Here is a 107,045-nt window from a genome sequence, read left to right on the forward strand (position 1 = left end):
ATGCATCCATATGATGGAAGACTATGAAGTTCTAAAAATGTATTAATAAAAGAGTTTTCAATGAAATGGTAAAATGCTTGTGCTGTAATAAGAAGGAAAAAGAGCAGAATCCAAAATCAAATTCATGGCCTCTGATCTCAGAGCTTGCTCTGCTACATACTAGATGTGCAATCTTGCAAAATACTTAACTTCTGTGCCTCAGTTTCCTCAACTATGCTCTGAAGGTAATAGTAAAAATCATCTCAAAAGGGCTTACAGTGTTCAGAATAGTACCTGGCAAATACTCAACAGATAATAACTATTATTATTACTTATTCACCATGCATTTGTAAAGAAAAAATGCAAATGCATGGTGAGGAATTACCTGAAGGGCAATAACCAAAACATTATTAACATTTGCTTCTGAATGATATATTTATGGGAAATTATTTTCTACTTCATTACACTTTTTAGTATGTGTTTTTTATAATAAAGTTTAAAAATTAAGTTTTTGCATACAAGTCTTGAAAAAAGGTTAACATTTATAACCAATTATGCTATAGCATTATTGAAATTTTAATTAAGTTTATTATACAAATGATGTGACAGAATTTACATTTACCATTTTTTACTTAATATTAAATACATTTCATTAAAGTTTAGCCACTTTGAATTTAACATTTAGACAGAAAGTCAAATGTTTATTATAATCTTAATATTTTGACCTACTGAAACTAAAAATATTTTATTTTTTAATATAAAAATCCCATACCAAAGTCCCAAAGGTGCCTTTCATGTTTAAGCTTTAATTAGCAACCACTTTGGTCTCTGACACATATTACGCAGATATTGAAGTGTTAATATTACCACAGCTTGATTACAAAAGGCAGTGATTAATTTAAAAGCAGACAAAAAAGATATGCCCTGATTACAAAGGAATGATTAAGGCGAATGTCAGACATTGTACATTTATAGCAGTCTTTCCCATCGTCAAATGATAAAACTTTGCAAAAGTTTATATTTAGAATCACAGGCACTTTGTACTTTATTATAAGACTGGGTTTGTGCCTTGGAGACAGATCATTCCAACTCCCAGGACGACCTAAAGACTGTTGGGGGCCACATTGCCAGAGCGGAACCAAGCAAAACAACTGAATGCGCGTAATGGGCCCAACGAGACACCGTAGGCTCAGGTCCCAGAGAACCCCGCGAGGTGAGGCCTTCTGCTAGGTGTGCAGCCCACTATATTGTTGCAAGTACGTATTTTGCTGAGAGATTGCTTTGAGGACTTTCTATTTGAGACTGGGCATTGCGGAGCAGGGAAATGAGAGGCAAAGCCCGAGCCCAGAAAGGGCTGCTGTCCAAACTGCTCCAAAGCTCAGGCCTCGGTGACTCCATTTTTTTTTTCTCCACCCCCAACGAGAACGAAAAAGAACCCCGCACAGGGGCCAAGGCCTTGTCTGAGGGGAGCTGCGCTCAGCCAGAGGAACAAGGCAGTTTGAGACAGGTCACAGGAGAAACGAAGGCGCACAGAAGGGAAAAAAAGTCTGTCCAACTTGAGGCCCTGGAGCCTTGGGCCTCACCTCACCCCGTAGGGGCCCCGTCCTTGTTGGGCTGGGGGCGGGGGAAAGACAGGCCGGGGACAGGCCTCTGGAGGCCGAACCAGAAATGACCCTGGAATCAGGCTTCTTTCTGCTTTCCAGGATCCTCAGACTCGGTTATAAAATATTTTAAGGACGAAGACGGGAGCGGCAGGAGCGCGGCCTGAGATGAGTCTGGAGTCTTTGTTCCAGCACATCATATTCTCCGAGCACCAGGCAGAGGAGAGTCGCCGCTTGATGCGGGAAGGTCAGGGACTCTGCTGTTTGAGTTGGGGGCTTGGAGCCGGAGGGAAGGCCGGGGGCAGTGGGCAGGGTAGTGAGGGGTCGGGGAAAGACAGCCGAAAGGTGTCTTATCACAGGCCCCAGAATAGGGACTCCAGAGAGATGGACGTGTTTAAGCATTTAATTTTTATTACAGTAAGGTCGGAAATAAACAGATGTCGTGAGAAAATTAAGAAAGCAGCAGAGCAGCTGAATAAAGAGAAAATCCAGTTGGAATCTAAGGTATTGACATGCAGAACTTGCTCATTATCACTTGAAAAGGTGTTTTTATTTGACTTTTTGAGAATTTGATACTATTTAACTAGTTGTCCTTCCCTGTGGTGATTATGATAAAGAATCCTCCGGCCAGTGCAGGAGACCCACGAGATGCAGGTTGGATCCCTTGGTGGGGAAGATCCCTTCCAGGAGGAAATGGCAACCTACTCCAGTATTCTTGCCTGGAGAATCCCATGGACAGAGGAGCCCGGTGGGCTACAGTCCATGGGGTCACAAAGAATCGGACATGTATGAACATGTACAAAGACACACAGACTCACACAGACTCACACACAAACACACACGCACCCACCCACCATCATGAAGCATGCTACTATGTTAGTGAGTGTTCCATGCTGTCTGGTAATATTTAAAGTTCTGAATCTGGTGACACCTTCCACCCTAACATGAATTTGTCCTATAGAAACCAGTGTAAGTCATGAAGAATTCATGGTCCGTGTTGTGGAATGGTTAACGTTTCAAAAGAGCATAATGCCATTGGAAAAAGAATGATTCAATTAAGTAGTTGGTGTGGGAAATAAGTTTAGAAGAATAAATAATTTAAGAAGTGTGTTGTGTTGATGAAACAATTGAATGTAACTTTCAAAGGAATCTCTACCTTTTTTATTATAATGACTTTCTTTTTTTCACATTTTATTTTAATTGGAAGATAATTGCTTTACAATATTGTATTGGCCTCTGCCATATATTAACATGATTCAGCCACAGGTACAAATATGTCCCCTCCCTCTGGAACCCTCCTTGCATCTTACCATTTATTTTTCAGTTTTCTGCCACATTTTGGAATGTCTTTCATCCAGAGGAATCATTTTTTTTCACTAGCATTCAGTCTTTTCTGCAGCATTTGTAAAGTTCTGTTATTTTACACAGAAACAAAGGAATCTGATGATATCTTCAAGGTGGATTTTGAAATGTGGATAGCATTTTGGAGAGGCAGAGTGAAGTATAATAGTAAGAGAAAAGTATTTGAAGCAGGGGGGGAATATGAACAAAAGGGAGGCACAGGCAAGGCATTTGTGGAGAGAAATCTCTCAAAGCAGGGGTTGATGCCTGGGAATAGGAAGAAACCATTGCAGGATTTTGATTAGGGAATGGTGTGATAAAAGTGGGTTTTGGAAGATCTCTCTGAGCTCTGGGAGGATGGGAACTAAGCACATCATCCAAATAGGTCACCCATAGCCTTGCTATGAGTGGAGGGCAGACACCCATACAAAAATATTTATCCAGCTCCTAAAGATAAATTATATGAGCAGTGTGCAATGGGAAATCTGTTTGACGAAGTCTGTTGGCTAAAATAAGTCAAATAGGCTTAACACTGTGAGAAATTTCCAGTTCTCTTTTTGGATAAAATAATCATAGATTCTTTCTTCACCTCTCAAGCTTCTTTAGTTCTTCCTTTCTTGTTCAAACACCACCCGAGAGCCCTCCCTTGTACATCTTGGAAAGATTGTTTTTATTGTAGCATTTGGGATATCACCTTATCATTAAACAGAGCATACTTGTATTTGTGTTTGTATCCCTCATTCTTTTGTGGGCAATGTATTTGGAATTTTTTTCTTAACCATCTTTTATTCCCACAGCCTGTATTCCATAACACACAGTATACATTAGTGTTTTGAATGAATGAGTACTAAAGGGAGATAATAGGGAGAGTTCAGTTCAGTCGCCCAGTTATGTCTCTTTGCGACCCCATGGACTGCAGCATGCCAGGTTTCCCTGTCCATCACCAACTCCCGGAGCTTGGTCAAACTCATGTCCATCGAGTCGGTGATGCCATCCACCATCTCATCCTCTGTCAGCCCCTTCTCCTCCTGCCTTCAGTCTTTCCCAGCATCAGGGTCTTTTCCAGTGAGTCAATTCTTCGCATCAAATGTCCAAAGTATTGGAGTTTCAGCTTCAGCATCAGTCCTTCTAATGAATATTCAGGATGTACTGTCTTTTAAAATAGAATTTGGAAATATGGTTCAGTGAGACCTTAGGTCCTATTTTGCCTGTGAGTAGTAGATAAACTAACTGCTAAAAATAATTCTAAAAGCTGATGGCATGGGCAAAGTTTTGAGAATGTCATGGTGTAGCTTAATTTCCTCTTTAAAAATAATTAAGATACTTTCAAAATTGTTAACTAGAAGCTAATACAAGTAATAGGCAAAACATATGGAATTAAGTAATGCATATCTAACACTTATTGCACACTTACTGTATTTTGGGCACTGTTCTAGATGCTTCCCTTGTATTAACTCTTTTAATCCTGCCGGGAATACTGTGATGAAGCAACATCATTAATTCCCCTTTTTGGGGGAGGAAAAAGAGAGGTTAAATGACTTGTTCATGGTATATAATTTAAAAACAAATGACAATAATGAAAGTAGTAATTGAGTAATGACAGTGTATTTTATTAAAACATTTTTTAAAGCTCATCTTAAACTTTTTTCTTCATGGAATTCATGTATAATAGGGTCTGAAGCTTTTGCATCTAGTCTAGGGCAGTATTTTTAAAAGGATAGCGATGTAAGTTTTTGTGCAAATATGTATTTCCTGGATTGGCAAAAATATTGACCTAGCAGATAACAACTGTTAAGAAAAAAAAGGTTTATTCTTGAATATTTTTAGAAAAATAGTAAGTTTACTCTTTGTAATATTTTCTCAGTTAAAAGCCTATTTTGCTGAAAATGGAAATGTAGTTTGTTGATATATACACATACATAAAAAGCTGATTCAAATAATTTTATTTGAGAGAAGAAAGAGCAAATCCCTAGCATTGCTTGGAAACATTTGCTGAAATTACTAATTAATATAGGCTCATGAATGCACATTGCTTTTTAATCAGCTCATATATGTGGGTAATAATACAATTGCTTTTACTAATACAATTAACATATGTGGTTCACAGTTCATACAGTACTAATTTATAACTGAAATAATTTGATTTATTATATAGTCAACATGGGGTGTGTGTGTGTGTATATAAAGATCTTTAAAGTGGAACCACAATTACAATGTAAATGACGAATGGGAAGAACTGAAGAAGTAATCATAAATTGATTTCTTGTTTCTTTTATTCTCAGAGTTAATTATATGTCTGCCAATAACAATGAAAATATATTTACTTGCATATTTGACTTGGCATTTATTGACCAATTTATCAAGTAGAAGCAGCATAAGGAGAAACTAGAACATAATTTGAATAGGCCAAGTGGTTGAGCTATTTGCACAGTGATACATTCAGAAAGTATTTTGGGCATTTATTTTGGAAGTTGCTTGTGGTCAAAAAATGAATTCAGGAAGTATAGTATTTATATTTTTCTGTTCTGTAAAACCCAAGTAGCATGTAATTAGAACTTGAATGATAGCATTTGCTTTTCAGGGCTCAATGAGTACTTTAAAATATATGGTTGCAAAAGTCTCAGATTATGTAGTATGAGTACTTTGTGAATTGGAGAACTATGATATGCCTGGTTAGGTTTGGTAATGTGAAAACAGAAAGACAAGAACATGCTCTGGATTTGTGTTAATGCTTACCAATACCTATAGCTTTTGATCATCAAGGAAAGGTTTTATAATATTGATGACAGGAAAAATCAAAATTAGGGACTCGAGGACATTTGTTGTTTTTTTTTAAGCATCTGAAAGAGTTTTTCTTTTAAAAATAGTAGTATATGGTTAAAATTGGGACATTTTAATCTTTAGAAACATATTACAAAAAACCTAACATAAATCCATCTTCCCTCAAGAGGAAGTAAATGGAGGAAAATCTGAGGCAGTTTTACTTTTTTCTTCTTCCAGTTTTAATCTATTACATAAACATCATAACACTAATGAAATAATATTTCATGAATTTTTAAAAGAAAATGGTATTGAAATAAACAAGTAACTTAAGGTGGCTTCATTTACTTCTTTACTTCAGAATGTATGCTTTCATTTTTTTTCAATTGATAAAAATTATGAACTCTCCTAGAACAGCAGGCAGAGTCTTAATCTGTTAGGACTGATGCTAAGGCTGAAACTCCAATACTTTGGCCACCTGATGCAAAGAACTGACTTATTGGAAAAAACCCTGATGCTGGGAAAGAGTGAAGGCAGGAGAAGAAGGGGATGACAGAGGATAAGATGATTGGATGGCATCACCGACTCAATGGACATGAGTTTGAGCAAGCTCTGGGAGTTGGTGATGGACAAGGAAGCCTGGCATGCTGCAGTCCATGGGATCGCAAAGAGTCTGACACAATTGAGTGACTGAACTGAACTCTATTACCTAATTAGGGAAAGAACAAATCACAAATTATTATCATTTATAATAATGAAGCTGTGTAATTAAGATTTTTCCCCTTTTTAAGAAGTTTAATCAAAAATTTGTATACTACTTATGTTTCATTTTATTGTTGATGAAAAGTTGCTTAAAACATAGATAAAAGAAAGGCATTTCTTTTCTCCAATTAACATTTGTTTAAATAACAATACATTTGAATTATTTAATCTTAATTTTGAAAAATAAAGTTCAAATTCTCCTTACCATAGTTTAATATATACCTGTAGCTGTGTTAATCGTGACCAAGACACTTTTGAGGGTTCAGTTCAGTTCAGTGACTCAGTCGTGTCCAACTCTTTACGACCCCATGAATCGCAGCATGCCAGGCTTCCCTGTCCATCACCAACTCCTGGAGTTTACCCACACTCATGTCCATCAAGTTGGTGATGCCATCCAGCCATCTCATCCTCTGTCGACCCCTTCTGCCTCCAATCCCTCCCAGCATCAGGGTCTTTTCCAATGAGTCAACTCTTCGCAAGCTTCAGCTTCAGCATCAGTCCTTCCAGTGAACACCCAGGACTGATCTCCTTTAGGATGGACTGGTTGGATCTCCTTGCAGTCCAAGGGACTCTCAAGAGTCTTCTCCAATACCACAGTTCAAAAAGATCAATTCTTCGGCGCTTTTGAGGGAAGTTATACTTAATTGCTTTTAATCTCTGACCTTTCCACATGAAATTACCAAGTTCTCTTGTCTTAAACATGTGTAGCTGATTTTTTAAAGTTGTCATAGAAGTTTAGGTGTATTTCCCCTTTTTTATTCACCTTGGTCAGTTGTATAAGTCCATGTCCTTCTTGGAGCGGGGTATGGCAACTCACTCCAGTATTCTTGCCTGGAGAATCCCATGGACAGAGGAGCCTGGCGGACTACAGTCCATGGGGGTCACTGAATCTGGAGTTTCTTGTATGAAAAATAATTTTTCTTTCACATCCAAGGTACCTCATAATTGATGGTTTGATGGATGTCCTCTTCACTCCCCAGTGCTGCTTCTAGGACATTATTTCTCTACTTGCTTGTGGTGGTTAATCCTGTATTCTAGACTCTGCCAACTTTCCTCCCTGCTCTTTTCTGTCATTTTACTCACTCACTGGGTAATCTCCCTTGTTCTTTAGAATTTGGCACCTGGCTCTCAGGCTTCCACTCTATCTCAGCTCTTGCCAGCATCTTGTATGATGTCATTGTCTATGTACTCTTCAGCTACCTTCCTGACCTGTTGGTTCTTTGGTCTCCACATGTTCAGTGACCTTATTCTTCATTCTATCTCAGCTTCCTATTTCCAGAATTATATTCTGGGTGAGTCGATTATTTACTACTATGCCAACACTCAGGAAATTCTAGGAGACATTTGATCCAATGTATATATACATGGATGTTGGCTTTAGTCTCAGTTGAGACCTCCACACTGCCTGGAAAACTGCTGCATTTCTCTTTCTCAGTCTCTGCAGTGACTGTTGTAAACCTTTTACTCTCATGTATTTTGTCCTTCTTCTGAACTACTTAACTGTCATGATAACTTTGCTTTGTGATAAAAAAAAAAAAACAACCTATAAAAGTTACATAAGCATGATACCATTTAAAAACACACAGCCCAAATAATGCATCTTGTAAGGGATTTATATGTATATAGTGAAATTATAGTGCTGTACATAGGAATGATAATAGCACATCAACTTAATGATTATCTCTGATGGGAGTAGAAGACAAATGTAATCAGGGAAGGATATACAGGGTATTTCAGCTGTATCTATAATGTTTTATTTCTTAAGCTGGGGAACATAACTGTGAGATTACTTTAAAAAATAAAGATATGTCTTAAAAGTTGCAGAGTGGTGGCTTTTAGTCCATTCAAAAGGTTGTGCAACCATCACTATCTGAGCCCAGAATATTTTCATCACCCCAAAAAGAAACTGTACCCATATTAGTCACTCCTTCATTTCCCTCAAACCTCATGAGCTCTCAGTCACCACTAGTCTACTTTCTGTGTCTGGACATTTCATGTAAGTGTAATCATACAATAATGGCCTTTTATGGCTGTCTTCTTTCACTTAGCATGTTTTCAGGATTCATCCATGTTATAGCATGTGTCTGTACTTGATTCTTTTTAATGGCTGAATAATATTCCATCATATGGATGCACTTTGTTTATCCATTCATCAGTTGATGGACATTGGGTTATTTCCACGTTTTAGCTATTGTGAGTAATGGTGCTGTGAACATTTGTGTACAAGTTTTTGTACGAACATTACATTTCAGTTCTCTTGGGTATTCCACCTAGGGGTAGAATTTCTTGGTCATATGGTTAATTATAGGTTTAACTTTTTGAGGAAATACCAAGTTTTCTGCAGTGGCAGTTTTACATTGCCACCAGGAATATATGAAGGTTCCAGTTTTTCTATATACTCACCATCACTTGCTTTCTTGGAATTTTTGGTTTGTTTGATAGCCATCTTAGGGGCTGGGAGGTGGTAGTTCATTGTGGTTTGTATTTCCAGTTTCCTAATGAGATTAATATTGGACATTTTTTCAGGTGCTTATTGGCCATTTTGCAAATATATTTTCTAGATGGCCTACTTAATTAATAGTCATATAATTGGTTGCAGTTCTTTTATGGGAGGGTCTTGTCTCTGAGAAGTAGTAATCTTTCTCTATATTAATATAACTGAAATGATTTTATTTCTAAATGAAGTAAAATATTATTACATATAACATTTGTTGGACTCCTTTTTCTCAGCTTTGTTTTCATGATCTTAAGAAAATCTGAGTAATATTTCATGGTAATAGCAGTATAGAGCAAACCATATAACAGTATGCCAGATAGCCTTTCTATTTGCAAATGCGTATAAATCACAAACATTGCACATTTCCTGGCTTGGATCCATGAAGTGGAGAATCTACTGCATTGTTTCTAATTGTTAAATCTACTAGTGTGCTTCTATTCCTTTTTTAAAAAGAGCTGCTGCTAAGTCACTTCAGTTGTGTCTGACTCTGTGCGACCCCAGAGACGGCAGCCCACCAGGCTCCCCTGTCCCTGGGATTCTGCAGGCAAGAACACTGGAGTGGGTTGCCATTTCCTTCTCCAATGCATGAAAGTGAAAAGGGAAAGGGAAGTCGCTCAGTCGTATCTGACTCTTCACGACCCCATGGACTGCAGCCCACCAGGCTCCTCCGCCCATGGGATTTTTCCAGGCAAGAGTACTGGAGTGGGGTGCCATCGCCTTCTCCCATTAAAAAGAGCTACTCTAAATAAATTGTTTACCCTGAAATGTTAGAAGCATTTTAAACAGGAAAGAAAAGAAATACTTCTTTTCCAGGAACTGAGACAATGATCTTCTAATTAAAGACAGTAAGTTTGTGGCTAAGTATGCAGAAAGTATGAGATTAACATTGAGTTTGCTAGCCTCCTAAGAATATACAGCACAAAAGAATACCTCTTAAAAAGTTTACCTTTTGATTTGTGATTTCCTGGAAAATCAATTAGCTATGCTCTTCACTTCTGTTATTCATTCACTCAACAAACATTCATTGAACAACTCTTAAATGAAAAGCAAAGGAGAAAAGGAAAAATATAAGCGTCTGAATGCAGAGTTTCAAAGAATAGCAAGAAGAGATAAGAAAGCCTTCTTCAGAGATCAATGCAGAGAAATAGAGGAAAACAACAGAATGGGAAAGACTAGAGATCTCTTCAAGAAAATTAGAGATACCAAGGGAACATTTCATGCAAAGATGGGCTTGATAAAGGACAGAAATGGTATGGACCTAACAGAAGCAGAAGATATTAAGAAGAGATGGCAAGAATATACAGAACTGTACAAAAAAGATCTTCACGACCCAGATAATCACGATGGTGTGATCACTGACCTAGAGCCAGATCCTGGAATGTGAAGTCAAGTGGGCCTTAGGAAGCATCACTACGAACAAAGCTAGTGGAAGTGATGGAATTCCAGTTGAGCTATTCCAAATCCTGAAAGATGATGCTGTGAAAGTGCTGCACTCAATATGCCAGCAAATTTGGAAAACTCAGCAGTGGCCACAGGACTGGAAAAGGTCAGATTTCATTCCAATCCCAAAGAAAGGCAATGCTAAAGAATGCTCAAACTACCGCACAATTGCACTCATCTCACACGCTAGTAAAGTAATGCTCAAAATTCTCCAAGCCAGGCTTCAGCAATATGTGAACCATGAACTTCCTGATGTTCAAGCTGGTTTTAGAAAAGGCAGAGGAACCAGAGATCAAATTGCCAACATCCGCTGGATCATGGAAAAAGCAAGAGAGTTCCAGAAAAGCATCTATTTCTGCTTTATTGACTATGCCAGAGCCTTTGACTGTGTGGATCACAATAAACTGTGGAAAATTCTGAAAGAGATGAGAATACCAGACCACCTGATCTGCCTCTTGAGAAATCTGTATGCAGGTCAGGAAGCAACAGTTAGAACTGGACATGGAACAACAGACTGGTTCCAAATAGGAAAAGGAGTACATTAAGGCTGTATATTGTCACCCTGCTTATTTAACTTATATGCAGAGTACATCATGAGAAATGCTGGACTGGAAGAAGCACAAGCTGGAATCAAGATTGCTGGGAGAAATATCAATAACCTCAGATATGCAGATGATACCAGCCTTATGGCACAGAGTGAAGAGGAACTAAAAAGCCTCTTGATGAAAGTAAAGAGGAGAGTGAAAAAGTTGGCTTAAAGCTCAACATTCAGAAAACGAAGATCATGGCATCTGGTCCCATCACTTCATGGGAAATAGATGGGGAAACAGTGGAAACAGTGTCAGACTTTATTTTGGGGGGCTCCAAAATCACTGCAGATGATGACTGCAGCCATGAAATTAAAAGACGCTTACTCCTTGGAAGGAAAGTTATGACCAACCTAGATAGCATATTCAAAAGCAGAGACATTACTTTGCCAACAAAGGTCCGTCTAGTCAAGGCTATGGTTTTTCCTGTGGTCATGTATGGATGTTAAAGTTGGACTGTGAAGAAAGCTGAGCGCCAAAGAATTGATGCTTTTGAACTGTGGTGTTGGAGAAGACTCTTGAGAGTCCCTTGGACTGCAAGGAGATCCAACCAGTCCATTCTGAAAGAGATCAGCCCTGGGATTTCTTTGGAGGGAATGATGCTGAAGCTGAAACTCCAGTACTTTGGTCATCTCATGCGAAGAGCTGACTCATTGGAAAAGACCCTGATGCTGGGAGGGATTGGGGGCAGGAGGAGAAGGGGACGACAGAGGATGAGATGGCTGGATGGCATCACTGACTCGATGGGCATGAGTCTGAGTGAACTCCGGAGTTTGTGATGGACAGGGAGGCCTGGCGTGCTGTGATTCATGGGGTCGCAAAGAGTCGGACATGACTGAGCGACTGAACTGAACTGAACTAAATGATACCAAGAGTAACTGGCAAATAAATTATGTAACAAAGTTCTACCTTAAATAGAGGGTTGACATTAAGCAACTTCAACTATAGAAACCTAACTGTAAATTCAAAATTCTTGATGTTCTCGCTTTTTAAAAATTCTGTAATTACTTTAAATTTTCTGTGTAGTTCTCTAAAGAAAGCCTTATAATGTTTGTCATGAATTCTTTTCTAAAATGGGGAACTAGAATAATTCACCAGATATTTTAATGTAGCACTGGCATTTTCTAGTAGCTTGCCACTAGGGATAATCTGATTTTCTAGAGTGTGTACCTTTGCAGTGGGTTTTTGAATCCTTGATTGAAAGAATATTTTTGAATGTACCAGCCATTCTTTGACCTCAGGGCCTTCGCACTTAGTGTCTTCTCTGCTTGAAATGCTTCTCTCAGCTATTGGTGTTTTATACACACTTCTTTTAGCTCTCTCCCAGTAAGGAGGCCAACCATTCTATGAGAATGTGAGACTTTGAGTTCTCACGTTGGAACAGTCACATGTAAATCTTGATGGTTGGTTACCTTACCTCTCAGCTTAGTTGGCACTTTAGAGCCGTGGGTCTCAAAGTGTGGTCTATGATCCATTGTTGTTCCGTCGCTCAGTTGTGTCCAGCTCTTTGTGACCGCATGGACTACAGTACTCCAGGCTTCCCTGTCTTCCACTGTCTCTTGGTGTTTGCTCAGACTAATGTCCATTGAGTCAGTGATGCCATCCAATCATCTCGTCCTCTGTTGCCCCCTTCTCCTCCTGCCCTCTATCTTTCTCAGCAGCAGGGTCTTTTCCAGTGAGTCAGGTCTTTGAATCAGGTGGCCAGAATACTGGAGCTTCAGCTTCAGCATCAGTCTTTCCAAAGACTATTCAGAGTTGATTTCCTTTAGGATTGATGGGTTTGATCTCTTTGCTGTCCAAGGAACTCTATGCCATACCACAGTTTGAAAGCATCAGTTCTGTGATCTATAGGAAGAATTTTGTGAGGTCAAACTATTTTCTTAATAATATAAAGCTATTATTTGTCATTTGCACTGTTCTGATATGTACATTGATAGTCAAAGGCAAATATTGGCACCTCAGAACAAATTAAGGCAGTGGCAACAACTTCTAGTAGTCATTGTACTATTCACTGCCACACGCTCGCAGTGAGAAAGCAAAACCCACCAGTTTCACTGTATGCCCTTGATTAAAGTGTAAAAAATACTGTTTTGAAACTAACCATTCTGTGTATGTATTTTTAATATTGTGTGGGATGAAATGGGAAGTTCACATAAAGTACTTTGATATTCTGAAGTACAATGATTGTCTCACAGGAGAGTATTTATATGATTGAGTTTCAATATGAACTAACTATTCTTTTTCTGGAGCATCCTTTTTACTTGAATAATTGACAGATAAGTGTAGTTATTTAAACTTGAGTATTTGGCATAATTTTCTCAAAAATGAATGAAATGACCCTGACATGTCAAGGCAAATATTATTATTTTGCCAATGATAATATTCAACCTTTCACACAAAAATTACAATGTTGAAAGACTCAGATTTGTCACTATATGTGCAGTGTGTGTGTCACTCTGTGTTCACTGTATGTGTCACTATTTGTCACTATATGTACGGTTTCCCAGTACATAAAGATTTTTCTGAGTTTGTAGGTGATGTTAATAAATGTTAGTTTTTAATATTGCATTATGGAGTGTATCAACTTTTGGAGAACCTGAATAATTCAGTGAAGGAATATTTTCGAAATGACCGGCACGCAGTTTTAATTATACACGGATAGAAGATCCACTCAAAGCACAAAATAGACCAGTGGTTTTTATTGTAACAGGATGAAAAATTTATTGAAATGGTTTCAGATCCCACATTGCAACTAACCTTTAAGGAACTACCACTCATTAAGTTCCTGAAGAATATGGCATAATTATTCAGTTAGGGTATTAAAATACTCCTCTCATTTCCAGCTCTACATCTGTGTGAGGCTAGATTTTCTTCATATACTTCAACCAAGAAACAGTGCAAGAGATTGGATACAGAAGCAGATATAAGAATTCAGTTGTCTTCTGTTAAGCCAGACTTAGAAGAGATTTGCAAAAATGTAAATGCAGTGCTTCTTACTTCATTTTGTTTTGGAAAATGTTATTTTTATAAAAATACATTTATTTTAATATACAACAAATTTATTGTCATTATTCCTAAGTGAATTAAATATTTTCAAAGTTTCTCAGTTTTAATCTTTGATACTGAAAATATTTATAGATACAACTCACAAAAAATAATTAAATAAAAATCCTCAATAATTTTTCAAGGCTATAAAATCTTAAAGACCAGAAGTCATAAGATCAAAAAGTTTGACCCTCCCCTAAGTCCATATATAAAATAACATATAAACCATATATAAACCTCATGCCATCTCTCTCTCTTTCCTGGTTTCTGCTTTATTTTTCTTTGTAGCTCTTAATTTCTTTTGACGTGTTTTTATATTGATCTGTTTACTGTTTATCTTTTCTTGTGCTGCATGTGTACTAAGGCGCTTCAGTCCTGTCCAACTCTGTGTGACCTTATGAACTGCAGCCTGCTAGGATCCTCTGTCCATGGGATTTTCCAGGCAAAAATATTGGAGTGTGTTGCCATGCCCTCATCCAGGGGATCATCCCGACCCAGGGATCAAACCTGAGTCTGTTATGTCTCCTGCTTTGGCAGGTGGGTTCTTTACAACTAGCACCACTTGTGAAGCCCTTGTGGATGTAAACTTCACACGGAATACATATTCCTCTGTTTTGTTTACTACTGTTATTCTTACTGTCTAGAACAGTGCCTGAATTACAGTAGGTGTTACATATTATTGAGTGAATAAATAAAACTTTTTTTCTCTTAGAATTCACTGTTTCTTTTTGCTCTTCTGTGAATTCTGCTTGTGACATCTGTTGACGTTTTCACGTGGTGGTACACTTTGTTATGAGCCTTAAAATTTTTTATTGTGAACTTACCTTTAGCAGAACTTTCCTTTCTTGGGAGTCCTACCTAGTCTTGATAAAAAAAGATGTTCCTAAGGAGCAGTTTCAGCCCTGCTGTCAGAACCATGCAGAGTTCATTTGTTCAGGATGAATTTTCATGTTAATTTTTGGGCTCAGGACTTCTGCATTGCCTGGCTAGGAGACATTCGAATCTCACATCCATGAACGATACAAGTGTGGGTTTGGGGGTTCTAGGGTATGATTCTTTTTCTGTTCATGGCTCAACAGAGGCAGCTCACTTCGCTGCTGAATCTCTAAACTGGTGGTGGACTTTTCTTACTCCACGTGCATGGCCAGCATAGGCACTTTTTTTTTTTTTTTTTTTTGCAAAGAACAAAAGCAGCATTTTAGTTGAAAAGTCTGATAGTGTTGAAGTCGTTATACTTACTCCTCTGCCTTATTTCCAGACTCAGAGGTAGTCTCTGTCAGCAATTTCCTGTTAGGTATTTTTAAAAATTGACATATGGTTAATTTATGATGTTGTGTTAGTTTCAAGTGTATAGCAAAGTGATTCTGTTGCATATATATAATACATATATGTATATAACACGTGTTATCCATATATGTATCAGTTCAGTTCAGTTGTTAGTTGTGTCTCTTTGCTTCCCCACGAACTGCAGCACACCAGGCCTCCCTGTCCATCACCAACTCCTGGAATTTGCTCAGACTCATGTCCATCAAGTTGGTAATGCCATCCAGGCATCTCATCCTCTGTCATCATCCCCTTCTCCTCCTGCCTTCAGTTTTTCCCAGCATCAGGGTCTTTTCCACTGAGTCAGTTCTTCACATCAGGTGGCCAAGGTAGCATCAGCCCTTCCAATAAATATTCAGGACGGATTTCCTTTAGGATTGACTGGTTGGATCTCCTTGCAGTTCAAGGGACTCTCAAGACTCTTCTCCAACACCACAGTTCAAAAACATCAATTCTTCCATGCTCAGCTTTGTTGATGGTCCAACTCTCACATCCGTACATGACTAGTGGAAAATTCATAGCTTTGACTAGATAAGCCCTTGGTGATAAAGTAATCTCTCTGCTTTTTAATATGCTATCTAGGTTGGTCTAGGGCTTCCCTCATAGCTCAGTCAGTAAAGAATCTGCCTGCAATGCAGGAGACACAGGTTCAATTCCTGGGTCAGAAAGATCCCATGGAGAAGGAAATGGCAACCCACTCCAGTATTCTTGCTTGGAGAATCCTATGGACAGAGGAGCCTGGCAGGCTGCAGTCTATGGGGTCACAAGGGGTGGACACAAATTAAAGACTAAAGAGAGAGAGGATGGTCATAGCTTTTCTTCCAAGGAGCAAGTGTCTTCTAATTTCATGGTTGCAGTCACCATCTGCAGTGATTTTGGAGCCCAAAAAGATAAAGTCTGTCACTGTTTCCATTGTTTCTCTGTTTGCCATGAAGTGATGGGACCAGATGCCATGATCTTACTTTTTTGAATGTTGAATTTTAAGCCAGGTTTTTCACTCTTCTCTTTCACTTTCATCAAAAGGCTCTTTAGTTCCTCTTTGCTTTCTGCCATAATGGTGGTGTCATCTGCATATCTGAGGTTATTGATATTTCTCCCACCGATCTTGATTCCAACTTGTGCTTCATTCAGCCTGGCATTTTGCATGATGTACTCTGCATATAAGTTAAATAAACAGAGTGACAGTATACAGCCTTGACATACTCCTTTCCCAATTTGGAACCAGTCCGTTGTTCCATGTCCAGGTCTAACTGTTGCTTCCTGACCTGCATATAGGTTTCTCAAGAGGCAGGTCAGGTGGTCTGGTATTCCCATGTCTTTCAGAATTTTCCACAGCTTTTGTTGTGATCCACATAGTCAAAGGCTTTGGCATAGGCAATAAAGCAGAAGTAGATGTTTTTCTGGAACTCCTTTGCTTTTTCTGTGATCCAACGGATGTTGGCAATTTGATCTCTGGTTCCTCTGTCTTTTCTAAATCCATCTTAAACATCTGGAAGTTCTCGGTTTACATACTATTGAAGCCTGGCTTGGAGACTTTTGAGCATTACTTTGCTAGTGTGTGAGATGAGTGCAATTGTGTGGTAGTTTGAACATTCTTTGGCTTTGTCCTTCTTTGGGATTGGAATGAAAACTGATCTTTTCCAGTCCTGTGGCCACTGTTGGGTTTTCAAAATTTGCTGGCATATTCAGTGCAGCACTTTAACAGCATCATCTTTTGGGACTTAAAATAGCTCAGCTGGAATTCCATCACTTCACTTGCTTTGTTTTTAGTGATGCTTCCTAAGGCCCACTTGACTTCGCAGTCCAGGATGTCTGGCTCCAGGTGAATGATCACACCATTGTGGTTATCTGGGTCATTAAGATCTTTTTTGTATAGTTCTTCTGTGTATTCTTGCCACCTCTTCTTAATATCAGAGAAGGCAATGGCAACCCACTCCAGTACTCTTGCCTGGAACATCCCATGGATGGAGGAGCCTGGTAGGCTGCAGTCCATGGGGTCGCGAAGAGTTGGACACGACTGAGTGACTTCACTTTCATGCATTGGAGAAGGAAATGGCAACCCACTCCAGTGTTCTTGCCTGGAGAATCCCAGGGATGGGGAAGCCTGGTGGGCTGCCGTCTATGGGGTTGCACGGAGTCAGACACAACTGAAGCGACTTAGCAGCAGCAATAGCTTCTTAATATCTTCTGCTTCTGTTAGGTCCATACTATTTCTGCCCTTTATTGAGCCCATCTTTGTGTGAAATGTTCCCCTGGTATCTCTAATTTTCTTGAAGACATCTCTAGTCTTTCCCATTCTATTGTTTTCCTCTATTTCTTTGCATTGATCACTGAGGAAGGCTTTCTTATCTCTCCTTGCTATTCTTTGGAACTCTGCATTCAGATGTGTATATCTTTCCTTTTCTCCTTTGCCTTTAGCTTCTCTCCTTTTCTCAGCTATAACATATATATGTGTGTGTGTATGTGTGTGTATATATATTCTATTTCAGATTCTTTTCCATTACTGGTTCTTATAAGACGATGATATTCCCTGTGCTAGACAGTAGGTCATTGTTATTTATCTATTTTATTTATAGTAGTATATATATATGGTAATCCCAAACTCCTGATTTCTCTCTCTGCTCTGTCCTACTCTCCCCTTTAGTAACCATAAGTTTTTTTCTGTGTCTGTGCATCTGTTGCATAAATAAGTTCATTTGCGTCACAGATTCCACAGATAAATGTTATCGTATGATATTTTTCTCATCTGACATACTTCACTTAATATGATAATCTCTAGGTCTATACATGTTTCTGTAGATGATATTATTTAATTCTTTTTTACGGCTGAGTATTATTCCTTTGTATTATATATGTATACCACATCTTCTTCATCCATTCATCTATCATTCTTGACATGCTTCCATGTCTTGGCTATTGCAGATAGTGCTGCTATGAACATTGAGGTGCATGAATCTTTTCAAATTATAGTTTTCTCCAGGGATATGCCCAGGAATGGGATTTCAGAATCATATGGTAATTCTATTTTTCGTTTTTTAAGGCATGTCCAAACTGTTTTCCATAGTGGCTGCACCAATCTTTGTTCTCACCATCAGTGTAGGAGAGTTCCTTTCTCTCCACACCCTCTCCAGTATTTATTATTTGTAGACTTTTTAATAAAGGCTACTTTGACTGGTGTGAAGTGATACCTCATTGTAGTTTTAATTTGCATTTCTCTAATAATTAGTGATACTGAGCATCTTTTCATATGCCTCTTGGGCATCTGTATGTCTTCTTTGGAGAAATGTTTATTTAGGTCTTCTGCCCAATTTTTGATTGAGTTCTCTTCTGATATTAAGCTGTATGAGCTCTTTATGTGTTTTAGAAATTAATCCCTTGTTGGTAGCATCATTTGCAAGTATTTTCACTCAGTCCATTGGTTGTCTTTTGTTTTGTTTATGGTTTCCTTTGCTGTGTAGAAGCTTATAACAACCCAAATGTTTGTTTTATTCCTGACTTTATCCAGTTTCATCTCCCTTTGGCTTTGACTTTGAGTCATATTTGAGCATTTTTAAAATCCTAGCCCCTGTTGCCTGTATCCAGTTTCAAAGATACCCTTTGGACTTGAATTCTAGCGTGATGACTTCTGGCATGATATTTCTGTCTTGTTTTTTGACTTCCCTATGTTAATGATATAGGTTTTAAATTATTTATATTTTATCCAGGATTTCTCTGTCTTTGAATAGAAAATGAGTCTTTGTTTGCTCTTATTTTTTTGTGGACATATCTTTGTTTGCACCTCTTGAGGACATCAAATAGTTGATTAGCAAAAAAATTTGTACTTTATAGTAAAATTATTATAGATATATACAGTATTTTATCTCTGTAATTCTCCAGGCAATTCTCTTTTTCTCTTCTGTTATAGGGTTTACATTGTTATTCTGTGAAAACTGTTCAGACTTACATTTTGCCAACAGTTAGCATATATAAATTGTTCTTTCCCCCATTCTTGTTTTCTTGAGTTCTTGAAGAATGAACTGTCTTCTTGGAACTAAAGCTGCCGTTTGACAAGTTGATGTGAATGTCTCCAACCTGTTTCTAGCATTATTGTGGAATACTTGACTGAGGTCTGATCTTCTCTTGCTTGTGTGCCAAATTTTCTTATTATGAGCAGGAAAATACATGTTTTAAAGAAGCTGTGACATTTTATAGATCTTCCGTTAAAAGCAGTACATGAAAATTCACTACCCTCAGCATTCCATTGTTTTATACCCTGACAGAACAGGAAGATGTAGTGATAGGTAAGGTAAGGTTCTGCTTCCTAAGTTGTCAAATTGCACAGAAGTCACCTTATTTCAAGTAGCTCCCCAGGGAGAGTCTTTCAGATTAAGAAGTATCATCACAGACTGTTCCTGGCCTACCACTATTTGTATTTTACTATTCTTTCCCTAGTCAGATTAATGCCTAGCTGAATCAGCAATTCTCTGGAAATGGGAGTTTTATTTGAGGAAAAGGAGAAGAAGAATTTTGAAGATGGAGGGTTATTTTGAGAAGGTTGTCTATGGACTTTGGAACCCCGGATAGGTTCAGAAAAGGTGAACGAAAACGGTCAAAGGTAAACTGGCTATGTATAGCTGTGCCTGTCATCTCAGTGCTGCTGGGAAGAATTTCTTATAGCCTTTGGTGCTTGTGTGTTCTTATGAATTGTTATAGCCTGAATTAATATTTCAAGATTAGTTGAAAGGCTGCCTACCTCAGCTTCTTTGGTTCAAGCTAGTTCCATGGTTATAAATATAGTCCAGTTTTTCTTGCTTAAAATTCTAATCAGTTCCTCCCAAGAGAAGACAGAAAAGTGGACGGAATGGGAGATATGTGACCACCACAATAGGAAAATAGATCAGGCTATTACTCTAAAATGTTCTTTTCCTCTTTATTATCAACTCCTGCTCCTCTCATTTTTTTTTCTTAATATATATATTTTATTGAAGTATAGTTGACTTCTAATGTTTCAAGTACACAGCAAGGTAATTCAGTTATACATATATACACATATTATTTTTGAGATTATTTTCCATTATTGGTTATTACAAGATACTAACTAGAGTTCCTGTGCCATACAGTAAACCTTTGTTGCTTATTAAGTGTCTTTTAAAATTAGAAATCTAGTATTCTGTTCTTATAAGTCAAACAAGTGAAATCAGAATGTCATAAATTTTTTGAAGCAACTTAGCAGCAGCAGCAGCAGCAGGCAAAAATTGTTAAGTTTTCTAAAATACATGTACATACTATTTATGTACATATATACAAAAGCTTTTCTACTACACTTGATAAAGGCTTGAGAAAGAACACAAAAAAGGAGATGGAGAAATTGGAAAACATAAACTAAATGAAATGGGAGCACTGAATATGAAATAGAAAAGGTGAAACAACCTAGATAAAGTAAAAGATCATCGTATAGTCCAGTTGCTTTTAATCATGGCTGCTCATTAGAAACATATCTGGAGCTTTGGAGAAAAAAAGCAATACCTGGGCATTTGTATTTTTCAAAAAACACCAAGATAATTCTGATATGCATCTGGATTTTTAAAAAGTGATTATAAGTTTTTCTATTGAATTATATAGATTTGGCGATATAGAATTCTATTATTTTTCTGTTGACCAATCATGATACAATGGCATTAAAGTGAGTAATAGTTACATAATCACAGTAGTAAAAGAGGTTTATCAGTTTTCACAATCAATAGCCAGACAAAAAATAAAATACAGTTGTAAGCCATAATGGGAACATTAACCTAACAGTATAAAATAATTACATGCAATTTTTGGGGTCAAGCAAAGTGATGTGGTAAGTGGCAATGCACACATGCACATGTTTTCATCCACTCAGCCAGTCTGTGTCTTTTGATTAGTGCATTTTAATCCATCTACATTTAAGGTAATTATCAATATGTATGATCCTTTTGCCATTTTCTTAATTGTTTTGGGTTTAATTTTTGTAGGTCTTTCCCTTCTCTAGTGTTTCCTGAGTAGAGACGTTTCTTCAGCATTTGCTGTAAAGCTGGTTTGCGTTGTGCTAAGAATCGTGTCCAACTCTCGTGTCCAACTCTTTGCTATCCTATGGACCGAAGCCCACCAGGCTCCTCTCTCTGTCCATGAGATTCTCCAGTCAGGAATACTGGAGTGGGTTGCCATGCCCTCCTTCAGGGGATTTTCCAACCCAGGGATTGAACTCACATCTCTTAGGTCTCCTGCATTGGTAGGTTGGGGTTTTTTTTTTTTTTTTGGCCGCTAGTGCAACCTAGGAAGGCCAAAGCTGGTTTTGTGGTGCTGAATTCTCTTGACTTTTGTTTGTCTGGAAAGCCTTTGATTTCTCCATCAAATATGAATTAGAGTCTTGCTAGGTAGAGTATATTTGGTTGTATGTTCTTCCCTTTCATCACTTTAAATATATCATGCTGTTCCCTTTTGGCTTGTAGAGTTTCTGTTGAAAACCAGCTAATAACCTGACTGGAGTTCCCTTGTATGTTATTTGGCACTTTCCCTTGTTGCTTTTAATATTTTATCTTTGTCTTTAGTTTTTGAAAAAGCAAGAGAGTTCCAGAAAAAAATATATTTCTGTTTTACTGACTATGCCAAAACCTTTGACTGTGTGGATCACAATAAACTGTGGAAAATTCTGAAAGAGATGGGCATACCAGACCACCTGACTTGCCTCTTGAGAAACCTGTATGCAGGTCAAGAAGCAACAGTTAGAACTGGACATGGAACAACAGACTGGTTCCAAATAGGAAAAGGAGTACGTCAAGGCTGTATATTGTCACCCTGCCTATTTAACTTATATGCAGAGTACATCATGAGAAACACTGGGCTGGATGAAGCACAAGCTGGAATCAAGATTGCCGGGAGAAATATCAATAACCTCAGATATGCAGATGACACCACCCTTATGGCAGAAAGTGAAGAACTAAAGAGTCTCTTGATGAAAGTGAAAGTGGAGAGTGAAAAAGTCGGCTTAAAGCTCAACATTCAGAAAACTAAGATCATGGCATCTGGTCCCATCACTTCATGGCAAATAGATGGGGAAACAGTGGAAACAGTGGCTGGCTTTATTTTTCTGGGCTCCAAAATCACTGCAGATGGCGATTGCAGTCATGAAATTAAAAGACGCTTACTCCTTGGAAGAAAAGTTATAACCAACCTAGATAGCATATTGAAAAGCAGAGATATTACTTTGCCAACAAAGGTCCGTCTAGTCAAGGCTATGGTTTTTCCAGTGGTCATGTATGGATGTGAGAGTTGGACTATAAAGAAAGCTGAGCACCAAAGAATTGATGCCTTTGAACTGTGGTGTTGGAGAAGACTCTTGAGAGTCCCTTGGACTGCAAGGAGATCCAACCAGTCCATCCTAAAGGACATCAGTCCTGGGTGTTCATTGGAAGGACTGATGTTGAAGCTGAAACTCCAATACTTTCACCACTGGATGTGAAGAGCTGACTCACTGGACAAGACCCCGATGCTGGGAAAGATTGAAGGCAGGAGGAGAAGGGGACCACAGAGGATGAGATGGTTGGATGGCATCACAGACTCAATGGACATGGGTTTGGGTGGACTCCAGGAGTTGGTGATGGACAGGGAGACCTGGTATGCTGCAGTTCATGGGGTTGCAAAGAGTTGGAAATGACTGAGTGACCGAACTGAACTGAACTTAGTTTTTACCAGTTTGCTTCTATGTGTCTTGGGGTGTTCCTCCTTGAGTTTATCCTGCCTGGGACTCTGCGCTTCATGAACTTGGCTGACTATTTCCTTTCCCATGTTTGGAAAGTTTTCAGCTATTATTGCTTCAAATATTTTCTGAGGTCCTTTCTCTCTCTCTCTCTCTCCTTCTGGGACCCCTATAAAGCAAATGTTGGTGCATTTAATGTTGTCCTAGAGGTCTTTTAGGCTGTCTTCAGTTTTTGTTTTTGTTTTTCATTCTTTTTTCTATATTCTCTTCTGGGGCAGTGATTTCCACCATTCTGTCCTCAGGTCACTTGTCTGTTCTTCTGCCTCAGTTACTCTGCTATTGATTGCTTCTAGCGTATTGTTCATCTCTGTTTGTTTGTTCTTTAGTTCTAGGTCTTTGGTAAACATTTCTTGCATCTTCTCTTTTCTGTTTCCAAGATCCTGGATCATCTTCACTATCACTATTCTGAATTCTTTTTCTGAAAGATTGCTATCTCCACTTCATTTAGTTGTTTTCTCGGGTTTTATATTGTCCCTTCATCTGGGACATAACTCTCTGTGTTTTCATCCTGATTAGCTTTCTGTAATGTGGTTTTTGTTTTAGCTGCTGTGGAATTGTGGTTCTTTGTGATTCTTCTGTCTCCCTCTAGTGGATGAGGCTAAGAGGCTTCTGTAAGCTTCTTGATGGGAGGGACAGGGTGGAAAAAACCAGGGCTTGATCTAGTGGGCAGCACAATGCTCAGTAAAGCTTTAATCTAATTATCTGCTAATGAGTGTGATTTTGCTCCCTCCCTGTTAGTTGTCTGGCCTGAGGTGACCCAGCCCTGGGGTCTGTGGGCTCTCTGGTAGGGTTAATGCTGACCTCCAATAGGGTTTATACCAAGGGGGACCTTCTAGGACTGCTGCTGCCAGTACCCCTATCCTGTGTTGAGCCGCTGCCAACCCACACTTTCACAGGAGACCCTCCAACGCTAGCAGGTAGTTTTGGTTCAGTCTCCTGTGGGGTCACTGCTCTCTCTTTCTCTGGTATTGGGGTATGCAGGATTTTGTTTGTGCCCTGCAAGACTGGAGTCTCTGTTTCCCGCAATATAGTGGAAGTCCTATAATCAAATCCCACTGGCCTTCAAGGTCAGATTCCTTGGTATTTCCCAGTCCCTTCGTCAGATCCCAGGCTGGGAAACCTGACGTGGGGCTCAGAACCTTCACAACAGTGGGAAAACTTTTTTGGTATTATTGTTCTCCAGTTTATGAAACACCCACCTGGCAGGTATGGAATTTGATTTTATCATGATTGTGCACGTCCTACTGTCTCATTGAGGTTTGTTCTTTGTCTTTAGATGTGGGACATCTTTTTTTAGTGTGCTCCAAACCAGGTGGTCTGGTATTCCCATCTTCTTAAGAATTTTTCACAGTTTGTTGTGATCCACACAAAGGCTTTAGCATAGTCAATGAAGCAGATGTTTTTCTGGAATTCTCTTTCTTTTTCTATGACCCAGTGAATGTTGGCAATTTGATCTCTGGTTCCTCTGCCTTTTCTAAGTCCAGTTTATACATCTGGAAATTATCAACTCAGGTACTATTGAAGCCTATCTTGAAGAATTTTGAGCATTACCTTGATAGCATGTGAAATGAGCACAGTTGTGTGCTGGTTTGAACATTCTTTGGCATTGCCTTTCTTTGGAACTGGAATGAAAACTGACCTTTTCCAGTCCTGTGGCCACTGCTGAGTTTTCCAAATTTGCTGGCATATTGAGTACAGCACTTAAACAGCATCATCTTTTCAGATTTGAAATAGGTCAGTTGGAATTCCATCACCTCCTCTAGCGTTGTTTATAACAATGCTTCCTAAGGCCCACTTGATTTTGGACTCCAAGATGTGTGGCTCTAGGTGAGTGATCACACCATCATGGTTTTCTGGTTCATTAAGATCTTTTTTGTACAATTCTTCTGTGTATTCTTCCCACCTCTTCTTAATCTCTTCTGCTTCTGTTAGGTCCTTATCATTTCTGTCCTTTATTGTGCCCATCTTTCCATGAAGTATTCCCTTGGTATCTCTTATTTTCTTGAAGAGCTTGCTAGTCTTTCTCATTCTATTTTTTTCCTCTTTTTTTTTTTTGCATTTTCCACTTAAGAAGGCTTTCTTATCTTTCGTTGCTGTTCTCTGAAACTCTGCATGCAATTGGTATATCGTTCCCTTTCTTCTTTGCCTTTTTCTTCATTTACTATACCTTGGATATATCAATAAATATATATCTAAGTAAACAATTTTTAATGGTAGCATAGTTTCCCATTAAATGGCTATGATATATTTTATGTAACTGATTTTCTATTTATAATGTGATTATTAATATCACTGTGATGATACTTTTATACATACATCCTTGTGCGCTTATTTTTTTGGGGTAAAGTCCTAGAAATCAAATTGGTAGATACAGTTGATCCTTGAACAACATAGGCTTGAACTGCATGGGTACACTTATATGAAGATTTCTTTTAAATAAATCCTGCAGTACTGCATGATCTGATGGATTGAATGTGAGGATTAGAACTGTGGTTATGGAGATCTAACTATGAATTATACATAGATTTTTTACCGTACCAAGGACCAGTCCCCCAACCCTTGTGTTGTCCACGGGAGGGTCAACTGTATTCTTAAGGCTTTTGATAATTTCCAAATTGTCCTCAGAAAAGTTCCAGATTGTATTTCCACAATTTCACTATTTATACAATAGAAATGATTGATTTTCTTTACAAATGTATCAACAGTGACGGCTTTTATGGTTTTAATTTGAACTTTTTAGGTTACGTATATTTTCATTCGTTAGGATTGTTCATAGTTACCTTGTGTATTGCCTAATAATATCCTTTTCTTGTCTTTTTCTCACTGAATTCTAGCTTTTTATATGCAATAGATATTAACTCTTTCTTTGTCATTTGTTGCAAATTTTATTATTTGTAACTTTTTTAAATCAAATTTTAGAATCTTTGTGTTACTAGAAATTTTAAGTCTTTTGTTTGTTTCTGAAATTCATTGTTTAAGCAGTGTCTTTTTCCAGTACTTTTACAAGCTTTTTTCTTACTCATAAATAAAAATGATTGCCTATTTTTCTCCTGGGTAAATGTCACATGTTTCTCATTGACTGGAAACACCATCTTTATGATGTAGTTTTATATATATATACATGTTATATATATACCAGCTTGTGTTTTTGTGTGAAACTGTATATTTGTGTCTGTTCTAATGTATTCTGTATAATTCTGTTAATCTATTTGTTTTGTCACCAGTATCACATTCACTTAAATTAGCTTTACAGTATCTTTGATGCTCTGAAAGAACAATTTATTTTTTAGAATTTTCCTGATTCTCTTTGTTTGTTTTCCAAAATGAATTCGAGATCATTTTATCAAGATCCAACAAATATATTGCAGTTTTAATTAAGATTATACTCAGTTTATATGGGGAGAACTGATATGTTTACAACTATGAATTTTCACATTCATGAATACAGTGTATTTTTCTATTTATTTATACTTTCTTTTATGTTCCTCAGTATAGGCTTTTTCATATAGGTCTCAGATACTTCTTGTTAAGTTTATGTGTGGTTTTATTTATTTTGTTTTTGCTGTTATAAATGGGATATTTTCCTTTTTTTTCCTACTTGTTGGTAAATAGAAAAAAATACTAGTTTTTGGTATTTATTTTGTAACTAGCCTTTTTACTGAACTCTTCATTATTTCTAACAGTGTCTTAGATTTACTAAGTATACAATAATCATATTTGCTCAAAGAAATGAAAAAGAGAGAGAACTGTGTGTCACGTTTTTGAATCATCATATCTCTTGCAGAACAGACCTACATAGCAGTGGTCTTATCAGGCATCCTTATAATCTTTAGTGAAAAGAGGAGAGATGAGCCAAGACTTGACTGAGATGAAGGAATGAACCATGAGGAATCTGGAGAAAGAGATTTGTGCAGAGACTAGTCAGTTCAAAGGCCTTGAGGAGAGAGTGTGGCTGGATGTTTGGGGAATAACAAGGAGACCAGTGTGGCTAGAGAGGAGTGATTGAAGAAGAGACTGGTAGAAGATAAGATTATAGAAGGAATCAGTTCAGTTCAGTTGCTCAGTTGTGTCCCACTCTTTGCGACCCCGTGAACTGCAGCACGCCAGGCCTCCCTGTCCATCACCAACTCCCGGAGTTCACCCAAACTCATGTCCATCGAGTTCGTGATGCCATCCAGCCATCTCATCCTCTGTCGTCCCCTTCTCCTCCTGCCCCCAATCCCTCCCAGCATCAGAGTCTTTTCCAATGAGTCAACTCTTCGCATCAGGTGGCCAAAGTATTGGAGTTTCAGCTTTAGCATCAGTCCTTCCAAAGAACACCCAGGACTGATCTCCTTTAGAAGGGACATACTAACGCATATATATGGAATTTACAAAGATGGTAACAATAACCCTGTGTACGGGACAGCAAAAGAGAGACTGATATATAGATTAGTCTTATGGACTCTGTGGGAGAGGGAGAGGGTGGGGAGATTTGGGAGAATGGCATTGAAACATGTATAATACCATGTATGAAACGAGTCGCCAGTCCAGGTTCGATGCACGATACTGGATGCTTGGGGCTGGTGCACTGGGACGACCCAGAGGGAGGGTATGGAGAGGGAGGAGGGAGGAGGGTTCAGGATGGGGAACACAGGTATACCTGTGGTGGATTCATTTCGATATTTGGCAAAACTAATACAATATTGTAAAGTTTAAAAATAAAATTAAAAAAAAATAAAAAATAATAAAATAAAATAAAATAAAAAAGAAGGGACTGGTTGGATCTCCTTGCAGTCCAAGGTAAAAAGCATCAATTCTTCGGCACTCAGCTTTCTTCACAGTCCAACTTTCACATCCATACATGGCCACTGGAAAAACCATAGCCTTGACTAGATGAGCCTTTGTTGGCAAAGTAATGTCTCTGCTTTTGAATATGCTATCTAGGTTGGTCATAACTTTCCTCCCAAGGAGTAAGTGTCTTTTAATTTCATGGCTGCAATCACCATCTGCAGTGATTTTGGAGCCCATAAAAATAAAGTCTGACACTGTTTCCACTGTTTCCCCATCTATTTGCCATGAAGTGATGGGACCAGATGCCATGATCTTCGTTTTCTGAATGTTGAGCTTTAAGCCAACTTTTTCACTCTCCACTTTCATCAAGAGGCTCTTTAGTTCTTCTTCACTTTCTGCCATAAGGGTGGTGTTATCTGCATATCTGAGGTTATTGATATTTCTCCTGACAATCTTGATTCTAGCTCTTGCTTCCTCCAGCTCAGTGTTCTTCATGATGTACTCTGCATGTGAGTTAAATAAACAGGGTGACAATATACAGCCTTGACGTACTCCTTTTCCTATTTGGAACCAGTCTGTTGTTCCATGAGCAGTTCTAACTGTTGCTTCCTGACCTGCATACACATTTCTCAAGAAGCAGGTCAGGTGGTCTGGTATGCCCATCTCTTTCAGAATTTTCCGCAGTTTGTTGTGATACACACAGTCAAAGGCTTTGGCATAGTCAATAAAGCAGAACTAGATGTTTTTCCGGAACTCTCTTGCTTTTTCAATGAGCCCGTGGATGTTGGCAATTTGATCTCTGGTTCTTCTGCCTTTTCTAAGACCAGCTTGAACATCTGAAAGTTCATGGTTCACGTATTGTTGAAGCCTGACTTGGAGAATTTTGAGCATTACTCAAAATTCTTTATTTACTGGAACCCAAACACTAATTCCACATCCTCAGTCATTCTCAATTTTCAAGTTATTTTGGTGGAAAAATACCTAAGGGTGTCCAAGTGGCAAGAGTAGTGAAGAGTCCCAAATAATGCCTGTGCTGAAAACTGACCTAGTTAACCAGATAAGTCAACTCACTGGGAAAGCTACAAGCTCTATTGACAGCTCAAATATCCCAGGAGAAATAAGACAGAAGAAGAAACAAGCAAAATCTTTATTGCTGAAAAAGGTAAAATTAACCAGAGTGTTGGCACTGTTATAAATTAAAAATTTTCAAAACAGCAATATTTTCTGACAAAGTTTGGCTGTTTGATTCTAGAATATAATTTTACAGCTGCACACAGATATTTTCATTTCATTTGTAGTCAGAGGAAGGAACAAGATGAGAAAGAGAAATTTGAACCTTCCACCCCTTTCTTTTTATTGTTTGTAGCCCCTTGAGATCCCTGGGTAATTTAGCAGATATAGCCAGTAGTTTCTTTTTGTAAGTAGGTCATTTTGTTTGTTTGTTTGTTTGCTTTTATCATGGATGTCCAGGCTACTATGAGTGTAAGATAGTGCCTCAATTCAAACCTGACTCAGAGATAAGTCCAAAAATATCTTTTTAAATTACAATTTTGAATCTCTTTTAGTATCTTTCCAATTCTGATTCCTACCCATACTTTTGCAAAAAAAGAAAGATGAGAGAAATCTCTAATGATGATTTATTTGTGAAATGACCTCATCTTGTGACCCTATCAGTATCTTCAGGGTTATATTTGAAATATTTATACAGTAGTAGATATGGTTTTAAAAAGTCAGAATGTGAAAAATAATTTAAGAAATTAGGTGTGATAACAGGAAGAACAAAAGGAATAGCGAGAAACACATTCCACAAATAGGTGGTCTTGAAAAGCTTTTTTAGTAGTAAAATTAATAACTTATACTTGGTAGATGGAACTGGATGGATCCTAAAGCGTTTGACCCCTTAGTTACAATAAAATAGAAGGCCTGATAATAGACCCCATGTAGTTCCCACAGCCCTAACTTATTGCCGTCCTCAGCTTGTGAGTCAGCATATCATAGGCCTCTGTTCTTTCTTAACCTTCCTAACTTGAGCTTTTCCAAAGTCCTGCTTCTTTCTTCTATTGCTCTCTTTTCCCTACTTGCCAATTCTATTATGCATTAAATGTTTTCATCACAGATCCTAAGTAAATTTAAAAATTAATGTTACTGTAATCTTTCTGTAGTAATTGATTCTCTGGGACTTTTTAGGTCTTGATTAAAAGAGGAAAATGTATGAGAAGATAGAGTGTAAAACAGAAAGTAAGAATGAAGAGTACACCAATAATGAGTTAAAGCAAAGAAGTAAAAAGACCTCAAAGTGGATAATTTACATAGAATTTAAGGAAGAGAAAATTTTCAGCTATACCTTTCTTACAGATCTTTTAAAAAGTTGTCTAATTTTCATTTGGTGTATTTAGATTTCATTTTTTTCAGGTTATGGTGAAACATTCCAATTAAATTACAGTATGTCTAATATCTTTCTTTAATTATTATTTTCCCTTTTAAGAAAGAAGACATGAGTTCAGTGATAATTTTAGGTCTTAGTGAACGCTGTAGTAGCACACCTTAACTTCTGAGTCCTTAACATAAGGCTTTTCTGAATCTGAGTAATAAATTTGTTTGTCTTATTTTAAACTTCCTTAGTTTAATAAATAATATATTCTCCATTTTTGGTTTTCATTGCAGGTTTGACTACAGATAGTGGTAGAAGGAGAATCAGAATTTAGGAATTTTGATTCTGAAAGGCATGTTACATAAAATACCTAATTGGATTAACCCAAAATTTATCCAGCCTGATGTTTGGTCTCAAAGCATTTTTGTTGGCATTGATGGTTCTTGTTCATAATTGCAACTCTGAGAGTTAGGAGTATACTGCAAGCAACCTTTTCTCAATGAGTTCTGATAGACCTAGTATTTGGTAGTTTTTCTGTCTCTTATCCTGTATACTTTCAACTTATACTGTTGTCAGAGACGGAAGTCCTGTTTTAGTTCCAAAAGTATCTTTATATTACTGTGAAATAGTTCTAGTATTTCCATAATAGGATAATGGTTTAGAAGCAATAAAGTCAGAAGAACTGAATATTAGTCCTGGGTTTCCCCCTAATTAATTATATAACTTTTGTTAAGGTATCAATGTCTTTGGAACTCATTTTACTCCCATTTATATAATATATATTAGATAGCTTAGAAGTATTTTCTTATTTGAAATAAATGTGATAGAATTCATGATCATAGCTTTGCTCACTATTGTTACCAGTTTGTATATGATTTTATAGATCAGACATATGTTTTCTAATTTCTGTCTTCTCAGACAGTAAAATACTGCCCCATTCTCCCCTCCCCCAATTCTGAAAGTATTTTCTGAATCCCTTTGGTCATGTAAGTTGCACCTTTCTAATCTTTCTTTATTGATGATAGAGTTGATGACATCAGCACTAAGTGCTGAAGGTATGGGCAGATGTGCTATGATATTATATAAATGTAAGATCACATTTTCTGTTTTATTTCAGCTGCTTTTTTTTAATGCCAGTATTTGTAGGGCTTTTTAGCCATATCATTTCAAAATGTCTTTTAGGCCAGCCCTTTGGGTCTGGACCAGACTATTCCTAAGCTCTTTACTATTCAATATCTTCTGGGACAGAGATTTCACAACCTGTCTCTCACCTTGAAGAAGCTCTTATAGCTAACATAAATCTTGCTTTTGCAATTTAAGTTCGGATTTATTTCCTTTTTCTTTTCTCTTTGGAGATGGGAACAGCCCCAAACTTGAAGTGATGCTTTCTTATGAGGGCCAGTACTGAATGTAGTGGAAGGATTGTTTCCAGTCTGGCATCATTTTTAGCTTTTATATATTAAAGCTTCCTGACTTTGATTTCAATATTCATGGTCTCAAGAGATGCTATTCTTTATAGCCCAAATGAAATAACAGTTACCTATCTAATATTAATGTTTATTATATCTTTTGCTAGTTAGAACCAAATGAGGTACTGAAACAAAAAATGAGTTCTCAAAACCCATTTGAGAACTTTAACAGATTTGTGTTTTATTGGGTATAACTATAGTCATGAGGGAGTGGATTTTTGCCTGTAGTTTGTAGATTTGATCTCATTATTTTATTCGTCATATTGTATACATGATTTCTCCATCATATTTCTAGTACTAAAACTAAAAACTTGTTCTTTAAAACAAGCTGTCTTGAAGCGAATTTCAATGTGTGTCATCAAAAAGCTTTAGTACCTAAGCTACCAAATGTACTGCTGCTGCTGCTAAGTTGCTTCGTCCGACTCTGTGCGACCCCATGGACTGCAGCCTACCAGGCTTCTCCGTCCATGGGATTCTCCAGACAAGAACACTGGAGTGGGTTGCCATTTCCTTCTCCAATGCATGAAAGTGGAAAGTGAAAGTGAAGTCGCTCAGTCGTGTCTAACTCTTAGCGGACCCCGTGGACTGCAGCCTACCAGGCTCCTCCATCCATGGGATTTTCCGGGCAACAGTACTGGAGGGGGGTGCCATTGCCTTCTTCCACCAAATGTACTAGATATCAGGAAAAAGCAAATGCATTCTCTGCCCTTGATGCGCCTATAGTTTTATTAGAGGAAGAGATTATAAAAATTATAAAGCACTTATAAAATAATTTAAGATAGAGCATATAAAGTAAGATGTTTAATGTGAATTTTATTTTGCATTTTAAAGGTTGATATAAAAATTTTTATACTATACAGATCTATTCTATTAACTAAGATACCCTGAAATGTCTAATTGTTTAATTCTGATTCCTTTTTTTTTTTTTGCTTTAAAGGTTCAGCAGTTTTCTGAAAAAGCCTTCCTCTTACAGCTTTTGAAAACACATGAAAATGCCTTAGAAAGACAGTGCAATGAAATTACAAACCAAAGGAATATGCTTCTCCAAACCTTTGTACGTTTCCAGCCACTTGGAAAATTTATTTTACTAATTGTATGAAAATTTTGTATAAAAATATGCTTTAGATATATGTTTAGAAAAATCATCCATATGCATATTGGCAGGTAGTCCTGTTGAGATATGGAAAATTATTAAGTGCTATTTTAAACCAATTGGTAGAGTAATATAGTTTGAAAGAATTAAATTGTCAGGATGCACTATAGAAATTATTTGCTATTGTAATAAGCATAAAATAAACATTGAAACTGAGTTGAATTGCTCAAGATCTTGGTTTTAATGCTTTTGAAAGGCACAGAGGTTCAAACTTGTGGATGTGGGTGCAAAGATAGATTTTGTTTATTTTTTTAAATCATAAATCACAGCAAACAGACTCAGTAGCTTTAAATGACAAGAACAGCTTAGGAATATAATCTATAACTAATTGACTTTTTGAAAAAATACATTTTGAACTGTTAAAAATATATATCCAGAGTCAGAATCAACCACCAAATGGTTATGAATGGCATGGCAAGTTTCCAGCTGTAGCTCTTAATTAGTTATGTTTCTTGGAAAAAAATTGGAAAACACAGTAATGTTTAGGTTCTACCATTGTCAAAAAGTTTAGGTTCTAATATTGTTTAAAGTTTCTGGAAATTCTTATTTCTTTCTACTTCATGTTGACATTTTATGAAATTTAAACTGTTATTTAGAACTGTATTTGAAATGACCATGTAATTTTACCTTGTCTATATTTTAAAAGATTTTCTTGGAATTCACACTCAAAGGACAGTAATTCCTTTGAGTGTAGATCTGCATTTTCAACTTTGGTCATTTAATTCTTTTACCATCCAGTTGCAATGTAATTCCTTTGAGTATAGATTTTCAACTTTGATCATTTAGTTATTTTACCACCAATTTTGCAATGACAAAATGGCATATATTCCTGTGAGTTTAATACACAAACAGACACATACATAATGATCGGTGGTAAAATTTCTACCTCAATAATTCTCCTAAAATTTTAAGGATAAATCTTTCACATGAAAATAGTTGGTTGTTATCATGTAATAACCTAAGTTTTTAAATTAATACTGCTGGAGGAATATAGCATTTTAGTACCAGGAATATAATTTTCTGTTTTGTTGTCAGTATTTCCAAATGATTGAATTTTAATCAGTAAAGAAGAATATTGTTGCAGTTAACACCTATATTTGGTCCTGTGTTTCCATTTTTCAGGAGGCTACAAAGAGAAGAGTTACAGAGGAGGAAGAAAAATTTATTAAGGAAATTACAGACTTCAATAATGAATATGAATTAACAAAGAAACGAGAGCGTTTGATGAAAGAAAATGTCAAGATTCAAATATCTGACTTAGAAAACCAGGCAAACATTCTTAAAATGGGTATGAAAACATAGTACCACCTCATTTATCTGGCATTAATGAAGATAACTTATTTTGAATTAATGAATTTTCCAGAAATTTTACATTTTTATAAGTAAATTGGGTTATTGCATTGCTATTTTTTTACTTTTATCTTAATTGTATGTCTCTCTTACTGTGAGTTGTCTCAAGCTCTTTAGAAGTAGGTGTGACATGATCATTGGTCATTTATTTAATAACCAAATTCTGTTTACTATCTGTTATATATTAGGCACCCTTTTAGGTCCTGGAGGTATAAAACTAAAATGGGGGGGGATGAAATATATAGGCAGATATTCATAGTACATTGTGATAGAAACTATATAGGTGATATTGTTGCTGTGATCTTTATTCTACCATCAAAACAGTTTAGGAAACACTGTTACACAGGGGGGTAGGGAGAATTCCATTTCAGAAACACTAGTATGCAGGCAATTGCAGTCTGTAATAAGATGCTGAACTAAAGAAATTATCAGAGAGGCTAGTGGTGAAGAATCCATCTGTCAATGCGAGAGACATGGGTTTGATCTCTGGCCAGGGAAAATCCCATATGCAGCAGAGAAGCTAAGCCCTTGTGCCTAAACTACTGAAGCCCACATGACCTAGAGCTTGTACTGTGCAGAAAGAGAAGCCACCACAATGAGAAACCTGCCACAGCAACTAAGAGTAGCACCTGCTCACTGTAACTAGAGAAAACCCTGCACAACAATGAAGACCCAGTACAGCCATAAGTAAATAAAATTATTAAAGAAAAAAATAGAAGTTACCAAAGACAGGAGAAGACAAAGAGATTTTTAGGAAGAATGACAGATGTATCACTGACTAAACAGATATAAGGAAAGTCAAGCATGAACCACAGTTTTCACACTTCAGAGATTGGGTAGAATATGGTACCAGGAGGAAGAGCAGAAATGGAGGTGAACTATAGCCTTTTCTGGACAAAAAAATTAAGTTTTGTTTCAGTGTTTTTAGTTGGAGATGTCTATGGGATAAACAGGTAGAAGTGCCCAAGTAGCAGGTTGAAATTGGTTGTGAAACTGATACAAGAGATCAAGCTAGAACATTAGGTGTGGGATTCCAGATAATTTGCTAACATAATTCAAAGGGAACATGTAGAGGGAACATAGAGGGGTAGCAAAGACCAAAGGCAGAAAATGGAAAAGCATAGCATTTAAGGAAATGAAGAGAATAATGAGACAGAGATGTCAAAGAGGGCAAGAGAACCAGCAGAGAGTAATATGTGATTTGGGACAAGATGCTTAAGTTTTATTTGCTTCAGTTTCTTCATCTATGAAGATGGAGGATAATGATAATGACTTTAACAAGATTGTTGTAAGTACTCATGAAATAATATTTAATTACATAAAATGCTACCTGGATCATAATTAAACCCTTAAAATATAAGGATTATACTTTTTAATTAGCTTAATTTCATAGATGAAAGAAATGAGGCTCTTAGAGATAGGTTGCTTTGTGTAGAGAGTATAGGACAGAGGTTCTTAAGGCATACATATAAGCATACATCTTATAGGCATACATCTGGGAAGTTCTTATATATATATATATATTATGATCAGGAAGGAGCACAATACAAAAAACTAGAACTAGAAGAAATGCATTAAAAACTGTTTTTAGATATTAAGGACAAGAGACTGTCCAAGGCTATGATTCCTAAGAGAAGGAAAACACATGAGGCATGATTACCTAGGCTTTTACCTGGTTGCAGTTTTTTGACAACAGGAGTGAGAGAGGGAACTTAAAACATAGTGGCCTGATTGAGTCAAGGATACGATACAAAGACTGGAGTTCAGGGAGGCTGAGTTAGCTGAAATTTTCAGGACAACGTACTGAGAGGAAAGAACTGCACAGACAAAACCTCCAGAAATCTACATAGAAGTTGCTTTGAGTCTTTGGCTATATATTATTCTTTGCATACATAGGGGAAAATCCTCTAGACTGAATAAAGAAAAACTGCTGGGGAATCATAAGGTCAACAATTCTGTGCGCTCACCCAGGACTGGGAGACATTCATGTTCCATCCTTTCAGAATAGAAAGAGCTCATTAAACAGAAGAATCCTGCCTTAATAGTAGGATTCAATTAGCCTTCGACCTAAGGCTACTCTGCTGCTAAGTTGCTGCTAAGTCGCTTCAGTCATGTCCGACTCTGTGCGACCCATAGATGGCAGCCCACCAGGCTTCCCGTCCCTGTGATTCTCCAGGCAAGAACACTGGAGTGGGTTGCCATTTCCTACTCTGGACACACACTAAATCTTGAAAGCACGGTTTGAACCTTATTATGTTACCTAACTGCATGCTAAATAGCCGGTATCAACATGCTTGAGGGGAAGAGAGCAAAATTCAAACATCAACAAAATAGTAAACAAAATGTCTAGTATCCAACCAAAAATCACTATATCTGTGAAAAAGAAATTGTATCTCATACCAAAAAGGAAATTAGGTCAACAGAAACATCTCCAGAAATCACAGAGATAATGAAATTCACAGAGAAAGACTTTTAAAATTGATATTATAAAAATATTCAAGACCATGAATATAATACAGATAAATAAAAGATATAAAATAATAATAAATTCAAAAAATCATTTGGCAAGATCCAATACCCTTTCATGATAAACACAGTCAATAACCTAGACATAAAAGGGACCATTCTCAACCTGATGAAGAGTATCTTTGAAAAACCATGGTGAATGTATCTTTTCATCAGGAAAAGATGAAGATATTCATCCATTCCTAGTACTTGTATCCAGCATTTTACTAGAGATTGTAGCCTGGGCAATCAGGCAAGAAAAAGAAATACGAGACATCTAGATTGGAAATAAAGTAGTAAAACCATCTCTATTTGAACATTGCATGATCTTGTGTATAGAAATCCTAAGGAATCCATAGGAAAACTATTTGAGCTAATAAACAAGTTCAGCAGGGTGGCAGGTTATTAGATCAATGTACACAAGCCAAATGGACAATTTGTGAATTAACATTCAATTTTCAATCAAAAAAGAGTAAAACACATTTAACAAAAGTTTAAGACTTGTATACAAAAACTACAAAAAACATTGTTGAAAGAAATTAGAAGTAAAGTGAAGTCACTCAGTCATGCCGGACTCTTTGTGACCGCATGGATAGTAGCCTGCACCAAACTCCTCCATCCATGGGATTTTCAAGGCAAGAGTACTTGAGTGGGTTGCCATTTCCTCCTCCAGGGAATGTTCCCAACCCAGGGATCGAACCCAAGTCTCTAACATTGTAGACAGACGCTTTACCGTCTGAGCCACCAGGGACCTAAATAAATGGAAAGTCATCCCAAGCTGATGGATTGGAAGATCTAATATTGTTAAGCAGTACTTCCAAAAGTATATTGACCATACATTGCTTACATTTTTACTACACAAGAAAAAGTTAATCATTCTTGACAGACATTAGGTAGAGCCAAAAGTAGTTAATATGTTTTTTTTTTTGCATATTTATTTCTAGAAATGAAGTCAATGGAACATGATAGTGACCTGTTAAATGAACTTCAAAGACAAAAGAATGAATTAATACAAGAATTATCTACTTTGCAGAGAAAGCTTAAAGGTATTACATGTATGAGTTACTTTGCTGATGAATATAGTTATATATCTGTCATTTGTTGTTCAGTTGCTAAGTTGTTGTGTCCGACTCTTTGTGACCCCATGGACTGTAGCACACTAGGCCCTCCTATCCTTCCGCTCAATTCATGTTCATTGAGCCAGTGATGCTATCTATCTCATTCTCTGCTGCCCCCTTCTCCTTTTGCCTTCAGTCTTTCCCAGCATCAGGGTCTTTTCCAATGAGTCAGTTCCTATCAGGTGGCCAAAGTATTGTTCCATCTTCAGCATCAGTCATTCCAGTGAATATTCAGGGTTGATTTCATTTAGGATTGACTCCAAGGGGCTCACAAGAGTCTTCTCTATTATAGGTTAATATTATTCTTTGAAAATGTATTTACTCATTGAGATATAGGTGATGTAAAAAGGGAATTTTGTTGATGTGAAAAAGGAATAGGTAAAGCACTAAATTGATAAATGTTGAATCTGGTATTTTTAATTTCACACAAATTTTAAGATCTTTTTTTGTGTCTTTAATTGCTACATTAAAGTAGAAAAATAAAAATCATTAGTACATGTATTTTACATGAAACACTGAAATTTAGAGCATTGTTCTTATGAGTGAAGAAAGATAACCTTTATATTTAATTTTTTAGAGAGTATAAGAATTGTCTTAATTGTTTAGGTTTTGAAGATAAAAAACATGAAGCCATTTGTACTACGAAATACCTAGAGGCAGAAAAAATAAAAATCAATGAAAAACCTCAAAATGATGCTGAATGCTTAAGGTAAGAATTGCCTATTATACTTTGATATAAAGTCTGGTAATTTTTCAAGTTGTCAAGTAGATTTCAACATAAAGCCAAATGCATAATTATTTCAAGATCATTTAAGATGTATTTCCGTCTATGTGTATTCTGAAATATGTTAATAAGCAAATGCTTTACTGGCTAAAAGCACATAAGTTTTAAATCGTATCAGGTTGATAATATTGAAATCAGTCTTTTCCTTTTCCTCAAGAACTCTTGAGTTATTCACATCCTAAAAGATAAAATGTAGAATCATTTCCACAACTCTTTTTTTCTATTATCCCTAAGTTTTTGGAGTGAAATGACTGAAATTATCTTTTTTGGTCCTTCTAGATTTCAGGGGGAAAAATAATCACAGTCTACTTTACTCGAAATCTGTGCTTCTGGTTTTGTGCCTAAAGATTAAAAATGTATTTTCTCTATGGAATATTTAGATGTTTTCTGTGTATTTGGATAATGAAAGAATGGGTGAGGTCTGAAATGACATAGTTATATACAAAAGGAGAACATCTCCCCCAGTTTATTAATTTCATTGTTATTTCTTAATAATTCAGTGTTAACATTTGCTGGTTTAATTTTAAAGAGCTTCCTATACTTTCTAGGTTTCATGTAAGAAACAGAAGCCTCATTACTGAATCTATGAAGAGGCAAATGAAGCCTTCTTTCACATAAATCACATAGGAAATATGTCCACTAGAGCTGAACAAATGCTTCAGATTAGCAGTGTATCGCCTTAGGCCATAATTTTAGTAGATTGTGAGAAAATATTTGCAATTTAATTTTATGTTAAGTTTTATAAGCATGAAATATCAATCTCTTGGGTGATATGTTTGATACAGAATGAGTTTCTGTAATGACAGTCTGCTCATTGATTTTTTTTACTTTTAAAAATGGTCATGCCCACTGGTATCATTATAGTTCATAGTGTAAAGGCTTCCAGTATGAACTCCAGTTTTGTGGGTTTATCCCTCAGTCATAAAAGTTTTCCCTGGTTTAAAATTAAACACTCAAAGTCTGTTAAGAGGGCCATTTCCTTCAGAGATGGTGACGGAGGAAATTTGGATAGAAAGAAAGATCAGTTAATATGTCTAGTCCATTCTTTGCATTTTAGCAGTTACTGAATGAAATGCCAGTATTTAACAGTTCCCACTTTAAATTCTTTAAAATGTGTAGGTTAGTTTCCCTTCTGGTATGTTCCATAAAAATGATTTTGAGTATGAAGAACAGAGTCAAAGTACTAAGTATAGAGATTTTGAAAAAGAGCCTCATCAGTCTTATAAATAGCAAAATAACAAGGCACTAATAATGGTAGCAAGAAATGATATGACATTTATTGAACATCACTAAGACTGATATTAAGTTGATTTTACCCCTAAATTTTAGAATAGAATCTTTTTCATTTCTGTGTTCAAATGTATACTGAATTCTGTAGTGATGACCTTCATCTTAAATTTTCTGATTTAACTACTATTGGTATAGATACTGTTTTTATAGTAGGGTTTCTCAGACTTGGCACTGTGAGATTTGGGGCCAGGATATTCTGTAGTGGGAGAGCTGTCCCATGCATGTAAGATGTTTATTAGCATTCCTGGTCTCTACCAACTAGGTGCCAGTAGCACTACTCACCCCCAGTTGTTACAGGCCAAAAGTGTCTCCAGATACTACCCAATGTCCCCTGGGCAGAGGCAGGTGGGCACAGTTGTCCCCAGTTCAGAATCAGTCTTATTTTTAAGGTTTTTATCATTGTACTTCTACTTTTATTAAACTTTAACCAATAAGAAAGCAATTGCAAAAAATTAATACTTCATTTCTATGAGCTTATTGTTTCTGCTTTTTATAATTAGAAAAATTTTGATACCTATTTTGTTGTCTATATTATTGAAATTCTTTTATAATGATTATAAAGTTAGAGTTTTTTAAAGTTGATCTGCCATGTTCAGGTTGTTTGTTGGACTTAATGCCATTCATTAATGAAGAGAACCAGTACTTTATATTCACAGTGTTTTAATGATCTCGGCTTTAATTTTTCCCTATTTATAAATTATAAGATATTTGTTTATTTAAAAGATTCTGTTGTAAAGAGTATGGGATCATTAATTAACACATGTTAAGGCAACTAACTTACAGAATATTTCTATGCTTAACACCTAAACTAGAGGTTGGATTAATTTCTAAGAAGCATCCCTGAGAACTTTATAACTGATCAAGCTAGTGTTTTTCACATAATCTGGGGAGGACAGAAGTGATAAACCTCAGGGTCTCAAGAGGCAGTAAGCATAGAGATTAAGGTTACAAACCCTTTGAACCCCAACTTTGCTATTTACTAGGTTGGTGACCCCAGACAAGCAATTTAACATGTCTGTGACTCATTCTCTACATCTATCAAATGAAGTTAATAATGGCAACCACCTCACAAGATTATAATAAAAATTAAATGACTTAATATATGTGTGTGTATGTATGTGTATATATATATAAGGTCTTTACATATATATATATATATATATAAAGCCCTTAAAGCAGTGCTTAGTATACAGTAAATACTCTAAATTATTATACATAATTATAATTGTATAATTACTTATGATTTCATTTGTACTTCTTATTATCCATATGGATTTCATGCCTTTGAAGCTTCTTTCTCATTTTTTTTTCTGTCCTTTTAATGCAGAGACTTCCTGATAGTTATTGATTGGATTCTTATTTTGTACTCTCCATGGCTTGTCTCATCTGGTCTAAAGTTTTAGTTATAGTCTATAGATAATTTTTAAATCCCTGTCACTAATCCCTCCTTCCTAAGATCCAGCTGAATTCTCAACAATTTAATTATTGTTATTTTGTTCAGTTACTAAGTCATATCTGACTGTCTGCAAACCCATGGACTGTAGCACACCAAGCTCCTCTGTCCTCCACTGTCTCCCGTAGTTTGCTCAAATTCATTCCCATTAAGTCCGTGATGCCATCCAACCATCTCATCCTGTGTTACCCTCTTCTCCTCCTGCTGTCCATCTTTCCCATCATCAGGGTCTTTTATATTGAGTCGACTCTTCACATCAAGTGGCCAAATTATGGGAGCTTCCTCTTCAACAGTTCTTCCAATCAATATTCAGGGTTGATTTCCTGTAGGATTGACTGGCTTGATCTCCTTGCAGTCCAAGAGACTCTCAAGAGTCTTCTCCAATACCACAATTCAAAAGCAACAATTCTTTGGTGCTCAGCCTTCTTTATGGACCAACTTTCACATCCATGCATGACTACTGGAAAAACCATAGCTTTGACTGTATGGACCTTTGTCAGCAAAGTGATGTCTCTGCTTCTTAATACTGTGTCTAGGTTTGTCATAGCTTTCCTTCCAAGGAGTAAGTGTCTTTTAATTTCATGGCTGCAGTTACTGTCCACAGTAATTTTGGAGCCCAAGAAAATAAAGTCTGTCACTGCTTCTACTTTTTTTCCCTTCTATTTGCCACGACATGATGGGATTGGATTCCATGATCTTAGATTTTTGATGGAGTTTTAAGCCAGCTTTTTCACTCTTCTCTTTGACCTCTTTCAATAATGTAATATAATCAAACAAAACCAAAAGTATAACTTATGTTATCTCCCTGCATTTTCTGTCACATACTCTATTCTGCTAGCTCATCAGAATACTATTTGTGCATTTCCAAATATGCCAGAAGACTTCACACCTCTGTATCTTTCTTTTTCTTTTCCATTAGCTAAAATCTGATTTAGTCCTCAAGGCATAGCTCACATGGCATTTTTCCTGGGTATTGCTCAAACCCAAAATGTGAAACCGAGAAGGACCCTGTGGGGCACCTGGGCACAGAAGTCTTTTGTCCCCCTTTTCTTATAGGCATGGAGCTTCCCTGGTGGCTCAGAGGTTAAAGCATCTGCCTGCAATGCGGGAGACCAGGGTTCGATCCCTGGGTCAGGAAGATTCCCTTGGAGAAGGAAATGGCAATCCACTCCAGTATTCTTGCCTGGAGAATCCCATGGATGGAAGAGCCTGGTGGGCTACAGTCCACAGGGTCGCAAAGAGTCGGACACGACTGAGTGACTTCACTTTCTCTTTTCACTTTCACTTTCTTATAGGCAAGGCTCCAACCTCCATGGCCTTCCCTGAGTTCCAAACGACAGGTTTGAATAGTTGTTAATCAAGAGAGGAGTAGCCAAGAAACCACCTGAGGCAAGATTAAAGGGACTAGAGAAGCTCCTCAAGATTAGGAGACTCTAAATGAGAGTAAAAGAGTGCAAGCCCTGCATATACCCTAATTTTGTCAGCAAGCCCACCCTTGAACTCCTGCCATAAAACTCCTCATCAAACCCTCCCAGATTGGGACACATAGTTTTCAAGAGCAGGAGTCTGCTGCATCCGCCTTTACTAGGCATCCCCTACTCTTGTCTACTTTACCCAAAACTCTTGTGTCTTCATGATTCGCTTTGGCACTGGTGCAGAGAGGCTGAGCTTTTGGCATGATATGTAGCAGGTGTGTTTGATGTGTTCACAAATCATTTCCACCCTATTCCAACCCATCACCAAATTTTGTTGCTTGTGCCTCCAAAACATTTCTTGAATCCTTCCACTTCTCTCTCCACAGCTAACATCCTATTTCTAGTCACTTGTCTCTCTTCCCTGGATCCCCGTAACAATCTCTTTTCTGCTTTTCCCTCATCCACTCTTGCTACCATTGCATAGTAAATTGAGTTGCATAATTTGCCTTATTAAAATCATCTGTGGTTTCATAATGACCATAATACAACCTAAAGCTCATGCCTTGTCACCATATGGTATATGACCACCTCCCAGATGTTTTTCCCAACTATGGTTACCAACAGAGGTCCATCTAGTCAAAGCTATGGTTTTTCCAGTAAGCATGTGTGGATGTGGGAGTTGGACTATAAAGAAAGCTGAGTGCCGAAGAATTGATGCTTTTGAACTGTGGTGTTGGAGAAGACTCTTGAGAGTCCCTTGGCTCGCAAGGCAATCCAACCAATCAATCCTGAAGGAAATCCTAAAGTCCTGAATGTTCATTGGAAGGACTGGTGGTGCAGCTGAAACTCCAATACTTTGGCCACCTGATACAAAGAACCAACTCATTGGAAAAGATTGAAGGCAGGAGGAGAAGGGGACGACAGAGGATGAGATGGTTGGATGGCATCACCAATGCACTGAAAATGAGTTTGAGTAGGCTCAGGGAGTTGGTGATGGACAGGGAAGCCTGGCATGCTGCAGTCCATGGGGTCACAAAGAGTCGGACATGACTGAGTGACTGAACTGATTGACTGATGGTTCCCTTCTCACTCTGCTCCCTCAAGCAATCCAGGCTTTCTTCCACCAAAAACCTTTATCTATGCCTTTCTTTCTCCTCAGGTTATCAGATTCAGTTCAGTTCAGTTGCTCAGTCATGTCCAACTCTTTGTGACCCCATGAATCGCAGCACGCCAGGCCTCCGTGTCCATCACCAACTCCCAGAGTTCACTGAGACTCATGTCCATCGAATCAGTGATGCCATCCAGCCATCTCATCCTCTGTAATCCCCTTCTCCTCCTGCCCCAATCCCTCCCAGCATCAGAGTCTTTTCCAATGAGTCAACTCTTCGCATGAGGTGGCCAAAGTATTGGACTTTCAGCTTTAGCATCATTCCTTCCAAAGAAATCCCAGGGCTGATCTCCTTCAGAATGGACTGGTTGGATCTCCTTGCAGTCCAAGGGACTCTCAAGAGTCTTCTCCAACACTACAGTTCAAAAGCATCAATTCTTCGGCACTCAGCCTTCTTCACAGTCCAACTCTAACATCCATACATGACCACTGGAAAAGCCATAGCCTTGACTAGACGGACCTTTGTTGGCGAAGTAATGTCTCTGCTTTTGAATGTGCTATCTGGGTTGGTCATAACTTTCCTTCCAAGGAGTAAGCGTCTTTTAATTTCATGGCTGCAGTCACCATCTGCAGTGATTTTGGAGCCCCCCAAAAATAAAGTCTGACACTGTTTCCACTGTTTCCCCATCTATTTCCCATGAAGTGATGGGACCAGATGCCATGATCTTCATTTTCTGAATGTTGAGTTTTAAGCTAACTTTTTCACTCTCCTCTTTCACCTTCATCAAGAGGCTTTTTAGTTCCTCTTCACTTTCTGACATAAGGGTGATGTCATCTGCATATCTGAGGTTATTGATATTTCTCCCGGCAATCTTGATTCTAGCTTGTGCTTCTTCCAGCCCAGCATTTCTCATGATGTACTCTGCATAGAAGTTAAATAAGCAGGGTGACTCTTACCTGAAGGGACATACCTTATCCTTTAGATCTCAGTTGAACTATTTCCTCAGGGAAGATTCCCTGTGATCTTTTTATAACTTGTTATTTTTACTAATAACACACTGTATTTTTTCCTATCTAACACAGAATCCATTTTGTAATTATATATTTATGTGCTTTATTTTATTCATGTTTGTCTCATCACTCATCATATGCTCAATAAGGGGAAAGATCTTACCTACTTTGTTTACCATTGTATACTAAGTGTAGCCACTCAGTCGTGTCCGACTCTTTGCGACCCCATGGACTGTAGCCCACCAAGCTCCTCTGTCCATGGGATTCTCCAGGCAAGAATACTGGAGTGAGTTGCCATTTCCTTCTCCAGGGGAATACCTACTCTAGGCCAAGCTCTGTACAAATGTATTAGTATTAGACCATGGTATACTCATACTAATACCTTTGTACAGAGCTTGGCTTAGAGTAGGTATTGAATAAATAAATGAAGGAATAAATGAGCATAATAAATTATGAAAGCATTCCTCTACTGTTTTCTTCTCTGTGTTCATAGAGATTATAATTCCATTATATGACTGATCGTATTCAGTGATAGCTATGTGTATCAGTCTCTCCCACTGAACTGGGAACTCCCTCTACTTCTTGTTTGTTTTTCTGTCAGTGCCTGCATCTAACATAATCAAGGGCACATAATGTTTAATAAATATTTGTGCCAGTGAGTATATCTACATTTTAAAAAACTTACTACAAAGAGGATAGAAGTTCCTCATGTATTTTCAATATTCTTTGCAAACACATGGTATATATTAACCACTGGGATAGCCACATGGAATTCTTCTTCCTGCTCCTGATTGTTTTCTTTTATGTAGAAAAAACTTTACTGGTTTAACTCTCCTAGCCATCCCCCCAGAACTCCTTCTTTCTTATTCTAAGGTAGAGAGGAGTGATTCAGTCTGATTGTTGAGTTTGGAAGGATAAACTGAAGACCAGCTCCTTTCTTTGCCTTGTCTCTTGGAGTCTGGCCTGCCTCACAGTGTGTGTTCTACTCTGCTCCTCTATCCTTTGAGTTTTACAGTGGTAGGACTTCATGGGAGAGAGCTTTTGGCATCTGCCTTTAATGGTGTGAGTTAGGTTAGTCTAATTCTGGGTTCAGTATTAGTAGTAAATCCTTTGTGTATAGATACAAGCCACATTCTCTAGTGTCTGCTGTATTAGTAGCAAACATGACATCTTGGCTTCCCTTCTGCCTTCCTCGTTTCTCAGATGCACAGAATTCAGGTAGCAAAGAATAGACCCCTTCAAACTTCCAACACCTATTATTTGTTATTATTAATCAATACCAGGATAACCAAAATACAATTCTTCATCATGAATTTTTATTTACTCCAAATAGTAACATACCAGACGACTTGAAACATTTCGGGCTTTTTCTTACTCACAATACTTAGAATGGTTTTACATTTTTAATAATCAATGTTTGTACTGGTTTAATGCAACAGGAAGTTTGTTTCAGAAATGAAGCTGCAGAATCAACAGCCTGGATTTTCTTTCTTAGCATTTGAAGATAGTATGGTTTTGTGAAGAGCATATTTGCAGTGGAAACTGCACAAAAGTTAATATATACCTGCTACTGAGAGACTCTAAATGCATTTATATGAAGTAATAAATCAATGCTGTTGCCTCTTCAATGAAAAAGTCATCCAGTTAAGTTAGTTGTAGAGGTCACATTGATGGTCCTTAGTGCAGGGAGCCAGCGTGAGGAACTCCGCCCGTGGCAAAGGTCATGAGGAAGGAGGCTCGGTGTACACAAAGGCGGGATCGAGCCTCAGGAATCCCCCTGGAAATTCTTGAGCATCTACCCCCAAAACCAGAGTCTGCCTACTTTACTGCTTTGTTCTCTCACCTACACCTCTGACTTTATGGGGGGCTGTCCCCCACCACCATTTCTCTCCCTTTCTCGGAAAAAGAGTTAATTTACAGCTCCAGTTAATAAAGTTCCTGGGTGTGACAAGGGTGTTTTAGTTCACAAACTCCTTTGGAAGTTCTCTAGCCTGCCTGAACAGGTTCTTCCAGCCACATGTAATTGTTCAGAGCCTCCCAACCATGAGAGGCATAAGATGTTCTAAACTGTCTAAATACAGATTCCTTTGAGCAGTTAAAAGATTGATTAGAAATTGTATTGGTGAAGGGTTTTTCACTTTTTGGGCCAATGTTTGCTGCTAAGTTTCCATATCCCTTACCTACTGTGTCCCTGGAAGCGTATTGAATAATATAATTGGTGTATAGGAATGTAAATAATAGCTTTAATGTTTGTAACCTTGGACCTTTGAGTTAATTCTTTTCTTGTTATAGCCCACCACACCTTTGCCCTATAGGAAAGCAACTTTATCTAATGCTTTCGGAGGGTGGCGCCTGACTTTAGAATAATCACCTTTAAAGAAAAATAAGTTTTCTGAAGAAAGGATCATAAAATGTTAACAGGCCTCCTGGCCAGAAGATGATGTAAATCACCTAAACTTTTGCATATGATAAGTTTGCAGGAAGAAAGCCTGGCTTACTGCTGACTCTACCCCTTCCCCCATTATCCTCTATGCACAACTTAAGGTATAAAAACTACTTTGGAAAATAAAGCGCGGGCCTTGTTCACTGAAGCTTGGTCTCCCCATGTCGTTCTTTCTCTCACCTTCTGGCTGAATTCCCATCTGGAGCGTGGAGGCTCATCAAGCCTACTAATTTTGCCTGGGCTTCTAAGATCTGACCAGGGAGGCCTTAATGTCTCCTGTCCTTCGGGAGAACGGGAGGACGCCTGTGGCCTACGTAGGTGACGCAAATTCCTTGTCTTGGAATTTTATTGGCTTTCCACGTAAACCAAGTTATTCAGCCTCTTTTCTCCACTGAATTTTCTCACTGAGCTATCCTTATTTAACCACTCTTTGTATCTTTAATTCTATCGTATCCTGATCGCTGAAGCCGTCTCCCCTTTGAATTCCTTGGATCCACCTGGGCTGGACCCCAGCACCTTAGATTTATAGGAAGGTATAAGCACATGATGATGTTAGAATACTTCTAACCTCTCTGAAAGATACACAGATAAATATGTATATTTACATATATATATTTTTTTATTTTACCAAATATGAATAGTTTTAAATTATGAGAGTAGACTATGTTGATTAAATAAAAAAAATTTAGACATTACAAAAATGTAAAACATCAGTCTCTTCTCTCATGTCTTGTTAAAAGTTTGACACGTATCCTGTCAGAGTTTATAGTCTGTGTGTGTGTGTGTGTGTGCACACGTGTGCATTTAACATGGGTCTGTAGTTTGCTTTATTACTTAGAAAACAGATATTACTCATTAATACGTACTGATCAACTTGATTCTTTTTAATGCTGATGTATAAAGATGCCATATTTTGTAAGCTTCCTCCCATTGATAGATGGGAGGAAGTACTTAAATATTCATAATTAGAAGCATTTTTATAAATGTATCCTTAAATACTGTGGAAGTGTTTCTGTAACATCATTTAGCAGAGTAATAAGAATTGTTATCTAGTCTATATTGAGGAAATAATGCACATTTACGTTGCAATACTCTTGATTATCACAGTAATAAACTCCAAGTAGACAGGTGTAACAAAATCTCAGTTCTAAAGTTTCTAGAAAATACTAGTCAAAAATTAGATATCTGTAGCCAACCCCTATCATCTCTTTAGTTTCTAACATTTATAAAATATGAAAATCCTCATTTAATTCCAGGATCATTCTTAGCTATGTATTTTGTTGAATATTTCTGTTGACTCTGCATTTTTCTGGTCAAACTTCATCATTTATTCACTAGCAGAAGTGCCTTTACAGCATTGATTATGTAGCCTTCAAGCTAATAGAAATCCCCTGTTTCGTGAATTCCTGGCACACACAGTAGTTATTAAAACTTCAAGTAAATACAAGGGAAATTTTTATGGTAGAAGTCAGTTGATTATTTTAAATGTTATATTCTGATATAAATGTGCCTGTTTGTAAATGTCCCAAACTTTGAAATAATTTTGCTTATTATATGAGCCATATATAATATTAATCATTTCCAAAGTTCATTTGTCCCTTTGATATCATAGTGCACATTTTTTTTTCACTTTCACATGTTTATCTTTAGAAACAACCCCTTTTGGTTGTGGGATGGGGAAGGTGATAGAAAATACCTGGTGAAAGGCGATGCCTAATCCACCCAAACCAGGATTTGTAGTAATGGAGGTGCTGGTAGCACGCCTCTCTTTTACTTCCTTCTCAGTAGGTCTCATCAGTTCAGCCTTACCCACCTGTGAAGGTTCCTACCTGTCTGCTGATGGCCTGGACTGAAGGAATGCATAATTAGAAAACTGAAATTCTACTTTCATAGAATGAACTTTGAAACCCATGCTCATAAATAAATTGTGTATGAAAGAGCATGACATATATATCTTTAAAATGGAGTATTTTGTGTTTAAATGGCACTGAAATAATTTTCATATGAATTACTATAGAGAAATGATATTAAGAATGTCACAGCGTGAAAAACTAGTGAAAAGTAGTAAGGATTGCTTATTAAACCTCTAGTGTGATTAAGGTAACCAAAAAGGATAAGATTCATAGACTTAACATGTTAGGTCTAAAATTCCATGTGTCAGAAATGGCATCAACATGGAATGATAATCTGGGAGAAATTTGTAGTACTTATGATGAACAAAGGGTAACAGTTTATCAAAAATTAACAGATAAAAAGTCAGCAAGAAAACACTAAAAATCAGTAGTTTTTAAGTTATGTATTTATCCAACAAGCATGTATTAAACACTTGCTTTTCCCATACACTTTGCAAGTTACAGGGATACCAAAGTGAATAAGACAAGGTAATTCAGTTATATATCTTATTATTTAAGTGCAGATTAAAACTACTGAATATCAATTTTTTAATCAAATTTTGAAAGATATACTTAGATGACCATACTGGAAATTGGCCACAGTATGGTACAGAGATAATTTACTCATTGCTGTGGCAGTATACATTGCTTGTATTTGGAATGCAGTTTGATGTATACAAGTTATTGTAAGCATCTTTAAAATGTTTATGCCATTTAAAGCAGTAGTTTCACTTAGCTGTATCCCAAGGGAAATAATCCAAAGCATAGAGGAAGCTTTATGAACAAAGGTGTTCATAGAAATTTATTTATGGTAGAAAAAAATAGGAAGAACTTAAATGCTGTACTATAAATGAATGATTAAATTAACTGTGTTATAGCCACTTAAACTACTATATATTTATCTTAAATGGTATTAATTGGCAAATGTAATTAACTGGGGGAAATATATATGACAGTATAAAGCAAAAGAAAGAACTAGAAGGCAAGATTACATAATCAATATCATATGGAAGTAAAAGACCTGAGATGAAGCATACCTACATTTTAATCTCATTGAATTTGTGTACTAGGACTTTGGGTGAAAATTGTCCTCCTTTCTAATTAAATAGTATTTGTTTATATTTCTATAACTAAAAAGAGTGTTCTTTTAGTTAAGGCTTCTCCATGGCACTAAGAGGTAACTGAAAAAAAAATGCAATGATGCAAGAAATTATAAAAATACATGGAACATACATTTTGCTCAACTATCAATGTTGGCCCATCCTCATCAATATCTGATGATTCAGAGAAAGGAGACAGTAAGCAGTGCAAACTGCCCTTAGTTACTGTGCAGTAGGTGAGGGAAGCTTTTCTTGACTCCTGTAGGCAATCAGTCTATGCACTGAAGCATGAGATCTGCTTACCATTATAGAGCTCCAGCCTAGCTGCAAATACATAAATATTCATACCGTTAGCACCCAGCCTCCTTTAAAGCTAGCAACAGTAATCTTTCCTTTAAGTGAGATCTGAATTCTACAACTTGGTTATAGGCTGAATTGTGAAATGCTTCCTATAATTCATCTTAAATGCCATCCTTAACTTAAGTAGTCTCTCCTCCTCCTTGTTAGCTAACTAAAATGGAAACCAGTCACCACCCAATTCTGATGGGCATCAGAGCTCTGACCAAACCATTTGAACTGAAAGGTGAAAAAGGGCAAGTATTTATGGCATAGTGGGAAGAATGATCCCTACTGTTGTATGTATTTGAAAAGATATATATATTAAAATGAACATTGTATAGCAGCATCTATGGTATATTGTTCCTCTCCGTTTAACTTTACACTTACTTTAAAAAAATATTTTTTGCGAGGGACTTTATGCTTGTGTAAACATCTAATGCTCCAAATCATTAACTTTTTCTCTCTTTGCAACTTTAGCATTCCTTCAGAATTTTTATTCACTATTAAATTCCTACAAGTTCAGAACACAGTGAACTTCATATATATTAGGTATTGTTTCTCAATCCATTCTTATTACTATTGTGTTTTTTTTTTTCCCTATCTAGGTGTTAGTTCTTAAGTACAATAATATAGTGAGGACCTGTGAACTAGGCTAAAACATTACCAGTATCTTGCTATGGGGTCCTCCATTAACCCACACTCCCTTCTTTACCTCAGATGTAATTGCTGTCCTAGAGTGTTTCATTTGTGTGCGTGTGTGTGTGTGTGTGTGTGTGTGTGTGTGGTATGACTTACTTCTTTCCTTGCTTATATATAATTTTCTTTGTTACTTTATGATTTACTAACTTTATGTCATATATTCATAAATGTAATCTACCTGTCATTTATATGCCTGCCAAAACAAAATATTGGTTATTTTTGCTTGTTTTTGAGTTATGTACAAAGGGTATCATTCTGTCCGGGACTTGCTTTTTATTCACTTGTTTCTAAAATTCATCCATGTTGTTGAGTATAGATATGTGAACATGCTTTTTCTCTTTTTAATGCACATTTGAGTTTTCAGTTGTTGTTGTTGCACGCAGTGCTGTTTTGATCATCCTGGTGCACACTGCAAGAGTTTCCGTAGGATATATGCCTGATGGAGTTGCCGAGTATAAGACATGTAAATGTTGAACTTCACAAGGTAGCGACAAACTTTCTGTCGAAGTGATTAAACCATTTATACTTCCATTGGCACATTACCAAATTCCCCAGTGATCTATATTCTCTTAAATGCTATATTTTCAGACTTCTTATGCATTAAAAATCTCTGTCCCAACTTACGAAGTTTTGTTTGGTTTTCTTCCTGCTGTTGTGCTTGGGTATGTTTCTTACTCTTACGACGGCTGAAATCATCAGTCATTTCTTCTTGTGGTTATCATTTTTGTGTCTTGTTTAAGAACTCTTTCCCTACCTTAGATCAGAAGGTTATTCTCCTGTATTTTCTTTAATAATTTTTAAGGTTTGTGTTTCACATTTAGGTCTTTAGTTTATTTGGGACTAATTTTTGCTTACATTCCACAGTAAGATATAGCTTCATTTTTCTCCATTTATTGAGTAGTTTGTCCTTTCTCTAGTGATCTGCAAAACCACATCTTTTATTTAAAAATAATAATCAGAATAACATTTGTGAATCTATTTTAAGATTCTGTTTTCTATTCTGCTAAATTGGTCAACATTCATTTCTTTCATAACTGTCTTAATTATTGTTAAATGCACGCTATTAACTTTTAATTACTTAATTACTGTTACTTTATAATGAATCTTAATCTAAAGCAGAACACTTCCCTTTATACTTCTTTGTCGTCATCAAGAATATCTTGGCTGTACTTGACCCTTTGCTTTTTTATGTACATTTCCGAATCAGCTTAAATCCATGAAAATCTTTTATGATTCCACTCATCCTACAGTCTCTTTTGAGGGATTTTACATCTTTATTAAGCTGAGATTTCTCGTCTGGAAACTTAGAATATACTGGGTTTTTTTGTCCTAATCTTTTAATAAAAATCTTTTGTGAGTTTTATTTTTAGATACCTTGTAGTTTTAAGTGTAAATTTTTAATGACATCAGTATTCTCTTTATTGCTGGTGCATGGAAATATAACAGATTTTTGTATGTTGATTTTTTGGCCACTATCTTTGTTAAACTCTATTTTTTTAAGTTTTATTATAGAAGATTTAGAGCACATACAAAAGTAAAAAAGTGAAATATAGTGAATCCTAGGTACTTATCACTTAACTTTCAGTTGAGTTCAGTTGCTCAGTCATGTCTCAATTTTTGTGACCCCATGAACTGCAGCACGCCAGGCCTCCTTGTCCATCACCAACTCCAGAGTATACTCAAACTCATGTCCATTGAGTTGGTGATGCCATCAACCATCTCATCCTCTGTAGTTATCCCCTTCTCCTCCTGCCTTCAGTCTTTCCCAGCATCAGGGTCTTTTCAAATGAGTCAGTTCTTTGCATCAGGTGGCCAAAATATTGGACTTTCAGCTTTAGCATCAGTCCTTCCAATGAACACCCAGGACTGATCTCCTTTAGGATGGACTGGTTGGATTTCCTTGCTGTCCAAGGGACTCTCAAAAGTCTTCTCCAGCACCACAGTTCAAAAGCATCAATTCTTCAGCACTCAGCTTTCTTTATGGTCCAGCTCTCACATCCATACATGACTACTGGAAAAACCGTAGCCTTGACTAGACGGACTTTTGTTGGCAAAGTAATGTCTCTACTTTTTAGTATGATGGCTAGGTTGGTCATAGCTTTTCTTCGAAGGAGCAAGATTTTTTAATTTCATGGCTGCAGTCACCATTTGCAGTGATTTTGGAGCCCCCAAAGATAAAGTCTGTCACTGTTTCCCCATCTACTTGCCATGAAGTGATGGGACTGGATGCCATGATCTTCGTTTTCTGAATGTTGAGCTTTAAGCCAACTTTTTCACTCTCCTCTTTCACTTTCATCAAGAGGCTCTTTAGTTCTTCACTTTCTGCCATGAGGGTGGTATCATCTGCATATTTGAGGTTATTGATATTTCTTCCAGCAGTCTTGATTCCAGCTTCTGCTTCATCCATCCCAGCATTTCTCATGATGTACTCATGTAAGTTAAATAAGCAGGGTGACAATATACAGCCTTGACATACTCCTTTCCCAATTTGGAACGCGTCAGTTGTTCCATGTCCAATTCTAACTGTTGCTTCTTGACCTGCATACATATTTTTCAGGAGGCAGGTCAGGTGGTCTTAACAGGTGGTCACTTTAAGAGTTATCAATTTGTATTACTTGAAACATATCATACATATTATTATCTTATTATGTCTGTAAAAAAGTACTTTAAAAAATATAACTAAAATCCATTATTACACATAAGGTAATTGACAACAAATAACAATTCATCAAATATTGTCAGTGTTCAAATTTCCAATTATTTATAAATGTCATTATTTTGTCTGTGTGAATTAAGTTCCAAATAAGGTCCACACATGACAAGCAGCTGATATTTTAAATCTCTTTTAATCTAAAAGCTCCCTCTACTTAAAAAAAATTTTTTGACATATAATTGATTAGTGATGTTGTGCATCTTCTCATTTCCCTGTTAGCCATTCATATGTAGTCTTTGGAAAAAATATCTGTTCAAATCCTCTGCCCATTTTTTAATCAAGTTGTTTAAGAGTATAAGCCATTGTAGAATGTCTCTCAATTTAGACTTATTTGTTCCTTAGAGATTAGATTCAGGTTAAATAATTTGGGACAAGAATAATATATAATTAAGATTGTGTCCTCAGAACATTGCATCAGAAGGCATATAATGCCAGTTTTGTTTCATTTTCAGTTATGTTAGGTTTGATCGCTTAGGTAAGATTGTGTCTGCCAGGTTACTCCAATGAGAAAATAGTCTTTTCCATGGATATTTACTAAATGATATAGGGGATGACTCAGACCTTGTGCATAGCCTTTTTCCAGGAACTTTTCACGCAGTCATTTTAGCGTCCACTAATGATGCTTCCCGAGTCAATTATTACATAGGTGGCTGGAAAGTGGCAACTTTCTAATAATGGAACTCCTGTTCATTTGTTAGCTAGTAAAACTCTGGGGGAAAAAAGACAGAAGTTCCTCTTCTTGTTACCCCATTCTTTTAATTTCTCCTTTTTAGGATTTTCTGTGGACTCATGAATTTCTTTTTATGTCATGTGTTATAAATACATTATTGTCATTATTTTTGATGCTCAAATTGTCCCAGATTTGGATATAGGCAGCCCCTTGAACTAAATTTCTCTGTCTTTAGACATGTTTCATTAGTTTTTGGTTGATTTCCTTCCTTCTTGTGCAACAAACTATTCTAGGCTCACCTTGAATATTACCCACTTCAGCCCTGGGACAAATTGTTTCAAGGAGTCCTGGTATCTTTTGTTGGTACTGGTTTTAGAAACTAAGATTAGCATGCTAGATGTGCTCATTACTACTGGGTGTTGCTTCCAAGTACTTTAAATGGACAGAAATAAAAATGCAATTTTTTTTAAATCATAAATTTTTATACTGATTTCTTCCATTCAAATCCAAAATGAGTTTTTTTTTCCTCCATCCATTTTCTATGTACATCTTCCTTTTCCTAGTGAAAACTCTGGTTTGTAACAATATCAATGTAATTATCCATTTCTTATAACTTTCTAAAATAATTTTAGAATAACTAGCTGTGTACCCTCACTAACAACAAAAGTAGTAAAATTTAAGATTCCTTTGTAATTCTTACTGCCTTACAACATATCTCACTGAAGGTATATAGACTACTATTTTTGAAAATTACTTGAGTTCTTTTTAATTTTTATCTGTGATTATTAGTTTGAAAAACTAATTTTCTAAATTTTTCTTAAAAAAGCTAGATTTATTTTGTTCTGTTTGCGTTTAATTCAGCTGTCATTTTGTGTTAAACTTTATGGTTCTTTTTCTCAACTTTATTTAATTTTATTTGTCAAGTATATAAATAATCATCATGGTTCAAAAGTCAAAAGTATATAAAAAGAGATACACACAGATGAGTTTCATTTTATTCCTTATTTATTGCACCCCATTTTCACTCACTGTTATAGGTGATCAACTTTGTTAGTTTCTGCTTCATCTTTCTGTGTTTCTTTTTATCTTCATTTTTTATACTATATAATACTCCATTATATGGATGTGCTATAGTTTATTCAGCCCATCTCTTAAGGATGGACATAGGCTGTTTACAGTATTTGGTGATTACAAATACTAATGCAGTAAGAACTTTGTGCATATATTGTTTTGTACTTACAGGGTGTATTACTGGTGGTGAATGGTGAAGTCAAAGGAAAAATTTAAATGTAGCTTTGTTAGATACTACCAAATTCTTCTCCTTTGAAGTTTAACCATTTTAAATTCCCCTATCAGTGTTTGAGTACACATGTTTACCCACAGCTTATGAAAAAAATGTGTCAAGTTTTTGGAGTTTTACCAATCTGATAGATGAGACATGATATCCCTGTGTAGTAAACTTTCAAGTCGTTATTATGAGTAATACTGAGCACTTTTCATATGTTTAGGGATGATTTTTATACTTTTTCTGTGAACTCACTTTTTATGACTTCTTCATTTTTTAATCAGCCTTTTGGTCTTTTTTCCCCTTGATTATAAATTTCCTTTACATATTAGAGAGATTAGACTTTTATCAGTGATATATGTGGCAAGTATTTTCTTTAAGATTGTCATTCATCTTTCTACTCTACTCATGTGTTTTGCTGTGCAGTTTTAAAAAAAATTGAATACTCTTAAATTTCATTTATATTTTGAACCATAGTGAGAAAGTTCTTGAACACTATTAACTTATAAAGGAATTTCCCTGTTCTTTCACTTTCACTTTGTCCTTACATAGTTTTATTATTTTTGCACTTAAATCTTTGATCCAGTTAGAGTGTATTTTGATATGTGCTGTGAGATAAAGAAGCAGTTTTAGCTTTGACAGTCCATTTATTGTCACATAGCAGATAGCTCTCTAGTTATTCTAACACAGCTTATTAAAAAGTCCATCTTTTCTTTTTACAGTGATTTTAGGTGACTTTTTTAGCATATGCTAAATGTCCATTTGTTTCTTAAGCTATTTCTATCTTCTGTGTCCCACTGGTCTGTTTATATGTCAGTACTACACTTTTTAAATTATGAAGGAGTGATGGTATGATCTAGTATCTCATAGAGCTAGTTATCCTTCTTTGTTTTCTCTTTTTTTTAGAACTTTCTTGAAAAAAAAATTCAAGATTTTTTTCTAGACTGTTCTCTTCTTTTAATATATGAACTTTAGAATCAATGCACCCAGCACCAGGGGAAAAAGTATTAGTAGTTTTTCTTAGGATCAAGTAAAATTTTATTTAACTGGGGATAGTAACCATTTTTCTGATGTCCTATTCATGGAAAAACCCTGAAGGAGAAAATGGCAACCCACTCCAGGATTCTTATCTGAAAAAATCCCATGGACAGAAGAGCCTGGTGGGCTACAGTCCAAAGGGTTACAAAGTCAGACGCAACTGAGCAACTAAGCAACTAAGCAAGCCATCCATAAGAAATTCAAGTTAGTTATTTGACAAGTTAGTTGGTGACAATGAAGCCTATTTATTTTTGTTTGCTAATTTTATATCTTGTCACCCTACTGAATTGTTTTATTATTTGAGTTGGTTTTATCAATGATTCTTGGGTTTTCAAAGTATATTTTTAAATCACCTGAAAATTAGGTAGCTTTATTTCTTCTTTCATCTTTCAAATTCTTATTCCTTTAATTATTTTTGCTAGACTAATTTTAATGGATAGAATATAGAAAATTAAAATCTTTTTCCAAATTCTTTAATGTTAACTTAAAATTGTGATGATAGAAGCTACAAATCTGCCACTATTCATTTAATAAAGAATTATTATAAAATTTATTGCTGAACTAATTAAGTGAATTTTTCCTTTAAAACAGACTTAAAAAAGAATTAGAACTTTATAAGGAAGACGACATGCAAAGTGTTCATGATGCTCTCCAAACAGAAATAGAATTTTTGGAGTTGGTAAGCCATCACTGATTGTTTAACTTTTGTTTAGCATTTTTTTTTTTTACCTATTGATAAGAATGTTTTTACTGTAATAAATTTCATTAAATTAATGTTCTGCCCTTCACATGGGTTTGCACTAGATACAAAAAACAAAACAGCAACAAGCAAAACTAAAGTAAAAATATGAACCTGTGAAATGTTCTGAGTCTTGGAGAATTGATGCTGCATAAGACAAGTTATATTTAAAGAGAATATAAATTAAAAAAAATTTAAACCTGACCTCACAACATCCCCTTGACTGAAACTGTTATTAGAGGATTAATGCACTGAAGAAGTTTAACTATCATAATGCTTAAAAGCTTTTTGTTTTTCTTAGGAATAAATTATACTTCTATTATATTTGACCCTAAAACTTTCTTATTACAGATTTTTATGATTTCAAGAATTTTGGATTCAATTATTGAAAACCTATTTTCAGATTGTGTGGGAACACTTCTAATTGCTTTTAACCTCTTTGGTTGTTTATAAAATGAACAAGTATTTGTCATGCTCTATTTTAATAGAGGACATACATAGCTAGCTTTAAAGCATGTTAAAATATAGTTTTAATTTAATACAGTTTGTTTTCTTTCATATTTATTTTCCAGAAACATTTTCTTGTTCAAAATTTTCCAATAGATTGTGTTAGGACTTATATTTTATAGGATTTATATCTTTATTAAAACTTTTAGTAGTAAAATTTAGAAATGCCCACTTGTGCTAAATTTACATGAATTTTATGTAATTCTTTTATTAAGAATTTCATTTGTTTCATGAAAAATTGTATGTTTTTGTTTCAGACATTGGCACAGAAAGATCATCAGGAAACAAATAACTTGTAAAGAATTGATCAACTATCCTAAGATTTGGTCAAAGCATCTTAGTATCAGATCTTTGTGGTAGATACATGAATGATACCCATTACAACAGATTGTTGTGGAAAACTTGAGGTTAAAAATATTTAGAGTTGTTTGATATCTAGAATTGATATATTAGAACTCTAAAATATAAGTTTTGGTCTTGTTACCTACTGAAACTTAAGGGTTTTTATGTGGTTTGATTGTGTTTCTAAAGGAATTAAAAAGGAGAAACAGATATTGTGTTCTCAGATTTTTTATTCACCCTGACCCTTAAGCTGATTTGTACTTTCTGATGTTATTCATTCTTTGTTTGCAGCTTACCTTGGATCAAATCAAACACATATAGGTGGAAAAACTCAGATTATAGACCCAATTTTTGTCAGTACCATTTGTACCAGCGAAGATGTTTACTTTGATTTTAATCCTTTGTAATCACAAGGTGATGTCTTTTGACAGAGGCCTTCTGAGGCCTTTCATCTTGAGCAGCCAGCTTTCTCCACTTTTCTCTAAATGTATCTATAGATTTGAGTCTGGGGGCACCTGCAGCCACTTTCCAGCACTTTGTCCTGCCAGTTTTATTCCTAATGCCAGTGTTGGTTAGAATGAAATAAGTCATTTACTTGGGGAGTAACCAAGTCTTCTTGGTTGCTTCTTGGATGTTTCTTGGCCATCCAAATGTTTCTTGGATGGCCATAGTCTTCTTTTGGCCATCAGGACTCACTTTTGCTGATGTCCTAAAATATTGAAACTGAAAACAGTGTACTTATGTTTGGATCAACCTTGGTACTGTCACTAAATTTCCAACATCAGATCTTTCTGCTGTTGGAAGTCCTAACTAGGAAGAAAGGTATGTTTTCATCAGTTTCTTTAAAATTTTTAAATTATTTTTTTAAAAAATCTTTGAAGTATACTCGATTTACAACATTGTGTTAGTTTCAGGTGCACAGTAAAGTGACTCAGTTAAACATATATACGTATTCATCATGTCAGATTCTTTCCTGTATAGGCTGTCACAGAGTATTGAGTAGCCTTCCTTGTGCTATACAGTAGGTCCTTGATGGTTATCTCTTTTATATATAGTAGTGTGTGTTTGTTAATCCCAAGCTCCTGATTTATCCCTTCCCTCCATGTTTCCCATTGTGTAACCATAGTTTGTTTTTGATATTTGTATGTATTTTCATGTGTAACTCAAGACTATATATTTGTGGTGGGAAGAAAGAAGGAAGCAGGAATAAACAAAGAGGAAGAAATAAAAGGATATTTATTACATTCTCTTTTTTTACCTAGTTGGAACTATCAGAATTAGAAGTCATATGTCATAAGTACAAATTACAAATATTATATAGGCTTCTACAGTTCTGCCTGTGGTTATCATTCACTGTATCGATGTACATATAGCAATATAATCATGGCACAAAAAAAAGTATATTGAAACTGTTCAACAAGGCCCTAAATTGTGGTTGGTGGGGAGGGAAACAAAATCTATTTTAAGATATATCTCAAAGTACTGAATGCAAATGTTTTGTGATTGTAGTTGAATTAGTTTGATATCAAATATGAGATGTTTACAAATGTCTTAGATATATTGATATTAAGGTAGTATTGTTTCAAATCAAATCTTATTTGGGCATAACTTTTTGTATAGGTTGCTTTATATCCTTATTTTTTTTTAAGTAGCAAAGTTAAAACTCTCTTTTGAGATGTGTAGCATTTGCCATCTGTTTAAGTAATTTGCATATTTAGAAGTTATTTTTATTTTGATTCTTTAAATATTTAATAGTAAATTACTTTTGCTTAAGAAGAAAAAAAAGTAATGGTACCAGGGAATTGCAGTCTATTTTATATGCAAATATAGAGTGGGAAGTGGTTACTGGGATTAGTCATAACTTCACTTCTGTCTTATTTTAGTCCATTTATCTAACCACATTCTAAGTTCTAAGTCTTGTGAATATTTATTATTAAATGTGTATCATATCATTAATATGCAGGGTAAGTTTACATGTAAAGCCTTTTTATCAGTGACTTTTGTTCATTATTGATTTTGTAGCTAAAATATTAATGTGAAGTAGAGATTTGCCTATTATTTATATAACTTACACAGAATGGCATACATGCAGAATAAACTTACTGATGTAAAAATCTTTTCATGAACGTGTATATGGACTATCTAGATTGAATATTCAGTAATGGAGTCAGAATTCTTATGAACTGAATTTGAGAAAAATGGAAGGCTCAGAACATATTTTCATTATTTCAGAATGTTTAAAATGAATATTTTAAGATTTAAAGTAATTTTCAACCAGTCAAATGATTGTTTTAAGATTGCATGGTAGACTACACTGCTCAAGTAATATCAAACAGAGTAACTGGGACTGTTAGAATCAGGTAGTCAAAGGAAGAAGTTCACTGAAAAAAGGAAATACAACAATCAGTAGAAATTGCGTGTACAAAACTACAATATATTAGATGTCTATTCTTAATTTTTTTTTAAGAATTAGTAATTCATTAAACTCTTACGTAGGAAAAAGTAACTGAAATTACCTAAGTAAAATGTCTCAGACTGACTTTAATTACTCTAGAACACGACATTGGCTATCCAAAAAGGCAGTTTTCAAACAAATGCTCATTCATTAAATGAATTCACTAAATTTTCCCTATACTTAGTTATAACTAAAGCCTAACTAACCCAGAGTAACTGCTACAGCGCTGAGGTTCCTGACATGCTACCATAGTTCTTTCCTGTAATGGAAGTTATTTTAGAAGCAACTTACTGATTCTCAGCCCCCCACTTGGTATAATACTAGGATGTATAGATAGTTTGCCGCATGTTTTTCCTGCTGATTAATGGAGCTATTTGGCTAGGGGAAAAACAGCAACAAAATTACAGGATGTAGAGCATAACCACTGGACTAGAAATTCCTTTCTTTATTCCCTGGCCTAATTATTGAAATGGGAGGAAAAAAGCAAAGAAAGGGAAAAGCTTTAAGGCCTGTACAATCAGAAAGATTTCTAAACTACTCATTGTTTTATCAATAGTTTTCTTCTGTAAAAGAAACAAAAATTGAGGATTATCTGCCTATTCTTTTTCTCTTAAAACTTGATAAATCATGATGAGTTTCTTAAAAGTCCAAGATAAGAGTGAAGTCATTGTATCATAGTGAATTGGAATCTAGAAATGACTCTAAAACAGAGTCAATTGAGATTTGATAATTTATTATAGAGTAGATATTATGCTGAGAAAAGTCTATTGAGTCTTTTACCAGAAGGGCAGTCAGTAATTCAGCTGGCTAACTGCAGATGGACAGACAGCATGCACTGGACAGGCCCTATTCTAATCTCTGATGAGGACAAAGTCCCTTTCTATTTCGTACCAATCAATCATACATAACTGTGTCACATTATTATGAATAAGTCATTTATTTGCAGTCCAGAAAACAGTAGCAGTTCAATGACATGATTAGAAATAAATTTGATATGCTTTTAAATCCTGGCTGTAGAAGGCTAAGGTGTTTTGTCACTCAAATATTTATTTATAGTAAAATTTGATACTTAAAGTTGTTAAGTATACTAAAAAATATTTTAATGTATCTGAAGCAGATATATTTTAGTTCAAGTTTTATGTTTCTTCCTGACTTCTCTCCTTTGTCATCCTGAAAAACTCAGAGTCTTGTTCAGAGCATTTTCTGTCAAGGGAATTTTTTCCAAGATGTGAACTAAAAATGAAAAATATTTTTTGTCATTAGCCTAAAGCAGGGATTAGGTCTCGGAGTTTTGTGGCCCTTTTATCTTAACACACCAGATTTTTTTTTTTTTTAAATGAAAGAACAGGAACAATGAAGTTATCTTTGAAAATGTTGGAGGTAGGAATGTATAATTAGTTGCATTTATGCTTTCTAAAGTTGCATTTATGCATAAAGTTGCATATATGCTTTCTAAAGGGCTTCCTTTGTGGCTCAGCTGGTAAAGAATCTGCCTGCAATGCGGGAGACCTGGGTTTGATCCCTGGGTTGGGAAGATCCCCTGGAGAAGGGAAAGGCTACCCACTCCAGTATTCTGGCCTGGAGAATTCCATGAACTATACAGTCCATGGGGTCGCAAAGAGTAGCACACGACTGAGTGACTTACGTTCACATACTTTCTAAACGTTGTATTTCAAATTTAACTAAACTTTTGCTTGGTCTGGTAATAATTAAATCATCCTACCAGAGAAGAACCTTTATTTTCTTACTAACTTTACTGACATTTGACAAAGGAATGATACTGAGACAGCATCAACTAATATATGAATGAAATAATACAATAACTCTGTCTCTGAGGGAAAATAGGGATATCATTGGTTCGTTGTTAGAATGAACTAAGGGTCACGTTCATTAAACATGAGGAAAATTTAGCAGGGTAATGCTAGTTGTAAAAGCATATTTACTTTGATTGGAAAGAAAGTCTAACGAGGAAAGGCATGACTGATGGTAAAACACTGTCCTAGCTGCTCCTATGCAAAGTATCAAGAGCAAAGCTGACAGTTACGAATGCTTATTTAAACAGCTGCTTTTGATATATAGCAAATTCATCTTAAAAAGACCTTTGTGAAATTGACAGCAGCAGAATTCAGATGTCTGGGAAAATAAAGAGTAAGTAAAAATGTGAAATTAATAACAATGACTGATATTAGTAGTTGTGGGAAATGAGGCCCATAGAGTGGGAGAAAAATGATTTTCTTTTTTTCTTGCAACCAGAAAAGCTGTACTGTTCTGTTAATTCTAAGTTAATTGTTGTCATACTGGTAATAAATTGTCATTCTAATTAGTTGGTAAATAAAATCTTGTTAAAATAAAATCCTCTTAATCTACATTTAATAGATGCAAATACAATTACTAATGAATATTTCTGGGTAGGGCTTTGTGATTGCTGAAAGTGTTTGTAAATTCACACCACCAAAGTACATGATGTTGATGGCTTTTGTAGCATTTAGACAAAGAAACTCCTGGTTGGAAATGGGTGACATGAATGCAATCATAGCAATCAGTGTAATGTCAGCTGTAAAATATGGTGCCAATTAAAATCTGTAAAATAAAGGTTATATTTATAAAAATATTTTTATCCAGCAAAAGCAAAGCTGTTTATTGAGATTCTAGTTGGAAGTCTAACATATATTGCAGTTTTTGCAGAAAAAGCTGAGATTTTGATTGATGTCTGATTCATGTGAGATTGGAGAAGGCAGTGGGTCTCTTTATTTACTGTTTAATTTCTTGGACTTCAACCATCTTAAAAATACATTGTTTTTGAAAATGTGCTTATAATAAAATCTTAACAGGTAAATATTAGAAGATAACAGAAAATTGAGGATCATTTAAATCACCCTTTTGCTTCCAGAAAACATTGACTAATCAGAATCAGTAATATGAATCTTTAATTAACCAAGAATATCCTTTAGACTCCGTGAGAAGTACAAAACAGACTCAAATCAAGTATTATTGAAAATTCACCTTCTGGGTATCTCTTGAAATTAATACCTATTCATCCCACTTTTTTACATTTTCTGCAGATTTTTTTCAGTGCTACCCTGTAGTTATTGATAATTTAAGGTGGTAACCTGAAGGATGGCATCTTCTTAAACTCGTACATAATGAGGTGTATTCCTATCTTCAGTACCTGCTAAGGCAAGAATATGGACTAATGGAGAATGTCCAGAAAGATCAGCATGTAAAAGAATCTCTGATTAACCTAAAATCAGCACTCTTCATATTTCTTTCTTTTTCCCTTTCTGTTGTTCCTTCCGTCCATTCTTTCATCCATTCATCCTGGCTCCTAGCTACCTCTTAGAACTCAGGTCATACCCTGTCCTTCTTGCACATTCCTCTCCAGCCACAACTGCCATTCTTTCTGTTCTTTCTGCTCCCCAAAGAGCCCTGACTCACTCTGGCCTTGGGTTCATTTCGAAACTGTGTTCCCTCTGCCCAGGATGCTCCTCCTCCTGGTCTTTGTATGGCCATCTGTTCTGTAGTCCAGATGTCAGCTGAAATGTCACCTCCTGGGAGAAACCTTCCTTTAAATAGCCAGTCTGAAGTAGTCACATGATCACATCACACCATCTAGTTTAATTCTCCTCATACTATTGTGATTTCTGAAATCGTTCTTGTCTGTTTTTGCTTATAAAACCAAAAGTTCCATGAGCAGGGGTATTATGTGTCTTATGCACCACTTTTTTCTCAGAGCCTAGAACAGTGTCAGCATATGGGAAGTATTCAATAAAGGTGTGTTGAAGTATGGCTTGAATAAACTTGTTCATTAAACCCATATTTAGTAATTGAGGATTTCTTGGTTATCCAGTTCTTAAACTGGGTTCATTTATTGTTTACTTTCTTTCTTAGTTGAATTACCATATCCAAAATGGCAACCCACTCCAGTACTCTTGCCTAGAAAATTCCATGGATGGAGGAGCCTGGTGAGCTACAGTCCATGGGGTCGCAAAGAATTGGACACGACTGAGTGACTTCACTTTCTTTCTTTCTAATTTTCTTACTCTTTCTGAGCCTCTGTTTACTTAGTTGAAAATGGTAGTAATAATGTTTCCTAATTTCAGAACCCATCTATATAGAGCAACCAATAAAAGCATGGAAGAGAAAGTGGAAGAAAATAATGATCCCATATGCCATCATGAGAAATGTTTGTGAGTCTCTTCGTGGTCACTTACAGCCTTCTATTATCAAGCTGTTGATTGGCAGGTAATGATTATGAATGCTTACTTTCTATGAGCTGCTAGAATGGAAGTGAAAATTGTAAGTTGCTTGCAAGCTACGAATGTGCATTAAAGCAGCTTAAAAGCATTATTTCTCCACGATAATAGAAAATTTTCAAATGTGTTTGCTTCCAACTATGATTTATTTGGTCTTTCTGGCCTGAAATACAAAATTTAAACAATTGAAGTTTTTAATTCAGCATCCCATTTAGAAAAATGTATGAGTGCCACCTGCTGGATTTCTCTGGTACAGCCTTGAATAAGATCATGTCATGAAATTGGAGGAAGTTTGGAAATAGCAAATGCTTGCAAAAGAGTGACGCTTCTTCCTTCCCTCCCTCCCTCCCTTCTTTCCTTGTCTTCTTTCTTCCTTCCTTCTGTCTCCATTTATGTAGATATAAATTTAAAATTTCTCTCTATATACATTTTCCTTTTGTTCCATATATAATTTTTAATACTATGTATTTGATACTTAGTTTCAAATTAGTTTCACATGTACCCTTGAGAAACTATAAAGTTTAAGGAACATAAAAGTGAAATCTCAGTAGCATTACTCTACTGCTTTTACTTTTGCTAAACTGAAAAGAGCCTTATTGGTTTAATCAGTACATTTTATTTTTTAATTAATATAAGTAAAAGCCTTTCACCCTGAGACCACATGAAAAGTTGATGCTAAGTTGTTGATTATTGAAATAACTTCCGTGTGTGTTAATCTTGATTATTTAGTATTTTTCTTTAGTCTTCAAAGATTCATCATGAATTATTGGTCCATCAAATAAAGTGAAGGCATTCTATTTAGGATCTTTGATAATTGACCTGTCAATCAGCTTTATCACCAGAGATGTGTTTCCTTTAAAGCTTTACTTTAAAATTCCTATCTCCTTGTCGTCCTTGCTCCTTGCAGCATCCTACAAGTGTGGAAAGAAGCAGACTTGGCCGAACCGAATGAGTATTACGCAATGACAATATTGTGTTAAATGGGCTACATTTAATTGTTTAATTCAGTTCTATTTTTTGTTTTTATAAAACTGCATTGCTGCTGCTGCTGCTAAGTCACTTCAGTTGTCTCCGACTCTGCGACCCCATAGACGGCAGCCCACCAGGCTCCCCCATCCCTGGGATTCTCCAGGCAAGAATACTGGAGTGGGTTGCCATTTCCTTCTCCAGTGCACGAAAGTAAATAGTGAAAGTGAAGTCGCTCAGTCGCGTCTGACTCTTAGCGACCCCATGGACTGCAGCCCACCAGGCTCCTCTGTCCATGGGATTTTCCAGGCAAGAGTACTGGAGTGGGGTGCCATTGCCTTCTCCGAAAACTTCATTAATTAGGTTTAACTGGAAATATAATTGGGCTTCCCCGAGAGCTCAGTTGGTAAAGAATCTGCCTGCAATGCAAGAGACTTCCTGGGTCAGGAAGATCCCCTGGAGAAGGGATAGGCTACCCACTCCAGTATGGAGTATGTAATTATTTAAATGAAAGTTGTTTACATTACAGTATGGAAATGTAATTATTTAAAATAGTGAGAAGCAGAGTCAGTTTTTGTTAACAAAAAAGTGATGATTTTATTTGTACTTTGCACGCTCAGTTAAATGAGAGTCTGTTAGCTTGCTTCGGAGAGTAAGACCAACAATGAGTTTACATATACTGACTGCTCAATCCTGTTAGTTTCCTGTTGACTCTATACACATTGCCACAGGTTTAGTGGCTTAAGACAGCAACTGTTAAATCTTACAGTTATACAGATTGATGTGAGTCTTTGGACTAAATGAAAAGTGTTGTCAGGGCTGCGCTTTGGCAGGAAGCTCAGCTGATCAGCAGACTTAATTCCATTTGCAACCTGAGTTCCTCTTTGCCCTGTAACTGAACATATTCATAGGTTTTGGAGATTAGGGTGTGGACATCTTTGGGGGGGCATTAATGCACAGACCAATAAAATATTTGTCTTTTCCAGATGGGTTAAGCTGTCTTCTAAATTGGACAACACATTTTGTGGTGGTTTTCCTAACAAGTCCTTTTAAATGGAGTGAACAACTCAGTATTAGTTAATGACATTTTACTTTGTATGACTCTATGACATATCTCTTGGCCTGACATAACATAAAAACGTGTAGCTGAGTAATTTTTTTCCCCTTCCCAGGAAACAGGATCCTGTGGTCCTGTAACAAAGACATTTATTTCACGGGCAGTTGTAAGCACATTTTTTTCCTTTCCATCTCCTCCTCCTCCTAATTGTTAACATCTCTGCATTTCCTTTTAGAGCTTCTCCCAAACAAGCTTAAAAATATTTTTTTCTTTTATTTTTCACCTCCCTCCTGTTGCCCACTCTTTTATCTGTCTACCAGATTGCTTCCACTTTAGGGTAGTAAGTGAAGCTGTGTTCCTTTATTTGTTAGATTTTAAAACTTGATTACTCTCTAGCTGAATCTCCCTTTTCTGATTAAATTCTTCATTTAGAAGTCTCCCTAGAGAACATAAAACTTCAGAATGACCTATATAAACTAAAGCAAGAATATCCACCCTGAGAATATCCTTTGGGAAAACCACCTTGTTGGTTCAAATGCTTAGAATCTATTTTTGTTTAAAAAAAAACAGAAGATAGTGCAAAGTAATGTTAACAAGCTCTGTGTCTCTCTGAAGGCTTTTCTGTCCTGTTGATTCTTTTGGCAGAAATCCATCTCATAACATACCATTTATATTTATAATAATCATAAATGAATTGGTTCTTGTGTATTACTCATAGAGCTACTAAATTATAAGTCTTCAATTTAATGATATTTTGCTCTATTGGGTGCTGTATGGGTCCCACACCTACACAAAATAAGATGTGGTCCAAATCTGTAAAAAACTTGAATTCAAATATGCTGCGTTACATTACAAAATCAGCTTGGTTTATTATAAAAACAAAATTTATTTTATGTTCAAAATAAATGTTTTTATTTGCTTTTAACTCATGTCATATCAAAATGGTTATGTTGGGGCTTTAGAATAAGATAAGCGTACAGTTCTATTATGCTCTGCCCTTCCTGTATGGCCTTCAACTGGTTTCTTACCTTTTCTAGATATCAGTTTCCTAATTGGCATTAAAAGATTAAAACACATAATGCCCATCTTAGCAGATTGTGTAAAGATTTGATGAGACAGAGTACATAATGGAACCACCATAATTCTGACATTGGATATTTGTTCAGTGAAGTATAATTTTAATTGTTGTTGGGCAGAAGATAATATGAAAAAGATAAGAATATCTTAGCATGGTATTAATGATTTTATTGTTGCTCTTTATATGCAAAGATAAACTATCTTGTTCACATCCTTTGGTTTCTTGCTTTGAGTCACCAGTATTTCATATATGTATCTTGTATTACAGACCTGTGGCACACTGGCTTTGGGAGAATTGCAGTCTAAAGCTGTGAAACAGACTTTTCACTATACAAACATAGTTGATTTCTTTTGCCAAGTCTGACACGAGTAAAACTGACCAGCCTAGTGTAACTTTTGAGGATGGTTCAGTGTGCTTTGAGTACATCCTGTTTGTTTTATATTCTGAGATATAATCAGAGTCTGGGAACATGGTTCCCATGTTCACTCTTCTAACTTCCAAATGAAGTTAGCAGACTGAACACAAACTTTTACCTCTGTTTCTCTCCCAAACTCCACTGAAATGATAGTAAAATGATTTTCTTTTAAAGTCCTAATGGATAAAGAGAAGATGATGTAGAGACTTGATAGCAATATGATTTTGGAAGTTGGGAAATAGATGGATGAATGGGAAATGACTCATAAAATTTGATGAAGAGCCCAAACTGGCAAAAAGGTGAAAACCACCTTGCTGCTGCTGCTGCTGCTGCTGCTAAGTCGCTTCAGTCGTGTCCAACTCTGTGCGACCCCAGAGATGGCAGCCCACAAGGCGTCCCCATCCCTGGGATTCTCCAGGCAAGAACACTGGAGTGGGTTGCCATTTCCTTCTCCAAAACCATCTTGACTTGCCCCCAAAGAATCCTCAGAACACTTGAAGATTGGCAGTGCTGTGTATTTCTGGAAATGAAAGTGAAAGTGGGATTGGAAACAAAGGGATTGATTGAATATATGCTTAAGAAACACTGAGAAGCTCAGTCCTATTTCCCATCCCAATTAGGGAACATCCCTTACTCTGGCAGAATATTTAAGCCTTATTTTCTGGCTTAAAACAGAGGATCTCTGGATAGAGCACTGTAGGCGCTATTGAGGACAGTATAGTTATTGGAAACAGAGGGATTTTTAAACCTTACATTCTGAAGATTGTAATCCAGTACTTTAACTGAGGTCTTGTGGGCAATCCAGGCCAACCAGTGTTCTCAAAGTATGTTCCTAGGGCCTGCAGCATTAGTATTATCTAGGAACTTGTTAGAAATGCAAATTCTAGGTCCCTATCCCAGACCTATGAATCAGAATCTCTGTAGGTGGGGCCCAGTGTTTTAACAAACCTCATAGCTGATTCTGTGGGCTTCCTAGGTGGCACAGTGGTAAAGGATGTGCTATTCTGTGCTTAGTCACTCAGTTGTGTCCGACTCTTTGTGACCCCAATGACTGCAGCCCACCAGGCTCCTCTGTCCATGGGGATTCTCCAGGCAAGAATATTGGAGTGGGTTGCCATTTCCTCCTCCAGGAGATCTTCCCATCTCAGGGATCAAACCTGCATCTCCTGAGTCTCCTGCATTGGCAGGTTGATTCTTAACCATTGGGCTTCCCTGGTGGCTCAGATGATAAAGAATCCACCTGCATTGCAGGAGATCTGGGTTCGATCCTTGGGTTGGGAAGATCCCCTGGAGGAAGGCATTTCAACCCACTCCAGTATTCTTGCCTGGAGAATCCCCAGACAGAGGACCATGGCGGGCTATAGTCCCTGGGATCACGAATGTGACTGAGCACACACAAGCACTAGCTGATTCTGATGCACACTCACATTAGAACCATACTGCTCTAAGCAAAAGATTGAAATATTTTAATCTGAGGAATTTTACAAGCTCAAAAGGAAAGACTTGAGGAAAGGAATTTTTTAATGAAGCAGTTCAGCCAGATAATCCCAGAGTTAAACTCACGGTTGACAAGTACCACCTATGCATCTAGAGCTTCAATTAGCCTTTCACACTTTCACTCTTGAATGGAGACAGTCCATATTCACACAACATGCCTTTCACATAAAGAGGACCTGTCCAAACAATTAGAGAAGAAAGCAAATTGCATTGATATCCTCAGAGAGATGAGAAGATATCTGCCGTTATAGGATACAAATAAATGAAATTTAAAATGTGTTAGCAGATGTTTTCAAAAAGTAATGAAAGAGTTAAAAGACCTAAAGAAAGTTGAGGAAATCTTTCAGAAAGTACTGCAAAAAGACATGAAAAAATGGGAAATATTAGAGAAGTTCATTTTGCTCAACATCTGAATAACAGACGTTTAGAAGGGGCAGAAAAAAACAGAAGAGAACATTTTCAAGAATTAAAGGGTATGAGTTTTTAGACTCTTAAAGGTCCAGTGGAATCAATGCAAAACCTGCTCCAAGTGACATCATTACAAAATTTCAGAATATAAAGTGAAAAATGAGTCATCTCTTAGGGATCAAGAGTCAGAATGCTTTGGACTTCTCAACAGCAATACTTTAAGAACAGTCCAACAATTGATTTAACAATTTGCAAGGGAGGTGATGAGAATCTCACAGATAGGGGGAAGGTAAATTCCAGAATCATAACTGGGTACCACCCTGGAGAGCAGTCAATCCAGATGACAGCAGCCTCCAGAGACATGTTTCCCAGAAGGGTAAATTACTGAAATACCTGATATGTTGGAACTATTGAGAGAAATTTTAGATAATTGGATAGAATTTTTGGTATAAATCAGTGATAAATAAGTAGAAAACAAGGCAAATTAAAAAGGCATAGAAATACCAGTAACTCCAGAGAAAACAAAAAGTTGTGCAAGGAAGGAAAAGTAATACTAATCATAATACTAGACAGCTCAGCTGTGAATATTTTCATAACCATATTAGTATAAACACTGAATATTGATCTAACTAAAAGTATAACACAACGCTGGAGGCATAGGAGTGGTGTGGAATGTGGTTTTGATGTTGGCAGGTGTTCTGTGGGAAAGAAGACTGAATTCATATCTTCCGTAGTGGGAAACAGTCAATAATGTCAAAACCGAAAGAATAAGTAGCAGCATGAGCATGTCATGAGTGACATGAAGGCACATCCAAGATTCAACAGACGAAAGATCTGAATTCCTTGTTTGCAAGAAGTGGTAATAGGATTAAAAGGGGAGCAGGGAAGGAGGTCTTGATAGTCTCCATTAATACAAATACTTTGTGTAGAACTATATCTTGGAAAGTTTATTGACCACAACTCTAGACATGACGTGCGATGCAGATCTTTATTTTAATATAAATCATAAATCCAGTTGTGTTGCTGATAAACTAGCCCTTGGGTGGGAGCTGGTTTGGGGAGATCTGACTTCTAATGTGTTGTGAAGACTTCTGCCTTGGGTGATTTTGAGCTAGCAATAGTTTTAACAGCTAGCTTGCAAAGTTCGTAAAATTTTAACAATCAGCTCTTGCAAGGCGGCGTAAATCAACTTACAAAGACTTCAATAAATGTACATGTGTTTTCTGAGTAAGGAAATCCTCTCTGACCTGCATAAAAAGCTGTGTTGCCATGCAAAACATCATTCTATATTTTTCTTTGCTTTTTTTTTCTTTAAATTTTAATCAGTTTTTGAAATGTAAAAGTAAAGTAAAGTGAAGCCGCTCAGTTGTGTCTGACTCTTTGCAACCCCATGGACTATAGCCCACCAGGCTCCTCCATCCATGGAATTTTCTAGGCAAGAGTACTGGAGTGGGTTGCCATTGCCTTCTCCAGGGGATCTTCCTGACCCAGGGATTGAACCAGGGTCTCCTGCATTGAGGGCAGACGCTTTACCATCTGAGCCACCAGGGAATCAACCTGAAATGTAATTCACATACAATAAAATGCACAGATTTTAAGTGGACAGTTTGATGAGTTTTGACAAAGGTTAACCCCTGTGTAACCACCACCAAAACTGAGGGATAAAACAATTTCATCACCCCTGAGAGTTTCCCATGTCTCCTTGCAGTCAGGTAAGGACTTCTTACTCCCACCCCTCAGGTAACCACTGTTTTTGTGTTGCCTTTTTTTTTTTAATATTTATTTATTGATTTGGCTGCACTGGGTCTTGGTTGTGGCGTGTGGATCTAGTTCCCTAACCAGGGACTGAACCCAGGCCTCCTGCATTGGGAGTGTGGAGTCGTAGCCACTGGACCACCAAGGAAGTCCCCGTAACCACTGTTTCGATTACTATTAATTTTTTTTTACTATAGATTAGTTTTTCCTGTACTTGAATTTTATATAATGAATTATACAGTATAATGGCAACCCACTCCAATACTTTTGCCTGGAAAATCCCATGGGCGGAGGAGCCTGGTAGGCAGCAGTCCATGGGGTCGCTAAGTTGGACACGACTGAGCGACTTCACTTTCACTTTTCACTTTCATGCGTTGGAGAAGGAAATGACAACCCACTCCAATGTTCTTGCCTGGAGAATCCCAGGGACGGGGGAGCCTGGTGGGCTGCCATCTGTGGGGTCGCACAGAGTCAGACACGACTGAAGTGACTTAGCAGCAGCAGCATGCACTTAAATCTAGCTTCATACAGTGTCTATTGGATTCACTTGTGTTGTTGCATAAACAACATTTCAATCATTCAGTTTACCAAGTATTTCATTATATGTATACACCTCGGTGTTTATGATTTTATGCTGGATACTGTGGGTGATAACATTGTGATGAATTTTGATTATGACATCCTCCTTTAAAGAGTGTTTCATTTTTATCCCAGCATTTATTAGATTGCTTGGAAAATCTTTGGATCCTGTTAGTCCTGTTTTTAGTGTTTGGGCAGCTCTGTTTTCATTATGAACTTAGTTTTAGGGTGGGGCCCTTGGTCTAGGGTGTGGCTTAGAGCTGTGTGGCTCTAAGGTATACTGTGTGGCTTTGTGGCTTTCCTGACGTCTTAATCCCACCCCTACTTCTTACGCTGCACCCCTTACTCAGGCCTCTTTACTCCCACTTTGTTGGGTAACAGCCTCCTCTTTAGTAGCCTGCCCCCCAAATTAGAGGCTGCTGCAGCTGCCTGGAACTTGGGTGGGTCTGTGCCTTCTCACTCAGGAAGAGGGAGTGCCTACCTCACCTGTCTTGCTAGGCTTACCTGTCTGTGCAACAGAAGCAGAATTGCCCCAGGTTTACCACTACTTGTCATTCCTATCCCAAAGGCTGTGATTCTGATCTCCCTGTTTCAGTGCCTGAAAAAGTTGTCTCATATATTTTGTCCCATTTTCTCCTTGTTTTCAGTGGGATTGCAAGTCCAGGGAGAGTCCCTTGGACTGCAAAGAGATCAAACCAGTCAGTCCTAAAGGAAATCAACCCTGAATATTCATTGGAAGGACTGTTGCTGAAGCTCCAGTAGTTTGGCCACCTGATGCAAAGAGCCAACTCACTAGAAAATACCCTGATGCTGGGAAAGATTGAAGGCAAAAGGAGAAGGGGACGGCAGTGGATGAGATGGTTAGATAGCATCACTGACTCAATGGATATAAATTTGAGCAAACTCTGGGAGACAGTGAAGGACAGAGGAGACTGGCATGCTGCAGTCCATAGGGTTCCAAAGAGTTGAACATGAGTTAACGACTGACAGTAACAATAATTCTGTCATGACTAGAAGCAAAGATGTATAGAGGAATTTGACTTAAGTTATAACTTGGATAAAACTAAAAACTGAGCAAAAACAACTGACTTCTTTTCATTCCCTTTTTTGAGAAGAATTCTCTAGAGCTTCTGAGCTCCTAGTGAGAGAGATGGTGCCTCATCCATTGTTTCCATTGTTCATATTCCAAGGCGGAGCACTGAACCCAGCACTGTCGACTGTCAGTGCCGACCGCATAAGTGAATAATGTACACGTCACTCAGGGACTAAATATGCAGCTGTGCTACAAGCCTTGAGAAATATTAAAGCACAATGTATTTGTCCTTTGATCTCCTCTCCCCTACTCCACAGGATAAATGAAGATAAGGGGGTGGTTAGTTTAGCTGGAGGCTAGGCGTAACTGATGTTAGTTGGTGAGGGAGCTAGTATAAGGATCATTTATTTACTTGTTAGAACAGGAATGAAGATGGAAGGTTTTTCTTTTTTTAAGTTTTTGTTCAGCAGTTGCCAGCTATGGCCCTGAAATTCTTGTTTGTATTTGGCCTCTGTAGCAACACCTCAAAAATTGTCTCTTATCAAAGAACGGTGAGTATGTCAAATGAATCTTCTTGGAGGAGGATGCCACCAGTGTGATTTCATACCTGTGCTCCTGGAGGAAGGTGGATGTGGTTAAGACCTTGTGCTGTGGCAAAACTACAGAGGTACCCCACAGGTAGCCTGGAAAAGTCATGATGTCCCTTTGGAGATAAAGGCAAACCACAGCTGAGACTCTGTAGAAGTAGACACTGAATAGAACATGTTAGCCAAATCTATAAGAGCAAAATACTGAGAGCTGTTGACCAAGTCAGTAAGTTTAATAATACTGAGTATTGATATGGGGCCGTAATGGATAGGACACCAGTGTTAAATATCAACTCCAAGGTGGTGTTAGTGGTAAAGAACCACTAACTCCTGCCAATGCAGGAGACAAGAGGCACAGGTTCGATCCTTGGGTTGAGACGATCGCCTGGAGGAGGGCATGGCAGTGCACCCCCGAATTCTTGCCTGGAGAATTCCACAGACAGAGGAGACTGGCAGGCTATAGTCCATAGGGTTGCAAAGAATCAGACACGACTGAAGCGACCTAACATGCACATGCACGTCAAGTATTATAGTGATCCACCTTGCAGTGCCCTTTATTTTTTCAAGGTTTAATACCAAGTGAATTTGGTCTATTAAATGTAGAAGTCATGAGAATGGTCACCCCTTCATTAATTAGGTTATATGTAATAACATTTTTTTCCTTGAAGGCTTTGTTTTAATTTGCATTGGGCCTTATTAACTATTTTAACTAGAAGTCCATAAGGTCTCACATCAAGCTACTTTATAAGTGAAAACTTCAGTTTTCATTTGTTATACACTGTGTTGGAGCATTTATATCCAATATGGGATATTTTAGGGCAGTGGGTACCATGACTATGGAAAATTTAGGCAAGGCTACAGTTGAAGTGTTGGTGATGGACAGGGAGGCCTGGCGTGCTGCAATTCATGGGGTCGCAAAGAGTCGGACACGACTGAGCAACTGAACTGAACAGTTGAAGTGAGACATGTCTATTTGTTAAATTTTACATTTAGGTACCTTTTACAAGCATATTGTTTAAATTTAGTGTGATCTTCAGGTATAACTAAAATTTGAGCGCTGTTATTGATTAAGTCTGTGAACCTCTGTCAGTGCATTTTAGCAACTGCTAAGGTTAATAATTTATGAGTTTGAGCAAGCTCCGGGAGTTGGTGATGGACAGGGAAGCCTGGCGTACTGCAGTCCATGGGGTCACGAAGAGTCGGACACTACTGAGAAACTGAACTGAAAGTTAATTTAGAATCAGGGTTTAAGAGTTACAAAAGCCAATTGATGGCCCTTTTCATATATTTGTTATATAAATTCTTTAGTATATAAATTTTGGATTTCTAATTTTAAAAAAGAGATGAGTGTGCTATAAATAAGATTGTCAAAGATAGACTGTGTTTGAATTATGTTAAGAAACAGAAATGAAGGTTTTGTGTGTATGGAAAAGCTGCAACATCGAAATTACACAGGATGAGCTCAGAAGATATAATTTCAATACATGTGTAATTTGATAATGCGGAAGAAATAGTGAAATCATGCCCTCATGAATTGGCAGTGCTCTAATCATAATGCATGTTGTTTGAATATGACACAAGTTATGCAGATCTTTTGGTTATAAATTAAGAATAGGAATTGTTCCCTGGTGCTTGTCAAGAAGAAGTGACATCATAATGGTTGGTATAAGGGTTGATTCTAATAGCTTAATATAGATATAATGAATAAGTTCTGTAACCTTGCCTTGAATCTTTCTGTTCAGAGCATGAACAAAATGCATAGCCTTCTTTGAACAAAACCGAACAAATCATTTCTTTGTAGTATACCATGATTCTTATGTATGACAGTTTGAGGGATGAAGAAGGAACCTTAAGACAGGTGCTTTAAGAGACATCAAAAACCTTGCATCTGTGGGGTGCTGAGAGAGAACAGAAATGTAAGCTGTCCAAAACTTAACTTCCTTTTTTGCTTATGCTGTTTATTTCTTTGACCCAGAGTCTTGTCTCAAGTTTTCTCCCCAATAACTGGTATACTTTTTAATAAGTATTTATTGAGCACTGAATAAGCTGGGACACTGCTTACAAAAGACCAGATATTCCACTCAAACTAGCTTAAAAAAACAAAACAGGAGTGTGTTGTCTGAGGAGATGGATAAAATGGCCTGGGGAGAGTGAGCAGACTTAGAAGGCCTATGACAGTCTCTGGAAGAACCACCAAAATTTAAGAGTCAGAGAGAGGAGGCGGAGTCCGCAGAGAACAACAGGAATTGCCCTAAGAGATAGGAGCGAAAAACAGGGGAGTTTGAGGGGCAAGCATTGAGGAAGACTTTCAAGAACAGAGCTTTCAAGAAGAAAGAAAGGGGCAACTATTTCAACTTCCGTCAAGAAAAGTAAGAATTAGAACTTGTCCATGCCATCTGTCACCTAACTTTTACCGTTCTTTAATTCATCTGTCAAATGTTTATTAAACATCAACAGTTGTGTCAGGCTTGGTGCTAGGTACAAAGAACACAAGACTAGTAAAAACTTGTTGTTCGGTCACTCGGTTGTGTCCGACTCTGTGATCCCATGGACTGTAACACACCAAGCTTCCCTGTCCTTCACTATCTCCTGGAGTTTGCTCGAACTCCTCCTGTCCATTGAGTCGATGTTGCCATCTGACCATCTCATCCTCTGCCACTCCCTTTTCCTCCTGCCCTCAATCTTTCCCAGCATTAGGGTCTTCTCCAGTGAATCAGCTCTTCCCATCAGGTGGCCAAAGGATTGGAGCTTCAGCTTCAGCAATAGTCCTTCCAATGAATATTCAGGTTTAAAAAGTTTCCTTTAGGATTGCTAAAAACTTTCAGGAAATGGTTAATAGATATCTGTTGAATAAATGAATAATTGAGCTGTTTTTATTAAAAATTCAGATAAGGCTGCTTGAAGATAGGATAAAACATGTAAAGATACACATAATTTTATGACTAATATTCACCCAACTTTCTGCTTCTCCCAGTGGCTGAACAGTTTCAGTGACAGAAAACTGTTTTGGGCTTAATTAATCTGGGCCAAAGAAAGGTGTCATTGGTAGACAGAAGACTTATTAGGAGAGTATACAGGAGCAGTTAGTGTCTCTCTCTTAAAAGATCTGTTTGCAGGTGTAGTCAACTGTCAGATCTCACACTCTCTTAATTCCTCATGGGAGCTCTACCACTTTTTCATCTAGGTTCACATAGAACCTGTGATTCTTCTAAAAAAATTTCCTATATTATCTAATAGCACCTGCATAATTCTTTGTATCATTGAATCAAACCAGGTAAGATAGTTAACCAGCTTCTTTTCCTGTGGCAGAAGGTGCACAATGAATACAGTGAATACCATCAAGAGTCTTCATTTTTTGTCTGGGCTATGTTATTTCTCATCCCAAGAGCATGAGACAGCGACTGCAAGGCCAACCAACATACATTACACCTGTGTTCCGTTGTCTAAGGCATTTTGTTCTCAAGGATGAATCATAAGAATTTAAATTATTTTCTGATGCTTGTCATGAAAGATGGTATAAATGTCTTAGTGTGAGTTGAATTGAATTAATTAAAATTCAGTTTCCTGGAGATTTAAATTTAGGTGAATTTGTTATTGAATTTAAATTTAGCTGATTTGTTAGCAGAATATGGCAATAAGAAAGCAATATTCTCCATGACTGGCGGGGGAGAGGAGTCTCACCGAAATCAGAAGTGTATAGAAAATGAAGCATTAGCTTCCTAAAGGACTTTAAAGTAGTACCGACTCATTGTGTTAGCCATTGCCAAGATAGAATTAATAATAACAGTTTCATACACTGAATGCTTATTATACACTGGATATTATGGCAGAATCTTTATAAGCATTTATCTAACTCTAATAGTTCAAAGTATCAAAAATAGAGAAAGAAATGACTGCAAGGAGATATGATAAACTTCCTAAAGTGATGAAATTATTTTATTCCTTGGTTTGAGTGACGGTTACATGGGTGTTTACCTTTGTAAGAAGTCATCAAACTGCTCCCTTAAAATCTGTGCATTTTGTTGTATGTGAATTAAGTCTCAAATAATGACGTAAAACATCCAACACACAAACACATATGCACACCCAAAACTTGGAAGACATATTTGCAACAAGTGATAAGTGAAGGGTTAACATGAATAATATAGAGAGAACTTCAAAAAGTTCTAAAAAGGTAGCATTAGAAAAATGGGCAAGGGATATCAATAATAGAAAAAGATACAAAGGTTAATATTTATATGAAAATATGCTCATTTATAATTAAAAGCAAATAAAAACAAGACGCAATGTTTCCTGTAAACTGAAAAACTTTTAAACAAAAAGATTATGCCAGTATTGGTGAAATTAGAGGAAGAGGGCATGAGTATTTTTGGAAAATCTTTATCATCCTTTTAATTTATAATTTAGCAGGTACTACAGGGGACCACCCAGATAATCACGATGGTGTGATCACTGACCTAGAGCCAGACATCCTGGAATGTGAAGTCAAGTGGGCCTTAGAAAGCATCACTACGAACAAAGCTAGTGGAGGTGATAGAATTCCAGTTGAGCAATTCCAAATCCTGAAAAATGATGCTGTGAAAGTGCTGCACTTAATAGGCCAGCAAATTTGGAAAACTCAGCAGTGGCCACAGGACTGGAAAAGGTCAGTTTTCATTCCAATCCCAAAGAAAGGCAATGCTAAAGAATGCTCAAACTACCGCACAATTGCACTCAACTCACACACTAGTAAACTAATGCTCAAAATTCTCCAAGCCAGGCTTCAGCAATATGTGAACCATGAACTTCCTGATGTTCAAGCTGGTTTTAGAAAAGGCAGAGGAACCAGAGATCAAATTGCCAACATCTGCTGGATCATGGAAAAAGCAAGAGAGTTCCAGAAAAACATCTATTTCTGCTTTATTGACTATGCCAAAGCCTTTGTGTGGATCACAATAAACTGTGGAAAATTCTGAAAGAGATGGGAATACCAGACTACCTGATCTGCCTCTTGAGAAATTTGTATGCAGGTCAGGAAGCAAGAGTTAGAACTGGACATGGAACAACAGACTGGTTCCAAATAGGAAAAGGAGTTCGTCAAGGCTGTATATTGTCACCCTGTTTATTTAACTTATATGCAGAGTACATCATGAGAAATGCTGGACTGGAAGAAACACAAGCTGGAATCAAGATTTCTGGGAGAAATATCAATAACCTCAGATATGCAGATGACACCACCCTTATGGCAGAAAGTGAAGAGGAACTAAAAAGCCTCTTGATGAAAGTAAAGAGGAGAGTGAAAAAGTTGGCTTAAAGCTCAACATTCAGAAAACGAAGATCATAGCATCCGGTCCCATCACTTCATGGGAAATAGATGGGGAAACAGTGGAAACAGTGTCAGACTTTATTTTTCTGGGCTCCAAAATCACTGAAGATGATGACTGCAGCCATGAAATTAAAAGACGCTTACTCTTTGGAAGAAAAGTTATGACCAACCTAGATAGCATATTCAAAAGCAGAGACATTACTTTGCCAACAAAGGTTCGTCTAGTCAAGGCTATGGTTTTTCCTGTGGTCATGTATGGATGTGAGAGTTGGACTGTGAAGAAGGCTGAGCGCCAAAGAATTGATGCTTTTGAACTGTGGTGTTGGAGAAGACTCTTGAGAGTCCCTTGGACTGCAAGGAGATCCAACCAGTCCATTCTGAAGGACGTCAGCCCTGGGATTTCTTTGGAAGGAATGATGCTAAAGCTGAAACTCCAGTACTTTGGCCACCTCATGCAAAGAGTTGACTCATTGGAAAAGACTCTGATGCTGGGAGGGATTGGGGGCAGGAGGAGAAGGGGACGACAGAGGATGAGATGGCTGGATGGCATCACTGACTCGATGGACGTGAGTCTGAGTGAACTCTGGGAGTTGGTGATGGACAGGGAGGCCTGGCGTGCTGCGATTCATGGGGTCGCGAAGAGTCGGACACGACTGAGCGACTGATCTGATCTGGCAGGGGACCAATATGGGTTGTGTGAATGTTTGTGAACAAGAATAAAGCATTATTTGTAGTTTAAAAAAATTTGGAACTGGCCTAAATATGGGACCAAAGGAATATTAAGCAACTTTAAAAATTGAGGCATATCTGTATTATCTGTTTTGTAAGATATCCATGATATATTGCTAAGTAAAAAAAAAAAAAAGCAATTTAGAAGACAACAGTACAGTAACATTTTAAAACCTGTAGTGAGGAACTTACATGTCTGTTGATACTATAAATAAGAAAAAATTTTTAAAAATTCAAAAGTTGATCCTTTGAAAGATTAATAAAACTGATATACCTCAACAGGCCTGATCAAGAAAGAAAGGAAACACAAATTACCAATGTCTGGAATGACATTGGTTCAATGAACTATTTGGTACCCTAAATGAATGAGCTGCTGTTACATTCCACAATACAGGTGAGTTTCATAGGCATTGTATGAAGCCAGATTCAAATGAATACATATAAAGTTCAAGTCCAGGTGAAACTAATCCACAGTAAAAAAAAAAAAAAAACACAATAATCAAAACACTGGTTACCTGAGGCGTAGGCAGGAGTGGGAGTAAGAAACATAACAAAAAACTCAGCAACATAGAGGCAGACAACCCGATTAAAAATGAACCAAAAATGAACTTAACAGACACCTCCAAAGAAGCTATTCAGACAGCAAGTGAACATAAGAGCGGTGCCCCACCTTGTAGGGGAGTGAATGTTTAGTGGGTGCAGCTTCAGTCTGGGTTCTGAAGTTGGAGATGGATGGTAGTCATGGCTGCAGCACAATGCTAGTGTACTTAATGCCATTGAACTGTACTGTAAAATGGTTAAAAGTGATAGATTTATGTTACCTATAATTCACCACAGTTTTATAAAAAACTCACTGAAATGAACACTTAAGGTACATATATTTTATGGGATACTAACTATACCTCAATTTAAAATATTTTTAAAAAGAAAATGCTGAATAAACAAATGAAAACCAATGCCAAGGCTTTAACGCTCCCTGAATAACTCAGCTACACTGAATATTCAGTTAAGTCTGAGAAATGCTTTAATGATTCTGGTATTATTTGGTTCTCTGGGAGAAACATATTCCAGTGGGCCATTTCAGAGTTGGATTCCTCAGCACCCATGGCAGGAGACAACCCTGGTAATTCCACAGTTTTTTGCAAAGATCTGCTTGTTAAGAAAAAAGCAAAAAAGGTGGAGCAGACTTAATGAATGCCTGTGAATTCTCAGTTTGCTTAGAGACAGCTGACACTGAGCAAGACACCATCTTGGTGTCTTCATTGGACAGACTTTGATTTTTAATATAGGACAAGTGATACTGGAGTGATGAGAAACCCAGTGAGTCTTAATGGTAATTTTCTTCAAAGTGATAATCCTTGTTATCTCCATCATCCAGTCTGCTTGACTAAATTGCTAGTGGCAAACATGCTGCTGTTGCTAAGTCGCTTCAGTCGTGTCCGACTCTGTGCGACCCCAGAGACGGCAGCCCACCAGGCTCCCCTGTCCCTGGGATTCTCCAGGCAAGAACACTGGAGTGGGTTGCCATTTCCTTCTCCAGTGCATGAAAGTGAAAAGTGAAACGGAAGTCACTCAGTTGTGTCCGACTGTTAGCGACCCCATAGACTGCGGCCTACCAGGCTCCTCCATCCAGTGGCAAACATGAGGACAGTTCAGATAATCCCTTAGTTCACAGACTTCCCAGTATCAACATAGACAAACTGATTCCCTTATTCTGACTCTGAATCAGAAACCATCCGACCTAGTGATCTGTCAGTTGCAAGTAACAATACAACTATCACTATATCACAAAAGTCTATTTTGTTGCTGGTGGCTAAGAGCCAAAGATAATAACCTTGTTTTTACTACCTTTGAGATGCAGTCCTATGAAGGCTATTGTAGAAATTGGGGAAGAGTGGATTATCCTGATTTATCTATGTATCTCTGTCTGTCAGTTGTTTTTGTGTTGTGGTGTTTTCTTCCCCTTCCCCCCACCACCCCCAGTCCCCCGTAAGTCTGCAATGCTTGGTTCTCTTGCCTCTTCCTGGCCTCCTTTCTGTTTGGAGAATAAAATCACTGGACACTGTCCTGGCTCTTAGGGGACTTATTCCCGAACCTGGACCTCCTCTCTGCCCAGACTCTGACACTCGACTGCATGTGAGTAAGACTGGCATTCGCCTTGCTCTTCCTGTCAGAAAGTTCAGGTCCAGTTTATCCAACTACCCATTTCCTACTCCCACTTGGCTTAACTATTTACACTAAGACTCAGAATGGCTTCTCTCTGTCCACTAGTTCAAAACATATGCTGCATCCTTGTAGCCCAGAAAGCAACTTGTGATCAACATAAATTATATAGACATAATTAGACATAATTCTAGAACTTCTTAGCTCTGAAGTCGGATCAAGGGCTTCCTTTATTTGGTTCCATTTTGAAGATGACATTGTCCTTTAAGAAGAGTATTCCTCAGCACCTTCTGATTTCCTAATGTGAAGCAGAGTGATTGCAGCTTGTATTTGTAATGTTCTGGCACAAATTCAAGACTCAGCACCTGCTTGATATTCCACAAAGCATCTCTGTGCTGGTGAATTTAATATCATGGAACAACATTTTTCTAGTGGGCTATAAAACAATTCAGCAGTAGTTCACATTTATTGACCAAAAATACAGCAAAAAACTGAGTAGCTTGAAAGCACTAAATATAGGTACCTAAGTTCTTATTTGATGGATCGCTGGTGGTCTGTCAACATGTTCCTGTAGTTCTGTGTTTGAGACCTTTCTGAAGGACTTGGTATAGTCTACTGGGGGGGGGGGGTCCCACTAGTCTGAGGCCCTCTTTTTTCATTAACTTAAGTGATGTTCAGCTTTTACGCCTTTAGAACAACAGATACATATTTTAGTTTTCAAATAAACTGGTGTAATATCTGAATCCAGGTGGATTATACAGTTTTCTTTTTATAAACTCCCAGTTCCCTGGATTATGTTTTAGGAATTTGTGAATCCCTTCTTTCCCAGACACTTTAGTAAGCTGTCCCCCTGCCTGAGTTGCTGTTGCCCTTCTTTGCACTCTTTTTAGCTCCACCAGACACTGCGCTTATCTGTGCAATGGACCATGTGGGGACGTTGTCTCTGTTGATTGACTTCCAAGACCTGCAGTCGACATTGCCATGGTGATTTCAAGGGCGATTACTAATGTTTCCCTGCCTTGAGGTCTATGCCCTAGTGTAGACGCCCTGAGTAAAAGCCTTTTACAGTTGAGATCATATGAATATTCATATCCACTCATGAAATTCATTATACTGTTGCTGAAGTCTTCATCCTAATGGCAGGTTCACTGAAAGTAGCACTTCCTGAGAAAACATACATACTGTATCCTTGAATTTGTAAGTTAAGTTTTAGATACCACAGAGCCCAAAGCCTGATATTCTGATGCATGCGCTTCATGTGTTCTGCTGACTCTGTGGTCAGCAGCTTTCTCCTTGTGTAATATGGACAACATTAGTATTAGGATTATGTTTCTTTAGTTATTGTGATGCTTGGTTATGTGGTCTCACCGATTGGGGAATTTACTCAGGCTGAGTTCAGTCAGAAAGTATTTGGAGTGGATTTTATTGTTAACTCCATGTTAGATTTTTGTCCTTTGTTATCTAAGAAATGCAAAAAACAAAAAACAAACAAACAAAAAAAACACTGAAATGTTGAAAAAGATGTGTGGATCTTTAACCTAAGCAACTTAGTTCTTGGTTCCATTTGTAAAGGGGTAACCCTGGTGTCTCAGACAGTAAAGAATCTGCCTGCAATGCGAGAGACCCGGGTTTGATACCTGGGTCGAGACGATCCCATGGAGAAGGAAATGTCAATCCACTCCAGTATTCCTGCCTGGGAAATTCCATGGACAGAGAATCCTGGTGGGCTGCAGTCCATGGGGTCACAGAATCAGACACAACTGATTAACTAACAGCACAGCTTTTGAGAAATGCCTGATGTTAGGCTCTGATGATCAGTGCTACTACTATAAGGGAAGTAGTAGTGATGGGAAACCTTATCAAAATACGTGAGCAGATTCCATAAACTGCTCAGAGACATCTGGGGGGTTTTTTGTGTGCAGAGGATAGCCATCAAAGAAATCCTGGCACATATGCTGATCAACATCACACTCATCCATGTGTCCCAATCTGCTCATTTTAAAACAAAGAATCTACTAGAGTACCAGGTTGGAGATCAGGAATAATGAGAATTGAGTTGATTATACCTGTCTATGTCCAGTTTTCTTTTCAACAGTTTTCTTCTATGTCTCCATTAAAAAAAGAAGATAAACCAGTTCTTCCAAATAATTTTTTATTGGGTAGAAAGCAATTCTAATCTTATCTTGTTCTAAAATACTGCCATATGCAACACAGGAATTCAAAAGGAACAAAAATTCTAACAGTTGATCAATGGTCTTTGACATGCAAAATGTTTGTTTAGTTTCTAATCCCGTGATATTTCTTTCATCCATAGCCTATAGTCAATCAGAAACCAATCCAGACTTTTAGATCTCAAGAGATGAATGCAAATTTTTAAGTGATTTTCATTAATGATTTTCAATATTTAAAATCAATAATAGTGATTTCTCTAATTCTTTGGGGCTTACCCTAAAGTCCTAGTTAATGAGATGTTGTCATTTATCTTCTAAAATGACTTATGGCCATGACTACAAATAGAATTTCAACTGTTGGTCTTTGACCCATTTATTAATTCCTTCAACATTCATACTAAACTTCCCAATTCTCTTCCACTGTGCTAGGTGTTGGAGGCAAAATGATGAATAAAACAGGGCCCTGCCCTCGAAGAACTCACAATGTAATGTGGTAGTTAGACTTGTGCACAACTTTAGTTCCTGCCAATTAGGAGGTTACAACTGAGAGGTGGCAAGAATACATTATATTTTTTCTTTTTTTGAAAATTGACTGGATATGCTTTAATTTCCTGCATTCCCCTATTGCCTTCTACCCACACCATCCCCTGAATTAAAAAAAAAAAAAAAAAAAAAGCAGTGAACTCTTCTTTGGTAAAAGTTCCTCATAGTCAGCTATGGAGAATGATACTACATTCTAGAGTAATAGAGTAGGGGAAAAATATTCCCTTTTAGGTCCACACTTGAATTTGTAGAGCCAGGGAGAGAGTGAGAGCTATTAATATTATTTAGAATTAAAGTAATCAAGTGTTTTCATCCTGTGTGTCTTAAATGATGGAACCACCTTTGCTTAGCGTTAAGTATTTCATACTTGTGTATTCACGTGTGTGCCAAGTCGCTTCAGTCATGTCTGACTCTGTGCAACCCCATGGACTGTAGCCTGCCAGGCTCCTCTGTCCATGGGATTCTCCAGGCAAGAATACCAAGTGGGTTGCCATGCCCTCCTCCAGGGGATCTTCCTGACCCAGGAATCGCACCCGCGTCTCTTGTCTCCTACATTGGCAGGTGGATTCTTTACCACTAGCGTAAAATACCCTGGCAAGCCTGCGTATTTTATAAACGGACATAAATGTGAAAACGGACAGATTAACTGGATGACATGGTCTATAAATCCAAACTTTTCATTTGTGAGAATTTACAGTTTGAAACATAATGCAAACATTTAAAACAATTATAACCAGTTCTATGTGTGATTCTTTATTTAAAACAAAGATAAATCTCTGTAGATTTTTAGTTTTAGCAGATGTCAAGACAGAAAAAGAAGAGCCCATAGGTGGTATGACACGTTATTCTTTTTCAAAAAAGAAAAAGAAAAAATCTTAGCAACAGTAGCTAAGCAACACATTTAAAATGATTTTGAGAAAAAGAGACCTGTTCATTGTTGTATGAAAGACTAAAAATTTTTATAATACTGTTGCTAAAGATATCTGTGTTATGTATTGATAATACATTGTATTATTCATTCCTTACTTACTTTAACCTATAATGTAAGTTTATCCTCCAGATTAATGAAAGAGAAAAAGATTTCATTAGAATTAGAAAAATATAGTATGAAAATTATCCCAGTCATAGTTGATTTTTTTTTCTGAAAAAGCCTTTGAACTAGTTTAAGATGAGAAATTTCATTAAAATGACTACTTTTTAAAAAAATTAAACTTAATCTAATCAGACTGGATCACATTCTTTGTACACATTGATGATTGTGAACATGGCTAAATTTTTTATTAGTATATTAAATTTTTGGATGAATTTTAAAAGCTTATGTATATATTCCACTACATATATATATATATATATATATATATATGAATGAATATATTATATATATTCAGTAATTCATGTGAAGCTTTATGAGGTTGGTTCAACAGGTAATTCTCTCCGTTTTATGTGTGAATAAAATGAGCCTTTAAATGTGTTTCCTGAGACCAAGGACCTACTGAGAATGTCCCTACTGGAACTGGGAAGGCTGGTCATCTCTTATGGGGTAGATCCCTGTGTTCATCTGAATACCTTGACTGATTTTGATATGAAAGTTTGAGGATGAAGTTGTAAAAAGAAAAAATTAATCTGCATAACAGAAGGAGAAAAACTTGAGGGTTCCTGGGCCTGATCAGGAGAAATTGTTGTAAAGAGCTAAGAGAGAAACAAGGAAGAGTCTAGAGAACTAGGTAGAAACATCGCCTTCCTCTTTCCTTAAACCATTGATAGTTTTACTGATTTTCTAAAATACTTGATATGACTGTACGATTTGGAAAACTAAACTTTCTATGATGTTGATTTTCCTTGAGCATTCACCTGTCCTTTCAAGAATTAGTGATAAACTGCTATTGGCAAGCCCTGCTTCTGGTGCTGTGGACACACCTTGTGAAAACTATCATCTGCTTCCAAGTCAGCAATCTATAGCCTGCAGGCCAAATGTGGCTTACACACTAAAAATGATTCTCAAGTGGTTGAAAAAGAATCAAAAGAAGAATAATATTTTATGGCATGTGAAAAGTATGTGAAATTCAAATTCCAGTGCCATTATTGTGACACGGCCACACTCATTTGCTTATGTATTGTCTATGACTGATTTCATTCTAAAGTGCAGAAATGAGTTAGTTGTGACAGTCCATCTGGCCCCAAATGTCTAAAATGTTTACTATCTGGTCCTTTACAGAAAAGTTTTCCAAATCTGGGCTTCCCTCATAGCTCAGTTGGTAAAGAATCTGCCTGTGATGCAGGAGACTCCGGTTTGATTCCCTAGGTCAAGAAGATCCCCTGGAGAAGAGAAAGGCTATCCACTCCAGTATTCTTGGGCTTGCCTGGTGGCTCAGCTGGTAAAGAATCTGCCTGCAATGCGGGAGACCTGGGTTCGATCCCTGGGTTGGGAAGATCCCCTGGAGAAGGGAAAGGCTACCCACTCCAGTATTCTGGACTGGAGAATTCCTTGAGGTTGCAAAGAGTCGGACACAACTGAGCAACTTTCACGTTCACTTTTCCAAATCTAACATATAGTAGATGCTAAATAAGAGATTATGATTGTGCATAGTAAGTTACAGTAAGAGAATTCAGGGTTATATGACTCATATAGCTTGTCAAACAACTCAGACATAATTAGTAATATGAGTTATCTGTACTACTCAGAAAAAAAGTCAAGACTCTGCTTGTCATAGAAACCCATCCTAAACCAGCCTAAGCCAAAAAGAGAATAGATTGGCTTATGTAACCAGAAAGACCAGGGAAAATCCTGGCTTCACAAATGGCTGGATTCAGCAATTCAAATGATATTATCCAATTTGTCTGTTTTCTTCCAGTATTTTTTTTTTCTTGGCTTTGATATCTTCCTCCATGTTGGCATGACTTGAAGTAGACTCTTCCAACAAGGTGACAAAAATGACCACAACAATTCTAGACTTCATTGTACTTTCAGGTAGTGAGCCCTAAGGAAAGAGAATATCTCAATTGTCTAAACAAAAACCTGGGATGGATTCTGACTGGGCTGGCTTGGATCACATCAGTTCAGTTCAGTCACTCAATTGTGTCTGACTCTTTGTGACCCCATGGACTGCAGCATGCCAGACTTCCCTGTCCATTACCAACTCTCGGAGCTTGTTCAAACTCATGTCCATCAAGTCAGTGATGCCATCCAGCCATCTCATCCTCTGTCATCCCCTTCTCCTCTGCCTTCAATCTTTCCCAGCATCAGGGTCTTTTCCAATGAGTCAGTTCTTCAAATCAGGTGGCCAGAGTATTGGAGTTTCAGTTTCAGCATCAATCCTTCTAATGAATATTCAGGACTGATTTCCTTTAGTGTTGACTGGTTGGATCTCCTTGCAGTCCAAGGGACTCTCAAGAGTCTTCTCCAACACCATAGTTCAAAAGCATCAATTCTTCAGTGCTCAGCTTTCTTGATATATAGTTCAACTCTCACATCCATACATGACTACTGGAAAAACCATAGCTTTGACTAGATGGACCTTTGTTGGCAAAGTAATGTTCCTGTTTTTTAATATGCTGTCTAGGTTGGTCATAGGTTTCCTTACAAGTAGCAAGTGTCTTTTAATTGCATGGCTGCAGTCACCATCTGCAGTGATTTTGGAGTCATTGCAAATGACTCCAAATTAAGTCTGTCATTGTTTCCTCATCTATTTTCCATGAAGTGATGGGATCAGATGCTATGATCTTCATTTTTTGAATGTTGAGTTTTAAGCCAACTTTTCACTCTCCTCTTTGACTTTCATCAAGAGGCTCTTTAGTTCTTCGCTTTCTGCTATAAGGATGGTATCATCTGCTTATCTGAGGTTATTGATATTTCTCCCAGTAATCTTGATTCCAGCTTGTGCTTCATCCAGCACAGCATTTCACATGATGTACTCTGCATATAAGTTAAATAAGCAGGGTGACAATATACAGCCTTGACATATTCCCTTCCCGATTTGGAACCAGTCTGTTGTTCCATGTCCAGTTCTAACTGTTGCTTCTTGACCTGCATATTTCTCAGGAGGCAGGTAAGGTGGTCTAGTATTCCCATCTCTTTCAGAATTTTCCACAGTTTATGGTGATCCACACAGTCAAAGGCTTTGGCATAGTCAATAAAGTAGAAGTAGATGTTTTTCTGGTACTCTCTTGCTTTTTCGATGATCCAGTGGGTGTTGGCAATTTGATCTCTGGTTCCTCTGCCTTTTCTAAATCCAGCTTGAACATCTGGAAGTTCACAGTTCACATACTGTTGAAGCCTGGCTTAGAGAATTTTGAGCATTACTTTGCTAGTATGTGAGATGAGAGCAATTGTGCGGTAGTTTGAACATTTTTGGTGGTGGTGGTTTAGTTGCTAAGTCATGTCCAGCTCTTGTGACCTCATGGACTATAGTCTGCCAGGCTCCTCTGTCCATGGGATTCTCCAGGCAAGAATACTGGAGTGGGTTGCCATTTTCTTCTCCAGGGGATCTTCACAACCCAGGGATCAAACCTGGGTCTCCTGCTTTGCAGGCAGATTCTTTACCGACTGAGCTACACCTCTTCTTAGGTCATTCTTTGGCATTGCCTTTCTTTGGGATTGGAACGAAAACTGGCCATTTCCAGTCCTGTGGCCACTGCTGAGTTTTCCAACTTTTATGGCATATTCAGTGCAGCACTTTCACAGAATCATCTTTTAGGATTTGAAATAGCTCAACTGGAATTCCATCACCTCCACTAACTTTGTTTGTAGTGATGTTTCCTAAGGCCCACTTGACTTCCCATTCCAGGATGTCTGGCTCTAGGTGAGTGATCGTGCCATTGTGGTTTTCTGGGTCATGAAGATCTTTTTTGTACAGTTCTTCTGTGTATTCTTGCCACTTGGGTCACATGCCCATCCGTAAATCTCAGAACTGTGGCTAGCCTGCAGCACATAACATCTTCTCTATGATGGTAGATGCACCTCGTAGGGACATTCCCACCAGTAGAAAGAACGGATTGGGATAACAAAAATAAGAGATTCACACTATAAACTCACATCTATAAAATTTTTGCAAATGTTTGAAATGTTGGAGAATATATAGCCCTCCAATTATGGTAGTCAATGTAGTCTCAAAAAAGTAAAATTCTATGAAAATATCTAACAGTTTAATACAGAGATTGCATACTGGACTGTTTCGGCTTGCTGACCTATTTTGTCCAGCTGTTGACTTGGAGTGCTTTGTTGTTGTTTTTGTTGTTTAATTGAGCCAGTCATTTTCAGGTTCTCTTTTCACAAGTTGGTTTTGGCAATCCTAGACTTGCATTTCTGCATGAAAATTACCAGCCACGCCTTTTTATATAGAGCAGCAACGTTTATTCCCTTAGATGGAACATTTGCTCTTTCCTTAGCTACAATCACTATGATTCCTTACTGTATCTCTAACACTGGAACTGATTTTAGTTCTCCCTTGCACTTGTTTCTCCTGTAAAAGAAAAGAGTTTCTCTATACCCCATCTCCCGGGAAATAGTGAAGGATAGAGGAGCCTGGCATGCTACAGTCCATGGGGTTGCAAAGAGTCTGACACGACTCAGCAGCTGAACAATAACAACAATACCCTATCTCCACTGAAAGTAGGATAAGGATGCTTGATTCAGGCACGATGGAAGATAACATCTTTTTCTGATGAAGTGGACAATTGTATAAAATAATATATATTATGTGTTCTACATGGAGGCAAGCATTTGTCAATTTAAGTCTTACTAGAAATACTATTAACCCACAAACTGAAGTCATGTCTTAGCACTTCTAGAAAAGTTTTTTGAAATATGTTAAATTGGCTGTAGCATATTCTATTCCATCAAAATAGAATGGGTGATGAGAGCACAGATATAAATGATACCACATAGTCAGCTATATTGGTGATATTGACAAAAATTTTTTGTGTCGAAAGATATGGAGGCTCTGACTAGAATTTAGCAAATGACTTCTCTTTGTCTGTAAAAAATTTTGAAAAATGTAATATAATTGTTCAAGATGAGTAAGTGTGATTCAACTTCTGAAATGGACATGGTTACTGTGAAAACTTAAACTCGAGAAGGTAACATTTTCCAAAAGACATAGAATTTAAGTCTCCTGATTTATATCATTTTTCAGGAATGGCTTTGTGCTAAAAAAATTTTAAATGCAATATACCTGAATGTACAAGTAATTTAACAGTGTAAACTGGATAAAATCCCACAGTGTGAAATCCAGGTACTCCAGGCCTTCTTTTTATGAATCAGATGTATGCTGTGATGGCCTGTTGTAGCACATGGATTTATGTGACTGAGTGTTGAAAGACGTTTTTAGACACTGTTATGTTATTGAAGAGAAAAATCCTTACTCAGTATTTAACAGTAAAAATGGGACTTCAGTCTTGGCCTTTGAGTCATTAGAACCTATCAACTCTGAAGAGTTCTCTGCAAAGGCTTTCACAAACACTACACAAATGTACAATTCAGTTATCTCTCTTGAAATTATACCTTTAAGAAACTAATTTGGCAAGGAATAACCTCACCTATTACCCTACACTGAAATCATTTTCCTGAAATGAAAGTCGTGGCTTAAGCCACATTACAAAAGCTATAGACTTGAAACTCCAAAAAGAGTCTCTGATTTTAAACTTTATGAAAATAAACTAACATTGAAACATTAGAAAGTCTAACTTTATAATGTTTTATTGATATGAAAAAAGAACTACAAATTGAAGTTGTTCACCTGCAAAACAATAAGTGACTGAAAATTAAATAGTGATGTTAGAATGTCATAACACTAGACCAGAAATAACCTTCATAGTGGCACTGACGTTTGTAAATTCCATTTTGCGTATGAAATTGAGTAAATCACACTGCTGCACCCAGTTGAAGGACTTGTGGTTTAGGTTCACATGGTCTGATGGGGCCATACTAGGTTCAGTAATAATTGAAGAAACAATAAAGTATGCAAAAAGATTTAAGTAAAGAAATACTTTTATGTTTTCAATTTTATTTTAAAATTTTATATATTTCTAAAAATCCCATACATACCCATTTATACTGAATTCAGGCAGTATAAAGGAAATTTGGTTGTTTTTCTGACACTTGACTTTTCTCACCTCTCATCTGCTTCACTTATTTCTATGACTGACTGGCCCTTGTAGGCATTTGACTGAGTAAGCCCTGCCTTGACCTAAGCCTCTATATGGTATGTAATCATCCTTTGATGAAAGATTATATTAAAAAGAATGACCTGTATGATGTCTATAAACAGAGATTCGGAAAGCAAGAATTTGTCAGAGTGTCTCCAGCACTGTCTAGGGGAAAAATATACCTGACCAGTGGCCTCAAGGATGTTGTTACTGCGGAGATAGATGCACCAGTCCTTTCCTAGGTGGATAACAGTGGCCATAAATATCATCCAACTAGCTATCCTTGATTAGATGCTATGCTCATCAAGCAACAGGAACATTATTGATCTGGCCTAAGGGAGAGACCATAATTATCAGACACCAGGATATCTTTTCTCCTTAAAAGTAATTTTTTCTCTTCCACATTAATAAATTTTCTTTTCAGTTTACATAGCATCTTCTTGACAGTTTGGGTGGTTAAATCAGTTTCTAGAGCCTTAATACTAGAACAGAGTAAGTATCTCGATCCATGAACAATGGACCTGCTACTTATTTATAACCGAGTGTTCTAAAAATGGTTAGACCATGCCCACTACCATTCAACTGAATTTATAATATGTATGACTAGTTAGGAACAATAGTGAAGGCTCCCCTACCACAATAACTTAGAAATAAAAGTAATCTTCAAAAGCCCATGTAAAATAGATGAGCTTAGGCATTGGTGAAGACTTTTGGAGAAATTTGGGAACTGTTTAAAACACTAATCAAAATTGCTAGTGAGAAGTTCCAGGAAAAGATAGTTACATTAATGCCTTTTTTTTTTTTTTTTTGCTTTATTTTAATCTAATCCAGTGACTTTACATTTTGAAAAATGTACCTATGGGTTTACTGTTACACGGAAGTCACATTAAAGAAGATTGTAGGCTGAGCCTACAGGGCTTCCAACCATGGCCTGCAGCTGCCAGAACTTCACTAAATAAGGCACAGGCCAAGTGGGTAATGGCCCTGGTAGGCTTTTCCTCAATAAATTAATTAATATGGGTTTATATTCTTCTCAGAGAGAATCAGCGTTCTCTGACATGCACCCATTAATATGAGACAAAGTATTTGAATTATATAATCACACCACATAAGACTTTATAACTTGTACCAAGACTGTCAATACTGGAGTCAATCAAAGTTGAGTGACTGTGAAATAAGATTCTGAACAATTAATCTTAAAGCTAAAATAGTATGAAGAGTGAATGGAAATTATAGATGTATGTAAGTGTATTATATTAGTCTCATTTCTCTGGTTTGTATTATATAAAATAATTAAGTTTTCCGTTAAAAAATCCATCATGATTATATTGGAAAGTATGTTAGTACCTGCCTTTTTAGAAATAGTTTTAAATATGCTCTATCGATTTTTTAAAACTGAATTCTCAGACATGTTTTAAGTAAATTAATTAAGAACATTTGTTTTAAGAGCTTGTGTTGGAAAAATGATTTCTTACATTTATGCAAGAGGAAAATATCTAACTAGCTGTGAATGAGACAGAAAATCAGACAATCCTGTTTTTTTTTTTTTAATTCCTTATTGTAGTGATAGTTTTAATAAAACCACAAAGCATTTGTTGGAAAGGACCTTGAAGGTCATGTAGTTAACTTCCTACCAGATGTATAAATCTCTCTTACGTCACCCCAAATAGGCAGGCAGCCTCTCCTTGAACAGTGCCACCACCGCTGGATTTATTACCTTTCTGCTCCGTTCATAAATTTTACCTTCTGTCTGGTTTTAGAGTTCTTTATGTATGTGTTGTATGACTTCTACCAGACTGTACTCTCTTTGAGGGCAGATTCAATATTTAAATCCCTAATATCCTGTTTACAGTAAGTTTTCCTTATAACAATGTTCTCAAATGTGTTATTGAAGTAATTAATAGGTTCCAATTTGAGGACATGCAGATGGTGACTGCAGCCATGAAATTGAAAGACACTTGCTCCTTGGAAGAAAAGCTATGACCAACCTAGACAATATATTAAAAAACAGAGACATTACTTTGCCAACAAAGGTCTGTCTAGTCAAAGCTGTGGTTTTTCCAGTAGTCATGTATGGATGTGAGAGTTGGACTATAAAGAAAGCTGAGGATCAAAAAATTGATGCTTTTGAACTGTGGTGCTGGAGAAGACTCTTGAGAGTCCCTTGAACAGTGAGGCAATCCAACCAGTCCATCCTAAAATAAATCAGTCCTGAATATTCATTGGAAGGACTGATGCTGAAGCTGAAACTCCAATGCTTTGGCCACCTGTTGCAAAGAACTGACTCATTGGAAAAGACCCTGATGCTGGGAAAGATTGAAGGCAGGACGAGAAGGGGACGACAGAGGTTGGATGGCATCAGTGACTCAATGAACATGAGTTTGAGCAAGCTCCAGGAGTTGGTGATGGACAGGGAGGCCTGGCATGCTGTGGTCCATGGGGTCTCAAAGAGTAGGACATGACTGAGCAACTGAACTGAACTGAACTTATTAGAGAATTACTCCTTAAGTTGAACTCGTCAACATCTGTCAACTGGTCCTATTCTTTCTGAAGAGCCTCCTAGCCCAAGGTTGGGGCTTCATCTTTAACGTAAAGCAGCTCCTTATCGTTGCTTCCTTGTTACTCCCTTCCACAGTGGGGAAAGAAGCTGGTCCCAGTTTATGGGTTTCTTTAAAATAAAAGTGGTACTCATTTTCCTCATTTTCCTCGCCACTGCAAGGTCTCACTGCAAGGTCTCAGATTTTTGTTGTTGTTGTTCAGTCGCTCATTTCTGTCCGACTCTTTACGACCCCATGGACTGCAGTACTCCAGGCTCCTCTGTCCTCCACTGTCTCCTGGAGTTTGCTCAAGTTCACGTCTATTGAGTCGATGATGCCTTCTACCCATCCTTCTCTGTTCCTCCCTTCTCTTCCTGCCTTTAATCTTTCCCAGCATCAGGGTCTTTTCCAGTGAGTTGGCTCTTTGCATCAGGTGGTATTGGAGTTTCAGCTTCAGCATTGGTCCTTCCAATGAGTATTGAAGGTTGATTTCCTTTAGTATTGACTGGTTTGATCTTCTTGCTGTCCAAGGGACTCTCAAGAGTCTCCTCCAGCACCACAATTCGAAACCATCAATTCTTTGGCACTCAACCTTCTTTATGGTCCAACTCTCACATCTACATGACTATTGGAAAAACCATAGCTTTGACTATATGGACTGTTGTTGGCAAAATGATGTCTTTTCTTTTTGATTTGCTTTCTAGGTTTGTCATAGCTTTCCTTTCAAAGAGCAAGCATCCTTTAATATCATGGCTGCAGTCCCCGTTTTGCAGTGATTTTTGGAGCCCAAGAAAACAAAATCTGTCTCTCCTTCCACTTTTCCCCCTTCTATTTGCCACAATTTGACTTGGATTTGACTGAACCTAAATCAACCCTTTTACTCACCAAAGCACACTGGTTCTTTGGGTTTCTTTTTTTTTCAATTGCAATCCTAGTTGTTTTCCATTCTTAAAATTACTTCATGATATCCTGCCCCAGGAGAAGAGCTCCTTTCTGGGGAGTGCCAAGAGTCACCACCTGGCTATGGTAAACACTGAGTCAGTACAGATGGTAAGAAATAATGACACTTTAGATGGTTTTATGGTTATAGCACCAGAATTATTGTGAGAGAGTTCCCCCTTCCCCTCAGGAGAAGAGCTTACTCAAATATTTATGAATATGACCCTTAAAATTCAAAGTATAGACTGTTTTAGAACCACAAAGGGTATTATATGACAGAATTCAACTTCCTCATTTTGTAGACCAGGGGGTCACACTCAGAATGTGTTTTCCTCGGTTAGCTAGTAGTGCTGGTATGCGAAGCAGAGACCAGAACCTTTTATTTATGTCATCTCTCTGTGTCCAGGGTGCTTTCTCATACAGCTTTCTTCAGTGGTCAAATTTTGTCTTTTCTGTATCGTCTATTGTCACATAAAATTTAAATATAAAATCTGACAGAGGGAAATAAATTCTTTGGTTAAAATGTGTTTTGTGATTTATCAATTAAGGAGCTTAAGGATATGTATTCAATAAACCTCAAATAGTAGTATGTCATTCTGTCTATAGCAGCCCATACTGGCTTTCTTGTGGAAAAAGAAAACTGAATTATCTTCAAGTTACCCCTAAATCATCTTTTTCTCAGAAAATTTAAATTCAACTAGCAACTAGACATTTTGGAAATATGGAAGCACAAATTAATAAAATTGAACTAGTTAATGGATAATCCAATATTTACCCTGATTAGAAATAAATGTTCATCAGTAACAAAGTTGAATTCATGGTATTATTTGTTGTAGGAACACACATATTTGTTATATCAGGATACATATATCACTTTTATTATCTCAGTGAGAACAATACATAATAGCGGTCCTTGGATTTCAGAGACTAGGAAGCGGACCTGAAGTTGATTGTTTTAAGTGCCTGCCTGTACTAGAATATGTGAAGAATGGAACAATAAACTTGCAGGATTGCTTCCTTCTCTGTAAGTTGTTGAAAATTACAATTATAGGAATATGGACCATAGACAAGAATTTTACTTTTTGATATATTTAAACCCATCTGAGTTCATTTAATATTTATTTAGATAGTTTCTTTCCTTTCTTTGTTCAGTTTTTCATTTGCTCATTTATTTATAAAAGGTCTGTTAAGAAGTACTGGGTGTCCACCAAGTGACAGGCCCCTTACCTGATACCAGGAAACACAAAAATGGCTATGGACATTGATTTCCTTAACCTCAAGATGGCAATCAGTTGGCATAGTCCAATGTGCGACTAACTATAATGTAATAATAGCATCAGAGTTGGAGATATCTCTGGGTAAGTATGGAGGATCCTAGAATGAGTGATAATTTACAATTTTGGGGTTAGGGTGATTTCGCATAGTAGATAATAGTCGAGCTGAATCTGGATGAAGGATTAGGAGTTTACTCAGTAGAGGTGAGGGAGAGGAAATGGTGTAGAAATAGCCAAGATGAAGGCACAGGGGCATAGACATAGACAGTGTGCTTGCAGGGCTCTAAGTGATTGCGCCTGATGTGTGCTTAGAGTGAGGAACAGTGGGAGAAGCACAGGGGAGAAGTTTCAGGAAGGCCATGCATTACGTGCTGGTGAGTTTGAACTTTATCTCATAGACAAAGCAGGGGAATGGAATGATCAGATATGTGTGCTAGGAAAAAAAAAAACAAACCTGTACTAATCAGGTATCACAACAAGCATATAATTCCATAGTCTTGGCTTTCAAGTTTACAGTTTATTAATGGAGATGAAAAAAGCTACATGAATTTTTTTACAGTTATGGGAAGGATAAAAGGTAATTATATGCATTATTTACAATAGCAAAGATACGGAAACAACCTGTGTCCATTGATGGATGAATGGATAAAGAAATTGTGGTATTTACATACACTGGAACATTTTTCAGTCATAAAAAAGAAAGAAACCTTGTCATTTGCAACAACATAGATGGACCTCAAAGGCATTGTGCTGAGTGAAATCAGAGAAAGATGGGTACCATACGATTTCTTTTTTATGTGGAATCTAAAACAAACTAAAACAAACCAAACTCATGGATACAAAGAAGAGATTGGTGGTTGCCAGAGCAGGGGGGCAGGAGGTGGGAGAAACAGGTGAAGGGGGTCAAAGATAAAAAGGGGAAAAAGGCAAGAAAATTCTTTGGAAATTGTCCAGTATTAAAAATGAAATGATAAAAAAATGTAATAAGTAGGATAAAAATAATACGAGATGCAGTGGATATCCATAAACTGCAGAGATCATATATGACTAAGAGGAATCAGAAAAAATATTCATGAAAGGTATTGTCATATGTGAACTGGTTCTCAAATTATGAGAATCATGAAGAGTGAGGAAGAACTGGCAAGGTTGAAGAACCAGCATGAGCAAAACCTCAGCAAATGCAGTGGGTGTGAAGGGGTGTGGACTTGCAGGCACAGAAGCTAGACTGAGGAGAGGACAGGAGGTCCTTTATGCAAGTCAAATAGTTTGTTTCATTCATTAAAAACTTTTGAGGAGAATATGATTAGAGATGTGATTCAAGATGAATAATCTGTAAGTAATGTCTAGAATATGTGATTGAAGAGACAGAAGCCTGGGACAGCAGCAGCATTTCAGGCAAGAGATGAAACCCCGAGCAGGGATTCTGCAGTATGTTTCATAGAAGGAAGCAAATGAGGGAGACACCAAAGAGGAAGCATCAACAGAGCTCAACAGGACTCTCTGGAAGCCAGGGACCTTGAGGGTATCAAAGACCATGTGCACATTTCCTGCCAATGACTCAGTGAATAGAAGTTCCTACAACAGGAAGGGGAAGGCTGTGAGGAGAAGCTATTTGGACAGAAAAGAGTTTCTCAAAACTTGAATATGGTAACTTTATGATTCACATAAGACACCCAGTTAGAAAGGCCCAGTAGACAATTGGTATTGCTGGGCGAGAAGCTTTGGAAAGAGGAGGGAAATCTTATAAAGAGACAAAAGGTGAGTTAGAGGGGGCTCTCTTGCCACACGTGGAAATATCTACACATCTACAAAATATGGAAAAAAGACATGACTCTTGGGGAATAATTGTGTTTGAAAATAAGAAAGCTGAAAAAGTCGCCAGCCATGGAACAAGAGAAGCTGTAGAAGTAGGTGGGAAAACATGATTTCAGGAAACTTGTTCAGTGCCAGGGACAGTAAGTGCAGCTGAAAGACTGGGGAAAATCAACAATCTGAAAGGCTATTGAGAGACGTTGTAGTGTTTAGGGTTTGTACTGGGTGCACATCAGCTTTCATAATTATCTTGGGGATTATTTCTTTAACATATGTAACTTCAACTTCCTTATCTGAATAAAAAGTGAAACATATCAGGGTAATTGTGAGAACAAAATGGGCTAATGTAAATGTAACATCTAATACAGAACCTGATTAGTAAAGGGTAATTAACTCACATCATGAGTCTTTCTGGGAAGAGCAGGGTAGGCTCCCATGCTGGTCTAAAAATGTCTGCAGAGGGGAGAGAAAGGATAATGACTTGGGACTTTTTGGTGGTGAGGAGGTGAGGCTGGGACAAGGGTTTCCATTCCTACATGCAGGGGCTTCCATGGTTTGGACTTCCTATTCATGCCGAAAGAGGCTTTCTCAGCCCATTCAGGCTTTCTTGCCTAGTTGTGGGGCAGAAAGGACAAAGGTAATGGTGACTCTTAAAAGTTGTCAGCAGTCAAACATCAAAAAGTGGAGTCAGACTCTTACAAAGAAAGTGTTAATTGCTCAGTCGTGTCCAACTCTTTGCAACCCCATAGACTGTGACCAACCAGGCTCCTCTGTCAATGGGATTTCCCAAGCAAAAATACTGGAGTGGGTTGCCATTTCTTTCTCCAGGGTATCTTCCAAATGCAAGAATTGAACCTGGGTCTCCTGTGTTGCAGGCATATTCTTTACCACCTACGCTACTAGGGAAGCCTTTCTTTCTTACAAAGTGTTTCCCAAGATCTCCCTTAGCTCGACCCCAGAAATACCCACTGCTACTACAGCACCACCCTAAAAAGGGGAAGTATGATGGAAGAAAAGCCAGAGTGGAAAGAGACTTAAAAGTCTTAAACGACTGCAGTCAAAGTATCTTACCAAGTAAAACATTGCTAAGGCTTGTTCCAGGGCCTTGAAAGCACCGATATGAGAGAAGAGCCTTGAAATCCTTTTATGGATGAGCATTTGAATTATTTTAAAATGTGTTTGGCTGGATTTTCTCTACTTACGATCTTGTTGTCCTTTTGATGGGTGGAAAAATGTGACAGAAATACTAGCAAAGGGTAGAAATGCTGTTGGTAATGGAACAAGAAGTGTGTGGGACAGAAGTTTAATCCACACTGAAACAAATCATCACCCTCTCATTTCTTACCTATAAGTCACCTTCTTGTCCTTGGACCTACTTTTCTTGTTCTTCCTGAAATCCCTGCCCATCAACTAACCCTTTGCTCACCCGTATCTACCTACCTCATCATATTTCCTCCTGAGCCGATCTTCTAGGACTCTCCCTGTGATTCATTTCTGTTGGGTCCACATTCCCTCATAATTGCATAAGCCATTTACATCCAGACTTCCCTATTGTTATTTCACTTTCTCAGAACACCTACCCATTGATGATCCTCTCTTCCAGTCCTGCCTTTGTCCTAGGCTTGTTTGGACAAGTACCTAGCCTTTCTCAATGACATTCACTGAATATCTCCACACATTAACAGGAGCCTGGATTGAACCTACAAGTGATTATTATAGCCCCTAATTATAGAATGTTTACTGTTTGCCTTATGCTAAGCTAAGCCCTATATGAGCATAACCTCATTTTATCTTGACAGTAATACTCTATGGTATATAACTCCATATCACTCAGTCATGGTGATCATTTCATGATTTATCAGATCAGATCAGATCAGTCGCTCAGTAGTGTCCGACTCTTTGCGACCCCATGAATCGCAGCACGCCAGGCCTCCCTGTCTATCAACAACTCCCGGAGTTCACCCAGACTCACGTCCATCGAGTCAGTGATGCCATCCAGCCATCTCATCTTCTGTCGTCCCCTTCTCCTCCTGCCCCCAATCCCTCCCAGCATCAGAGTCTTTTCCAATGAGTGAACTCTTCTCATGAGGTGGCCAAAGTACTGGAGTTTCAGCTTTAGCATCATTCCTTCCAAAGAAATCCCAGGGCTAATCTCCTTCACAATGAACTGGTTGGACCTCCTTGCAGTCCAAGGGACTCTCAAGAGTCTTCTCCAACACCACAGTTCAAAAGCATCAATTCTTCGGCGCTCAGCCTTCTTCACATGATTTATAGGTATATCAAATCATCACACTGTATACTTTAAATGTATACAATTTTACTTTTCAGTTATACTGAATATAGCTAAAGGAAAAAGAAAAATGAATAGTTGGACTAAGGATAAAAGGCAAACAGTAATATTCAAAATAAAATTAGTGCAGGCAAGATATTGAGACATATACTTACTACTTAACATACAGAGGGAATCTGAGGCTCAGAAAAATTAACTAAGTTGTCAAAGATAGTGCTGCTAAAGAAGTCCTGCCTGGCTTGAATCCAGATCCAATTCTAAAGTCCAGGCTCCACATCACCATTTCTTCCAGGAGAAGCTGCTTCTAGAAGTGAAGCCTTTTCAAACTATATTGAAATCCCACACATGATTTGCCAATTCTTAATGCAGGTATAAATCCTCCCAACCTCTCCTTTCTTTACAATTGCCTCTTCGATGGTGACATTTTTCTTTATTATATTATTCTGACTTTGCTGAATGTGAAAGAATTTAACTTTCCAAAGTGTAATTTTAATATGCCACATTCTAGTATGGCAAATTACTATTATGAAAAGTGTGCTACTTGGAAACTTCAAGTAGCCTTCTAGAGTAACTTGTAATTATAATGAATTGTGTTGATGTTATGTGCATTTTTATTGTATATAATTTAACAACTATGTGATGACTATCTAATTATAGTCTATAGTTCACAAAGTAATAGTTTACAACAATATTTCCTCAATAGAAGTTATACTTCCACAGGAGGTTCTTGTTTTATGTCTGCATACAAGTGGTGTATTACTACAAAATGTGCATACAAATAAAGCCTTACTAACAAAAAGAAAAAGCTTTAGAAGCATAATCTGTTTTAGAAACATATTTTCCAAAATTTGCAGAAAAAAATACATACCTTAAACCAATGAAAGTAAACAATTCATTAAAATATTTTTGTCCTGTCAAGCACTGTAAGAAATATCCTGGCAATAATGAGAGAAAAATACATTATTCAAGAATAAATCAGAAAAAAAAAAAGTAAATTTTTCTACCTCTGCAAGAGGCACTGGGTATGCGCCTCAATCATTACATCCCTTAAGCACTAAATCAAAGAACAGAGACAACAATAAAGGAAATCTTGTTGACTCTATCTTCAAACTACATCCTGAGCCCATCCACTTCTCACCACCTCCATTGGTACCTTCCTGTCCAAACCACCATCATCTTCACCCATCACTGCAGTAGCTTCCCGACTGCTCATCTGGCTTCTTCCTTCCCTTTCCTACAGTCTGTTGTCAACAGAGCAGCCAGAAAGACCCTGTTATAACCAAAGTCTAACCTCTATTTAGAGGCCGCCACTGGCTTTCTTTTCTCTGAGAGGAAAAGCTGAAGTTGTTACTGTGACCAGCAAGGCCTTACCCACTCTGGCCTCCAGGCACCTCTGTGACCTTGTCCTCTATTATGCCCTCCTTCTCCCTCTGCCCCTGACACACTGGCCTTTCTGCTTTTCCTCATAAATATGAGGCAGATTCCTGCCTTTAGACCTGGGCTTACCTCTCCTTTTTCTGGAAGTGTTACTTAGTCACTCTCTTTTGCTCACCTTGTCAATGAAGCCACCCTGGACCACCAAAATTAATAGCAATCTACTCTGCCAATCAGTTCCCAAATGCCCCAACCTCCTTTACTCTGCTTTATTTATTTCTCCATAGTTTAAGCCACCTTTTCACATACTTTAGAATTTACTGGTTTACTGTGTTTATTGGCTGCCCCTGGTAGCTCAGTTGGTAAAGAATCTTCCTGCAGTGTGGGAAACCTGGGTTCGATTCTTGTGTTAGGAAGATCCCCCTTAGGAGGGCATGGCAACCCACTCCAGTATTCTTGCCTGGAGAATTCCACGGTCAGAGGAGCCTGGCAGGCTACAGTCCATGCAGTCACAAAGAGTTGGACTACTGAGTGGCTTGCACTTTCCCTTTCCTCACTATAATATTCAAGAGGACAGGGTCTTTGTTTGTTCGTTGGTGTGTCACTAGAAACCAGAAGAGTACCTGGCACATAGCAGCCACTCAGAGATTTGGCAAATGAATGAATGAGTGCTAAGATTACTCAGGCACATGTCTTTGTATTTCACTCTTTCTTCGCTTCCCCAAAATAGCCATGATGCCAGCCTCCCTGAAATCTTGGATAATTCCAAGAGCTGTGCATTAAGAAATAGTCTAAAAAATTATTTAAGAAATTATAGCCATGTTATTCAGGGTTCTGACATTAATATTGAAATATTCATCATGACACATTGAAAGGTTCTCTGCCTTACTAAATTTTAAAAATAATTTATCATACCAGGGACAGAATTAATTGAATTAGTTTCTACTCTTGAGTCAAGAATTCAACTGATTTGCTATTTTTCCTCGTTTTTGGTGTGCTGTCATATATAAGCACAGATCTGATTTTGTGATGAGCTTTTAAAAGCTATTGTTAACTCCTCTATGTGACATTTTTCAAGCAGAACTGCCACAATTCCAGTGAGCAAATAGGATTCACCAGTATCTGAACCTCGTTAAACATAATTGTTAAAGTATAATGAGTCTTTAACTCTCAGCATGATAATCTGTCTAGAGGAAGAATTTCCTTGAATGATATGAGATCAGTGAAATCTAAGACTACATTTTTTTCTTAACAAAGATTGACCATATGTCTACTATGATAGAATTATTGCTAGATGCTGGAGCCCAAAGATGAACAAAAACCAGCCCTTCTCCCAGAATGATTTAGTCTGGGAAAGGAGACTAATAGGTAATTGCCTAATAAGTCTGTGACATGCTAAGTGTTATAGCAGTTTCATTGAAAAGTTCTGTGAAAACATCGAAGAGAGAATTTTTTTTTTTCATTTAAACATGTTTATTAACCACCTTCAGCACTGTGGTGCTGGAGAAGACTCTTGAGAGTCCCTTGGACAGCAAGGATATCAAACTAGTCAATCCTAAAGGAAATCAACCTTGAATGTTCATTGGAAGTACTGATGCTAAAGCTGAAGCTCGAATACTTTCTTGGCCACCTGATATGAAGAGCTGACACATTGGAAAAGCCCCTGATGCTGGGAAAGATTGAGGCTAGGAAGAGAAGGAGCTGATTGAGGATGAGATGGTTGGATGGCGTCACTGACTCAATGGACATGAGTTTGAGCAAAGTCTGGGGGAGATAGTGAAGGACAGGGAAGCCTGGTGTGCTGCAGTCCATGGAGTCGCAAAGAGTTGGACACAACTTAGCGGCTGAACAATAATATTAATCACATGTTCATGTAGACATGAATAAGATGCTGTCTTCTGAGAGGTATTGATTATGTTATTCACGCTGATCCTACGTGTGTGACTGAAAACATTGAATCTTGAAATGCTACTTGGGAAAAATGTCCAGTTATAACTGGTGAAACTTTCAGAGCACACCTTTTTTGTGGTGTAGTTACTGGACTCAGTGTGCCAGGCACTGAGCTTGGTGCTGCTGCATGGTTGAGGCTCTAATCACTACAGTCTGCATGCCAGGGTAGACTGGCCATTATGAGTTCCAGGAAATATTGCACCAAAAAAGCACCCGAGACTCGTAACTAGTCTTATTCAAAACCTCTCCTTTGTCTGATTCTTGCACAGTGTTACAAGTTTTATATAAAAAGGCTGAATGCTTCATAAATAATTAAAAGTTTTAATGCTATTAGAGTGAGAGTAAAACATTAAGAAATACTAAGAAATACTTTCAGCCATCTTCCATGAACATTTAAAAATTGAGAAACTGACCAAGGGATATCTGTGAGTTGAATTGCTCATCATTTAATGAAGTAGCCAAAAAGACAAATTTGTATTACATTCAAGTGTATGAATCCTATGTACAATGATGTATATTAAGTGTACAAGGGTATACTTAGCTATATGTGAACACAAACTTGCTCTTTTAACTATTAACATACTTGAAAATGACAATAATAAAATTTACACAATATAGTACTTACTGTATATTAGGTCAGAGAAGGCAATGGCACCCCACTCCAGTACTCTTGCCTGGAAAATCCCATGGATGGAGGAGGAGCCTGGTAGGCTGCAGTCCATGGGGTCGCTAAGAGTTGGACACGACTGAGCGACTTCACTTTCACTTTTGACTTTCATGCATTGGAGAAGGAGATGGCAACCCACTCCAGTGTTCTTGCCTGGAGAATCCCAGGGATGGGGGAGCCTGGTGGGCTGCCGTCTATGGGGTCGCACAGAGTCGGACACGACTGAAGCGACTTAGCAGCAGCATATATTAGGTATTATTCAAATAGTAAGTAATTCAGTCATCTAAATGACAATATTAGGAACCAGGATTATCCCTGGTTTTTTACAGGCGGAGGAGAGCACAGTGAGCTTACTAGCCCAAGGTCATTGCTAATAACTGGCATAGCCAGAATTTGAACCCAGGTGATCAGGCTCCAATCACCAGGTAAATTCTATGCTATATTGCCACACAGGTAAGACAGCCAAATAAGCCATGTTCACTATTTAATTCATAGCATATTCTAGTAGGGCCTATTTGTTTTAAGTGGATGTTTGCACTCAGAAATGTGTTAGATAATATTCCATTGTTCCCTTTCTTTATCTATTCATCCATCAGTGGACATTTAAGTTACTTCCACATCCTGGCTTTTGTAAATAGTGCTGCAGTGAACACTGGAGTGCATGTATCTTTTCGAAGTATGTTTTTCTCTGGCATAAAAAAGAATGAAATAATACCATTTACAGCAACATGAATGGACCTAGAGATTGTCATCCTGAGTAAGTCACACAAAGAAAGACAAAAATGTGAAATTGCTTATCAGTTCAGTTCAGTCGCTCAGTCGTGTCTGACTCTTTGCGACCCCATGAACCACAGCACGCCAGGCCTCCCTGTCCATCACCAACTCCTGGAGTCTACCCAAACCCATGTCCATCGAGTCTGTGGTGCCATCCAACCATCTCATCCTCTGTCATCCCCTTCTCATCCTGCCCTCAATCTTTCCTAGCAACAGGGTCTTTTCAAATGAGTCAGCTTTTTGCATCCGGTGGCCAAAGTATTGGAGTTTCAGCTTCAGCATCAGTCCTTCCAAAGAACACCCAGGACTGATCTCCTTTAGGATGGACTGGTTGGATCTCCTTGCAGTCCAAGGGATTCTCAAGAGTCTTCTCCAACACTACAGTTCAAAAGCATCAATTCTTTGGTGCTCAGCTTTCTTTATAGTCCAACTCTCACATCCATACATGACCACAGGAAAAACCATAGCCTTGACTAGACGGACCTTTGTTGGCAAAGTAATGTCTCTGCTTTTTAATATGCTGTCTAGGTTGGTCATAACTTTCCTTCCAAGGAGTAAGCGTCTTTTAATTTCATGGCTGCAGTCATCATCTGCAGTGATTATGGAGCCCCCAAAATAAAGTCAGCC

At 37.3% G+C, this 107,045-nt stretch overlaps 1 protein-coding gene across 8 annotated transcripts; it reads left to right on the top strand.

Annotated features, from left to right (window-relative positions):
• The first annotated feature begins 1,026 nt into the window (after nucleotides 1–1,026).
• CCDC172 (coiled-coil domain containing 172) lies at nucleotides 1,027–58,874 on the top strand. 8 transcript variants are annotated; one of them, XM_086379593.1, is made up of 9 exons: nucleotides 1,027–1,192; nucleotides 1,683–1,827; nucleotides 1,999–2,084; nucleotides 32,648–32,764; nucleotides 33,986–34,151; nucleotides 37,663–37,764; nucleotides 38,443–38,545; nucleotides 57,668–57,755; nucleotides 58,580–58,874. In XM_086379593.1, the coding sequence occupies exons 2-9, from the start codon at nucleotides 1,749–1,751 to the stop codon at nucleotides 58,619–58,621; spliced, it is 783 nt and encodes a 260-aa protein (XP_086235719.1). In that variant the 5' UTR covers nucleotides 1,027–1,192; nucleotides 1,683–1,748; the 3' UTR covers nucleotides 58,622–58,874. The 8 variants fall into 8 exon arrangements, with proteins under 8 accessions (XP_086235719.1, XP_086235723.1, XP_086235722.1 ...); XM_086379597.1 differs by having other exon boundaries at nucleotides 1,101–1,235; XM_086379595.1 differs by lacking the exon at nucleotides 1,027–1,192 and adding an exon at nucleotides 1,200–1,524.
• The last annotated feature ends 48,171 nt before the right edge of the window (nucleotides 58,875–107,045 follow it).

Source organism: Bos grunniens, chromosome 26, assembly GCF_055505025.1.
Source record: "Bos grunniens cultivar Pamir isolate PY7600 chromosome 26, Bosgru_T2T1.0, whole genome shotgun sequence".
NCBI classification, from domain to species: domain Eukaryota; kingdom Metazoa; phylum Chordata; class Mammalia; order Artiodactyla; family Bovidae; genus Bos; species Bos grunniens.

Bases quoted from the DNA above. Each gene is read 5' to 3' on its own strand.
- CCDC172 (XM_086379593.1), top strand. From the start codon at position 1,749: ATGAGTCTGGAGTCTTTGTTCCAGCACATCATATTCTCCGAGCACCAG. The intron at 34,152-37,662 runs GTATGAAAACAT...ATTTATTTCTAG, and splicing joins GGCAAACATTCTTAAAATGG to AAATGAAGTCAATGGAACAT. The intron at 57,756-58,579 runs GTAAGCCATCAC...TTTTTGTTTCAG, and splicing joins AAATAGAATTTTTGGAGTTG to ACATTGGCACAGAAAGATCA.